The sequence below is a fragment of the Gallinula chloropus genome, assembly GCF_964237585.1.
Source record: "Gallinula chloropus genome assembly, chromosome: 4".
In the NCBI taxonomy this organism is placed as follows: Eukaryota; Metazoa; Chordata; class Aves; order Gruiformes; family Rallidae; genus Gallinula; species Gallinula chloropus.
In genome coordinates, this window is record NC_140088.1 from 63378599 (window position 1) to 63513252 (window position 134654).

Consider the following 134654-nt stretch of genomic DNA (forward strand, 5'->3'; position numbering starts at 1 on the left):
CCCCAAACAAAACCTAATAACATTCTGAATCAGCAAAGAATGAGGCTAGGCATGGACTTCTAGGTATCAGACAGCCAATATCTGTGATGGATGGCAACTGGGAATAGTTTCCCACTTCAGAGTAATTTTTCTGTGACACATTCAGATTCATTTGCCAGTCTGAGACACCAGACTCCATACGTACACACACACACAACATTAACTCATTTGGCCTGCCTGGAATTGACAGCTCTTAGCATCAGAGGGTTCTGAGTATAATGCATCCTTTCTGCCTTCATAGAAAAGCAGCAACCATCCGAGCATGCAGGTAGACCACTGACCTGAGGAAATACATTAACAAATGACTTCGACTAGCTCGGTGCTTCGTGTGGAATATTTTAGCTGAGCACAGACTGCAGATGGCAGGAAGGAAAAAAAAAAAAAGTTGAGGAAAAGCAGCAAAACCAGGAAGCCAAAAATCAGAGTGAGAGGAAGGAGAGGAGCTCTGGGTCTCCACAGAAAACAACATATGGAAGTAAAGCAGTACCCAACAATAAAGGCAAGGGACAGAAGACATGTCTCAAGAGCTACTGTAACCCTGGCTTCTTCAGGGCAACAGTGAGTGTTGCAGAAAACTCAGGCTAATGGCTAAGGCAGGTACAAGGTATAAAGCAGATCACCAGAGGCAGGAATTGCAAAGGCAATTGTAGAGTATCTGAGAGCACAGATGTTTTCTAAAATCTATCCTTAACAAAACAAAGGGCAAAAAGGTTAAAATTAAATGCAAAATTTAAATGAAGAGCAAGAAGCACAAGCTTTTGACTGACGTTATAGATGTTGAGCAATGGAAAGTGTGGCATCAGGGTAAACCGTGATGATTATATTTGCTTTACACATGAATATTTGTGAAATGAGCACAGAAGATTTTTATCTGTGCTTAAAAATCCATTGTGCTGAAGAGTGAGTTCAAGGCACCCTACCCACTGTGAACCTGTTACAAACGATAACAGGAGTCAATGTCTTAGCTGTACTAACACTGTCATTACTTCTTTATGCATCCCTACAATACTTACATTCCACTACAACCTTCAAGTGTAGGTTTTGGGTTGCCAAAATCAGGTTTTTGGGTTCCTTTATGGATGTCCTCATATAAACTCTATGTATTGTTGAGCTGCCTGACTCATAGCTTCAGCAATACCTTTTAAGAAGATTTACTGCAAGTGGAGAAACATTGGTATTTCTCACCGCAAGCTTGCAGAGCTGAATGTTGATACCAAGGGCTCAGTAAGATGCAAACTGAGTTTTGTTTACAGAAAAAAGCTGAACCTTTCTGTTAACGTGGGCTGCACGGTTTTAAAAATGCAAAGGATGTTTAAAATGCAGAATACTTAAGAACACAACCACACAAAAATCCCGAAATCAAAAAGTAAGGTTATTTTTCCAGGGCACGTTACACAAATTTAATCTAGACTCATGCTGTATGTCAGAGGCTTTTCCAACTGAATTTCAGTGCTGCCTTTTCTTTCTTTTCTCCCCCCCTACCAGGGGCTGTTCTCCTTTGAAAACTACTCTCTTCTATGGATTGCTGCTGCTACCTTGCCACTGCCCCCTCCCGCCTCCATCTGCCACTGCCTCCATCACTTCTCTCTGGCTCCAACAGCTCCAGCTCAGGGGGAAAAAAAAAAAAAAAAGAAAGAAAAGAAAAGAGAAAAGCCAAAACAGCACTACTTGGCATCTTACCTTACCTCTGACGTCACCATAGCTCTTCCGACAGGAATGGGGATGTACACGTCTAAAAAAGGGTCTCTTAGTATAAGGAGCTGAACGCAATTCATGATAACTGTCTCTACAGACATGAAGGAGGGTGAAAAAACCTGAGATTTCCTCATGGTTCTCCCAGATGCCATGGTGGAGAACAAAAAGTGAATTTCAATGCCCCTCTGTGAGACCTGGCATCCTGCCAGCCTGTGCCAGACACCGGCTGCCGATCCCGCTGGGGACGTGGGGCTGGAGCAAAAAGGCTGGAGGAAACCTGGAAAATAAAGAAAGGGCCACCAAGGTTGGAGACAGGGAGAGAGTTGGAGTCAGTATGGGAAGAGATATTCATGGCAGTGGGCCATGGGCAGAGTGGAGAAGGGAAAGGAGGTAAGATCTGGAAATAAGACTTGTGCTTTGCTATCCCTCAAGCCACTCACATTGCCCTTCAGTGCGTTTTCCTATGAGCGACCTCATTTTTCACACCTCAGAGCTATTCCAATGAAGCCTTGGGTTGCATTTCCCTGCTGAAATTCTCCAAATGTTTGCCTCCTCCAAATCCCTATTTTCTTTCCCCTGAAGCAGCACCCCAAGGGGGAAATTTTCCTTCTGTTCCTGAACGTTTCCCGTGGCTGAAAACATCACACATGGAGCTATGGAAGGAGAAAAAAAAAAAAAAAAAAAAAAAATCACCAGCTTTGTTAGAGCTGTCTTTTCTCAACATGCAGCAGGACATATCCCAAGGAAAACCATGTCTCTCACGCTTTATAAACAAAGCTATCAGTCCGCCGGACTGCTGCCCAAACAGGACTTTCCCAGGGAGCAAAATGAGTTTTGGAAACATTGATAGTCTTTGGAAAACACCAGGCACTTTAAATGAGCAGCAAGGGAATAATCCTAATACACTTTCACTACATATTCTGACACAAAAATACAAATTGTTCATACCAAAAATGATTTGCAGTTAACTAAAGCAGCATCCAAATTCAGAGCATCAGCACAATATGCTTTCATTATCCCTGCTTATAGCCAGCATCCTGCTGATTCTCCATCCGCACCAGGCTCGCAGCCTCCTCCCGCAGAAGAGCACTGCCCTGGAACGCCACGTACTCCCAGAAGCATTAGGATAATCTCATTTAAGTCACAGACCGCCGTGGCCAGGATCCACACCAGAAAATAATTCCTGTAGAAAAGCAGAGCCAGCACCAGGCGTTTTGTCACCCTGAATAGGCAAGGACGTGCCGCTCTGACAGCAGCTGCCTGCAGCAACCTCCTCTCACCCTGCTGAAGTTGCCGTGCCCGTAACAGCAGCAGTAAAACCCACGTCCTGCCTGATGTTTCTAATCTGAATCGAGAGCCAGAGGTACAAACACACATCCTGCTCTCCGCTGCCCTGGCTGCCTACCTCCAACAGAGAGGAGTCCCCGCTGCCACGACTTGGTATGCTCAGTTTTCAAGAGATTTGCTTCTAAGCATGTGCCCTTTACCTGCTTTCCTTGCTGAGACAGCAGGAAAAGGGACATGTACTTCTTACCAAGGTCCTGGTTTGCTTCTGGTGTAAAGAAAACCGAGCAAGCACCAAGACTTCAAACTGCAAAGTGAGTGAGTGTAGCAAAGGCCCCTTTTTGTTCTCCCAACTGCCTCCTGTACTGAAAGCAGCCCAACAGACAGAGAGGACCAAACTCCTACAAAGCAACATCAGAATCACAGCAATACAGACTAGAAGGGAATGCCTTACAGCTTGGCAGCTAAGGTGCACTCATAGTTCTCTGGCTACAGCACAAAATTGCTCCAGGATGGCCACCACAGAACGAGGACCAAACTGGAACAGAAATATGAGGACACATGCTTCACCCCCAAGTCTACGTTTGCATTAATGTATAATATTGCAAGCCCTCTTAAGAGCCTCACTATGTGCTGTTACGATACCAGATCTTTTGATTAGCTTTATTAGTCTAAAATAACTTTCCCTGAAATACTGTTCAATGTAATGCTTTACCTCTTCATTAAATGTTTGGTCAGTAGCGAACTCAATGCACAACATTGAGGACTGTGCTGTACAAGCATCCTGGGTAAAATAATTACAGGGGTTTTACTATTTCAGTTTCAAAAAAACCTGAAGCAATCCCAAAATCAGGAATTAAAGTATCACATGAGATTGTTGGCCAGATCCGTGCTTCCCGCCCAACATGAAAGACAGCATCTGCCCAGTAACCACATTCTTCTGCCTGTGTGATGCTGGGGGCCCAGGCCTCCCCACTCCCCCTCAGCCTGTTCATGCTCCACAGCGAGACACGGTTATTCCACAGGGTGTTTTTCCTCTTTCTTTCACTGTTACGGATGTAACACTTAGCTCTGAGAAGACAACTTCTCATTGGATCCTGGATGAACTAATCATTTCCTGCTGGAAAGGATATGCTCATATTTTCCCCCTGGCCCAGCCTAGATTGGCAGTGACTGAAAGAGGTAGCTCTTGAAGCCCGTCCTCTGGCCTCTTGATGGAGAGGAGAGCACGTCAGTCACAGGCAGAAGTCGGGGTAAACAAAGGGCTGTTTGTATGGCATCTCCCGTCAGCCCTCCCTCTTCTCATCCCCACCAGCTCTCGCTCTCTCTGGGTACATCTAGAAAGATACAGCTGCCAAGACAGCAAAAGGGAGCGAAGCAGGAGAGAAAGGTATGTCTTGATCCTGAAAATATCCTTGTGCACTTGTTCTGCCCATGCTAGTTACAGGGTACAGAGCTAGAAAACTATGTGGGAACATGCGGGAGAAGATTTAGGAGATGCAGATATGCTGTAGGCAAGACATGCTGTTTGAGACTCATGCATGGATGAGATCTAGCCACAGATAATTATGCCACTATCTCACTCTTCTTCAAAGCTGGGTGGTAAATATTAACTTCTGAAGTCATTAAACACACTATATTGCCTTCCAGTGCTCATTATCGCAAAATTGGCAAATATGGAGAGAGGGGTGTTCACAGTGAATTGCTGTCTTTAAGAAAACCAAAGGGGTTTTAATGAGAACTCAATTTCTGGAAAGAATCATGGTATTGATGGCAATTACAAAGCAGCAATTCACTGAATTCATCCTCAGTAGACTAGCTGCTGTCCTTACAATGAACCAACTGTTCAATTAAAATACATTTGGAGAATTTTAATTTTTTTTAAATGGAAAAGACTTCATAATATCAGTTATGCATCTCTTGTGAAATGATTTCTTAGGAATGTATTAATAAACCTATTGTGCACTAAGACACCTGAATGTTAAATGTTCAGCTTAGGGTTTCACAAGTGTTTCTGAAATGGAAACTCAACAAACAAATAAACAACAAAATACTTCTATTCTGAATAGGTATTTTTTGCCCTCAATCTTAATGCAGATTAAGCAGCAAATATATATTAAATTTACTTAACTTTAAGCACAACAAGCCCAGCACACGCGACTGGACTGATGGGAAAAGATCACACTCCAGAAGTGGATTGAGTCATGTATTACTTGTTTTCAATGTGAGACAACAGGAGATACCTTAATACCTCTGAAAGGTATATTTAATACTTGAGACACCAAATTGTAAACATTTATCTTTCTCCAAACACACAGGATCTCTAGAGATGCTGAAATATACACCTTGTGCCATTTCTCTGTTTTCCCAGTTTCTATCCCTTATTTCTAACACCTGAGCTCCTACTAATACCGTGTGACCTTTAAAGGGCATCATGAAATATTACCTAGTTCTTCTTGGCCAAAGAGGCTGAAACATGGGGTTGGGCTTTTTTTCCCCCTCTTTGGTTTTCTCTGACTACCTCCACATCGAGCGGATTCAAAGACCATACAGTGCCAAATTCCCTGGCAGGGTGATTCAAAGGCTCTCAGCTGTATGAGGAGGGAAAGCCCTGAATCCTGACTCACTGTATGTATTTCCCCAACTGGCCAGTTTCCTTTACACAAAAGGCCAAATTATTTCAAAGTGCTTGTTATCCCGGCTGCGCTTGTTCTCAAACTTTACTTACAACCGTGTCAAAATCACCAAAGTAATTCACTGAAATGAACTTGTGCAAATTCAGGGAGCTAATTTTCAAATCCAACAAGACTAAAGCCACCAAAAACTGTTTAAAAGTCACATAATCGCAATAGAGCAACCTGGTCAGGCTTAGGATGAGGCACTACCACTTTTCCAGAAGATTTTATAAAATGTAGGCGTGGAAGAGAGTCGACTTGCTGGCAATGAGTCATTAAGTCACCTTAGTGACTGGATTTCTTCATCACATTTTCACAATCTGTTTGATGAGAGAAGACTGTGTCGGTGGTAGAGAAAGCAGGTAGAGTCTCTGATCTGGGTTTTGAAACAAGACGCACGTACTGGCTCTATCCTTCACCTAGGCAATCAGTGACATTCCATCACCTGCGCGGCCAGGTTCGGGAAATGAAGTTGCATTAGTCTGTCAGCCAAAGATGCAGCATCCGGAAGGTCTGCTGAGTTTGTCAGCATTGATATCGGGAAGGGAGACGAGGAAACATGCCAGGTCCTTGGCAATCCTTCATCTGCAAATAGGAACCTCTCTCTCACAGGAAAGAAATAAGGTCTTTTGACCTTTCCGTTATGATCTGCAAAAGAACCCCAGACGATACATTTCTTTTATTACGATTTTATAATTTAAATACAATTTCATTATTTAAATACAATGATGATGGTTTGTTTTTTTTTCCCCTGAATGACAACAATGCTGAGCAGTGGTAAACTGCATAACTGACCCAATAGTGAGACCGCCTATCCATAGCTCACTGGCATATTGATTTTGATGACACTGCTTGCGGCAGTTATCTATATAAGCCCTCCTGAGGCACTACAGCAATATCCTGTTCTATTCCAAGGCAAGGACTGAGTTACCTTAAACTGCACGTCATGACTTTTTAATCCAGCTATTTGATAATCTGCTCATTTTCAGGACAGAACACGTTCCTACAAATTTTGAGCAGACAGGCAGCTGGCAGCAGATTCAAGCGAGCATTCCAGTTGAACTCCGGAAAGGGAAAGATCACCTGCATTATTAGGAATTAAAACCAAATATACACAAGAGTGAGATATGATGAATGCCTCATCCTTGGGGGAAGAGCTCACAGAATAATCCAGTCACAGGAAACTAAGGCATAAAATCCCCACTTCCTAAATTTCTCTTTCATGGAAATTTTCTTCCATTAAGTAATAATTTGAGCAGAAGAACGTTAAATTGTACTCCTTGACATTGGCATTTATCAAGGCATAGCATAAACAAACTTCTTCTCTTTAAGCATTAGACTTTGCTGAGCAGAACCCTCATAACTGCAGTGTTTATACTTCTACAAAATAAAACCATTGTTATAATAATACAGATTCTTTAACTCACGCCTAAAAAACAACATCAGGCAAAGTTATAACAATGTTTACTTTATTTGAGAAGTAGTTTTAAGGTCTAAAACTAATAAAAACAGTATGTCATTCAATGCCGCACTCCAAGGTAATTAAAAAATAGATCCCCAAGGCTCCATTACTAGTAGTTTATAGGAGTCTCCTACTCAAAAGTTCATGTACAAGTTCATGGAAACTAAAAGGAATCATTCAATGAACTTTGCTTCTATGACAGAAGTTCAAAAACACACAAGAGCTTACTTTCACTTCAGTCACGTTCCTTAACATATTGGCTGCTTTTTAATGTTTTATCTGGCTACTGATGTTCAAAAAACAAGTTCGCTCAAAATCTTATGGAAAAAATATAATCTAAGACCATCAAGGCACAATATTTTATCCCTAATATGAATCCAAATTCCCAGTTTTTCTTATGTTGTCTGGTGTGTCATTCATTGCCAAAAGAAATTAAAAGCCAGCAAGACAGCTGTAGCATTGCTTTAACTACCTATGAAAAATTACTATAAAATGTGATAAATTTATACATTTAATAGTTTATGGTTTGTTTTTTCAAGAGCATTACAAAATAACCCAAGTTGGACTATTGCCTTAGCGGCATGTATAATTTTTAAATTTTTAAATCCAGATGCCATCCTAACTTGACATTTTGATAGGTTTTGAGTAGCCATTGCTTTATTCCAAGGTATTTTGGGTTAGCCCAGAGCACTCTCTTCCACAGCTTGTCAAGAAAGACTAGAACCCCACCATAACATCATAGTTTCAGGGGACTAACTCCAAAGTGCACACGGGATGAAGGACAGTAAAGTCTTCCTTGAGGCTAACACAAGCTGAATGAGGAGCACTCATGGAGCGCTCTCTGGGCAGAGCTGGCCACTGCTTTAGGTTAGTTTCCAGAGCAGAATTCCTATTTCAATTTGGTAAGGTATCAAAGCACTTTCACTCAAGCATGAGCAAAGGTGAAAAACCAACCAAACCCAAACCCTGCTCTCCTAATGCTAACAAGGTCTCAGTTGAAGCACTGCTCAAAATGTGAGTTTAAAAGTGAATGCAAGTTCAAGGGTCTTACCCAAGGCTTGTGGCAGGTCAGACCCTGTGTGAGGCAGCACATAATAGCACAGCTAACATCAGAGAAGCCCACACAGATAATGGAAAGCCTGGTCACTAGCAGCAGAGCCAGGCACAATTTAGCCGGTCTTCAAGAAAGCTAATTAACCACAATGACCTCTTGTAGCAACACTCAGCTAAGAAGTTTGCAGTACACCACCCCCCCACCCCCCAAAAAAAAAGATAAAATAGAGAAAAATCTTGGTAATGCCATATCATACCAGAGCCTATGGTCCAGGGCAGGGGCACCTGGCAGCACGGCCGAGAGCTTCAAATTCCTTCACTGTTTTAAGCCTCCAGTTTGTTGAGCAGTTCATGACAGAGGATTCTATCAGCAGAGAGCTTTTTCATTTCTTTGATGGGGAAAGATACGATTAATTTTATGTGAGCAACTCTTGTTTCAGCAGGCAAAATGGCCAGGAAGGCGAGTAAACACACCCAGGTGTTTTCCCCTGGTTTGGTAGCGATCGATACATTCACTTACAGTGCTGAGAGAACACGGCCAGCTCAAAGCAATTTTCTCAAGGTGAGAGGCCAAGGAAACAACAAAATTGCCAGCAACAGAAGCCTCAATTCCCAATGAAAAGATTCCCAAGGTTGCACAGAAAGCAATGAATATCAATTCTGCTGCAACATTATTTACCTCCTAGGAGAAAACACTCTCTGGCACAGAGGCTCTAATCTCCAAAAGTTCACAGGCAAGAAAAACGCAAGCCAGAAAAGCAAATCAGGGAAAGAAATCTGTTCCACAGCTATACCCATGTCACATACCTCATTTCTCTTTAGAACCCCGCGGCAGGAAGCTTCGCAAAAATGAAGATGGTCTCGGCGCTGCTTCTGCTGAGCACCCTCCTGGGTACCCCTGCGGTGCCCTCCCGGCGTCCCTCTTGTTACAAGAGGGCCCTCAAAGACCACAGCTGCCACAACATCCCCGAAGGCACAGAGGACCTTCGACAAATCGATGACGGCCTGCAAGATCACTTTTGGGAAGGGAAGGGCTGTGAGGTGATCTGTTACTGCAACCGGGATGAATTGCTCTGCTGCCCAAAGTAAGGCCCTGCTCATGTCGCACCAATTCATACAGTTCTCTATGATCTCCCATTACATTTCCATCATTTTACAGTTTCCACTGGAGAAATAAGCTATCATTTTAAAGAAATGCATCACTTAGATGGTTTGAAATTATATGGAGATATAGCCAGTTACCCAATACGCTACCAGTTTTCAGCCTTTGTTTTTCAGGGGCTCACCTAGGACACACTTAGCTTATTTTGGAAACCTACAGGTCCTATTACATGGGGCTTCAGCATTCCAATCACCCCGATTTTGACGCTTGCATTTAGTCTAAGTGTGAGAACTACACCAACCCTGTATTCAGATTGCTTCACAATGAAGATGTTTTCAGGGTCATAAACAAACCCATTTGATTTCTGTTCTGCACTACAGAGCCATATCTCTATTCTGAGGCGTGCGCAGATACATTGGTTGGACAAATGATTCTGTAAAGACAGCTTTTTAAAGCAGGGAAACAAATGGGAGGAAACAGAGGTTCACAAATGCCTGTGAGAGAGGGAAAACATTTGGCCTGAGGACTCTGACGGGTCCCAGGCTCACAGTGAAGCTCTCACTGAACGTGGGGGTTTTTTGTTGCGGTTTTACAGAAAGAACACACATCCCAACAAAATTAATATTGAATTCCTACAATTTGGTGAACAAACACCACCAGCATGTACAAACCAGTAATAAAATGTATTAAGAGGTATTATTTCACGTAGCTTTCCAGAAACATCTTTACTTCAGGAAGTTTAGACAAAAAATATCAACACTTCAAAATTTACTAATACTTCAGGGACGCTGAAGTGTGATGGCATTACACAGGCAAGCAAAAATGGCCTTTTACATGTGCTTCTCCTAACGCCCAAGTTTCTCAAGTCCCCTAAAATCCAATAAAAGGCAGCTTTACAGAACTTGCTTTGGTGCCTAGATTTGAACCACCTGGGAATGACATCTAAAATTTGAAACCTTACATTCAATCTGGGAGAAGGCTGTAAGTTAGTTTTTCATATTTTACTCTCCCTAATACCAGATGTGGTGTCCTCACCCTGAAGCACACTTTGGGTTTCTAGCTCCAACTTCTGAGCTTTGCACAGCCTCTTACATATACAAATATATATATGTACACCTTCCTTGACGTACAAAAGAACTCCTTTGCAGGTCTGCTCTCAGGAGAAATTGCACTAAATACTGTGCATGCACATGCCAACAAAGTTGTTTATCTTTAAAATATTATCTATTTGGTAAGATTACTTTCTCAAAGCTAAAGTGCCAGGGTGCACACCTCATACTCTCACCAGTCAATGAAAGTTTTGCCATCGCTTCCAAACCAGGCCAGCAGAGGTAGAAACACAGTTGTCTTCCTCCAGGCCCATAGTTGCATTGCTGGAAGGGTATCCTCTCCTCCCCCCCGACAGCCCCAAGTAATCCCACATATATCCCAGCATAAGCTAAAACCAAAATAATACTATTCCACAACTGGAAATGCATGTCATGTTAAAGTTCTGATAAACCAATGATCTAATCATTTAAATATCTGATAATATCTTTCAGGGATATTTTCTTTGGACCAAAGATATCTTTTGTGATACCCTGCAACAGCCAGTGACAGACATCAAGTTTGTCAGCGAAGACAAGAGACATCATTCTACAACCACGTGATAATGCTTTCAAGGATTTGAAACCAAAACCACTACCAACAAAAAACTCTCTTTCTAACCACAAGACAGCACCTCTTCTTACGCTGTAGAGAAGTTTACTTTCTGTGTCTTTTGGGAATCTCAAATATGTCAGAAGCTCTCCTTTCAAATTCCCGTAACCGTGTAAGACCCTACAAGCTCTTAATGCTTCCGCCCAGCAAAAAGCTTAACCCGTGTTACTTCGCACAACATGCTCAACCAGTTTGGACAAAGAAGCTTCGAGTCTTCACATCATTAGGAACGTGGTTCTCATCGCAAGTTACAGCAGCGCAGCTTCCTAGTGATTTACAGGCATTACACAGTTAATACCACTTTAAGCTGAGCTGCTCAGTCCCTGGCACTGCTGCAGGCAGGCTCCAATGTTCTACTTCAGTGTTTTAAAAGGCATGAACCATTCATGTTTGAAAATTTCGCTGGAAAAAAAAGTGCTAAAACTCACATTAGTAGTACTAAAGCACAGTTACATCTTAAATTATGACTAACCAGTTACCTGCATTAACTATGCAATCTGTAAAACCTTAAGTGGCTTGAACTTAACACTGAACATTTAAAATACTGCAAAAAGTTACAAAAGTGTGTATAGATACATTCAGAAAAATGTCTAGAGAAGGCGGAACCAGTGCAAGGTCTGTTAAGGCAACATAAAAATCCACACTTAAAACAGCTTTTAAAAAAATCAAGCCTTGTTTGAAATACACTACCCCAGAATTAAGTTAAAATGCTGGCTTTTTATTTTTAGGCTGGCCCTGTAGGAAAATACCTACCAAAGTCCAAAGAGATATCTCAAAATATTAGAAGCAATCACCTTAAGAGATACAAGGATCTAGGCTGCAGATACACGGTCACCTCTCAACACCTGCCAGTACCAGTTGCAGGACAAGAGAAAAGCACCCAAAAATTTACATCCCTTGAAGTTTCAGAAAAGCCACTGGAACAAGCCAGGCTTGTGGGCAGTCAGCCTGGCTTATTGCCTTACACAGAAAAGCCACTTCAGCTGGCACATCAGTCATGTGGCAGGCATGTAATACAGAAGTAGCTAATTAGTGTACTGGTCGTCTAAAAGTCTTACACCACCACTACACGAAAACTGCTATTACCAGTTTGCCAGAGTTATTTCACATGCAGCATGGAATATCACATGCAGCATGGAATATCACAACTGTTTTTCTTCCTGTTAGTCAACAAGAATTGACTAGTGGGCAAGGGACGTGATTATACATAGCTAATAATAAACGTTTCAAGTAAATCTGTGTGTACTATTTTTAACAAGTCATTCTTAGGCTACTGGCTGTCAAACAGTTTGTGTCACCAGGCTTTTTTGTAATTATTCCTGAGTCATTTGGGCTTCCTACCAAATCATCAAATAAGGGTAAAAAAACCCAAACAGAACAAAACCAAACAACAATCAAACCATAAATCTGACAACCCACAGTCAAAATATCTAGTCAGCACTCTGCTAAGAAAACAGGGCATCAGCTTTTGTGCAAAATCCTCTCTGAGCTCCTAGGAGTCAAGAGGACACAGAACTTGGGTTGGTTGTGCTGCATGGTTGCCATGAGGTTTGTGTCACATATGCTCGACATTCACAGCTTTCTGAAGTGCCACTGGCAAAAAAGCTCAGGCAGGTGCAAATCTGGGTAATAAAGCGAGTAGGTGATTTTTTGGTTATTCCCCTTCCACCACTCCTGGCTAAGGAAAGCCCATATTCCTCTGGAGAAAAGTTTTGCCACTTTTCCACAGGCAACAAGATAGGGTCATTTAGACTACTACTTTAAGACGGACTTCCCACAGAAAATTCCTTTTGTTTCTCTCTCCTCTCTCCTTCCTTCCCAAAGCTTCTGCAGGTTCTGCCAGCCCTGTGTGAGAATACTCACTCCTGCCATGCACCCAGAGTAAAGCCTTTCTCCTTCAGATGTCCCTGTCTGCTTCTCCAAGTGGTAATTTGAAGATGACAAGCTGAATTTGTGCAGAGGATAATTAGCAGACAGATTCACAGTCTCTGCAGTGAAAGGGGCACCAAAGCATCTCTTCAAAGGAATGCCGCTTCTAGCTGCCACTGAGCCAGATATCACTAACCATCCTGAGCTCAGGCCAGTGCTGCAGAACTTTATTGTAGAAATACGTAAGATGCTTCAAGTGAAAGAAATCAGGCCGCTGAGAGCTACTGGGAAGGCAGCCAGTTTGAGGTTAGGGTTTATCATCACTCAGTTCTATGCAAGTAGCACAGGTCATAAAAAAAAAAAAAAGCTGAGTATCTTAGTTGCAGCAGTACCAGCTATGTAGTACTTAAAAAGCCCCAAAACAACTTGCAAAATTAATACTGAGCAGATAACACTGCAGAAATTTGTCATTTTTCCCAAGTTAAGGAAAATGTTTAAAACATCTGATAAGATTAAGAGTTGCTAACTGAACAAGCTGAAGCCATGCCCTCAGCTTTGAGACAGGAACTATTCTCCCTCCACCTTTCCTTCAGCTTAAAGCTGGAAGAAATCACATTCCATACAACACAAAACCACAATAATTAGATGACAATATAAGAAACCATTCATAATTTTGTTTTCAACATCAGACTTTACCATGAGATTCAATTAAAAACAAAAGTCTCACTGTATGTTTTTCTCATAGGTTACCATAAATTTTGGTGTTCGGTTTCCTTGTGTTTTTAAGAAGAGGCCTGAGCAAACACAAGCACTGAGAAATAGTGTGCCTATGAGGAGATGCCATATTGACCCAGCACAGACTTGTCTTCCACTCTCCAGTTAAGTCCTTAGCCGTAGTCTATGCAGATGAATGGAAAAGTCAGCAGCTAAAGGATTTCTTACCAAGCAGAAGGATTTCTCTGCACCATAAGCTGCAGCAGTCTTTTCATCCCTACTTACAGCTTTGAAATTTGAGACCTGCACTTCCCCTCCCACCCCCCCTTCCCATATTAATATAGGAGCAGGAAGGCTTCGGTGCTTGGAAGCACATATTCCAGCAATGACAAGATGAATAAACAGACAGAAAAGCCCCCACCCCATCAATTCTTGTTTCCAAAGGGGATAAAGAAAAATGTTACTCACTCATTTCTGACCAGCCTAACAACTGGAACTGTCATTTAAAGCCTTTTACCTGAGGAAAAAGAACATTGGCAAGTCTGCTGCAGCTTTTTCTTTTTTTAAGGCATTGCATCATGAGAACTTGAAGTACATTCATAAATATATCCTTGGCACACTTTAATTGAAATATATTTTAATATTATTACATAGTAAGCAAAAGCTTAACTATTAGGTACAAGTAACTCACTAAATAAGTTAGACACACCCATTTGAGCAACAATATCAGTGATATTTATTTAAAATAATTCTGCTGAGGAAATTTGTTTCATAAGAGATGGTTTTCAAACAAATCAGCGAAGTTATGAAAAATAAAAGAGACAAACTCTCTGGGGAAAAAAGAAAGTTACAAAGAAAGCTTTTGCATATCAACAAAAACCCTCAGTCTTTTGATTTGCGGCCTGAGTCTCAGTCCCAACCTTTTCCATCTAATGCACCCCACTATCCATCTTTAGATCTGGCTTGTTCTTGTCATTCTTCACCGAGTAGATGAAATATGTTAAGGTGTCCTTTTCATTCACTGGAATTGTCCTAAAATGGCAGCCAATTATCTATAAAGGAAGAATGCAAGGTAATTAAATAACCACTCGTACGCAGAAACTGAAGGTTCAGAATTTAAACTGGCCACATTAAAGATTACATCTGTGTAGTTAAATCTTGACTATAAAGCAAGTAACAACTATATAATACCAACAGAGCACAGAAAGGTGAGGCTACTACTGCTCCTTATTCAGGCTGGGGGGTGTGACTGTATCAAGTTAAGTATAGGAACCTGTAAGGCAACACAGTCTCTGAGAATCACAACCAAATGTTCACCTCTTCAGAACAGAGCTATCAATGAAAATCCACCATGCTGTAGCCACTGAAAGGTGACAACCTCTATCTAGGCAGTTCTCAAATCACTTCTGTCACTCTAAAAGTCTTCTGCTTCATCAAAAAGAACACCAGCTTTAAAAGAAAGCATGCAAAATATAAAGTGTGCCCACCTGAGTCTATTCTCTGGCTTATCATAGAATATTTTGGTAGTTTAAAATTAGCACATGAGAAACCCAGGGCTGCTCATTTACCTACCACAGGATGCAAGTATAAATGCTTTTCCTAATTAGCAAGTTAAAAAGCTCTCTCAACCCCACACCCCAAAAACAATGATCACAGAGAAGCAACGTGATGGAGTCCTTTGAAGTGGACAGTAAGTGCCAGAGCAATGTCTATTGTGCATTGAGGCAGGTTACAGGGCACCACGTGCGCTGTAAACTAAGGACGTTCTGCAGTTACGGCTCACAAATACCTGCAGACCAGCCGAACAACAGGCACGACAGAGGAAGCTTCGCCTGTCTGCATCAAGCAGCATAGACTAGCGCAAGTGTTTCATGAGACATCCCTAAAGCAGACCCTCAGAAATGCCAATTCTGCAGAACAGAAACAGCTCATGCTTCTTCAATTCCCACTAAGTGAAAAGCCAGCTGCACCTCGACTCACATATGAGAAAACAGAAGACAGATTTTACATCTTACTCGTAGTGACAGCAGCACTATTTGTTCACAGCTCAGCTTTAAGATCTCTCCCACATGTAAGCACCATGCCCTTAATCCACACAGATTAAGGGAGAAAGCAACAACCAAATGTATCGCTGCACAAGAGTTAAAAGAGTAGCAATACCTTCCTTTTAAGAGATCACCAGTCCTCCCACGTATTTACATCAGCATGCTGTAACTGTATCTTTGCAGTGCAGAGATCCTTTAAAATTACACTCACACCAGCAAACATACTGGCATACAGCTGCACTCACACGCAGCTTCAGCGCTTTTAGAAAGGTTGATAAGAAAAAAAATCTTAATTTCATAAAGCCCCATTTTTCTGATGGCAGATCCCAATGGTTTTAATTAACATAATTATCAATTGAAGCCCGTTTTTCAGGATTCCATACTTTATATACACAGAAACAGTTTCTATTAGCTAGTTTTTTAAAGCAAAATCTGAACCTTGCTAGAATTTAACTTAATCCCCACCCTTGTTTTCAGCTCCTCTCAACAGGACATTTTGGGGGGGGGGGGGGTGGGGGTGGGGGGGGAGGCGTGACTGGTGCACAGACTATAAATCCACAACTACGATATTCAGGGATGTGCAGATCACCTTACTGCTCCAACTCAACACTTTTAAGCAGCATGCACTCCTTTCATAAGTCAAAAGTCCCTCTGGAAAGAACTTTTGATTTACTTGGCTCAGGAGCTGCAGCCAACGAAGGAAGCTAGATAAAGCAGTTCTCTTTTGTTCTCCTAAAATCCAGATTACATATGCTCTTTATGCAAGAATCACATTGTATAAAGAACCCCACATGCCATGGCAAGTTGCATTTTCTACTATGGAACAAATACTCATACATACTTCAACAAGCTGTGCTTTGTTAAGTCCCGGTCTGGTCTGTAGCTTGAAGTGTCTTTTGTACCTTCGAAGTGTGTTTACTTGTAACTGATATAAATCAACCTAAAAGAAAAGGTGGAGAAAACAATCTAATGCAACTGAAATGTATTCAGTCATTAATAGCTTGCCTCTCCAAAACATTTTGGAATCTCACATAAAATTGTCAGCTCAGCAGATCTCATTGTGACAGAAACCCAACCTCCACCCTGCACCTTCCAGTGGAAAGGAAAACAGCATTTCATTGTTACTGAGCATGGCTCTGCCTCCGTTTAGCTGTGGGCTTTACTTGGAAGTCATTACTGTGCTTTAATGAGTTCTGGGTTTTTCTTTTGTCCCCCAGTTCAAGAATGATTAATACAAAGCCCAGTAATGACTTCTATCTAACATCTATGAAGATGCTGCTCCAGAGGGCCCTGTATCGTGATTCCAGCCATCAAATTTTACCCAAGTTATGTGCGAGATACAACATATCTGCACCACGAGATAGCATGGATTTTAATTGGGGGAAGAGTCTAGAGCACAAAGTTTTCTTGGCTTGAGGTGAGAGAAAACAGCGGCTCTTGCTCTTCAAGCATATCCCTGCTACCTAAGCACAATGCAGGAGTTACACACATGGGCATACGTGTCCAAAACTGTTCTTCAGCACGAGTTGACAGTCGAGAGAATTGCACAAGGTCCTCTTAAGGATATAAATACACAACCTTAACCCAAGACTCCCTTGTTTTTTAATCCCATGAACTCTGATCAACAGTCGCTTCTCCCAGCAACTGCTTATCCTCCCACCCTCCCTGACAATGTAAGGGAGCTTAATCGGATGACTGAGTGGGAAAGCAAGCTGGGAAAGCAGCCTGGATGAGAAATTATGCTACATCAGTTGCAGCTACAGCAGTATTGTCCACCTCACTACATTAAAGATCAATGCGTTCCCTTCCGCTTTTAGATTCATTTAGCAGCCCCACTACAGAACACTTAAACAGCAGCAGAGCTGTTGCAAGCTCAGTGATCTGCCCAGGCTTGATGTGCTGCTGTCTTGCATCGCAGAGGATGGGTGTCCTTTAGCATTCTCAAGTTCACACAACACAAATTCTATTTCTCAAGTCACAGCAGTGAACCCACAGACTACAGCATCATGCAGAGGAGGTAGCAGGTCCCAGAAGCTACAAGTTCTGCAGAAGCCTCTTCCCTTCCTGTAGGAATCACTTCTAACAGATAATGATGGTCACGTCTGAGATGTAGGGCTCTCCTGATTCTAGGTCTTCAGAATAATGACACTTTTCCCCTTAGCAAGCCAAACAGCTATTGAAAATAAAGAAGGTCAAGGGCATCTAAGATATACACAGTAATTGCATGGGACGAACACACTGCCAGAAACTCCTCAAAAATACTTCCCAGCCAGTTTTGTGCAGTAGTACCATAAAAAGTGCTTGCTTTCTTGTTCTGAAGATAGCCATCAGTTGTGATGCATTTTATAATTACTGCATGAGAAAACAAAACAGGTTTGCAAGACAGCAGTGATTATCGCTGTGCCAGAGAGCTACCTAAAGTCACACAGAACATTAGCTTCAGACAGGACTTTCAAAGAAGCAATCCCACATATTTTAACACACAAACAACATAGCCCGACATCAAAGTACTCCCAACCCCTAAAATCCTTAGTCACAGCCTTCAGAGTGGAGCCACATGCCCTTAGGAAAGGATTCTTGCACAAAGTTTCATCACTTATGCTGCTGTTATCTGCAGATGCTGACCATAAGGATGCCATTAAATTAATACTTACAGAGCAATTTCTGAAGAATGTTTTTTTTAAAAAAAATCCCTCTTAAAAAGAACCAGGCAGGTATGACAGCCTCTGCTCAAAATTAACACACTAAACAGCACCTGCTAAACCAGGCTGTAGCAGAGATAATCCAGAGCACACGTAGGAAAAAGAGCCTTAGGCGCAGTGACTGCCACTACACTACGCAGAAGGTTTGAAAGCTGCAGTTTGCTTCTCTAACAGGTGTGGTTTCACTGGCCTGCAGTGGAGAAAACAGGTCAAAGAAGCACCATACTTCTCCAGTCCTTTTTAGCACAGGTCCCCAAACACTTCTTCCCCCAGCAAGGGGTAAAAGCAAGGAGCTACCATCATCAAACTCTCCCAGTTAGGCCAAGCCAACAGAATAACTGCAAGAGTCATCTGAAACACATTTAGCTCAGAAGGAAAGGATTGGAGGGATGGGGCAGTGAAGCATTTATATCTTGAGTCCTACGTGCAATTCCCTTTGAGTTGTCAACTCCCGCAGAAGACACATTTTGCTGGTATGTAGCAAAGCACCTCTTACAGTAGGAAGCATCAAGAAGAAAATTGAAAACAGTTTTCTGAGGGAACTAGCAGAACTAAAAATGATCTAGACAATCTTGTTTGTTGTATTCCACACAGTCAATATAGAAAATACACCATGAAATTCAGTTAGCTGTTCTTTTAAAGAGCTGAGTGAATCGGGTGTCTTCCCTTTCCTCGCATGCCCCAAAATAAGGAGAGCTGCAAGGCTGTAAAGGCAGTATCTGCACAGACTCAGCAGCCATTAGGGACAAGCTTCATACATCGATCAGGAAACAAAAAAACAAACAAAGCAGCCAACTATTTAGCTACCTCTGGAGTGTCGATGTCTTGTACTGGTGAGTCACCATCATCATCGCTGCCTTTCCTCTTTCTTCTATTTCGCACGCTCTGAATTAAGTTTTTGTGGAAGTCACAGATATAGAGATGCCTCGCCTAGAAGGGTGAGAGGACATCTTTCAATGAAAACCACGTTATCCCCCAGGCTTGACACAACCCCCCCAGCAAGCACAGCCACGTTAATTGAGTCGAGAGGAGGCTTCGCTACTGCATTCTTCTAAATAAAGGACGCGTTATGCTACAGGTCACAGCTCGGGGGACACCAAAGTGCTGCTCGGCGCTGATTGAGGGCTAACGGAGCCCCAAGCACAACCCTCCCTTCGGCCACCCGCCGGAACTCGGGGAGCAAATCCCCCCCCCCCTCCCCAAGCTTTCGGTGGTTCCTTGGAGGGCAAAAAGCCGCCTCTTGCTTCACCCCGGCTCGCATCGGTATCCTTCCCTCCACTCCTTAGGCAAGGTCAAGCAAGGCGCGTTTCCTTCTCCATCTCTTCTTCCTTTGCAAAAGTTTCCCTTTATACGGACTTGCGCGCTTCGGGAAAGCGCCGGTAGCTGCGCGCTGTAATGGCAACGGGCGCAGGGACCGCGCCTGCGGGGCGAGGAGCCCCCGGAGCCCGGCCCAGGGTGTGTGTGTGGGGGGGTCCCTCGGGCCGCACGAAGCGGGGCGGCCACTCCGGCTGCCGCACGTTTTAAGCCGCTTTCACCCCCGCACCGCATAACCCTTCCCGCGGTACCGGACAAGGGCGAGCAGCCGTCCGAAACGTCCGGGCGTTTCATTCGGCAGAAGAGGCGGCCGCAGACGGCCCGGCTGCAGTCCCCTGCGCTACGGGGGGTGTGGGGGGGTCCGCTCCTCCTGCCCGGCAGTGCCGAGCCGCGTCGCGCCTGATGGCTGACGAGCGGAAGATACAGTGGCAAGGGGAGACGTGCAACATTGCAACACGAGGCGGAGCAGCCGAGCGCTGCCCTCGCCAGGAACAGACACAAACTAGCGCGCTGGGAGCCATGCAGGCTCCGCTTCGGGGAGGAGGAGCGATTCCCGGCCACGCTTCTTCCCTCCTTCCAGCTATGCGGGGGGAATCGCAGCCGAGGCAGCCGGCTCTCGGGGGCTGAGGGCACCCCAGAAGCGGGCAGCAGGGGCGACCGCTTTCCCTCCACCCGCTCCCGCAGAGGGAGAAGGGAGAGCGCTTTCAGGCCGTGCTCCTGGAGCTCCCGCCGAACTCCACTGGATACGGGAAGGGGGGCGGGGGGGAACGAAGGGAACTTCCCCGTCGTCAAAAAGAAAAAAACTTCATTAAAAGCCCCCACGGTAACGAAGCTAGTGGATCAACCGGCCCGCGCGAAGGGGGTCTGGAGCCGGACGCGCCACCGCTGCCCGGGCACGCACCGCCGGGACCCGTTGGCCGCTTTTGTCTGCCTGCCCCGCCGGCGGGGCCGCGCGTCCCCCCCGGCCCGCACTTACGCTCTTGTCCAGCTCGATCTTCACCTTCTTCTGCGAGATGCTCTTCTGGATCCGCTTGCTGAAGCTGGCGTTGCCGGCAGCGCGGCCGCACCGCTCCCCCTCCTCCCGCAGGCAGCACAGCTGTCCGGCCCCGGGGCCGCCCGCACCCCCGGCGCCCGCCGAGCCCGCGGCGGCGGCTGGAGCCAGCCCCGGCGGCGCTGGCGGCGGCGGCACCTCCACGGCGGAGCCCGCATTGCCCACCACGGCGGCAGCGGTGGGGTCCGCCCCGCGCTGGGTCACCTCCTCGGGGCCGAAGCCGTTCATTCCCGGCGTCACCTACACCAGTCAGCAAGAAGCCCAGAGGAGGGCGGCGGGATCCCGCCCCGCACCAAACTTCCCCGGCCAGACGCCGCGGCCCGGCGGGGCTCTCTCTCTCTGCTCGCCCGCCCTCAGCAGCGGCACCAAGGCGCAAACCTCGGCTTTGAAGGACGGGCAGCTCGCACGACGCGGGAAGGACCCTTCTTGCCGGCCGCCTTAGCCCCGCGGCTACCGGAGCGACGGCGGCAGCGCCCCGCGAATCGCCCCACTTCCTCCTTCCCCCCCGTCATGTGGAGACTCTTCAGCTGTTTCCTATGTAACAACAGCAACCTGCCCGCCGCCCCGCCCCGCCGCGCATGTCGGCTCCCCGCCGCGGGGCGCCACGGGAAATGTAGTCCTTTCCCCAGCCCCTCTCCGCAGCGGGCGCGGGCAGGGAACTACAGCTCCCGGGGTGCAGGGCGGCGGGAGCGCGGAACGGAGCGGGGGGGTTCGGCGTGCCGCTCTGCGGCGCTCAGGCCGGCGGTACTGTCCCGCGGTGGCGGCCGCTGCTCTGGCACGCTAGGGCGGCAGCGGCGGGACGGCCTGTGCTCCCTTTGCCCCGCCACCAGGAGGCCGGGCCCGCCGGGCGGCGGCGGCAGCTCGGCCCACTTTTTAGCAGCGCTCGTTCGCCTCCACACCCCCCCCTTCCCTTCCCGCCTTGTCGCTCCTCCCCGGCGGCGCGGCCGTTGGGATTTGAAAGGCGGCCGTGCGGCGGCGGCCGAGCCCGGCCCTGCCGGCACCGAGGCGGGAAAGCGAGAAACTCGCGGGGCGGGAGGAGGAGGAGGCGGCGGCAGCGGCGGCCGGGCAGCGCCTCCCTCGGGGGTAGCGGTCACGGCTGCCCCTTTCACGGCCGAGCGCCCAAACGTGCTTCAACCAAAAAAGGTGGAGGCGCCCGCGCGTCCCCTTCCCGGTCCCCCGGCTGCGCCGCTCGCTTCGGCGTCAGTGCCGCGTCCGGCCGCGCGTCTCAGGCTGCCAGCCTGGGACTTCATACGAGCTCGTGTACCCCCTCCCGCCCCGCCGCCTTCCGTTCTGTTCCGGCCCTGTCCCTCCCCGCCTCCTTTCTTTTCTCCTCTTTTTACTTTGCCAGCCGCGGCTGGAGAGTGGGTCCCACCGGCCGGAGCGGCCTCTGTCCGGGCGGCGCTGCCCCTTCGGCGGGAGGGAGCGAGGGAGCCCCTCGGGGTCCCGGAGGGCTCTGCCTCCGACCCTGTCTCTCTGAACCGGCAACAGTCGAGGCTCGGTCCTTTGTTAAAGCCGGTTTAAAACACGTGTAACCAGGGGTTCGCGTTCCGGCAGTAAAGGGCTCTGCAGACAAAGACGCCTTGCGGGGCGAGTTTGCGGTCCTGTCACTGGGAAAGAACTTTCTGTGAATAAAGGTGACTTTAAGCCACAAAAAAGACTGAGACTGCGGAATTGTTTTCGCTGGTGACGAACCTCGCAGCAGACGCTAAAGCGGATGCCGTGAAAACACTTGGTAAAAGCACGTATTTTTAGTTTTGAGACTGTACCGAACTGAGAGGTGCATCGGCGCTGCACTGTGTACCAATTCGGCTGCTGGCAGCCGAGTGGCAGAAGCACCGAAGCTTTGACCGACTGTTTTTCCCCGAGCACATTCAAAGCACACCCGACAAAGGGCGAGGCTTTTGCTTTTCCTTTTGAACTGCCGCAAATAATTCCCTTAAATCTCAGGAAATCCATCTGAGCTGAGCGAACTCAAAGCGTAATGATTTAACCACCGAAATGTTTGACCGTATCGCTTGGCCTGCGTCTCCAGCCCGTGGAAGGAGGGGAGCAGTAGCGCAGGAAGGCTGGTGAATGATTCGAGGAGACACAGATCCTGTGTAAGCCGTGTAAGTTCTGTGAGAGCCGGGAACGCGATTACAGCGCGAGTTCGGTTCGCACTGCAGATGGTTCCTTAATCTGATTGCATAACCTGGTATTAGAGAACAAGAGTAGGTCCCACCTCGCTCCCCACAGTCGCAGTGGAATGAAGGATCCAGTAACTGCAGCGGAGCTGAGCACAAGGTCACCCACAGCGGTTACCTAGAAGGCACGTTTCAGTGATTAGACAGGGGAACTGGGTGACAGTTGGAAAAAAAAACCCAGACCCCAGGTCCTTACCAGCCGGGCTGAAGACTCTGTGGAGTGCCTGGGCTTAATTCCATGCTCTGCTGCTCTGTAATCTCAGACGACAGATGTTTTACTCACTTTCTGAGTTTCTTGTGATTTTGTGCTATTAAAAAAAAAAAAAAACTATTAACGTTAAAATTAAAAAAAAAAAGAAACAATAACACCCCCACCCCACCAGAAAACAACCAACCGATAACAATGATAGTGGGCCCTAAAGAAGAACATAGGAAGCACGAGCTGGGAAAAGTGGGACAAGGGTGAGTTCCAGGAATTCTTCAGTGGAAATCTGGGTCATGAATCGTAATTTCTAGACTCTTAGGCTATGTCCTTTGAGGTCCCTTTTATTTCTTTAGATGGATTTGACCTTACTGTGAGTGTAAAATATGTCAGTCGGGGTCTGGCTGCTGTGATTTAGTTCGATGGAAAGATCGCTTCTGCATTTTAAATGTTTCTGATCCTCTTTGTACAGTTTGTGAGTGGTTAAAAGCCTGATTATGTTACCCAGCCATGCTTGCCAACATGTTCATTTATAAGCAGAATTTCAAGTAGAGTAGTATCATAGTTTCATGATTAGATCACGATAAGACAGTAGTGGGGCTGAGAAAGACGGTTCTGCTTCCGCCGTAAGCTGCTCGTTTTCACGCCTGTGCCCTGTCCTTCTTTGTGCCTGTAAAAGCATTTCTGTGGCTGCACGGCAAGCCAGATTGGGTTACGACTAGAGCAGTGACAAGAAAACCAGTTAAGTTTAACTCTGATCTGCCCTACCGCTCCCTTGCATGCTGTCCCAGCGGACAGGAAGGTCCCATGGAAGGGCAGGACTGTGTGACTGGAGCAGGGTGGTTGGTGACCACCTCTGTTTGGTATGAATGCCTGCTTACAGTAACAAAGAAATCATGTCACTTTTAATCTTGCCTTATATGTGGGATCAAAAAATACAAAGAGCTGTAGCTAGATGGGCCTGTCAGGCAGTATGGAGCTACTACAGGATGGATTTGCAAACTTTCATGAAGCTTGGGCCCTGTGAAATAAAAAAAAAATAAAATCACTGTCATAGCATATGTTGTCCAAAACTGTGACTTTATAACATAAGCTGTAGTAGTCGTTAGTAAAGTATTCAGATATCACTAAAGCATACATATATATATTAGATAAACATAAAATCATGCAGCATTGCAACAACATACCGATTAGAGTAAAACTTGAAGAATTAAATCAGTCCAATGGACGTGGCAGCTCTAAACCAGCCACTCTGTACACTGGCAGTTAACAGGCCATGCACTCAAGCAGAGATGAATTGTAACCTACATGGGTACCAAAACCACAGGCAGCAGGGATGCCTTGAGTACTGTGTGCAGTTTTGGGTACCACACAAAAACACTGTAGAGTGTCCAGAGGAGGGCAATGATGATGGTGAAGTCTCTGAAGGGGAAGACTTACGAGAGGCTGAAGTCCCTTGGTTTGTTAAGCCTAGAGAAGAGGAGGCTGAGGGGAGACCTCATCATGGTCGACAGCTTCATGAAAAGGGGGAGTGAAGGGGCAGGCACCGATCTCCTCTCTTTGGTGACCATGATAGAACCTGAGGGAACAGTGTGGAGTTGTGACAGAAGGTTTAGGTTGGATGCTAGGAAGAGGTTCTTTACTGAGAGGGTGGTTGGGCGCTGGAACAGGCTCTTCAGGGAAGTGGTCACAGCACCAAGCTTGGCTGAGGTCAAGAAGTGTCTGGACGATGTCCTCAGTCACATGCTCGGACTTGACTGGCCTGTGTGGAGCCAGGAGTTGGACTTGACAGTCCTTATGGGTCCCTTCCAACTCAGGAGATTCTATGATTCTGTGATTTGTAAGTGGCATGCAGAAGGAAGCTGGAGCTACAGCACCTTGAAAAGCATGCCCAAATTTGTAGCTCCCAGGCCCGGAGGTCAGCAGGACTCCATGGCCCTTCCTGGCACCACAGCGGGCCAAGCACAGGTGGGGACCGAGCAGCTTGCGCCTCTCTGAAACACCGTACGGCCCAGCATCCGGCTGATGTGTTTTGTAATTCGAGGGAGAAGAATGATAATTGTGCACTTCACCTTGGGTGCACTGCATGCACGCTGCCAACGTGTTGTCCGCACTCAGTCCCGGGAAGGAAATGCAGCTTGTAACTGTGTGCACACTTTCGCATGATGAGGTTCAACTGGGGCCGACTGTTCCCTTCCCCAAAAGGTACCGTTCACCTGGAGTCAAAGTGTATGTGGGCACCCTTCTGCGTGCCACCTGAAGCGATCCTGTTAGCAAATGGACTAATGAGGAAAACTATCAGTATACGTTTTCACAGGAAACAAAACATCTCTGGTTTGCACTGTAACTATTCCAGTGAAAAACAGACTCCTTTAAAACACTTTAAAAATTCCGTAAATTCCACCACATGCCATCTATTAGCCCTGTATCTCTGCTAACACCCAGACAGCTTAACATATATTCAAGTAATACAGTAAAAGAGAAAAAGAACCCCCACCTTTAACCAAAACAGAGATATTGGTACAAAGCTGGTATTTCCAGGCCTTTTAGGCAGCTGGAGCTGGCGTTCCTTTTTTAAGTGTCTGCCTCATACAATGGACACTAAGGGTATATGAAAGAGTTTATGTAACATGGGCTTTTATTAAAAGATTTAAAGCAGTAAACAGGGTTCCAAAAATAAACATTGTATTTTAAGAATAATCTAGGTGTTACGGGATTAAAACTGATAAGCCCGTGTACTGTAAAAGCTCTGAAGATTTGTAATACATGCCCCTTCCCAATCTGTGCTGGTTCACTTGCACAACGAGCCGTGAATTGCAGGAGGCATGGCAGGACCTTGCGTCAGGCAGCTTCCTTCTCACATGCATAAAGACAGAAACGTTGGTACAGAAACTTCAGACGTTCTTTGTGGAACGTGTGTGACAAATTCTTTGTTGGGGGTCTTAATGAAGTATGACACCTACTTTGGCATAAGGGAGACCCCACAAACCCAAGTGCAGGGAAGCAAACGGACCCTCCAGCTTTGCCCAGAGGTACCCGCTAGGTCTGAACACCCCCTCCTCCTTCCTCACAACCCCCCCACTTCAGCCAAAATGGAAGTGCAAGTCCATTGGGTTGCTTCAGAGTCGCTGTTTCACCCATCACTTGACCATCCGGGTTCCTTGGATTAATATTTTGTTATACATCACGTTAGAGCTCGCAGTCAGAGAAAGACCCAACAAAACCATGGGCGGTGCCTTGTGAAATGCAGCCCTGCTGTCTGGAACGTGTAGTGAAAAAGTATCAGCCCTGGAGGTTTTGTTTAGTAGTGCGATACAAATTTAGCTATGAGTAATAGGCAGACTGCTGTCCTATATTGCTTAAGAGTTACTTTTTAATCCCTTCAAAGAAAGAAAGAAAAAGCTTGCTCAGCTTTTTTTTTTTTTTTTTTTTTTTTTTTTTTTTTTTTTTGTGAGAGAAACACTCTTGTATCTGTTCAGCATATTTTGCTGATCTTAAATGCACCCTTGGTACCACAAAAAGCACTATATCCTCTTTGCTACCTTCTTACTTGATGTGAACCACTGTTTTCTGCTTCTAGAAATCCAGTTTTGACACCATCTTTAATCACTGGCTTTTTGCTTTGAATAAAGTATACGGACTGAGATCAGCCCTGAGGAGGAGGACTTGGGGGTGTTGGCAGATGAGAAGCTCAACATGACCCGGCAATGTGTGCTTGCAGCCCAGAAAGCCAAATGAAACCTGGGCTGCATGAAAAGCAGCATGACCAGAAGGTCAAGGGAGGTGCTTCTGCCCCTCTGCTCCACTCCTGTGACACCCCTTCAGGAGTACTGTGTCCAGCTCTGGGGTCCCCAGTACAAGAAGGACATGGAGCTGTTGGAGTGAGCCCAGAGGAGTGCCACGAAAGATGATCGTTGGAGCACCTCTCCTGTGAAGACAGGCTGAGAGAGTTTGGTTTGTTCAGCCTGGAGAAGAGAAGGCTCTGGGGACACCTTATAGCAGCCATCCAGTACCTGAAGAGGGCCTACAGGAAAGCTGGAGAAGGGCAATTTACAAGGGCATGGAGTGATGGGAAAGGCGTAATGGCTTTAAACTGAAATGAGGGTAGATTTAGACTAGACAGATGAAAGAAAAGCTTTACCGTAAGTCACTGGCACAGGTTGCCCAGAGAAGCTGTGGCTTACCCCTCCCTGGAAGTGACCAAGGCCAGGTTGGATGGGACTTTGGGCACCCTTGGCTAGTGGAGGATGTCCCTGCCCATGGCACGGTGTTGGAACTTGATGATCTATGAGGTCCTTTCCACCACAAACCAGTCAATGATTCTACGTTATACCATCTTCGCAGTTTTGTCAGATCCTAGAAACTACAGTACTTCCTTACACCATTGTGTCCTCTTCCAATACAGGCTCATTTCACAGAAAGGAAAATGGGAAACTTCCGTAGCCCTGAATCCTCTTCCAGTGCCCTTGTTTTTGTAGTACAGTTATAAGCATCTCTAGGTCTGATTTAGCTCTTGTTGAAGTTAACAGAAGGTTTTAAGTACCCCTTGGAAACAGGTGAACACTTACTCCCCTCCCCCCTGCCCTGAGTCCAAAACACTTCATTTAGAAGGTCTTTAGAAGGTTATTTGGATTCTGTCAGTGAAAACAAAGGTCTGATGCTAATACAGATATTTTTAATAAAAATAAATAGAGTAAAATTACATGTGGGTGTGGAGTTTAAATGTTTTCCTGACTTCCTGCAGAGCTCGTTCTGGGTAAAAGATACAGGCTTACGCTCCAAAACACTCAAGTATTATGATGGTTTTAAATTGCAGTTGCTTTTCACTGATGTTACTTAACGATAAACCCTTAACTGTGACATATAATGGGAAAAGTAGCAGATAAAACACTTTGCAGAATGTAGCAGATCTCCTACATTTGGATAGTACCTACTGCTACCATTCAATACACAACATCGTTTCATTAGATATTGCCATTCATCTTTAATGCTCCTCAAACCTCAGCTCCCTTACTTGAAAGATCATGTTAGGGTCTCAGCTTTCATACTGATAAAGCTTCTGGCCTTTACAGTGACCAAGGTAATTTTGAATCTGGTCAAGGATGTATCCAAAAAGCACAGAACACAAAAGGGACTCCCACCTTCCAGTTTCAGCATCATGTTTTTTAAACAGATACAAGTTTAGAAGGTTTTTTTATCCCACTGTTTTGGTTGTTAATATATGTTAACATTAGAAACACCACAGGTGAGACCCAATGCTGCTATCACAGCTCTCCACAGGCACTGGAAGTTCCTTACCTCTCTCCAGAAGTGACTGTGGGGCAAGATTTTCTGTGATTTCACGTGATCTTGTAAATTATTTTATAGTAAGTAAAATAACAAGACAGACCTTTTACTCTTAAACAACTTTATCCCAAAATTAATTACATCTTTGCAAAACAAATTCTTCACTACTGGAAAAGGAGAATGAGGAGGGGGTTATGCCTTTAACATTTGTACATATTACAATAGTTTCTCCTTAGCTTTGAGTAAGCTGGCCTTTCTTTGACACAGATAACTTCACTTGAGTTCGCTTGTTTATTTCTTCAAACCCAGAACTGAGCCGCTCCCTATTTTTTTTTCATTTTCATTTGTGGTAGGTGTTTATTCCTGCCTGTGCTTAGTGAGAGCTTCTACTTAACTTCACACATGGTAAATGACAAGGATTAATCAGAGGTTCAAGAGTTTATTACCAGACTTTTTTTTTCCTTCAATTCCTTCTGAATGGTGTTACAGGCGGGCACATGTTCTAGTAGCACACGATCTCTGAAACAGCTTTCCTTGTTCCCATAAAACACTTGGCAGTACCGAGTAGGGTATGCAATGGGATCCTCTGAAGAAACTCTACTTTTACATCATCAGTAGCTGGAAAATCTCACAGGATTCCTGACTACAACTGAGACTGAAGAATCAACAATTTCAAATTTTCCTGAGCATTTTATTTCTAGCCTCAGATTACCTGTGTACCATACGAACATTTCTATCGCACATATGACAGCACTATTTGCCAGAAACAAGAGGGGAAATTAATTCTTCTACTGTAATATCAACTACATGAGCATCAGCACAGGGCATGATCAACGTGACCAAAACTTGAGGCTTATTTAAGTGTGTGGTGGTTTAGCCCTGGCTAGAGGCCAGATGCCCACTGAAGTCAGTCTATTACTTCCCTTCTTAGTTGGACAGGGGAGAAAATATATATTAAGAGGCTCAGGAGACAAAATAAGGACAGGGAGAGATCATTCTGTCAACAATGGCATGAGCAAAACAGACTCAACACAAAGTGAAGAAGAGATAAACTACCTAATTTATTACACCACACTACAAAGAACAGTAAAACTGGAGTCAGGAGCGTGACCAGATCTTAAAACACTTTTTCCCCCACCACTCCCTTCTTAGCAGACTTTAGTCAGGATTATGCTCCCTTCTTCTCCCCTGTTCACAGCACAGGGCGGGCAGCGACTGGGGAAAATGGGGTTCTCGGTAGCACCTTCCCCCCACCCCTCCATTCTAAGCAGACTTCCCTTTAGCCATGATCTTGCTCCCTTCTTCCCCCTGCTCACAGTACAGGGGGGCAAGGACTGGGAAAAAATGGGGTTCTCGGTTACTTTTTCATGAGCTGTTTTCCTTTTCTAGCACCTCTAACCTCCCTCCCTGCTCCCTCCTTAGCAGACTTCACTCTAGTCATGATTTCACTCCCTTCTTCCCCCTGCTCGCTGTACAGGGGGGCAGGGACTGGAAGATGGGGGCTTCGGTCAGTCCCTTGCAAGTTGGTTTCCTTCTCGGCCGGGGGGTGGAGGGGTGGGGGTGCATTCATTCCACACCCTCCCCCTGCTTTACCGTGGGGTCTCAACAGTCCTCCACAAACTTCTCCAACATGAATCCTTTCCCACAGGGCTTTATCTCTTTATCACAGTGTCTCTCAGTCCCAGTCCTCCACAGCATTCCAAACCTCCCCCCAGCAAACCTGTTCCGACGCAAATATTTCTCATCTCTGTGTCTCTGATTCTCCTCATGGCTGCAAGTGCTGGCAGGGGCTTATCCCAACGTAGGGTCACAGCGTCTTCTCTATGTCTCCACCTGCTCCATCCAGCGTGAAGCCCCTCCACAGGCTGCAGGTGGGGTCTTGGCCTTTTCCATGGGTTTCTCCACAGGCTTCAGAGGCATCTTTCTCTCCGGCACCTGGGGCACCTCCTCCCCCGCCCTGTGTCTGCACAGCTCATTACATCTTCTCACTCCCTTCTCCAGTGGCAAAATGCACCTGCCTCTGGATTTTTTTCACCCATATGTGATTCTTAGAGGCGCTATGATTATCTCTAGCTGCAACTTTGGCCTTGAATTGCCTGATGTTTACATTTTTGGGGGCCGGCAGAGCATTCCAGCAGCCATTTTCTGCAGCTCCTGGTCTCTCTCTCAGCACCCAGCTACGCAAAACTGCGACAAAGTGATTTCCCTGCCTGGACCCAATGCCAACGTGTTGAAGAGCACCACCATGCTTACCAGGGACCGGGCACTTCTCGGCCAAACCTGCTTCTCTCTTCTGGCTGTGGGAGACAGGAGGGTACTACGCATCCTGCAGCCTTGCCAAATCACACTATTCCTTCTCTTTCCAGTGCCTAGCCCCATGTGGATGCTCACTGTTTGGGAGATGGACAGTGATTATAGCATTGACGGATGTCACCTCCAGGACGGGACACAGGCCAACCCTGTGTCTTACTGCTTAGGAGGAGGAAAAAGATAATCCTGGAACTGATGCTCTCCAATTCACAAACGCAATGATTTTATGACCAATAATGGTTTATTTCTTACCAGTAAGTCCCATATACACTTCAGGTAAAGCATCAGCCAAGGCTGGAGGGGTCTGGGGAGTGGGGACAAAAGACAGCAGCTTTTTTAATTTTTAACCCATTTCATCACGTGAATTACAGCTACCCACATTTTAAAGCCCCTCTAAACCACCTGTGAAACTATCTAGTGGCCCAACAAAGGCAAAGTGCTGCTTTCTTCTCCTACCTGTGGAAAGGGACTAACAACAAGGCAAAATATAAAGTGAGTCTGTAAGATCTCCAGGGAAAAAGCGTGACACGAGTATCGCTTTGAAGGTAAATAAGAAAGTAAATGAGAGCGAGTCCAGGAACAGAAAAAGAATGATAATAAAAAAGCACGTTAACCCAGTGCCGGTGGAAAAATCTTCTCGTCGTATTAAGACTGAAGAAGTACAATTAATTATTGTGACCAGGAACAGCTGGTGTTCCTAATATTATCTGCATTAGCACCAGGAGAGGTTTGTTATATTTATTTCCGATCCTATGACCAGTGCAGTTCAGACTCTGCTCTGCAGCTGTCCGGGTAGTGTCTGCTGTAGGCTGCCTTTGTTTTAGGTATTCGGTACACAGCACAAAGCCAAAAAAACAAGTTTCCTGAGCTTTGAGACTGAACCAGCCCGCTGTAACACGGCCGCTGTTTGCCTACAAGCTGCTTAACTGGTTATGCAGGCTCCCCAATAGCACACATAATAAAACCGTAAGGTTTAAAGGGTAAATATATTACGTTTTTTATAAAATACTTATTATCTGCGTGTTACACAACGGGGGGGGGGGGGGGGGGAAATGGGGAAAGTTTTAATATTTTAAATGCATCTCTTCAAGGTATTGGCAGAAATACCAGTTTGTGAACTTCGGGGCAGCTGCAGTTTTATCTGGGTTTTTTTGAAGTACAAGGAAGGTTAACTACTTATAACTGGAAAGCTACAGCAGTTTAGTTTTGAGTTTAGGTAAGCAATAGCCTAGGTAGTTCTGGTTTTTGCTGTCCATCCTAAAGCTCCTACCACACACCTATGAGACACTGATTAGAGCTGATTAGAGCCAAATTTGCTTTTTCTTTAAAAATCTTGCATTATTACTGGGGAAGATAGGTGACAGCAAAGTTAGAGGAGCTGTAACTTGCTTCCACTGGTAAACACTGACTTCTCAGGTCTATAAGGGAGTCCCTTTCAGCAGAAATGAAAGTTTGGTCAGAGTCTCGAGGTTGCGCAACTGCAGCTGGAGATTTCCTCAGCCAAATGGTATCTGTTGCAATGGATCCACTAAGGGAAACGTTACTTCAGATAAAAGGTCTTTGTTACTTTCTTCCCTGGCTCTGCCCACCCTGCCACCAGAAAGGCTGGGGAGGTCACCCACAGAAGCTGAGAGATATGGTATAATGCAAAGTATTATCACTCCAATCGCTTATTTGTGTTGCCTGTGACATAGTTCTCCTTAAATCCCTTTCTCACCTCTGTACCCTGGTGTCACTTGCCTGGTCTTTTCCTTTGAGCCAGTGTTTCCTAGCGAAGACACTGTTATCTCTCCTCACAGGCAGTTTACTGAAGATTAAGTGACATTACCAATAGCGCCCAAAGTTGTAATTGTGGAGCAGATGAGGGGCTCAAAGCCAGGGAGCTATAAAACGTCACAGTCATTTCACGAGCTGAGCTATTCAAGCAGAAGCAAGCTTCAAGTCCTGGAGCATATAGTTCTTCCCCACAACTGTCATCCACATGTGGTTAATAAATTAACCACGCGGACCGACCAAAGTCAATGCTGCATGGATCGCTGCTTTAGAAGGGTAACAGTGACCGACTCTCAAGACAGAAGTTGTGGTTTTGTCTGAAAAGGAAGAGTGTGGTGTGATGAAAAAAACAGTGACAGCTTACCATGGAACCAGGCGCACAGAGAAGGGCTTCTCCGGACGCAAGGGTGCTGGGAGGAAGGCACGGCTTTGGGACTGATGAGTTTCTAACATCGGCACTCTTGCACGGAGCTTTCAGCATCAGTGCTGCTGTGGGAAGCTTCCAGTATCGTGTTCAAGCATGGAAAATTTTCAATACTGCCTTCCTTGTTGCAGGACAGACAGATGTTAGAGGGTACAACTGTTTGGTTTCTTACGCTGCCCTGCATTGCATGACATCGCATGACATAAGCCTCTACGCATATATTTCATCGTACAAAAGCTTTCTTTTTCAGAGAAGAGAATCCAGAAAAAAGAGTACCTCTAAAAGAACAAAGAGCCTAATTTCTTTTTTAAAACATTTGATTAAATCCTTTGAAAGGCAGGTCTCTTTTTCCCATAGCAGTAATTACACTTTCTCACCCTACCTGCTTTTCCACAATCATTTCTTCAATTCTTCAAGCAGATATGAAAACAGATGCAGCAGAGGAAGCCTCACTGCAATTATACCCAATTATTGCCAAAGACTCTTCCAAAGTAATTTTCCCCATGAACTCCCTGTATTAATGTTAAAAGGAAGAGTAAAATTCTGCCAATAAGATGATCACGTAAAGCTTTTTTCTTCTTGTTGTTCAAGAACTGACAGAGTGGATTTGGAAGAGTAAAATGAGAAAATTTCTTCTCTCAACTGTTAAAATTAATGATTTTTGGTGCCTGTAGCCATCCTGATAACTTCGCAGTGACAAACTCCCAGAGGTCACGGCTTGCTACCTTAGTAGCACTGACATTGAGAAAACAGCTTCCCAAAAACTAGCAGACCCCTTCATTCTTCTTTCCAGGGCATCGTCCAGGATTCAGAAGTAAACCTGATTTTGATGGAGTTAGCCTACATTTTCACATGGCTGTAAACAACACGGAAGGTATCTCTGAATTTGTTCGAGTGGTGGGATATGGAGAGCTTGAGGTGAAGTAAAGGCATTTTTAAAGCCACATAGCAGATTGAAACAACCCCTTACAGAGCAGCTAAGCCCTCGCAGAAGTCAGTGCTGCTGAACTGAGAACGTTACTTTGCTGCAGAGTAGTAGAATAGCTGACAGTAACCAAGAGCCAACACTGGAACACGGGAGAGCCCCCGTGTAAATGTTTATTTTAGAAGATAAGCGTAAGCTTTGTTTGTAGGTTAAGCACTCTCAAAAGGAACAGCCGCAGAAGTGAGCTGATGTAACAGTCCCCGTAACTGGCTTCTGACAGGCTTTGACATTCGCAAAGGAAATACACATCTCTGCTTCGCTCTGTCGATTAACGCCCCCCCCTACCCCCCGCTACTCCTTAAAGAAGAGTTTGACTTTTTCTCATTACATCTTGTAGGGGCTGGAGTTCGGGCAAACGCATAAACCTTGAAATGAAACAGGGATAAAGGAGGCATTTACTGCCGTACTAGCGAACTGCCCCGCATGTATTGGGGGAGGGGGGAAAGAAAAGGAGAGAAAAAAAGACCTCGAAGGGTCGGACCCGACCGGTGCTTCTGGCTCAACGCTGCTGCTCACACCGAGCAAACCCGGAGTGCGGGGAGTCCAGAGAGCAAGAGGCTGACAGCTCTCATACCTGCGGCCGGCCAGTGCCCTCAGATAGCCCAGGGAATCTTCCTCCTGCCTCTCAAAGGTTATTATTTATTATTGTTTTTTTTAACCCCTGAGCTAGTTTAACGTGACTAAATAATCCACCTTCGGTAGGCGAGGTTGCAGCACGCTTCTCGCCAGCGCTGCGAGCTGGAAGCCGCGCAGCCGAGGTGAGCTGGCAGCGCGCTCCTAACCCAGGCTAGCCACAGGGCCGGGCGAGAACCGCCGCGCAGAAGAACGCCAGCCCCAGCGAACCCGCACCGCGCACCCCGCGGCCGAGGCACGACAGAAGAGACTGCGCGCACAGACTCCGGCCTCATCCCCGAACCGAGAGGCCCAACGCCTCCAGCCGCCGGCGTTAGCCGCGCCTTCCCCCGAGCTCCGTCCCTGGACTCCCACCGCTGCGGCTCTCGCCCAGCGCATGGAGCGAGGCGCCGCCTTCCCTTCCCCGCGCCCCTGCTTTCTGGCTCGGCGCCGGGAGGGAAAACCCAACCCCCGCGACCAGCTCCTGCTCTTCCCTCAAGCCCCGCCCGCCTCAGGGGGCAGCGGGCTCTCCCCACCCGGGCATCTCCCTGCCCCAAGGTCGCGGCAAGCCAGGCCCAGCACCCCGAGCCCTCCTCCCGCGACGTACCGCCGCACAGCCCGGGCCCTGCGGGGAGGGAGCCGCAGCCGGGCGCCGCCCCAGCCGTCACCCCGCGACGGGTCGGGGCGAGGGCAGGGCCGTGGTGCCGGGAGCGAGTCCCGCTCGGGCCACGCACCCGAGGTTAAAGCCCAGTTTATACAGCTGGCGGCCGTAGTCCGCTGCCCCCGCCCGAGGGGGAGGAACGGCCGCGATTCCCGACAGGAGGAAGGTGGCGCCGAGGACACCGGCTCCCCCAGCGCGGGAAGGCCCCGCACCCTCCAGCCACCGGGCCGCCAGCAAAGCTCGTGCCGGGCCCACTCTGCCGGCCCTGCCGCCTCCGCGCTCCCTTTGTATTTTTTAAACCACGCTACCGCATCCCGCTCCGCCCAATGGAAGCGCGCGAAGCCCCCAATAGCCAGTGGCGGGGCTCCCCGCGGTTTTTTAAACCGTCCCTCTCCCCCAATCGCCGCCCAGTGCGCTTAGCTCCGCCCCCTCCACTATCCTCACCCCAACCGGTTCCAGCGAGTATGAGGGCTAACGACCCCCTCGCGCTCGACCTAGCCGAGATGCTGCTCGGACAGTGACGTCGGAACGGCAGCGAGCGAATCCCCGGCGGTCCCGGCCCTAAAGGGCGGGGCCTCAACCGGTTTGAACCGTCACGGCAGCCAATCCGCTGCGGCGGGGGGCGGGTTCCCGGGCGCCGCGGGTCAAGTTGCTGTGGCGGGTAGGGCTGCGGAAAACAAGAGGCTGTAAGTGCGCCGCCGGGAAACCATTCAGCCGCCGCAGCGGAGGGAGCAGAGCCCCGCGCCGCCGCCCGCCCCGCCCCACCCAGCCAGGCAAGGCCCCGTGCACCCCCCGCCGGCAGAGCCCGCGGGAGGGCGCCGAGGGGGAGGGAGAGCGGGAAGGAGCGGGGCGCCTCCGCCGGCCCCGGGCGCGGAGAGAGCGCGGGCTTCCCGGAGCGGGCGGGCGGTGCGCCCAGGGCCGAGGGGGTCAATTCCCGCCGGGCGGGTGGGGCCGGGCGGGCAGGGCGTCCCCGCGGGAAAAGGGCTGGGGCGCGGGCGGTGGCGCTGCGCGGGGCGGCCGTCGTTGGGGGTGGGTGGGGGGGGGCGGGTGGAGGCGGCCTGCGGCGGGACTGCTGCTGGGCGGGAGAGGGGCTACGGCGGGAGAGGGGCCGGCGGCCGCGGGGGGCGTGCCCGGGCGGGAAGGCGCTGGCGGGCGAGAGGCGGGAGCGGCCTGAGGCGCGGCCCCGCCCGGCAGTGGCTCTGGCTGGCGCCGCGGCCCCGCCCTCACGCCGCCTCCATCCCTTTCCCTTCACTGCCCCCCCCTCCCCCCCCCCCCGCAGGGACCCGCCTCCGACCTCGCCATGGGCAAAGGCGACCCCAACAAGCCGCGGGGCAAGATGTCCTCGTATGCCTACTTCGTGCAGACCTGCCGCGAGGAGCACAAGAAGAAGCACCCGGACTCGTCCGTCAACTTCGCCGAGTTCTCGCGGAAGTGCTCGGAGCGGTGGAAGGTGAGCGGGGCCGGGCCAAGCCGTGCGGAGCCCCGCCGGGCCGGCCCCCGCCCCTGCGGCGGGCTGCTGGGAAAAGCTCCCCGGCAGCAGCTGCTGCTTAGGCGTTAGTGGGTCACCGGGTGCTTTATCTGATCCAGGCTCTTCTCCTTTCCCCTCTGTGCGTCCGCAGACAATGTCTAGCAAGGAGAAAGGGAAGTTTGAGGAAATGGCTAAAGGAGACAAAGCTCGCTATGACAGAGAGATGAAAAACTATGTTCCCCCCAAAGGCGAGAAGAAGGGAAAGAAAAAGGACCCCAACGCTCCTAAGAGACCACCGTGAGTATTTATGTGACTAACACCTCCCCAAATACTATTTCTAGTAGCCTGATGCTTAATTCTAATCACCGTCTCTCGTTTTAGATCCGCTTTCTTCCTTTTCTGTTCTGAACACCGTCCAAAAATCAAAAATGATCATCCTGGCTTGTCCATTGGAGATACAGCGAAGAAATTAGGTGAAATGTGGTCTGAACAGTCGGCCAAAGATAAACAGCCATATGAACAGAAGGCTGCAAAACTAAAGGAGAAATATGAAAAGGTACAGTGAAAGTGATTTAAATAATGGTTGAGGCCATGCGTGCTACCGGTCTTGCACCTAAACAGCATAAATGTCTCATCATTCTAAAGGTTTCTGTCAAGCTTTGTCAGGCTTCAGAACGCCTGGGAGGGTGTGGAAGGTAGCTGGAACACTTAGAGTGAACCTGGATGTGGTTTTAATGTGCCTAGAGTTGTTACCAATGAGATGCTTTACTTGCAGAAAACAGGTTACCTGCTTGGTAAAATACAGAGTCCAAATACTCCAAAGCATCATGCTCATAAATTTGTTAAGGACAGTCTGGGCCACACACTGATGGAAGGACAAAGGTCCCAAAGCAGAAACTTTGCTTTTCTGCGCAGGCTGTGTTTGATCTGCACGGTGTCGTGGCATTACATTACTGAAGCAGTACAAATTGGTCTTCAGAGTTTAGTTGCCAGCGACTAAAGAGCGTTTTTCTTGCAGGATATTGCAGCATATCGTGCCAAGAGCAAGAGTGACGCAGGAAAAAAGGGCCCCGGTAGGCCTGCGGGATCCAAGAAGAAAGCGGAACCAGAGGAGGAGGAGGAAGAGGAGGAGGATGACGAGGAAGAGGAGGAAGAAGATGAGGATGAGGAATAAATGAATGTCCTGCTGTAAAGATTTATGCTCAAAATCCAATATTTTGCTAAGAATGTGAACTCGAGTGCAGCTCGTTGTTAGCTTCAGTATAAAAATCTGTACAGACTTGTGTATAGGTAATGCGGTCCTTTGTAGGGAGACCTCTATTTTCAACGTGAGTCGTAGCCCAGGACTGCTACGGTTCGGTTTAAAAAACACAAAAAAGGTTAAAAAAAAAAGTTGTGGAATGTTTCTGCATATTTAATGGTTTTGTTGAAATTCAGTGACTGATAGCCAGGTGTTTCTTTATAGCTGAGTAAAACAAAGGAGGTAGCTTAATAGCTGATCTTATATTTTGTAGTATATTGCATTGTATTACTTTTTTAACAGTTTTGTAATAAAATGTTGTACATGATTGTTGTTGCGTTCTTGATATTTCTGAGAGGCTGGGTACTCCCTCTGTCAGGCATTGCATCGTTCTTGGGCTGTCGCTGTTGCAAAATGGGCAAGTCCTGAACTTAATACTAGATTTGACACCTTTTGTTTTCTCTTCAGCTGCAATTCCCTCTCCTCCATCCCCTGCCCTGAGCGACAGTCAGGGCTTTTTATTCTTGCAGGGATTTCCTTCTGTCACTTTCTGTGTGAAAAAAAGCACAAGTACCAAAGTCGGTGATATTCCTGCATTTCCTCCCCAAACTACTGAAGCAGAAGTCTTAAAGATTTGCCTTGGTGCATTAACAGATAATGAGTGAATCCTAGGACTTTTCTTTCCCAGAGTTGAGGGTCACTGGCCTTTTCTGCTGTCCATACCAGGACAGGAACACTGGGTAGGAGACAGATGTGGTTAAAGGTATAGTCTTCCCAGATGTTCCCTGCTCCTTTCCTCTTCCCCCCGGCCCCAGTATTAGTGGCTTCTCGTAAAATACACAGCTTGCACAACAGCATGAAAAATGTTGGAATGTTATCTCCATGCATGCCAGTAGATTCCTGCAGGAGAGAGGAGGCATTTATAAAGAACATGTGCTCCCGATGTGATGTGTTCCTGGTTGTCGTAACCGCATCACCAGTCACATGAGTTCTTGGTTTCTCAGGGTGCTTTTAAATTCAGTGTATTTAGGAGTTAAGATACCTTAATATTTGCAAAGGGGAAGTCGAAAATCCCACAGCTAAACTGACAGCTTAAGTTTAATTTGTTGAGAGAAATGCTTGGCAGTAACTTTCACAGGCCTTTGGAAGCCCAGCCCTGAAAAGCACGCAATGCCTAAAATCATGTTCTACAAAGGACAAGCTTCCAACCTCGTGTTTTAAATTCTCTCCCTCTTCTCCATCAGATTCTGAAATAAATTCTTGTACAGTTGTTGTACATGTCTAAGGGAAAAAAAAACCAATTTCAGCACTGTAAGCGCAGTAAACATCAGTGTGGTGGGTTAGAGATAAGGCAGCACTTCCCCACACGAGAGTCCTGACAAAAACACTTTGTGTATTCCTGAAAAGTCTGGTGGTACGGTAACTGTACAGGCCATTCAAACGTTGCTGCCTCCCAGACAGAACTGCAGTGCCTCAAGAAGCCTTTCTGATGAGATTTAAATGATCTTTCACAGTGGAGCAGGGGCGTCAGAGTAAATCGACTGGCTTGATCGTTTCAAATAGTTTTCCTTCTGCCCAAGTGCTTTTAAATTGAAACGGAACATAACCCTTCGAGTGTCCTAGAAAGCAGCACAGGTTACAGAATTCTAAATAGTATGGCAGAGTAGGAGTGTGTCTGGAGGTAATTTGGAGTAAAGGACCTCTGAATGTTTTCCTCAGCGAGGTGAAATGGCTTTGTGGGTCTACTTCATTTAGCTTTAACTGGCTAATGCAGCTTCAGCACAGCTTCTGCACAAAGCAGCATACAAATGCCTAGTGTCACTGCTCTTGTCCCACATCCCAAGGATGCTCTGTGAAAAGCCACCCATGGGTTACTCTTGCAGTTTTGCGAGGCTGTGCTGCTGAGATGGTTTCTTTAAGCAGCAGTTAGAGTTTTCTGCCAGCCTAAACTACAAACAACGAGTAATTCAAGGCCAAAGTCGCGGCCTGAGAGATAGCGAGCGCCTCTGAGAATCACATACAGGAGAAAACAGTCTGGAAGGAGCTGCGTTTTGCAACCGCAGAAGGGAGTGAGAAGATGTAACGAGCTGTGCAGAGACCAAGGCCGGAGAAGGGCGGGGGAGGAGGCGACCCAGGTGCTGGAGAGAAAGATGCCCCTGCAGCCTGTGGAGAAACCCATGGAAAAGGCTGAGACCCCACCTGCAGCCTGTGGAGGGGCTCCACACTGGATGGAGCAGGTGGAGACATAGAGGAGATGCTGTGACCCTACGTTGGAACAGGCTGTTGCCAGCTCTTGCAGCCATGGAGAGAAACAGAGACACAGAGATGAGTGAGAGAGAGATTTGCACCAGAACAGGTTTGCCTGGGGGAGGCTGGTGACCCCACAGAGGACTGGGACTGAGAGACATTGTGATTTATGACTGCCCGCCATAGCAGTGACCCACGCCAAGGCAGTTGGTGACTAGATAAAGCCCTGGGGAAAGGATTCAAGTTGGAGAAGTTTTTGGAGGACTATCTCCTGTGGTTGAGACCCCACGGTGAAGCAGTGGGAGGGTATGGAATGAATGCACCCCACCCCAGCCGAGAGGGAAACCAACTTGCAAGGGACTGACCGAAGCCCCCATCTCCCAGTCCCTGTCCCCCTGTGCTGTGAGCAGGGGGAAGAAGGGAGTGAGATCATGACTAGAGTGAAGTCTGCTAAGAAGGGAGCAGGGAGGGAGGTTAGAGACGTCTTAAGATCTGGAAAAAGAAAACAGCTCATGAAAAAGTAACAGAGAACCCCATTTTTTCCCAGTCCCTGTACTGCGAGCAGGGGGAAGCAGGGAGCAAGATCATGGCTAAAGGGAAGTCTGCTTAGAATGGAGGGGTGGGGGGAAGGTGCTACTGAGAACCCCATTTTCCCCAGTCCCTGCCTCCCGCTGTACTGCGAACAGGGGGGAAGAAGGCAGCATAATCCTGACTAAAGTCTGCTAAGAAGGGAATGGTGGGGGGAAAGTGTTTTAAGATCTGGTTATGTTTGTTTTAAGATCTGGTCGTGCTCTTAACTCTGGTTTCTTCACTGTTCTTTGTAGTGTAGTGTAGTGTTACAAAGTAGAGTAGTTTCTCTCTTCTTCACTTTGTGTTGAGTCTGTTTCGCCCACATCGTTGATGACAGAGTGATCTTTCCCTGTCCTTATTTTAACTCCTGAGCCTCTTAATATATATTTTCTTCCCTGTCTAACTAAGAAGGGGAGTAATAGACTGACTTCGGTGGGCATCTGGCCTCCAGCCAGGGCTAAACCACAACAGTTACTTTTGCTTATGACCTCGTTTACAAATAGATCCTGACTGCTGGAGAGATCTTTGTGGCAAAAACCAGTCCATTGTGCCGCTCCACTAGCTGGCCCCACGTCATCACACAGCTCATTCTGCACGCACGCTGTGGCAGCACGAGCTGCACACAACAAGCTGCGGCCAAACCCTGCATCAGGCTGATCCATCAGCTGAGAATGATGTCATGACTAAAGGTAACGAGTGATTTTTTAAAAAAAAAATGCTATTCTGTCCTTTCAATGCGAAGGATGTTGAGTGCAGATTAAAGGCCCAGGGAAAAGAGCATGTGGAAATTACTACTTTCAAATTAAGCTTTAAGAAGTATGGTATGTCAGGTCAGGGGGTTCAGATAATGCCCATCTGTGAGCAGTGAAAGAGCTGGCGCTGGAAAGGTCTCGTGAGCGATCAAAGTCGGATGGGAATGTTAAGAAAAAGATAAGGCCTCGGAAGAAAAGCTAAATTAGTTTTTCACATCCATGTTCAATATGGACAATCTTATGAAATGACTCACTGGAAACTTTTCACTGGAGGTGAAACTGGGAGGTCTGTCTCAAATCAAAACTAAAAGGGATGCCCAAAATGGTTGCAGGCATCAGGGAGACTGCTCACGTTGCACTAGACATCCAGTGTAAAGGCATACCACCTGGCAAAGCAGACCAAAAGACCACTGAAATTAAGACTGAGGTGGATAAAGAGAGAATAACAAGCATAGGAAAGCAGTCTTTAAAAAGTTGAAGTGATTTCTAAACCAGTAAACCAGGAGAAAGACCTGCACCCCAAACGCCAGACACAGCAACGCGTAACAGAGCATTAGAGCAACTTGAGGAAACAGGGATTAACAACAACTTTCAAACACACCAGAACCAGGAGGCTGGCCAAGCTGTCCTCAGAACAATGGATGCTCAAGATGTAGCAGCAGTGCCTAGCGAAGATTTCAGGAAAAGAAAGCGTGTGTCTCTTTTTTTTAACCTTGTCGAGGAGCTTCAGGAAGTTTTCATGACAGAACTTTTTAATGGGAGAGGCATGGCAGAGCATCTGTCTCAAATCCAAGTGTAAAAGGATTTGAAACAAGATGACGAGACAGATGGTATTCATCCAAGAGTTCTAAGGAAACCCAGGGATGAAATGGCTGAACTATGAACTGTACCTCACATTTTTTTCACTCAAACCTTCCTTACTGCTAGAGGAACGGAAGGTCACAAATATGATGCTGGTTTTTAGAAAGCATCCTATGGAGATAGAGGGAACTTCTGACCAGTAATGCCTGTATGGCAAGGTTGGTAGTAGCCGTAACGCAGCTCAGAGCTGCCGGACAAATGACAGGACTTGTAATACCACAAGAAATCTGGCTCCACAGACCTGTATGTATCAGGGATCACAAAGATAAAGGAGTTCAGGTGGTTCTGGTCTACTTGGTCTGGCCTACTTCTTGTAAAGGAAGTAAGTCCTCTTTGAAGGCCTTGTGTGAATAAATATCTGATTAACAGCACAGGAACAAAATTTTGATTAGTCACCCGTTTCCTCAGTGGAGGAACATCATCTGTTGAAACCCATGGCTTATTTCTGGAGATGGGATTAATGGCTAGTGCTTGTTTCACATGTAACATCAGTAAATGGTGCTGCAAGGAAGAGGACAGCCAATGGTGAAGGCCTGCAAATGCAGCCTGCGGCCTGAGCTAGCAGAACAATCACAGAATCACTAGGTTGGAAAAAACCTTTGAGTGTGAGAGTCCAACCATACCCGTCCTCTATTAAACCATATCCCTAAGCACCTTGTCTGCCCATCATTTAAATACAGCCAGGGTTGGTGACTCACCCACCTCCCTGGGAAGCCTGTTCCAATGCCCAACAACCCTTTTGGTGAAGAACTTTTTCCTGATGTCTACTCCGAACCTGCACTGACACAGCTTGAGTCCATTCCTCCTTGTCCTATCACCTGTTGCTTGGGTGAGGAGACCAACACCCACCTCTCTACAACCTCCTTTCAGCTAATTGTAGGCAGTGATAAGGTCTCCCCTCACCCTCCTCCAGGGATAAAACCAGGAGGTGAAATACAGCATTAATACGAAGTGTCTTATGTGTTAGTGTGTGACCCCCAACATATGCCAAGGGGAAAGTAAAAGCAGGCCTAACGCTGATGTCATGGGTGACGAGGGTGGACAAAAAACTCCATTACATGAGTCTGGAGGAGATGCCAGAGCTGTAATAGGTAACTGCAAAGGTGTGATAGATGGTTGCTAGGTAAGCAAACAGCACGTTAGGCCTGGAGCATCTCCCCTAAGAGGAAAGGCTGAATGAACTGGGGCTGTTCAGCCTTGAGAAAAGACGACTAAGGGGGGACCTTATTAATGTTTATAAATATCTTAAGTATGGGATGCAGGGGGAAATGGCCAGCCCCTTTTCAGTGGTCTGTGGAGACAGGACAAGGGACAATGACTGCAAGTTGGAGCACAGAAAGTTCCGCACCAACATGCGGAAGAACGTTTACACAGTGAGGGTGACAGAGCACTGGAATGGGCTGCCCAGGGAGGTGGTGGAGTCTCCATCTCTGGAGATATTCAAGACCCGTCTGGATGCCTTATCTATGCAATATGAGCTAGGGAGCAGCTCTGGCAGGGGGGTTGGACCCGATGATCTCTTGATTATTAGATAAAAGAGTGAAGAGCAAACCAAATATTTAGCATGTCCTTACTATCTTCCTAAAGAAACATAAACTTTCCTTTGTCTTAGATCAGCTTAAAGCCTATTCACAAAGTTGGTCTTATTTTTCCCCAAGAAAAAATAATTGTCCCAAGAGCTGTGAATAGGCCTCTTTTAGGTTTTTTGAGGTTTTTTTTTTTGGGTGTGTTTTCAAAAGTAAAACCTTGATTACAAGACCTGCAACCCAGGGCACTGACTGCAGTATAAAGGCTCTAGAACCCAACGTAATAAAAAAGAAATTGCTAATGGGTGTGGAGAGAAAAATCAGAAAAAACAGAACCAGACTTTTATCTTCGATTAGCTAATGATCCATTGAACTGTTTCGTAGCTGTGAGACATGGGCATCTTGTATGTACACTGTACGCCACCGCTTGTACTGCTCAGGGATAGACTCTTTACAGTGGTGGTGGCTCTCTCTGATCCTGTTTCACTGTACCATCCTTAGCATGCAATTTATTCTTCTGTTTGCTTTCTCATTTTGACTTGCAATTCTTTCCACATCTTGAAACACACAAGTGTTTTGCCAGCACCCCCTGCACTTCCAAAACTGCTGGGCCTCTTGCATGAGCCGCATCACAGCCCCGGCTGCTTTTCCTTGATCCCTTTTGAATCCAGTGTCAAGAATCCCATAACGGAGCCCAGATGTCGAGCTTGCTGTCACATTCTCCGGTGCACGCAGCCCTTGAGGGATGCTGAACTCTGCTAACTGTAGGATGTACACAAGACTCAGCCTCACCCAGTCAAAAAGTTGACTGCCTACACAGATTTCTCTTCAGGGCGGTTAAGGAGTCATCACAGCACCAATTAGTGAGTGCACCTGTATGATGCTCTGACTATCCTGGTATCGACTATACCCCCCCTTCTTCCAAGCCTCAGTGCTGGGGAGACTCTTGATGTTGAAGGACTGAATGTGGAATCGACCACCAGCAGATCTGGTGCTCCACCTGTAAGTTGTACAGCCCACACATCTAACGGTGAAGTTTGTACCCGTAAAACAGTTCTTCAGCAGAGCTGAGGGGATGATGTTTGTGTGGAAAAGACCACGTCCTTCTAAAGGGCCTGCTGAAAAACATTATTGTCAGGGCTGCCACCTTGAAGCCAGCTCCTGGCTGGCTGAACCCAGCACTGATCTACTTGTTACCTACTTCTGGAATTAAGGCCTTTATCAAGCTTTCATAATTTGCTGTATCTCCAATTTGTCTCAGCAGAGGAGGGAACTGCAGAGCCAGCGTCTCTTCAGGATCCTTGACACTTTTTGCTCAGAAAGCACATGACTTGTCTATTACTGGCACCAGCAAAATTAGACAAGTATTTGTCCTGGTTTCGGTCAGGATGGAGTTAACTTCTTTTGTAGCAGCGGATGGAATGTTGTGTTTGAGAGTTAAAATGAAAGCAGTGCTGATAACACCCTGATGTTTTTAGTTGCTGCCAGACAGTCAAGGACTTTCTCATTTCTTCATATTTCTCTCTTCATGAGAAAGGAGGGGCGAAGCCAGGACAGGTGACCCCAAACTGGCCAAAGAGAGTATTCCATGCCAATTACATCATGCTCAGTTTAACGGGGGGCTGATGGGAAAAAGAGCAGGGGCGGCTCCGGGACACGCGGTTCTTGGGGGATGGTCGGGTTCTGGGACGGCTCTGGGTGGCACGGCCTGAGCTGTGGGTTCGGTGAGAAACTGCATTGTGTATCAACAGCTTCATATATTTTTGCTCTAAAGTCCTGTTAGCATTGGTATATTTTACCTTTCTGCTATTTTAGTAAACTGTCCTTATCCCAACCCACGGGCTTTTGGTTTCTTGGTTTTGGGGTTGTTATTTGCCCCTTTCTTTTCCCTTCCCTTGCCTCACCTACCTCTCCCGCCCCTCTTCCCCTGCTCTTTTCCTTTAAAGAGCAGGCAGCTGCGCGGATCTCAGCTCGTAGCCGGGGTAAAGCCACGACAGTATTCTTGCCCCATCCTTTCACTCTGCCCTATGTGCCTTGACCACATTGATCCTACTGGCCACCAAGGGAGACAGGCTACTGTGCTAGCTGGACTTTTGGTCTGATCTGGCACATGCTTTTGAAGTTCTTACACTAAACCCAGTTCTTACCATAAGTCAAAATATTTTTTAAACTTTGTCCATCAGAGACAAAGGGTCCTGGTATTTCTGGAGCGCCAACTCCATTCCTCTCACAGCCACCGCAGGGAAGGTAATGGGATACTGTAACAGGGGGAAAGAAAACAAAGGCAGAAGGATGGAATGGTTCCCACCGCCAACTGGGAACCGCCCAGTTCAACAGTACTATATCCCTGCAGTAGCTTTAATATCAGTAGTAGCAGACCCTGCTTTGCTATGTGGTTACAGAATTGTTTTCCTCAGTAACATGCCACACCGTCTTACCTTCACTCTCAGATGGCAGGACAGACAGCTTTCCCTTCCACTGCCAGGTCGATTAGCTCTGCCTTCGGAAGTTCCTTGGCATCTTCAGGACAGGTAGGACTTCAGGGCATTGCTCGGTGCCATTCAAAGAGCAGTACACCTAGAAACACCTCCAGAGTTTGGCATGCTTTTTCTCCTGGTCGGCTTTTCCCAAATGTCCCTTCCTATGAACACCCCTAAGAATCCTCCAGAAGGCTTCTTCTTCCAGTCCTACTTTCACTCATCGTTTCTGCTGCCTCAGAAATACAAATATGAAAGTTCCAACTGTAGCTGCCTGTCGGGCAACCACGATGGCCTCGAGAAACCTGGCAAGAGGGTGCAGCCATCCCACTGGCTCAGACTAGGGCATCCATTGCCAGGTAGGGTGCTTGGGGTCTCCCCAGTGTGCTACAGAACGACATGGGGGTTCCCTAGCCAGGCAAGGTCCCCAGCTGTGTGGAAGCACGGCTTGCAGAAGGTGTGTTTTCACCCCGATATCCCCAGAAATGCAGGCGCCAGCCCCCAGGGCTCCGGCCGCAGCTGCTTCCTCTAAGCGCCACGCCACACCTCTCGGCCAGCCAAACCCAGCGAACACGCACCCACCAGAGAAGATCCAGAGAACTTTATACTTCAAGATCTACCACTGTGTAACATCGGGGCTTGTTGAAATATTCTTGCCTATATGATTTTCCTGGGGAAATCCTGCCACGGATTTCATGGGAAAAGGCCGTATTTCTATTCCTACTCCCACTCCCGCTCCTGTGCCTCCAAGTGATTCAGAAAGCCTATTCCAAGGAGGATTTCCTCCTCTTTGTTGGAAGATCGTGCTTTAACAGTTGTTTGGGCATGCTGCCTCCTTGACCCACACACATTGCCATCACCAGCCCTTTCAAGGAACGCAAAAAAACATCCCTCCATTTGTTATTTTCCCTTCCCCTTTCAGAGGAACCCTGGGATACTCAGCCAGAGGGCTGCTCTTGGCATCACATGCATCTCAGGCCATGTTTTCCCTTTACCAGGACCCATTTTACACAGTAATGGAGAACACTTATGTTTGTTTCTCAGTGTACAAATGAGACTGTGCTCTTACGATTCAAAACCCACAGTTACTCACGGTGACCTGGGTTAGAGAAATGTGCAATCCACACAAACACCTCTTCCCACTTCTGCTCTGCTCCAGACTAGTTATCACAGCCGAGGGAGCGGCACAGCATGCACTGAACACGTACCTGCAGCAGCAGCGGGAGGGGAGATGCGCAGAGGTTCCCGTAGTGAAAGGAAGGGCCAAAGGGGCTTTGGTCTCCAGGGGTCACCCACGATTTATCTGCTTGTTTTTAAACACTGAAGGGAAGCAAACTCACATTTCTGATTATCTGTCACTAGACTTGTTCTACGTAGAGAACCTTTCTGTACAGTGCCAGCCAAGCTACGCTCCTTGCTATTTCAACACTACGTATCTTACAAGCCACCTCTGAACTCCTGTAAAGTCAGCAACCATAGAACTAAATGCTGGCAAACGCTTCCTATGTTCCCAGAAAGTAAATGCTACCCTGGAAGGTAAGCACTGACATTCCTCAGATGTAAGCAAGGCAAGGTTTCAGAATGCAGCAGGACCTAGCATTCCCATGCCTTTTATAGCAAAGAAAGGAACACCCAGAAACACTGCTAATTTGTTTTCCCTGAGCTATTTCTTGTCACCTATTACAACTGATGGATCTAAGCTCAGCAGCAAAGAAATAACAGAAAGTGCTTTTAGGGAAAAACCCACTTTGTGTTCAATGGTGTAGAAAATTTCTTCTGTGTGTTGTGAAACTCCCCTCCTCATTCTTAGGCCTCCATGGATCTTGTGCAATTTCACCTTTTTTAACCTAAAGGGAAAAAATCATGCTCAGTATACAGAAAAATCTAGCAAGGCATCTTTTGTGTTTTTACTGGTGTGCGTTTCATTTTCTTCTGAAAAGTCCCACAGGTGAGAGGTAAGCACAGAATTTTTGTGTCTCTGGTATAGTACAATACATAGATATTGGACTTTTTGGTCTAGTTTCAGAGAAGTAAGTTGATCCTGACTGTTGGCTTTAGGGACTGCAGTTTAGAAGGAGATGGTATGGAAAAAGCAGATAGTAGTGAAGGAGATCAACTGGCATTAGGGAAGGAGAATGGCTTGCTTCTAAGATGCCATCAATGGGGACAGTATCTTCAGCATGCCCAAAGTATGCTGCTGTTGGTTCTCCTAGCACCAGGACCTTTGCTGATGAAGAAAGATGTCCCCTCCTTATGATCAGTCCCTGTTTCCATGCATAAAAGGGCATTTCCCTACAGGAACCAGCCACTGCTGTAGTCCCACTGCTTGGCTGAAAAGAGCCTTCCGAAATCCAAATGCACCGACAGACACGGCTGGTAAACAAGAATCCCACCTCCACAACAAAGTGCCTTAGCCTTCAGCTTTTAGGTCTGCTCTTAGGCCAGACTCCTGTGCCTTCCAGGACCTGATTTCGCTGTGTACTCTTTTGATAAGAAATTTTCCCAGGGTAAAAACAATAGCAAAAAAGTTTGATTGAAACAAGTTTGTCAGTGGGAACTTACGTGGACTAAGATAAAATATAGTCAAAACACAGCCAACTAGTCCCGACCTTTGGTTCTACTTCAGCAAGCATTCCCCCAAAGCTCATGTTTGATAAGCACATTAAATCTACCTAATTAGATCAGGGCAGGTGATACAAAAACCCAAATGTGTCCACGTGGCAGCTCTCAGTGGGAATTAAATTCTTCTCTTGACTGGAAGAAATAAAACCCCACCCCAACTCCCCACAGCTACGACAAAAGGTACCTAGATAAAAACCACTTTTAAAATCTGTAACACTGAAGTTGTCTAGATTTTGAGATACAGGGTTTCTATAAAGATAATCATGTATTTTTACTCTGTAAAGTATAGTAAACCCAAAAATTCAAATATTTTATTTACTTCACCTAGAAAACAAGCAACCCATTAAGTAAGATATACATAGGTTTCCCAGATTTATCCCTAATAAATTCTTTTAAAGATTTATACAATTTCTACAGAAACATACAGTGTATCAAAATCTGCATAAATCAAAATTTATAAAATATGTAGAAATGCATAGTGATATTATCATCAACTTACAAAGCAAGAATATGGGAATTATTATTATCATCTTTTTTTTCCAAGCCAGCTATAGTAGGAAAAAATTCATTACAGCAACAGCTTCTTACTACCTCATGTTTTGTAAGGTTTCAGTCTCACATACAGATTCATATTCACGTACAGCATCAGCTCTCAATGAATTGCACAAAATACCCACTTACAACGCCCGCCCGCACGATTCGTGTGCCACCATTCTTTCTCTTATGCATAGTCATATGATTAAATTAATCTACCCAATACACAAAAATGGAGTCAGTTTTCATACACACAAGGAACAAGTACCGGCACGCACCCTTAGTCTCATTTCCACCACCCTCCCCACCCCCCCACCAGTTTCTCCCTCCTTTATTTTCTGTTTATCATAGCTCTGAAAGGATAGATGAGAAGTTTAAAGAAACTAGGAAAGACCCCAAACTAATAGATCAGTGCAGACAGCCCTATGAAGATCAAACTCTGTCACCAAACATGATACATAACCCTCGCTAACTTCAATGGAAGCCACATGCAATGCTACTCTAGGTTTCAGGGAAGTATTTAGTCATATTTAATCATGTGACATGTTATAGGCGTAACTCTTAGGAGATCAGTACACCGATGTCAACATTTAACAGTCACAAAACATGGAATAAGGAAGGGAAGATATGTCATTTCTCCTCCACCTCTGTTCATCCAGAGTTAAAGATTTATACTCACAAGGGAGTTGGCATAAACTCTTGGCCAGAACATTCTGAGAGACAACTTCTTGACATCCTAGTCTGTACACTACAGCACCAAGCGGTTCTATTCTGTGTTCATAATCCCTCAGGAAAAGTTTCCAATGACAAAAATGAGAAGAAAATTAGTATGAATAAATGTGGTTTCAGGATTTCCATTTCTCTTTTCAAATCGAAATCTGGCATCGGAACTAGTTGACAGATGTCCTCGTAAAGAATTATGCAGATGTGCTAAGGAGCTGGATGGTTTTTGCCTAAGGAGAAGTTTTATTTCACCTCTAAGTGATTTATGTTGAAAATAACAATATAAACAAAGCATTGGATTCTTTCTAAGTTTTACAGAATTGTGCAGCTTTATTATTTATTTTTAAAAATGATTTTTATGTAAGGCATGGTTTAAACAAGCAAGTTAGTGCTTATAAATCCTTAACTGGAATCGCGAGGGTGCTCACTTCCATCCAAACGTACCACATTAGCACTGAACTCAACACTAAGCTCTTCCTTGCATGGTGCACAGCTTCCAGTCGTGGTTAGAGCGGCCAAACCAGCGACAGAAATTTGTCTTCAGTAACACAGTAATTACACAGGGTGGTACAGTTGGTCCCTACCCCTGGTGACAGCTCAGAAAAATCCACTGTTATGATTTCCAACAAATGCTTTTCTTGTGAAAGAGAGAAATGAACGAGGCACTAAATGTGTTGAAATTCACCTTCCAGAAAAGCAGCATGACTGTGAGAGAAGGCCACCCTGGCTAATAACCTGTGGCAGTGCTTAGTAAGATGTAGAATTAAATAAAATATACAACAGGTTGATAATCACCAAGTTCTATGAAAATCTGGTTACTCCAACCTTTTCAAGTGTGTGTAAAAAAACTGCCTTCAGACCCCTGAGTGTAATCCCAAAGAAGACGACGACGCTTTTAACTATGTTCCCACAAAACATAGCTAACAGCACATTAATTTACCAACATCATCTGAAAAGAAAAAGATGTAAACATCTACAGAGTTTAAGGTAAAGCAGTTTTGTAAACATTAACTGCGGATGATAATGTTATTGTAGTAATCACAGTTTCTCTATGTCCTTCATCCAAGCCAGGAGGCTGGCGGCTGTACAAAGTTAATTGCAGCAGTTTTCAGGCTATTTTCAGTCCTGTACAAATTGACGTGTCAGTAGGTAGGTTCTGTCTGTCTACACATTAAGGATGTTGTTCATTTCCCATTTTTGCGTTGCTTTACTGGAGTCACACTCTGAGATGAAAACTTGATGGAGGACTTCGGAGCGATCCAAACACTTGCCTGACGGAATGTGAGTAAATCTGTGCAGGTTCTGGAAAACACAACCATCAGGAACATGTGTTGTTTTGTGTTTTTTAACATGTTACCAGCAACTGCAATACAGCTATTTCCAAAACCAGGTTTCAGGGTTCCAGAATGGACCAATTCCACGCTCATTTTACTCTGTTGTACGCAGGTCTGCTTGAAAGGCCCGGCACTTCTCTTGGGCAGCTGACTGAAAAGAAAATGAGCCCAGCCCTCCCTAAAAAGCTTCCAGCCTTTTCATCCATCCTGTAAACAAACCCAAAGACTACAGAGGACAGCTCTACCAGCGAGAGCTGACTTCACCAGGCAGATCCTTCTGCAGTTAGCCCTCGCATAACGCAACTGTCCAACACCAGCGTTAACCATGCTGAGGGGAATGAAATAAAAAGTGTTAACTTTGCTCCCTGTTTGGCTGGTAGAAGGAAGACAAGAGGGTATGAGTGCAACAGGAGGCTGCCTAAGTAACTGCAAACTGGGGATCCGCTGCCCTGCCCCATGTGCCCAGCTCCCTCCTGCATGTACACGATTCAGTTCAGCTTGATACCAGCTCCAGCCATGTGGCCAGGCATGGGGGTCCTCTACTTGGGAGAGGCAAAGAGATGTCTGAACTGAAGCAACAAGCAGACCACCACCAGCCCTGTCCTATGGACAGCGAAGCCCAGCTACTGCCCAATGCTGAAGCGGCTCAGCTGTTATGCTCACCAAACTGGCACCCAAACATTTTAATTCCAGAAACAACCAACCAACCAGATAAGATCTGGCAGCTCTCATTTATAAGAGGCCACATTTTTCTGCAGTTGGTAAGCGTTTTGTTCCTTACACCCTCCTCATTAGCAGATACAGTCATACCCTCTGTACCCCACAGCAAAGTGTGCCAAAGTTCTAGTATTTCCCTGGTTACATGCCCTTGGGTGGTCCTTTTGCTCTCATCCCAAACCCCCTTTTTTTTTTCCTTCTGGAAAAGCAGTGTTTTGTTCCACAAGTAACATGCTGGGACACACTAGAATGACTGGAGACTTAACAAGTGCTGTATGTTATTCCAATATTCAAGCAAAAGCCAATGGGCACCAAAACACTGCTTACTGATTTTCAGATCTCAGGTTTAAAGAATTCTGTCTGCCTATATGGCATAAGACAGCTGGGTGGAAATGGTGTTGTGGTGCCTGATAGTTCCCAGCTCTGTGCAAGTATCAGGAAAAGCGGAGCAGCTTGAAGGACAGCAAACAGATTTTGCTGCACTCAACAGTACCTGCATCTTTCTGACAAAGAGAGTCCAGATAACCAGCTGATGAATTAATAAACATGCAATATGTTAGACAAACTAGAGGAAAGTCGACACAGAATAGTTTCTTAAGACACATGACCAATTTACATGTGGCCGTATCCAAGGATAACATCACCCTTAGACTATTCGGGCTCATTTTTTAGGAGGCAAACAAAAATACAACCTCAAACGGTTGTAGGATTAATAGAAGACTTACAGATGTAGCGACTAAATGGGCTGCAGCAGCCCTCACGTGCATCAGCACACATTCCAAGCCTTTATTAAAAACGCAGAGGTTTTGCAATAGCATCATAATGGTGCCACACCCAGAATTCGCAACAGAGCATGTTATTAGAGAACGGCAGTGAACAGGGGAGAGAAATGCTGCAGGCAGCACCGAAAGACAGAGAGTAACACTATGCTTACCTATTCCCATACAGGCTTAAAAAGATCTTGTCTCAAAAAGGAGCAACACTTCAAACTCCTGAAATTAGGCCAAATATTGACCATAGCTGCTAAATGCACTCCAGCATTTGAGTAATCTTCTCACAAAGCATACAAGCAGGGAGGGTGATGGCACTAGAAACTTTAAGAAACTCTGCCACTTGGAGCAGACATCCTCTTTCGAGACAAGCTCTAAACTCACAACAAGCGCTAGCACAGCTGTGAAATCACATGCAGCCTCAGATTTCCCTTTAAGATTTTGCTGGAGAAGACAGTAACTAGAACTGCTAGTAAAAGCATATTTCCCTAGAGGAAGTTTTCCTGGCAAGCATGGATTGCTCAGAACAGGCAATTAACAACTTACTTGATTCGGTACAGTTAACCTTTCTGAGGAGCTTTGTTTTCTGATATACATAAAATAATTTGCATCCTGTTTTTTTGCACCTTTTAAAAATTATACTTTATTTTCCACTATTAACCTGTTGCGTACCTTGAAGTATTGCCAGTCCTTGTATTCGTTCTGATTGCAGTGTGTAATCATAATTTTGGATCCATCCGGTCCCTTCGTTAAGCACTGATCATACTGCATGAGTTGGTTAGCTTCATTGATTCGGAAAAGCTAGCACAAAAAAAATAGGCCACCTTTTCAACAGTTGACTCCAAGTAACAGGAACAATAAAAATACCAACAAACCCACATCATTCAGAACATTCTCTGGTTGTTATTACGCCTGTTTTTTCAGCAGAGATCTTCATTTCACACGATCTAACGCGATTTTACTATCGCAGCACTGGATTTCATGGCTAACGCTCCTGTAAGATTTAAAAGGCTGAGAAACCTACCTACCCAGACAGAAATGATAAAAATAAAGAGATTCCTATTTGGGAGGCTTCTGGAAAGCATTTGATTAAAAGCCTTTATATGTTTTGGTGGCCAAACAATTCACTGTCTTACTAAAGGTCTGGCAACAACTCCTTGGTGCAAACTTTAATGTTTTACTCACGGAGGAAATCAAATTAATGCATCCACACAGAAAAAGATTATTCTCACTTCTTTTTATGAAACAGTTGTTAGAGGGTTTTTGCGGGTAACAAACAGAAGAGGAGCTTAGGGAGCTTTTTAATTAAATACCAAAAGAGACTTTTCAGAGGCTGCTAAGAGTTAATCCAAATATGATTTTTAAAAGCATCATCTCACATTTGATGTCACTGACAAAACTCGCCTGGTTCAAGTCGACATTGCCATAAATAAGGCCGAATTTCTGAAAAGTTTCTCTTTTCTCCATTGGAAAAAAGGCAGAACAGCATGTCTGTGTGGTACCATGGGTAGGTCTGTGAAAGTACAGGTCAAACGTGCTAGCCATTTGGGTTGCAACCATCTATTAGTAATTATCTCCTGCCAACGAATTTGTAAACAGAGCAGAGAAATTTGTATTCAATTTCTTGTCTCCTGTGGTGGAAGATGAGTTACTGCATAAAAATGTTTTATACTTCCATTAGAGCAAAACAACTTTGCAAAATAATTCAGCCAGAGTGAGTAAGGGGATTGTTTCCTGAAGGATTAATTATTAAGTGAAGATAAATGATGAATTAGCAGCAATGATAGGAGCTGCAGTTGCTCTAATGCAGTGATACAGTTGCTTTAAAACAGAGTTCTTACTCCCTCCTGTACCAGCCTCACTGCAGAAAGGATTAAGAACCTGCCTTCAATTTCATACTGTTTGTGTTTGAAATTATATCATCACATACCCATATTTTAGCAATGTCAGTAAGCTTAAGGAAAATCCCTAACTCCATCTTTGTAGCTATTGCCTTAGTGACTTTTTATGGACTGGCTTAACAGAAAACTGGCCTGTTATCATCTGCAGCGAGCGATTCTCCTTCTGACTTGCCTCCAAGCTCCTTACCTGATTCCCTCCCATTCTGTGGCACGGCCCGAGCTCAACGAAGCCGCCGTTGGTGTGCCCCATGCTGTCGATGCAGTAAGCGGTTTCAAAGCCTCTAATCTGGAAAAGAGGGTTTGCACTCTAAGTTAGTCTCAACAATAAAAAACAAGCGCAAAGGAGTTAAGAAAAGTCCCATTTATCTTTCAAATGTGAAACAGGTATCTGCAGAGAGAGCCAAGACAAACCTGCACACGAAGTGTAAACACTAACATTAACCACTCTGGGAGAGGGAGCGTCAGGCTGCCCGTGCTGACTTGCAGGCTCTTACGCCAGTGAGAATACACTGATAAAGCCCGAGTTGCAAAGCTCAGGTCCAAATTAACAACACTGCAACACAGGACTTTGGAGTGCTTTAATTTATTCAATCCCCTCCCAAAGCATGCTCAGTCTCCCCAGTCCTTGTAACACATAAAGCAGGGGCTCAGCTGAGCTGCTCTGATCTCGTGGATGGGAGAAAGGAGTTGCAGAGAGGTTACACGCAGCAGTTAGTGCCTGTGGCCAGGCACGGCCCACTGACCCAGCTGCTCATGTGGGCCTCCTGAAGCACCAATTGCACAGGGGGTAAAAAAAAAAGGTAAAATTGATGAGGGGCAGGCACAGGGACAGGGATAAAGAACAGAGGTCCTGCCAGAAAGCATGCCTCAACCACTGATTATCCCATTCCCTTCTCAGAAGGGCAAACGGCTTTACAAAGACTTTAGGACACAAATAACATTCCTTCCAGATGCATTTTCTCTGTCAGAGGCTCCTACTTTATGACAGTAAAGGAAGTGTGGAGGACTAAGCTTCGGCCTGAGCGTTAGGGAAGATGAACCCCCACTTTCATTCCTGAGAGACTGGAAGTGTAAATAGCATGGTGTGGCAAATTAGGGGGGATTTCTCAGATGTAGGATAACTATCAGGCAGTGAAGAAGAGCTGAAGAAAACTTCAGAGAAGTCTCTGAATTTCCTACTTCCCTGTTGCTTCACAAGAGCCACTTGCTTTTATCAGGGATGATTTCCCACAAGGTGCCCATTATTACTTTATTCTCTTCAGATACTTTCACCTCAGTGAATAGCAAAATATAATGTCCCCTATGTTGCAGTTTTGTGAGGCTGTGCTGCTGAGATGGGTTTTTTAAGCAGCAGTTAGAGTTTTCTGCCAGCCTAAACTATAAACAACGAGCAGTTCAAGGCCAAAGTCGCGGCCCAAGAGATAGCGAGTGCCTCTGAGAATCACATACAGGAGAAAACAACCCAGAAGCAGCTGCATTTTGCAACCGAAGAAGGTAGTGAAAAGATGTAGCGAGCTGTGCAGACACCAAGGCTGGGAAGGGCGGGGGAGGAGGTGGCCCAGGTGCTGGAGAGAAAGATGCCCCTGCAGCCCATGGAGAAACCCATGGAAAAGGCCAAGACCCCACCTGCAGCCTGTGGAGGGGCTCCACGCTGGATGGAGCAGGTGGAGACATAGAGGAGATGCTGTGACCCTACATTTTTATGAAACCCCTGCCAGCTCTTGCAGCCATGGAGAGAAACAGAGACACAGAGATGAGTGAGAGAGAGATTTGCACTGGAACAGGTTTGCTGGGGGGGAGGCTGGTGACCCCACAGAGGACTGGGACTGAGAGACATTGTGATTTTTGACTGGCCGCCATAGCAGTGACCCACGCCAGGGCAGCTGGTGACTAGATAAAGCCCTGGGGAAAGGATTCAAGTTGGAGAAGTTTTTGGAGGACTATCTCCTGTGGGTAAGACCTCACGGTGCAGCAGGGGGAGGGTGTGGAATGAATGCCCCCCCCACCCCCCCCGCCCTGAGAAGGAAACCAACTTGCAAGGGACTGACCGAAGCCCCCATCTCCCAGTCCCTGCCCCCCTGTACAGCGAGCAGGGGGAAGAAGGGAGTGAAATCATGACTAGAGTGAAGTCTGCTAAGGAGGGAGCAGGGAGGGCGGTTAGAGGTATCTTAAGATCTGGAAAAGGAAAACAACTCATGAAGAAGTAACCAAGAACCCCATTTTTTTTCCCAGTCCCTGCCTCCCTGTACTGCGAGCAGGGGGAAGAAGGGAGCAAGATCATGGCTAAAGGGAAGTCTGCTTAGAATGGAGGGGTGGGGGGAAGGTGCTACCGAGAACCCCATTTTCCCCAGTCCCTGCCCCCCCTGTACTGCGTGCGAGGGGGAAGAAGGGAGCATAATCCTGACTAAAGTCTGCTAAGAAGGGAATGTTGGGGGGAAGTATTTTAAGATCTGGTTACGTTTGTTTTAAGATCTGGTCATGCTCTTAACTCTGGTTTCTTCGCTGTTCTGTGTAGTTGTAGTGTAGTGTAATAAAGTAGAGTAGTTTTTTCTCTTCTTCACTTTGTGTTGAGTCTGTTTCGCCCACGTCATTGCTGACAGAGTGATCTCTCCCTGTCCTTATTTTGTCTCCTGAGCCTCTTAATATATATTTTCTCCCCTGTCTAACTAAGAAGGGGAGTAATAGACTGACGTTGGTGGGCGTCTGGCCTCCAGCCAGGGCTAAACTATGACACCCTCCCAACCATTTATGTGCATTACAAAGGAGGTCTAAGGCTAATTTAGGAACTGATGTTTTGTGCTAGCTTTTAGGTAAGAAGTAGAGGTGGCACTGCTCACCCAATCCCTCAGATACCAGACTGGTTGTACCCCATTCCACCACATAAACACAGATGCTCTCTTATCACTGATTTCTCAAAGAAATATGTGATGACACTTTCTTGGCCATAGGAAACAGCGCAGATATGTACGTTCTAATGTTCTTTTGAAGTTACAAAACCAGATCCATCAAATCTTGGGAAAGAAGTTTGTTAAATTGTTAGGTCACAGGAGTCCTGCTCTCCTAGCAAGATCATTTTCTGATTTTGCTTCCTCTGTCTCAAAAGGTGAAATTAGTAGGAGAGACAGGGCGAGGCTGGAACCAACCAAAATGGGACAAAAATTTAAATAAATGCAAAGCAGGCAGGAGACCTGCACTAAGAGCTCCCCAAAGTGTGGGCTACATGCCAGAACCAAACAGGCAGGGTTCATTGAGGTGTCCTGCACTCATCTGGTGACATCACTGTCAACCATGTGAAAACACCGCATCTGTAACCGCTTTCTTAGTTGAGCGGAGTTCTATACACAAGTGCTGGAAGTGGCTGTTAAGGAATCACATAAAATTGTTACGTGCAGATAAGGGATTTACTGAGGCTGTAGCTCTGTGAGTACATCCCAGGCCGGGAAGTGTAGGAAGAACCGACTCCACCTGGATTTCACGATAAGATTCTCCAGCCGTTTCTTTAAAAAACCCCACCCCAAACCCTAAATTCTAATTACAGAAAAAAGAGCTTTAGACATACTGAAGACAGGGTGAAGAGAGAAAAATCATACTTCGAGGACCTATGGAGCTGATTAAAAGAATAAATCGCACCTCGAAGTAGGTATCTGTTATATCTCTGTAGCTCTCTGGCTACTATCATATACCTTAGTATAGAAGTAATCACAGAGCCTGTTCTCAGATGATGGCAAGTAACAATCACTTCCATCTGAATTCCTTTTTTAAAAAAGCCTCCTAAAATAAATACAGGTTATGTGCTGTACTTACCTCTCCCCAGTCCACGTTTTTAGGTGGTAAGGGATAATATGAAGTTATATCATATGCTATTTCTTCCATAAACCACTTAAAACTTTTGCAGTTATGATCTTCACGGAATTTTTTCAGCTCAGATATATCTCCATAAGGTAGGGCTTTTGTCTCCGGCCGACTGGCGTAGAAGTAATCCTTGTATTCATCCCACCACACTTCCACAACCCTAACATAGTTCTGTGAAGAGCAATGACACTGATGAGACCTCAGAGTGCACACAACAGGTCAGACGCAACTGCATGCTAATTCCAGAACTTGAACGCTTTCTCCTCTTAAAAAGTGACAGCTTGAAATTATTGTATAGTACTAATAATCCATCACCTTCAGCAGATTATACAAGACACGTATATTATTTGCAAATGATGGTTCAGGAATGAAGCTAGGAAAATGAACTGGCTTGCTTAATGAGAGTACAGAGTGTCTTTCTGAGTTTAGAGAAAGTTTATTTGCAAATATTCTTTAGTTATGGGTACAATAAAATGTTACAGTTATTTGTTGTGTACCAGAACTGCAAATTGAGAGCTTCTATTCACCTCCTACAGTTTGAATACAGAGAATAATATGCCTTAATTCACTAAGGGTGAAAAAATTCAAGTCTCAAACAGGTCAGCTATGACACACCAAGGAGCTTTTATCTTCTGAAGTAAAGCTGTTTACTACTGCTTGGAGAGGAGGGCAAAAATGGATAGCTTGCCTAGTGAACAAGCTGCCCCCTCAAGTCTTTGTCTCTTTGGTACTTTTCTCCATATTACTTGGGAGATGTTCTAGATGCACACCTCACTTTGTACAATTCTTCCAGCATTGCTGACCCGGTGTTAAAACAGCCTTAATCAGTATGACTAGAGGCACAAATTATGGAGTTTTACTTTAATCTATATCCATCATATACAGCATAAAGCTAGAAAACCCCTCACATTCACTATGGAGATAGGAGGGTACTTAAAGAGGGGTAAAACCTATTCTTGCATCCTGACTAGTACAGAGAAGCATCTTCTATTTAAGAATATTCAGTAGTGTTCTGCTGTATTCAGTAAGCACACTCATGTAAGGTATTCAGATACACAGTAAATATTTTTGACCAGCTTTTATGAAGAGCAAAATGTTTTTATCATTTCAGACACAGGCAAACAAACATCTTGTCCACACTGAGCAATGGAGCTATTATTTACTATCCTGCCTCCCATTGCTCTCTCTCTACTCCCAGCTATGTCCGTTTCCACCTCCCTTCCTTGTACTGATCCTAGTTTTTGTCCAATCAAAATGTTAAATCAATTGACTCTACTGACATTCCTAACAGAGGGCTTTTTTTTTTTTTTCCCTTTCCTTGGGTGCCAGGTCAGTTTTCTATCATTAAGCTAGGCTGGGATATTCTCTTTTCAACAGAGCCAACTGCTGCCTTGGCTCAAGCCATACTGTGTAACCCTACCAGTAATCACTGTCACAGATGATGTCTAGGAATGTGGCTCTGGGATTGGAATTTACAGAGAACTGTGTCTTTGGAAGCAGGATGTACCAATGCCCAGGAGAAAAGAACTTCAGCTGGGTACAATGCAGCAGATGCCTGGGGTTCTGAGAGTAATCAACAGGAAATGCTATTTGTACCTCACAGACAGGGAGAGGTGGAGCAAGCAGATGGGTTCCAGGAATCTCTGATCTTAAAAACGGTGGGACTGGCACAATGATACCCACCCAACCCTGGGGGGATGACCATTTTAGCTTTAGATCCTAAAAAACTTTGGAGGAAGTGCTTTCTAAATCGGTATTGATGTTATCAATAGATTTATCTAAAACTGTTGCTATTTAAAATCAAAAAACACTTTCAAGGTTACAGCAAAACCATACCTTTAATGTAGGAGAAGACCCAACATACACAGGGGGTGGGTTTCCTTGCCAACCCTGGAGACGATAAATGTGTCCAACACGAGAACAAGGAACAAACAACAGCTTCCCCCCACACTGCCAGATCTACAAGTTGAAGCAAAAGTACTGTTAATGCATACGCACAGGAATTCAAGACAGACAAACAGATAATTAATAAGTATTAACTGCTTTTCTTACTATACCAACTGTGTGATGTATTTTAATACGTCCGCTTCCTATGTAAGCATAAACATGCCAGAATTCTGAAGCGAAAGGCTGTATTGAGCACATCTTCAACTCGGCCATGAAATAACTGTACTAAATTGCTTTTTAAAAAAGCTTTTTAAAGAGTTTGCCACCTCATTCCACTGCTATTCTAAAATAATGGTAACAAATGAGTACACAAAATCTGGAACGGGGCAATTTTTATTATGAGAGAATTAATAATATTTTGGTTTTATTAAAGCAATTCACATGGGTGAATTGGGGTTTTGGTTAGATGCCCATCACATTTAAGCTTTTCTTAATAAAGACTATGAGGGATAAAGATGTCTCTGGCAACCCATCGTTCCAAGTGCTAACAGATTTTTCCTTAACTACAGTAGCTGAAAGTAAAAAAAAAAAACAGGTAAAACATTGCCATTCTCAATTTCTTTCCCTCCCACAGATCCCTGGATGATCCACTTACAGGGAAAACATACCTAAATCTGAATTTTGTTGCTCATAGTTTTTCAAATTTGAAGCACAGCATCATAATCGATTCCAAGCTAATCGGGGGGATGTTCCAAATTAATCCTGAATTCCAGATTTAAAATACCATTCAATAGTTATGAAAGGTGGGCTGAATAGTTTACTTCCCTTGTTGCATCATAATACTGATTTTCTTTAATAAAAAACCCCAACCCCTCAGATATGCAAGGCTATCAGCTATCAAGGAGTCAGCATGCAAAGACAAAAACATTATTTAGTTCTTCTGAAGGCTGTCTGATCTACATGAAACCAATTTAGAGATCTCTATGTAATCAGCACTTCAATTACAAAAGCACTGTATGTAATTTCAGTCACGACCTAGCTCTAAGAGAATCAGGAGGGTAAAGACCTCGTATGTGTAACACCCCCAAAGCACCTTGTGCACAGCTGAGCAAACGCACTCAGAGCTCTCCTCACAATCGGGAAGAGCACGAGTAGCAAGGGGAGCTCTGAATGCGCTTTTAGTAAAACTCAGCCGTGATTTCACCCATTGCCGCCGAGGCTGTGAGATGTCTCTGCTTCTGTCTGTTAATTGGGACAGATTCCTGATGTCTGCCACTTGTGCCACGATGAATACTGAAGCGACAAGAAGCTAATGATTATCTTGCGTTCCCCGCTAACTGAAGAGCGTGCATGTGCCTAGGAGTGGAAACGAAATCTTCCGCAGTGGGTTTATGAATTATGCAGTAGCACTTCAATTATGAAGATTTCTCCGGTAAAGAAGTTCTTGAAATTTTGAGAAGTGTATGAGGTCATTTTTCACCCATAAAAATGCTAAGGAGGAGGAAACCAAGGCAGATTACTTCCTGCTGCATGGTTATAAATGTAACCAAGCGCTGCTTCTTCTCTATAACTACTTTCTATACTCACCATGAGAGTGCTTGGGTACCCCCCATCAAATCCACCAGTCCAGTTTCAGATTAGATATTTTGGGGGGAGTGTGATCTCAAACCACTAACAAAAATAAGAGGACTCATAATTTGGGTCTCAATAACAGGCCACCCTTCTGAAACACCCACAAGGAAACACTGAGGACACAACATCTCACAGAAAAACGTTCTGGGCTACATGAGGCAGAGGTGGTACAAGTGAGAGGCAGATCAGTCTGAACCCCAAACATAAGTGTTTACAGAAAAAAAACCCCAAGCATTACTAAACTGATTTAGTTCTCAATTTTTGGTGTTACCTTGTAAGATATTTCGAAGTTTTCACCACCCCAGATTTGAAGCCCTGGATCATAGAGACCCAGCTCAAAGAAGAAATCACGTTCAATGGCAAACAATCCACCAGCCATTGCAGGGGACCTGGAAGAGGAAGACTGTGTAACTCCTTCTGCCAAAAGGATATGATAACACTCAGAGAAAGCATTAATTAAGGAAGTAATTTACTGTTATTGTATGATAAAGATTACATAAATGGCAATACACTTAAAATCATAAGCTTTGTCACCAGCTTCCAGCAATTTTCTCAAGCAATATATATAATTTCTAATGAAGATTTTAGATTTTTTTTTTTAATTACACAAAATTTTGTTTGGAATTATCAATTCAGTCAGCCAGGATGCCTCTATTAAAATAAGTAAGCCACTTCTCTCTTGGAAGTTGTTTGAGATTGCTGAGAGGGAAAATGAGACCATGTAACAGACCTAGTTTTATGTTCTGAGGAGCTGCCACATTGAAACTTCCTGCCTATTCAATAAGCAGCAATCTTCCGGCTACCTTCTCCTTCTGGCTCTCTTTCTATCACTACCATGTAAGACACTTTTCGTTACGCTCAGTGAAGCTTTTCAAAGGACCCGGATCAAGTTGTACAAGGTTTCCATTTTTTTATGGTTTTGCTTTTAACGGCTTGTTGTGGTTTGGATTAGATCATTTTGCAGAATGGCTCTAACCAAAATTTTTTGGTAGCTTGCTCCCACTACAATAGAGGGTGTGAGAGGTTAAGTAACTTCCAGTGCACATACCAAGGATCAATAAATATATAAAAACTCTAATGGATAAAAGCTGGAGTCCCCACTAAGTTAGCAAATTAGAAAAAAACCCAACCTGCTGGTAGGCAAAAAGTGAATTATTTCTGACTTCAGATGCTATGCAGCACAACAGGATCCAAGAGTTGAGATCACTCTGGTGAGCTAAGTAAAACACAAGCAAAATACTCCTTCCTGACCAAAGTGCTGCAAGATGGGTCATTTCTAGCACCACTGAGTCTCTTCCTTCCATTAGATATTTCATTTAGTGGTGCTCCTTTTAACAGCAGTTATTACATATTTCACTTCTGCCCATAAATCCCTGGAAGAGAGCTGGGTAAGCAACCCAGGGGGTTTAACATATCCCCCTCTGCATAGCAGGGGCAGGGCAGCAACAAAGCCAGTGCCACTGGGTCCGTCAGCTGAGCCGAGCATAATGATTATCAGTCTAGTTGCTCTCCAAATCCCCTGATGAGATGCTGAGTTACTCTGAAATGTTCCCATCTACTTGTCTGCCTATTGCATTTTCCTCCAACCCTACTCTTGCGTTGCAGGGGGAGCCGAGGGTAGGAAGCCAGCAGGCACAGCAGGGAGAAGCACGCTGCACAGCACAGTCCTACAGCTTTCCTGCATTTTTGGTTTTCCTCAGCACCATAAAAGACTTGGCAAGTGCAGAGGTTGAAGTTAGATGCTGAAGTTTCAATCTGAGCCCCCAGTGCGCTGTCAAGTGTCTTAAAGAACATGGTAAAATCCGCATAACCTCAGCAGTTTATTTTATAGAATATGAAGAGGAAAGCGCAACAGTTCTGAAAGAAGGATTCAGTCCTGGGGCAATTCTCACATTAAAAAAAGTTTGTTTGGGCATTTTGTTTTTGTTTTCTTTGAAACTAGGCAGTCCTGGCTACAGCTTCAGCAAGACTGGATCTTAATTGCCTCTGTATGGCTGCAACAGAATGTATACGGCTGGGACATAAACAGACACAGGGAATGTCTCTTTAGAAGCAGCACTGTAACTCTGCAAGTATTATTAAAAATAATCTTTTAAACCATTCTGAGAACATGTGTTCTGTGTTTCTGGGAACAGTTTAAAGGACTTTAAGACCTGTTTGGATGGTAAACACAGAACACAACAGCAATGTTTGAAATACTTTATCCCCCTCTAAGCGAATATTAAAGTTCCAATGTGGACAGCCTTGTCAGAAAATGGTATTATTTATAGTGTATACAAACCAGATCAAAGCTTCATAAGCTTCATAACTTCCTTGCGTGTGTTGCCATTTTAGCAGAGAACAATCACAGGTGAGGATAGGGTATTACCAACAATGGTTCTGACAATGTCTAAATTGTATATGCAGGCAGTAGAAGACATCAGATTCTGAAGATGTGAGGACTGTGTTCAAAGTAGTAACAAGATTAGTTAAGTGTGAAGGGGAAAGTAATAAAAACCAGCAGAACCACAGTATCCAAGTCTTGAAAAGCCATCCAGAAACCCTGGTTTCCAAGCTAGGGTTTCTAGCCAGTTTGTTTCCTGGGAAGAAAACATACCTTCTTTCAAAGTGTAAGAAAAAGGTGGGACTTCTGTGAAAGTTAGCAGTTTTCCCAGAATATAAGGTTGAGGTTTGTCTCTTTAAGAGGTTTTTTTTTGTTTGTTTTTAATATTATGTGTGTTAAATTAAAATCCCCAAACATACTGAGACCTTAGGAAAGATCTAGTCAAGCTTCTTAAATAATACACTTCTCTGTCAGATGTGACCTATTATGAAGCAAGTGACAGAAATGTAACAAAGGGATTTTTCTGATGCACATGCATAATCCACAAGCTGTATGCATGCATCGAGCTATGACAGCAGGCTACAGATTTTCTGCATTACTGGCTATTATAAATACTCACAGCATGCTCATGATTTCAAATCAAATGGTTAAATATGTACTGTTGCTTCCAACACTACGTAAAAAGAAATCATAGCTAAAGAAAGTCTTTTTCCTGGAAACAAAGTTGTATAATACTTTATTCTGCCTAACAAAACCCCGTCATTCTAATGTGTCACCTGTTAACCACACAAGAGCAGGAATGAAAAGGCAGCACAAGGTAGCAAAGGTATTTTAAGCAAATAGTTGCTGCACACAGGTCCGATTAAAGAAAGCAGCTGGTGTGGTTAGAAACATGAAGGTTTTTCAGGCTAGAAGTACATGCAAGTTTTAGTGGATCAATATCAACTTCAAGGAAAAAAAGGAAAGGGGTAAGTGATTTAGTGATTACCGATACGGTTCAGTTTTTGTCTTTCTGCTTTCCTTCTCTCGCTTGGTCAAAGGAACCCTCTTCCATAGCATACTCCAATCCCACGCTCCTCTAGCAAACCCATCTTCGTCACCACCCCCTTGAGGCACAATCTTATAAGTGTTGCCGTCTATGACATCTATAAGTGGCACAGTGCATGTGGTTCTGCAGGGGCGGCGGATGGTGGCAGGGAAGATGCGGTTATGTGCAAGGACCCGCGTGGTACACGTGCACCGACCGTAGTTCGTGGGGAAGAGAGGGCAGGGAGGGAAAAACGAAAGGGTTTAGACAATTAGTCATTACAATCCACAGTATATAAAACAGCTCTCTTTACCGATAAGGCTCAGTTTTATGTTTTCGTTTGGATTTTTCCTTGTGGCTTAACGGAATTCGTTTCCACAGCAAACTCCAGTCCCAGGCCCCTCTGGCAAAACCATCTTCATCCCCACCTTGCTGTGGCTCAATGGAATAATCATTCCCATCTATGTAATCTATTAGAGGTACAGTACATGTAGTTCTGAAACATTTACAGAAGGGAAAGAAAAAGCAAAATGTAATTTCAGAAGAGGAATCTAATCTGAAATTTGCACCATTAATTATTAAGCTTATATTGCAGTTCATATGAAAAGTAACTTGTAAATTACATTATTAAAACATTAAACCTTGTTACACGAAAAAAATTAGTCTTTTATTTACGTTGTTTTAAGAGGTTCTGAAAGGAGAAGAGTTAGGACTGAAATGCTAATATATTAATTCAATACTTCCTTTAAGTGCACTTCTTGACATTGGTCTTCTAATAAAGCACTGCTGGAGGCAACAGAAGGGCCCTTAGAGGGCTAGTGTTCCCATGATATTATTATTTCCCATTAATTTTTATTCATATCAGATGGTAATTGTCAACAAATATGATAAGCTCTTAGTTTTTACCAATGCAAACACGTATTTTCACTATTCCGCCCTGTTTAACTCGCTACAAATCCAGCCTCTCGGGATCAAAAAATGTTACTGGTGCTCTCCTAGCAGCTCTCTTTAGTAAAATTTTTGATTAACAATCTATCAGACTGAATATTCACCAAGGAAAACACCTTATCTTGTAATGCTCTCTAAATTTTCCAAATGAGTTTCCCCGATGACCAAACTTGGAGCACCTCCATCTTTTAAAGTCCAATCCTGTAAGATAGAACAACAAATGGAGGGAGGAAAGAGATGCCAATACCATGCTCTTGAGGTGAAATTGGCACCATGCTGCACCCAAGGAAACCAGGGCTTGGAGGAAGGCTACCAAGCACTGCCCATCAGCACCGTGCACCTCAGCATCTCTGGTCCTCCAGTGGCCTTTGCCTCTACAAGCGGTGCTGGAGGATGCCTCTAAAGCTGCCTATTCTCACCTGTCTTGCTTGCATGAGACAGTAACAAACACTCAATGGAACCACACAAGCATTTCCACCTTCTACCTAGTATCCTGGACCAAATACAGTCTTAAGGCTGAGTTACGGCCTTTAAAACATACAAAAAAAAAACCTATTCAAGGAAGTTCTGGTAGTACGATAGGTTAATAAATAGTTTCTAGGATTAAGCAGTTATTTTATGGGATTAAAGACTTCAAACAAGCACATGGTTTTCTAAATACACATACCCCAACTGCACGAGCTACGAGTGCAGCAGCACACGGCAAGAGCAGCATTTCAGCAGCCATAAGACATGAAGGCCCTGGGGATCTCCCTCCTCTGTCACTCCTCACGCACACATCATAGGCATTTCCATTCCTGACTCCTACCAAGCCCTGGCCTCAGCTCGCTAGAGGCAACACTCCAAAGTGCTTCAGAGGAAACCAGTATGGTCACATTGCAAGACCAAAGATGAGAAAGTTATAAAACACACTGAGTTTGCAGGGGGTTTAAACCCTTGTTAAACTGAAACACTTAACTGCTACTTTTCCTCTACCAAACCCCATGCTTTTGTTTAATTATCTTAACTAATCAGTCTCTTTATTCAGCTAGAAAAGAACATTTTTATAACAGTCCCTGACATCGTTGCAAAAGACAGGAGATGTCTTATACTTAACCTATAGTAAGCAGAATATACAGTATGCCTACTGAAATAAACTGTCTGGAGATTTATGACTGACCATTTTCCTTCCTCCTTACACAGCTCTTATGCTGGGAGATAATAAATTCATCAAACAGCAAATATTGATAGAGATATAAACCACATTGACTATAGTTTTAAAAGTGAAGATTGTTACTGTGATGTTTTCTTCCTAAGAGGCCAGACTGGGAATAACAGGAGAACATTACCTGTCCTTAGATATAGGAGCTATAAGTGGCGCATACCAATTAATTCCCACCTCACAATGGGCGTCAAGGTAAACCAAAACCTTCAAAAGAAAGAAAGGAAAGTAGTAATTTATATTTTCTGCACATGAGATCACAATTAAACTTATTTAAGGTGAAATGCTCCCATATTATAAAAAAGCTTAAATGATTATAATAATCTTTAAAACATCATTGATTATCCAATACTATATTTCTACACATCTGCTTGAAGACAGAACCACCACCATCCCTCCCCCCCTAAAAAAAAAACAAAATAAACACAGACTTGGGTGTGAACTGTCTCCTACCTGTCCAAGTTTAGCCTTCTGGGCTCCAATGCTCCTAGCTTGGATTAAACCTTCTCTCCTCTCATTTCTGAACACCTTGACAAGCCCATTCCATTGCTTAATATACTCATCCAACCTTTCTTTTAAGTGCGCTATCAAATAACAAGAAAAATTTTTGTGAGGTTTAATTAATAAGCAGTTTTGTACTCTTAATGCAACTCAAATCCAACTCTACTTAAAAAAATACCCACAGTCATTTAAGATTAAGAGGATCTTTAATTCAACTGCTTACACTACTGCTCACGAACACCAAACGTGAAGAGATCAAGACTTGGAGCTCTGACTTCATGGCACTGGTTTGTCCCAGGCACATCAGATGAAAAAGCTGCTGAAGCAGTTGGTCGCACCACAGGGCACTGGGTGGACAATTCCCAGTCACTTCAGTATAATCTCCTAGTACCCTTTAGGTCTTCTCCTGCATTTTAAACAGGCAGGCAAAGAGAAGTTTCTACACTTCAGCATATGGTCTTTCCTCACCGGACAGCTGCAGGCATGACTTTTCAGTTCAACATTTCTCTTCACTCACTCACTCACTCACTCACTCACTCACTCACTCACTCACTCACTCACTCACTCACTCACTCACTCACCTTCTGCCTCACTATTTTTTATGTCAGTCTACGAAAGCTGGAAACTCAAGAAGGAAACCTGCCATACCCAAATTACTCTCCTCACTCATGTAGGTGGACCTGTCCTCTCTTGGGGTTATGGGATCTTATGCTAATCTTCTAACAAAAATAGTAAGATTAACTGGAAAGTCAGAGCTGTGGTGAATGAGCTGTGGTGTATCATACTGACGAGCACATTACAGACCCTTCATAATGGAGAGAGACAGAAAACCTTCAGCCAAAAGGGACTTGGTCAGTAAAGGGACAAGTAACTGTACAAGAATCACGACTGACTATGCTTAAACAGTTACAGATCTGTATTTGCACATTTCCTTTTGCCAAACTAATCTGAAAACTACATTCCCACCACGCAATTAAAAAAAGATATCCTAGTGTTGCATAATATTTTTGCACAGATGATTTTGTTGAGAAAACTCAGGAAGGCAGAAGAGTTGGCAGTCAGGCACTTGCCGTTTGAGGCTACGCTGATTTAACTACTTGTGTTCATTTAAAATCTATTTTTGTACCAAAAGGCTCCAAAGAACTGCCTACAGCTTCAGTTTCTCTCAGTTGGGAACCAAAATAAGCCACCTCAGCTACAGCTGAGGCATCCATGCATGGATTTGCACCCGCTGCGAGGGGCAGGAAAGCACCACGTCTGCGCTGACCTAAATGGAGAGGGGATGTGCAGAGGTGGAAGAAGGATGTCCCTTTTGGCAGCAAAGAGCCATCAGGTTGCTTCAGCAGCAACATTTTCCACACCCCAGATAGAAAGACTGAAGCCTGGAGCTTGCTGCAGCTTTCAGTTCTTGCCAGAGGTATTAAAAAAAAAAAAAGAAAAGAAATCTAGTTTAAACAAAAGCTACATGTAAATAATTGAAATAGAAATTGTGGGGTTTGGAAGCAAAGCTTTCAAACTTGAAAATTCTGCAGTTATGCCAAAAAACAATCATCTGAAACCACTACCTTTTAACACTCTTATGATCTCTCTTCACCTTTATAACAGAGTATGTTTTCTTGAGCTAAAATTTTTAGGTATCCTCTTCTCCCTTCCCACACACATTTACAATTTCTTTGTTACATCTCTGTGCATTAGGAAAGCTTCAAGGATACATAAATATCAAATCAGAGAAAGAGCAATTTTGTCAATTACACTGGACAGAATAACATGTCATCTAATATAGATGTTGAGAATATATGACATCATAGCTGTGATGTCAATTTTTATCCTATAAAAATCAACGGCGTTATGAGGTCATACCAAAGTAGCACTAAAAGATCTTTATACTGCAACTCCAAGTACATGTTACAGGAAGACTGTTGGGATTTAAACAGATTTAAAACCTGAAGTTATTTCCAGGCTCTCCTGCCTATGAAGCCAAATGTTTTAGCTATCAAATGTTCGACTACGTAAGGCTCGCAGGGAGCTGTAAAAACCTGTCATGTTGATTGTGTAAAGCTTTTCTACAGTACAAGTCTCGAGATTTTGCAGTCCATTATTTGAAACCGTGCCAGAGTTAGCAGCAAGTGCTATTTCCCACAGGAAAACTGAATTTTCCATCCTCCCCATACTACAAAGCCTGCATGACAGTAGTGTATAAAATCCTGATACTTTTACAGTTAGAAATACTGTTTGGCTAGTGTTAAATTTTGTTCACCTAGAACATGTATTTGTGGTATCTGTCAACAGGGTTGCAGCATTCTGGTTTTTGTTTAAAATTTCTGTTTTTTGTTTCAAAATAGCCATCAATATGGTCTTCCCTTGTTTGGGTTCTTCCTTCTCTCATCTCTCAGTGCATGATTAAAGCACAAATTTTTTTTTTTTGCTTTTAAACAACATCCTTTCTCCAGAAAAATCTCAGGTACTGCAGATTACAAAGGGGGGTGGGGAAGAGAAGGAAAGCAGTTTCCACCACCCTTGACTCAGGAATGTCAGTTTGAGAAGTAGAAACGTGATATCACAAGTTGTCCCTAAAGCATCTGCCTCCAAGTCCTCTGCACTGTAGTACTAGGAACGTCGGGCTCTAACACAGGCACTGATTAATGCTTCAGTGTCCTCCCTGCAAGCACCATTAAACAAGTACATAAATACAGCGTTACCTGCCTGCGCTCGTTACTTCCCCTCGGTTACCTTATGCAATTGCTGCATCAGTGGGAAACAGCGATAAAGGAGAACGAGTGCAAAAGGCAGACAAAGCCTTTCAGTGCTGGTAGGAACCCTGGCATTTACCTCTACAGGTGTGCAGGTGCAAAACCCAGCTGCACCAGCTGTGATATTGGCCTCCATGCTTCAGAAAGAAGTAACACCTACAGACAGAACAAGGAGTTGCTGAAGACCTAGGTACCTGGCTGTCATTGCAGGGAGCTTCAGGAAAGCCATGTTATGAATTCTCATTGCCCTCCCCAAACAGCTGTACCCTCACACCGCTAACACTCCCAGCAAAATAAGCCATTTCCATCAAACAGGAGAAAAACCTGTGCCCACACCGACAGTGCAGCAGAAGCTGCTGCAACACTTCTTGTGCTCTAACGTGCCTGAGTACAGAGGTCTCCACTGAAAATATCAGAACCAGTGTCATTCAATTAGCTTGGTGGCTGCTTCTTCTTACCGTTCCCTTTGTATTTTGACAAAGGACAAAAATCCCAAGCAGAATTTGGCACATCTCTCTCCACACAGATCTCGGCAAGAAGAGATTAAGGAAGGAACCGAGATTGCTGTGCAGCTAACGAACTGCTCCCGACTGACTTTATACATTATAAATTATAATGAAAGCAACATTTTCCAAGCATTGCAACTGTTTCTTCCTCTAAGGCATAGCATATATAAGGTTCTGTGTAGCTGTATCTCCCTTCTGACGGATTTCTCGTAAGGAACGACAATAAGCCAGTGTTTCAAACTGTTTGCAACTATCAAGCTCTGTTTTAATTCCTTATCTCTGGAGAAGGCATTGGCTAACAAATAAGGACAGCCACACCAAGTGTGAGCAAACATCTACCCAGTCCAGCATCTGCGTCCCTCCACACTGGTCTACTAGAGTATAGGAAGAAAACCCTGTATCTGTACTGTCAGCACTGCCTTCCTTCTGGCAGGGAGAGCAAAAAGCCACCAGCAGCTCTGCTGTGATTAAGAGTGTTTGTGTTTTGCAGCTCTCCTAACAACTGGAGATCTCTTCAGGCAGCCTGGCACGCTCCGCAGCCCATATTAGTTCATGCTTCTCTCCGCGGAGAATGAAGTGGAGCAGGATTCTATTCTCTTGGCCATTTTTAATCCAGAATGCAATCTGAATTATTGAAATCAAGTTAATTACGTTTACCAAGTAATAGCCTAAAGCAGTCAAAGAATTATTATAGTGTAACAGTACAGTTGCATGCAGCAAGGTGTTGGAGCCATTCCAGTCCGTGCTTGTTTGTCAGTCACTCATACATGAGAAAGCCGCACCTTGAGCTTGTTTTACTGAATTTTCTGATACAAGAGAGTTACTTGGAAAAAATGAAGTGTGGGAAATACAGACACAACAGTTGGCTGCCACATTAGATCCAGGCTAGCGGTATCTGCTAAACAGATCTGCAGCAGAGAGTCAACTATGACTCACGTAAAATCCAGGTACTGAGTCCAAATATTAGTAAAAAAACCAACTGGTAGTTTTTCTAGGGACCGTCAGTGTCACAGTTGTTTTACACTGTTAACTCAGTCCTTGAACAGCTCCAAAGGAAAGCTGAAAAGGAAAAAACACCACGTGTCTGCTGACCGAGTTATTAAAATTATATCCCTTAGGAGAGAAGATATTTTGGTTTTACAGCGTGTGTGTACATCTAAGCCAAACCCTCAAAAGCTGTAAAAGGATACAGGAGACTGTAACTGAGTGTTTGGTATCTGTATTAGACTAAGCCAGATGTAGTCAAGTTTACAGTAAAGGTTAACTTTCCCTCTCCTGTAAAAACAATCAGAAAATGATACATACCTACAGGTATGATATAAAAATTAACATAAAGTATTTTTAATAGCAATTTATACTCAAAAAAGGCAACCCTGACTAGGTTTAAAATTTATCATGGGTATACCTGCAGAAAACAACTCCCATGAGGCTGGAGCTGGGAAAAGCCCAGATCACTTGATAAAATGTAGAGTTTCAGAACAGTCATCTGCTTTCCATGCCACTACCCGATTCAGCTATTATAAAAACAAAGAGCAGTGTAAAGGGAATGTATCCTATGCTGATGACCAGTTCAAACTTGCCCAGGCTCCTCAGAGCCATAGAATGTGTTCAGTTGGAAGGGACCTTTAAAAGTCATCTAGTCCAATCCCCCTGCAGTGATCAGAGACATCTTCACCAGACAAGGCTGCTCAGAGCCACATCAAGCCAGACCCTGAATATCTCCAGGGATGGGGCCCCTACTACCTCTCTGGGCAGCCTGTTCCAATGTCTCACCACCCTCAGAGTGAAGAGCTTTTCCCTAATATCTAACCTAAATTTCCCCTTTTTTAGTTTAAAACCATTACACCCTTTGTCCTATTGCTACATGCCCTTGGGAACAGTTCTTTCCCAGCTTTCTTACAGGCACCTTTCAGGTACTGGAAGGCTGCTCTAAGGTCCCCCCAGAACCTTCTCTTACCCAGGCTGAAGAAGCCCAACTCTCTCAGCCTGTCTTCACAGGAGAGGTGCTCCAGCCCTTTGATCACTGCTGTGGCCTTTCTCTGGACACACTCCAACAGGTCCATGTGGTCCTTGTGTTGAGGGCTGGATGCAGCACTCCAGGAGTGGTCTCAGCAGAGTAGAGGGGCAGAATCACCTCTCGATCTGATTGAGAGGCATCAAAAGGCCACACATCTTTTGATGCAGCCCAGGATGCAGTTGGCCATCTGGGCTGCAGATGCACATTGGTGGCTCATGTCCAGCTTCTCATCCATGAGTACTCCGAAGTCCTTTTCCTCAGGGCTGCTTTCAAGCACATCATCTCCTAACCTGTATGGACAATGGGGGTTGTCCTGACCCAGGTGCAGGACCCTGCACTTGGCTGTGCTGAACCTCATGAGGTGAGGTTCACCTGGGCCCACTTCTCCAGCCTATCCAGGTCCCTCTGGATGGCATCCCATTCCTCCAACACATTGTCTCCACACAGCTTGGTGTCATCAGCAAACTGTCTGAGGGTACACTCAATTCCACTGTCAATATAATTAATAAAGATATTAAACAGCACCAGTCCCAGCACAGACCCCTGAGGAACACCACTTGTCATAGTCTTTCATCTGGACTTCAAGACATTGACTACCACCCTCTGTCAGGCCAAACACTCGAAATTATGTTTTTATTTATGCATCTGATCCTCTTTTCTGTCAACTCCTATTCAAGAACTCCACCGCAATAAAGTCTTGTGGAATGTGCAGTTCTGGTGCACTGTTTTGAGAGTTGTTTAAAGTTTAAAACCAGGCTGATTTCCTCCATACAAATAATCTTCTATCTCTAGCACACCACTTTCAGCTCTTCTCTGTATTCAGCCTTGATATGTGTTAACACTGAAGATACCACCATTAAAGGAAAAAAGTCAGTGTATGCTTATAAAAAACACAGATAACTACACACACCATGACTATAAACCAAAACCACAATATATATTACAAAGGAAGAGGAAAGTCTCTGGACTTCTGAAAGTGTTGATTTGCAGGACCCAGAAATTCATAAATGAAAATACAGTTAAATTATTAAAAGCTCCTCCCTCTAATAAGAAACAATAACCATCTCATAATGATGTTCAATAAAATAAATGTGTTAAAATTAAAAAGACAGTGAAAATGAATCAGAATAATTCAATAGTCTTTGTTAGCTTTCCATTATAGTATTAAGAATAAGAAATCTTCATTCCCATATGGAATAAAGAAAGAAATTATTCCTAACAGGCTTAACTCAAACTCCTTTAATACTCTATATTCAACTCCACAACTGTGGAAGAGAGCCCACTGCAAATCCTGAACTTCAAACAGGTGAATACACATAAAGGATTGCTGCCTTGATGAAACTGGATCATCAGAACTGAGCTTTCCCTTCACTGAAGGCAGAAAGGACTGTGAAAAAGCAGCTTACGCTTCTTGAGGAGTCAATTCAATTCATGGCAGGTAATAAATCAAAAGAAAACTATTTTTAAAACAAATGAATCTTCCTTTTTTGAAAGCAGCATGTTAATATTCCAAACATTCCAAACCTTTGTTGCTAAAATCATCAATCAGCACAATTTCTGCCAAGTACTTCCTCGGTGTTCTCTTAATGACACTGTGGACTGTCCTCATGAGCGTGGACCATCCTTCATTATGGAAGACAATGACAACGCTGGAGGTGAGCAGGTTCTCATCATAATGCCAGTATTTGCATCTGTAAAAAGATTTTATTTTATTAGTTTTCACATTATGATTTACAGAACTGCTTAACAGCATCTTTGCACAAATGAAACCTTCACTGCTGGCTATCCTTCAGATTAAAGAGAATCAGGATATAAGAGGCAATACAGCTTAAGTGCATCACAGAGGTATGAGGCCCAAAGAGCAGCTTGCTTACAGCCAGCAAACCTTTTTTTCCTTCCTGAGGGGTGGGATGTAGCCAGTAACTGCTGCCTCCACAGCCCCCTCCTCCCGCACTGCCCAGACCTGGCCGAGAGCCATCCCTACCAACACCTTGCATTGCGGGTAGAGAGCAGTGGGAGAAAAGCCCCACATTGTGGCTGCCAAAATGGGGTATTCTTCAAACCATCAGATACTACAGTTTAGAATGGACCATGCCTTTGGCTAGCCTACTACGTAAGACATGCTAAGACAGTGCTCTTTTCTTCCTAAGCGTCTTTAAATCAGAAAGACCATCCACACAAGCGACTGTCAGCTTTATACAGTCCACACACAGAATCTATGTGATCAGCAAAGCTATCAACATTGTTGTGGCAAGGCAATCAATTGTCATTAATTTCTGCCCTTTTCCAAAATCAAACAGATTTAAACACAGCACATAAACTTGCCACAAGTACAGCAGCAGCATGTGAAACTCATGTCAGCTTCTCTGCATAGAACTATCTCCATTTACAAACACTGCCAGGAAAGCACAGTTGCTTGTGAGGGAAAAAAGAAAGTGCAATCCCATAGCAGGCAACATGTGATCTTGACTGACTATTATTCATGGTTAAACTTCCAGGTGTAACAAACACAGCTAGAAATATCGAAGTCACCAAACCTGTCCAGGGGTCCAGCTTGGCATGCCAGGAAAAGCACTTCCATAGCCACTGAAAACGTTTTACATTTCAACCTCATGGTTGAAATATCACTCAGATCTTTTTTTCCTGGGGTATTACAGATAATCTAGAAACAGAATGATTCCGTCCACACTTCCCAGTATTTATTAAACACATTTATCAACAATGCATTTCCTCAACTGCATCGCTAAAAGAGAGCATCCAGAGACTTCACAGTTACAAACAGTCCAGGTATTTACTTACCTGGAGATTTCCCTATGTGATCACCAGCCCCTTTTCCAATGGTAGCAATACAATTCCTATCACCAAACCTAGAGACATAGCACTTTTGATTTCTATGGGCAGAAGACTTCCTTTTATTGAGACAAGTCTCTACTAGAGAAAATGTGACTTTTCAATGACAGGCATCATGTATTAAGAAATTTTTCTTGACAAATGGAAACTTCTGAACTTATGGATGCACAGACTTCCACCATTTTATTTCACTACACACAATAAAAAGCTTAAATGCACAGAAACATTCCTGTGTTGAAAAGAAAATTCCCTAAATCAGAAGTGACCAGAGTTTACAAAACTAAGTTAAACATGGGAAGAACCCATTTAACAGATGCGTAAGTATTTCAAGAGCATTCCACTGGTGGAAAAGGATGTATCTTGCTTCTTGTCAGGAAACAGCATCAACGCATATTTCTCACCCACCAGAAAAATAAAGTTGGTAGAAACATTCTAGTCATTTTGGTCCTGTGGGAAAAGAAAGTCACAGAACCAAAGCAGTCTGTAACTAAAGGCTGCTCTAATGAGGCACTCCTCTTAGGCATGCTGCAAGCAAGCAGCAAACTGCACCATCTCGCCAGCTTACTGATTAAAATCCTCCGTCTCGATTGTTTTTATGCCCAAAGTGGCTGCAGCTCATCGTATTTATAAGCCCTCAATACCCAAGTGCTAGACTGGATGCTTAAAAGTGCCCAGTTCAGGGAACCGCTGCCTTCCTTCCATAGATCCCTCTCAAAAGCCTTCAGCCCATCACAGAACTTCCACCCGCCACACAAGCATTTAAGCAGCTGATGACTTAGCCATTTGTGGAGATAAAATGGATATGCTACTTAGGTGTAGCATAGTCTGATGCCTGAAAGACTTTTATTCCCTCATCATGTGTTTAGTAACAGATTAATAACTGTGTTGCTGGATTAATTTTGGTCACACAATTACGTTAAAATGAGGTGTTACACATTCAGAATCGGCATGCCAGCTGAACTCCATGCAAGAGGCAGTGAAAATTAATAGTACTCCTTGCCTCAAAGGAGAGGGCTGCATCTGATGTAGGGTGCGCTGTGCCCCTGATATGCACCTTCAGAAGTTTACCTTTTTGCTCTCTGATTAGAGGACAGAGAGCCATAACACTTCAGACTACCTTCAACAACGAAGAAAACACTGCAAAAAAGCCCAAATCTTTGAGGTTTTTTTCCTCCCACTTTTTGTACCCTAAGTTGCATTTAGGAACAAAATGGTGAAAAGCATAAAAACGAGAGATGGTAAGTAACTGAACATAATTTTAAAAAGCCAAACCTGTTAGAGAAGCCTGAATGGAACAACACATCTGTAAGCAATTTATAAGCATTTTTTGATCTGCATTTAATACATTTTTAAAACATAAAACTGGAGGTCTAGACAGGCTTTTTGCTACATATCCAACTTAATCTCCTCAAATCTGTCAGCACATTTTACTTTTGAAACTTGAAAAATCATGTGTTACTCAACGTGCCATTTGCAAGCCATAAAAGCACTACATTTATACCTCTAGTAAGACCATACTTGGAGGTTTTTTCCAGAGGCTTTCTTTCCCTTCCTGGACAGTTCAGAGACTGACTCATCAAGCCTAAAAGCTCAGACACACTGCAGTAACTCCGATGTACAATCTCATGTCTCACCTTGCACTGAGAATTAGAGGTTTAGAAACACGGTGGTTGTTTTAGATATGTGAAATTAATAAATATTTCTATCTCTGCGGCAATTTCACCCCTCCTTCCCCTCCCTCCCCCCGAAACGTGAACGTTGCTTAAGTATTTGAGCAACGAAAAGTCAGAAGCCTCTGCTCTCCTTCCACTTGCACCCACAGGAATGGACATAGGGAAGAGCCTTCCTTCAGTGGAGCAGCACTGACATCCAGTGGCTGGCAAACCAAACGCCAAGAAACCACACACGCATTTTCCTTGTGCTTCAAGCTCAATTTTACAGCACTAGCTTCCCTGTAAATTTGAGGCACCAGAAAAGGGAAAAAAGCTTTAATTTCCAGATGCACGCTTTGATTTTAAAAGATACAGTCGAGTAGATATGGGCACCCAGGCAAAAGCTGCGAGGTATTGAAAGCCAGTATGGGCAGATTCAAAGTACAAAACGGCTATGACAGAGGATTTTAATACGTTTCGACCTCCAGCTTCATCCCCAGGTGCTCTGTCCTGCCCACACCCAGCAGGACAGCACCCTTTCAGGTGTAGCCTGCATGCCAGCTTTGGTGATATGCTGGGAACCAAATCAGTGCACAAATTCACTTTAAAATAAAATTGTTTTGAGTTCTTATTGGTAGACCTGAGATGAGGGCACGTTGCAGGAGATAGCAGGAATGAGACAAAAGTATCCTTAAGCTAGTCCTGACTCTAGACACTCCACATCACTCTTCCTGATGCCTGTGAAGGGTTATTGTACAGGGCAAGAAGGAGCAGGCAGGGTGCTGATCTGCCAAGGGCTGGCAACACCATCGCTGCGCAACGCTGCAAGGGACAGCAGCTCCATTTGCTGCTCCCTTTCCTCCAGGAAGCCACAGGTGAAAGGAAGCTACACCTTCAGATCAGTCCATGAATAAAAACTTCCTGTTCCCAAATCAGCACTGGTATTTCTGAACAAAAGCAGAGACTGACTCATCACTGGAGCGAGAAGAAACCTTTTGAAAGATACAGCAGCAGTCATCTAATGGAGAAACAGAGTGAGTAACACTTCTGTTAGCCTGCATGCTTGAGATGTGAATGAGTCCTAATGCCTCCCCACCTCCAGGAGGGAACAGCACTATCAGCAACCTTGCCACACCAACATCTTTGTCCCTCCGTCAGGGAGATGTGCACCAACCATGGTAGGAAAGGAGCCCCTTTACAGGGGACCCCTCGACACAAGAAACTGGACATCTGGGCTGGAGTGCTCCTTGGCTTGAGGAAATTTCTGCTCTTACAGCTCTGTACTTCATTGGCTTGCTCTTACTGATGTCCCCTGGACCCACAGAAGTGATGGTGGGCGCACAGCCCAAGGACTAATAGAGCTTATGACTGCCCTGTTAGACCCTACCACAGTTGCGGATGTAGGTTCCAATTTCCTTGGGCTAAAAAAAGCCCAGGCTAGAGGCTGCTTCTGGAAAAGCATACCAGCCACCAAGCCAACATGCAAGAAGTTAACAAGGAGAGTGCTGCCACAGCAATCCAAGGATGAGCTACATTCAGATAGGTACTTGAGAGCAATTTGTGATCTTGAGCCAGCAGAAGTGCTTCTCACATCACTCTGAATTCCTAACTTCCCTAGCACATAGGCACCTAAGCTCCAGAGAAAAGTCAGGCATTGTGGCCAAGCCAAACACTCCTTAGGTTAGCTATCCAACTAACACCTGTGAGTAATTACCAAAGGCACATCAGTCCCCTCTCTGGATTTTAAAGCACTGTCCTTGCTTGCTCAGGGCATGCTGCGGAGGAACAGATTTCTCAGAGAGCAGGCAGCTGCCATGGCATTCCTGTATCCGCTCCTAAGAAGCTCAAGGCAGCTGCTGCAAGCTGAGTGCCCTGAGTCAGCACAAAGCTGAAGGTTTCAATTTAGCATTTATCCTGAAATTGCAATTGCCAAAAAAAGGGAATACCTCTTCTCCACTAATATAAAACTGTCCATGATTTAAAATGTATTTTAAGTTTTATTTAACGGTTAAAGCAGTAGGAGATTCATAGTGATACCAATTATCCCCTACTGATAAATCCTTCATAGTACATGCATTTTTCTCACTCTCTGAGAGGCTGTAGCACTAGCAGAACCTAAAAATAACTTAGGAGCCGTGTTTTCATTTACCACTTCCTTTTCTAGTAACCCCTGTTCTTATAAGGAGACAGTCATTCAGCAGACAGCACAATGTTTACATACTTTAATACCCAATTCAAGGCTGCTTGTTATTTTAAATCATCAGTTTATTATGACTACTACAGTAAACTGCCTTTACCCACTAAGAGGATGGGTGAGCGTTTCTCTCACAGAACACCTTGTAACAGTTTGTTCATTTGTACAGCTGACACCACTAAGGTCCTGGCTGAGACCATCTGCACGATTGCCTCCAAGTCAGTAGGATCATTGCCTAAGTCTAGGCAGAAGCAGATGACAGAATGGGGCATTTTCTCAAGATATGCCTAAGTAAATCTAATATCGATACTGTATTTGTTAGTGATGAATCCTTAAGGGAAAACATAATGCATCATCAACATTAATATGGCTTGTTCAGCCTGGAGAAAAGAAGGCTCCAGGGAGACCAAATTGCAGCCTACCAATACTTAAAGAGGTCCTACAGGAAATTGGGAGAGGGGCTGTTCATCAGGGAGTGTAGTGATAGGACACAGGGTGATGGCTTCAAGCTGAAAGAGGATAGGTTTAGATTAGGCATATGGAAGAAATTCGTTACTAGGAGTGGGGTGAGGCCCTGGCACAGGATGACCAGAGAGGTTGTGGCTTTCCCTTGCTGGCAGTGTTCAAGGACAGGCTACACGGGGCTTTGGGCAACCTGGGCTAGCGACGGGTGTCCCTGCCCATGGCAGGAACGTTGGAATTCAACCTTTGAGGTCCTTTCCAACCCAAATCCTTCTGTGATTTTATGGGTATAAAATTAAGGGCAGTCAACTTACAAAACAGGAGTTCTGGAAGTGAACAGACAACCCAAGGACAGTTTGCTCAGCCAAGTATGTTTTTCCCCTCAGCAGACCACAGCACAACTTCTACTACACACAACCTAGCAGCTTAAATCTGTGCTGAAACAGCACTTCCTATTTGTATAGCAGCTTTGCCTACTTCCACTCCTGAAATAGCCTTCAAGTCTGACTACATTTCATCAGTGCCCCTGGGAGCACAAGCTACATCTCCTGCCACACCACTAAAAGAACCATGATCTAAATTCAGGACAAGGTTCGTACAGAGATCCACCATCAGGGTTAACAGGAAAATTAATGGAGTAAAAAGCAGAACTTAAATATACTCCGGGCGCTGTGCTACACATTTCTGTTGACTAAGAGATCCTGCTGAGAGCTCAGTCTTCTCACTGCAGGTGCACACACGGAGGTAAGCAAATCTTACTACACCTAACACATTCTGTGCCTCTATCAACTTATTTATACTTGCCAGGTGAGTTATTTCTCTGTGGAAACAAAATATGAAATGCCAGAAGCCAACGCTGAAAGGACACAGGACGCATCTTCACTGTAGTTTTCACTACTGGGACCTGAAAAGGTCACATAAAAAGCTTGGTTTTGCTCTAAGGCCAATGCCTGGAATTCAGCTCTCTGCGGACTGCAAGGCATGCTCTAACAACACATGGCTAATTACATTTCAAACGCGTTTTTTTCCCTCCAGTAGTAAGGCAGCTGATAACCTGCAGAGGAAAGCAGCCCTCCTGATTTAGTGTGACCACTATAATTCTCAAGCCCAGCTCTCACTGAGACACACAGAGATTTACGTGCCTAGCCTAAAATTAGTTTTCTTGGTTATGGAACAGATCCAGTGTACTACATGGCACTTGAACAAAAGCTTTTCCCAAGGTACCAAGTGAAACGAAACCAAGCCCCTTGTGTTCCATTTCCAATGACACAGATACCAACAGTAATTACTGAAATCTTTTTTCATATAACAGTATCAAATATGTAATTTTCACAGTGCTGTAGTTAAGGAACTAATCACATTCCTGAAGAAAGCAGGCTCCACACCAAAGCTTTTTCTTTTCAACCTCCCTAGCTACACCGTGACTGACTGGACAACAAACTACTCACTGTAAGAGAGCATACTAAATTCATGTTATTCACCCAGAGTAAAAAGACTATCCACTTCTAATGAACAGCCAAGATTCATGTGCCTTATTTCATACCCTGAGTAATTGTTTACAACTAAAGATCTGATACAGCATGAGAAGTTTTCTATGCCGTTTGGTGTTTTCAATAGCACTTGGACCAGCCCAAGAGTCCAAGCTGTCACCATTGAACTATGATAGGAAGAACATCTTTACTAAAGGCTCTGCTTTACTAACATGCAGCTCTGCATGTGCTTATTCTTAAGTAAATTCTGAAGTCTCATTTTTGGCAAGAATTCCCCCCTCTGCTTGTACTAAAAGCACTTAAACCCAACCAATGCCTTTCAAAACTACATGCACAATTTTTAAAACCAAGCCAACTGTCATTCCCCTTCTGATTTGTTTTACAAAATGTTGTAAGTGGCAAAAACACTTTCCCAAAAATATATTCCTGTACATCAGGAGCATTGTACTCAAACAAGGAAGAGTTACTTTTTTAGGTTTTTCAACAAAAGCTTGTTGCCAGTTGTTCTGTTTGAAGTAAAAAGGTGACCCATGGCAACAAACCCAGTTATTCAAGGACATTGTATGGCCCAGGGGGCATGCCCAGTAATATCAATGATGTCATTGAAAAGGAAGAGTCAAATGAGATAATCCACAGAAGGAAAAAACACTTTAAAATATTTATTTTGCCATGATCAGACTGACAGATGTGTGTGGGTGATGCAGCTGAAATTCTGGCTCAGGCTGGTGAGCAGAGAGCAGTTATTTTATATTGAAAAAACCCCATTCCAGTAAGACAGTAATTTGTTTCATGCCATAAACAGACAGTCATGATGCTTCCTCTTCCAGTCACCCTGCAATATTTGTCAAAAAAAGCTGTCAAAAAAAAATGTCTTAGAGTCAGAAGACTAAAAAACGCTCTGGGTCAACAAGAATAATCTGCAAGCAAGCCTTCCATGGTTTGGATAGCAGCAGCGTATCAAGCCTGAGCAAAGCACATTGAGCACAGATCCAATGCAATTAATTACCCTGGCATGAAATCTGACAGTATGAACAACCCTGGCTTAACTAACTTATGTTAACACAGAGCCCTTAAGAGGGCAGATGGGAATTTTACAGATCACCACTTAAAGTATATCATAAGAGAAAGTTCCTTGACTTAAATTTCAACCCGAAGTGCAATAAGCATGACCTGAGTCCAGCAAAATATGCTAAAGAAATGGCACACATTAGATTAGAGTGTTCTGCTGTGGAAGTGAACACCAAGGAAAACTTGTGTTCTTAGTGTTTTTGAGATAAAAGGAACCACAAGGAGACTACTGCAACTAATACATTATAGATACTTTTAAATAAATAAATACTGAATACAGATTCTTTGAAACAACTCACCCTGCTTTGTAGTAGTATGACCAGATATAGCTCTTTAAATGATCCATACATCAGAAAGCCTATTTTCAGAGCTCCACACTCCGTCATCAGTGGTTTTGTCCATCAGGCAGTTTTCTCTCCCTTATTGACTCTTTCAGAGGGAAACCATTATTTAAATGTTTCCTAACATTTGCCATGAGAAGTTCATGATTCCAGGTGCTACAACTTTGCCAGAAAGGGCCCAGGAACAGCTTCTTTGAGGACAACTGCACCAAAACAGAGGAACAGCCCATTCCCACGTGCAAACAGGCCTGGTAAAAAGCCCACTGCCTGCACCAAGAACTGCCAGAGCTCCAATGCAAAAAGGAAGAGTAGGGAAGGTAGAGGCATGGACTGGCTACCTAGGACTACAGAAATCGTACCTGAGCACATGCAGAGAGACGTAAAGGCAAAGCTCTGGCAGAGCTGAAATCTGTGAGGTGGGAACAGCAGTGAGAAGGGCTTGGAGGCAAAGGAAGACTGAAGAAAACATTAGGTTTTCTGCTGAGCGAAATGCAACTTAGTGTCAAAGGACACATAAGAGACTAAGACCCTTAACACTTGATTGACTTCCTCCAGTCTTTACTCACAAGGTTTGCTGTTACACCTCCCAAGTCCCTGTGTCTAGTGGCAAAGACTGCAGAAGTGAAGGAACATCCACCACAGAGGAAGGGTGGGTCAGGGACCAGTTCAATGGACAGATCACAGCAAAAGTAACAAACACAGCATAAGCCCATTGGACTGGATGGGCCGCTGAGGGAGCTCATGATGTCATTGTGAGGTCACACTACTATTTTTACGAGGCCCTGGTGCTTGACAGTGGTTCCTGAAGACTGGAAAATTTTACCAATGACACATCCATTATCCTGATTGTGGAAAAGCTTCCAACTCTGAATTAATACCTTCTCCCTCAACAAATCAGCTATTAACAGCCCCTGGGAATAAAAGCATAAAGCTACATCCTGCAAAGATCCATTTAGGATAATAGCCTAAAAAAAGCAAAATGCAGTTTGATTCTGCCTCATCAGGAGCCGGCCAACACACAATGACAACATTGAACTGTGGGATTTGTATTAACGTATTTTTTAAAAACACACTGAGTTTATTATGCAACCCTTTCTGTTTAAACAGTCAGGCTACAGAGCTAATAGTCTTCCATGGGACTATAAGAACGAGCATTTTTTCATTGATCTGACACGACAATTAACCAGAGTCTTCATGAACTGGACTGATACGAGTGATGATGACTTCACTTAGGCCTCTGTTTTAAACCTACTGAATTAGGGGACTGATTTTTTTCAGCATATCCGCTCAGTTCAGCATTTACCCACAGCTCCAAACGTCACAGCACCTTTGGCCAGCACCATGCCTGCTTTGCCACAGGACATGGACAATTTACTTTTTTTTTTTTTCCCAGATGGAAAGAGGGAGATGTACCAAATTTCCAGGCAATAGCCAAAGGGAAAAAAAAAAAAAGAGAAAAAGGAAAAGCAAGCAGAACTAAGCAGGCTTGCTGAAAAGACTAACCGGGGGTAAAATGCTTCCAGGTAGCATGGAGTTTTTTTAAAGACACCATATTGGGAGCTGAGAGTGTTTATCATTAGCCATATAAAAAAAGCTTAGAGAGGAACTGGGGAAAGCCAGTGTGATTAAAAGAAGATGCTTAGCAGTAATACATGCAGCAATCTTTAAATGCACAGGGTGGTGTCCAAACAAGGAAAACAGAAACAAGCACTGATTCAGGCAAACTGAATGCAAATTGGAAGATAGATCAAAAAAAAAAAGTTTGAGAAATAGCTCACTGAAGTACAAAAGCTGCTATTGAAATCTGTTCTTCAAACACTACAAGTAGGATGCCTGCCAGAATGTCTGTTGGGCTGATAGATGATCAAAACAAAGAGAGACCACTTCTGAAGCAGGGCAGCTAAATTAAGTTATTTCCGTTGAACTCTTAGCAGTGACCAACGCCAGAAACCCAGGGAAGAGAACAAAGAGGGCAAGCACACAGTGGTACTTCCCACTATATGTAAGATATCTTATCTTCAGCCACCTAAAGCTTAGGGACTTTAATTTGGGGATAACATCCACATGATAGCTTCTACTGGATTTTTCTGCCATGAATAGCCTAAATGCATTTTTTTTTAAATAAACCCAGTTTTTCCAAAAGAATGCATCATAAATTGACAAACTATTGTATTGCATAACTACTGCTGACACCACTCTTGTTAACCAACAGAAGGAAGAAAACACGACACCAATTTTTATAAAAGGGCCCCAGTGAGCTAAAGAATTACAGACCACAAAGCCTGACTTGTAGTGTTGAAAAGAAACTAGTAATAAATAACAAAATTAGGAAACCAGGCACAGGTTTTGTGGAAGAATGCCATGCCACGCCACAGAAACACATTATCTTCTAAGAAATCAAAAGCTACACGGACACTCTATTAATAGGCTCACGTGTAACTGTGTTTCCATAGCTTTTAATGAGGTTCTTTGCTTTCTTTACAAGCAAATTTCTTCATCACTAAATGGCAGGAAGATCTGCTAGATCAATAACTGCTAATATGTAAAAACCATCTACTCATTCTAATTTTTGAAGCGAGTTTGTGACTGCAGCAGCATTAGCATCTGTGCTGGCAGCCAAGCTGCCCACCTCCTCTTCAAGGTCATTACTGAACAATAAAAAAGTTACTGGTAGTTGCAATTAAAATGACTATAAACAGCTGCAGAAGAATTCAAGGACACTACCGAGGAAATGAGGTGGCAGGAGAGCTTATTGCAAGTGCAAATAAGTGTATACAGAGTGTCAGACCTCCTAGTGCATGTATTTGGCAATAGAGCATAAACATGGCATTACCGCTCAAAAATCCCAGTAAATCTTTGGGTCAAACATGGACAGCTCTTTGAGCACTAGATCAGAGTTAATCAAAATACAACAGAAAGGTAGGAGCAATATGGAAGGAACAGGAAGCGTACACATAGTGGTTTGATGTAGGAATCCCCAGTACTCCCGTATCACAGGGCGGCAGAGTTTAAACAAACCCACGCCATTCAACCTGGAAAAAGGCAATGACTCAGTATGCCATTAGTTCCAGGAGCATAAATGCATTTAAAAGACAAGTCTGTGCACTGAAAAAGGTCTGTGAAGCATGACAGCCCTGTTGCAATTTTTGGCTCAGGTGTCCCAGCCCACTGGTTGCCAGGAAGGGAACAGTCCACTCTTACATGCTTTATCCCATGCATATGTTACTGGCCAGAGCTAGAGACAAGACTGTCAAGAAAATCTCTTGTCAGACCCAGTACAGCTGCCGATTTTAAATTTCATTTTAAAATACCTTGGACAAATGGCTCATTATGTTGGAAAAGCAACTTGGTTCTTGTCCTCCTAAGCAGTAATCCTCTTCAGTTACGACTTTTTTCCTTTGAGAAAAAAGTCAACTTGTTACCTGACAGCATTCATCCTCAAACTTAGGTCCCCTTTTTATTTCCCTATGAGAGGTCTACCTTGGATTCAACATAATCCAGAAATGTTACCACTCTATTTTTACCTCAGTTTTACCTCTGTGCAGGATCCTGATCACTAAAAATGCAGCCAAATAAAAAAATCCAGGGAGCAATCTAATTAATATCCTTTTTCCCCTAAAGCTAACATCAGTTTAATTGTAAGCCTGCTAGGAGGCAGAGATAACATATAGAATGCAACATAAATGCCTACTCTTAAAAGTAAGAGGATGCCACCTATCTCGATAATGGCACAAATGGTAAGTATCAACTTTCAAGACAAAGTTTTCTTCCAGCAACAGTATAGGGGTTTTGGACAGGGTCTGCTAAGTCTGCTCTACTTCTCTGCAACAGGAGTGCTTAGCTTCAACCTTGAATTAGACTGGTTAAAATTTATGAGGCAAGAGTAGGCAGAACTGGCAAAGTGGAAATACTGCAACGTACCTGACAAACTGCTTCCACGTTATTCCTCTCCATGGGATGCAGCAAGGGTTAAGGCATTTTACAGCAGCCGAGACTGCCCAGAATCGCCAGCAAAGTTCCTACTGAATCAATGAAGGCAGGTGGCAAATCATCCCAGCCATGTGTCCAACTCCAAAGTCAAATCTAAACATAAGAGGATTGAATCCCTCTTTATTGGCATTTCTTGCCTCTCCAGCAGGGACAAGCCCTAAGGCTACGTGGCTTTTAAGATGATACACAGACAGTTCTTGCAGCACTCCTTGACTCCTGCCAGCATTGCCTGGGACAGCATTTGGCACACTTCACTGAACAGACCTGACTGCTTTGGGTGATGCTTAAAAATTCTGATGCTTATAAAGAAGACAAAGCTGAGGGGAAGTCTACCTGGATTTGAATGTCTAGGAACAAATAACCTGGTCTTTGCCTCAAAGATCTTCCTCAATTAGCAATGCCAAGATATCATTAACCGTACAAAGATGATTACGCTGCTCCTCAGTAGGATTAAACCGAATGTTGACCAGCCTTATGGGACAAGAATAAATGGTGCATCCAATGGCAATCTGCTACCTTTTACTACGTTTCTTGCTGGTAATGAGGGATAAGCAGGAAGGTGTATGCATTGATACTTGAAAGCACACAACAGCATCAGCCTATCTGACATTGCTCCCACTGTCTTCTGCCCTTCCCTGGAGACTCAAGGAAGCTACAAGCCTTTAACCTATTTAGGGCAATTCCAAGCATCCCAGGTACTCCATACATAAAAAATAAAAAATTGCCTCAAAGATGCCTTTTGTTCATGTTGTTTTGTTTGCTTACTTCGAACATTAAATAATAAAACCTATTTTTGATCTAAGCTGCTAAGTTTAACCTCCATGCAAGCATGCACAGAAGACAACAGTTTCTAAAATTCATCTTTGCTACTCTGATCGGTCACATAGCTGTCCCTCCTACTCCTCAAAGCATGTGAAGTATTTAATTCTTTGGGCATTTCTATTTATTCCTCTCCTTCAGGACAGAACTGAAGACAAACTCTGAGATTATGCCAAAAATTCTTCAGGGAGTCCATTCAGCAGACACGTATGCTCCTTTATGCCCTCCACCTTGGGGCAAAAAGGAAGCAGGGAGCACTTGAGCTCTGCTGCCAGAGATACAGCTGCTAGCCTGGGCAAAGGCAGCCCAGTCGCACCTGCATGCCACATGATGCTATTTCTGCTTTGCTGAGCTTGTGGAGGGCAAGGTGCTTCCACCTCCTCCTTTCCCCTCTTCTCTAGGGCCAAAGCAAGCTCTGCTAACAGGGATTCCTGGCATCAGCTCCCAAAATAAAATGCTGACCTATGCTGGCTACCCAAGTAGTTTCTTCCCCTTCAGAAAAATCTCTTTTAGAGCAGAGGTCCAGCTGCTGACCACAGCAAAAAAAAAAAGAAAACTGAAGTGAACCCCAGAAGAGCCAACACCTTGCTCCCAGGCAGGCATGGTCCTCTCTGACCACCAGCAAGTGAAAACCCATAGTAAATCATCGGAGGAACACAGCAGCAAGGAAGCAAAATGCCATACTCTGAGCACTTGACTCACTTTCAGAAGTGCACACCACAGGCAAGCAGCCATATGTGCACAGGCACAAGTCAGACCCGCTGCTGGCCAGTTCAGTCCTCTCCCACACAATGGGCAAGTGCCCAGGACAGCCACGCAGGGCTCAGTAACCAGCCACGGAGCAGCCAGACAGATCAGCTGCCACAGCTGGAAGCACACAGCCCAGATGATGGCACCCAGGTGTAGGCACAGGCACAGCTCTGCTGCTAGTGACAAGGGGTAAGCAAGAACATGAGTACTTCATTCTGTATCTGAATTCACATACCCTTCTCTTCAAAGGAAGGCACAACGAAAAACAAACCCACCAAACCTAAAAGCCCTACCCATTAGCCAGTTTGCTCAGAGACCTGGTATTTAACAACAGAAATTATACCAAATGCAGATTAGCATACAGATTAGTTTGGCTACCACATATACTAAAGATCAGAAGCAGCTGTGTAAATCTCTTAGTAATCATTGAGCAAATGTTAGTAACTTCCTAGAATTTCACCACACCAAAATGAACACACTCCTTACAAGCAAAAAAAAGCCAAAACCGTGAGACACTTAGAAGACCATTCTTCAGGTAGCTCCAAACACCAACCCCCACTGTAGCAGATCTGTACTTCTGTTAATGCAGGTAATTAGGGCTATTATTTAAAGGGAACAGCATTTCTTTGTTTCTGCTCTATTTATGTATTTTTGATTTTTAAAAGATCAAGGTGCAACCAAAACTGAACAAACTAGTATCAGAATTTTTGGAGGAAACAAAAAAAAAAGTTTCTTAAAAAAATCTTGGGAAGTTATGAGTTAAGAAGATATGACAAGGAAGACCACAGCTGGACCTGGAACATGCAAATACAAGCAATTAGATGGATGACTGCAGAGCTAAATCAATATAGATTAAGTATTCATGAAAGGAATCATTGCAACAGCAATAATGTATGGAAACATCTGGTATAGTACAGCACTCTTGCCTGTCAGGACAAGAAGCCTTAAGTATGTGACCTAATTAATAATTTTGTTTTAAGCATCACCTAAATACATAGAAAGAAAATAATTAAAATTCAGTCAAAACAGAACTAAAAGAACAAAAAGTCTGCTTACTCTTCTTGACGCAAGTCATTAACGCTCCGATCTAGTGAGATCATATCACTTGCCACCATATTAAACCCAAACTCTTTAATGCTGGCTTGAATGGATTCTTTGTAATCTGGTCCTAAAACATATGGCTTCGCTTCCTCTCCAGGGCCACCAACAACTCCGTGAGGCTCAGGCTCTTTGGGTTCAAAATTACCAAGGACTCCAGGTCGTAAAACAGGATCTCGGTATACAAATGTCTGAGGCTTAAATGTGAGATACTGCCTCTGGATGATGTTTTGCTGTTTATCACCACCACCATGATGATTTAGTTCATTTTTGGCTTTATTTTTCCTTCGAATGGATTCCAAGTCTACTTCCACACCTTCGACATGAGGCCAAGGTACCACAGGTTTGAACTTCTCGTTTCCCAGTCCATGGTCTCCTTTGTTTGGCAGGGGTCTGTTGGCTTCCTTGTCATCCTATATATACACACAGAGAAACAGCAGGAAATCACATAAATACATGACCTTTCATTTATTTAAACCCAGTACATTAATGCACCAAGAGATGGCACTAAACATATGTTAAGCAAGAAGAGAAAAGTCTGTTGGGGGGCTGAATGAACTCTTCTTACTAAAGCATCCGGCTGCTGTGGAACATCACCAGCTGGTAGCCACACTTACCTTGGTGAGGAGGTCCTGGAAAAGGAGTAACACCCACAACCATTCTCAAAGACCAGATACCCACACAGGACATCTTAACTTGAGCACAGCTGAGGCTGCACACCAAAGCAATGCACAGGGAGAAGAGGGTGGTACAGAGGCAGACAATGTTGCGACACAGAGCACAGCATCCTTGGGGCCACTCTTGGACAAGGTGGTTCCAAGGCTACGTTTACCAGCTGCTGAGACCTCCACAGGATCTCAGTGGCTGCTGCATACAGCCTCAGCATGCTCCTGTGCTGGGGAAGAGTGTATCTAAACTGGCAGACATATCAGCACAGCCTTGAGCTACATCTAAACCCTGCCCTTCAACCCCCACTGAGCACGAGTCCCTCCTGCTGCAACAGCAGAGCGGTTTTCAGAGTCGTGAGCTAAGATGAAGGCACCAGGAACACTACACAAAACTGGTATGTAGCCCTGATCTCATCTGCTGCACACAGACCTGCCTGGGGAAGCAAGGCTGGGGCTGAAGTGAGCTACCACCGGCACCGACATCTCCTGCATCCTTGTTTAAAAAAACATCACCACTTCACAGCACACCCTCCCCAAGAGAGCTGAAGTTTATCCTGAGGAGAAAGGCTGGGATTCCAAAAACTGCTCAGCATTTTCTGTGATCAGTGACATTGGCTGGGTTTGAACAGGGACGGGTGACTTTGGTGGAAGAAACCAGACATAAAGGCTCTGAAGTGCTCAAGTGTGAAGTCTCCAGACTACAGCACGAAGGCTCCCCAAAACAGTCACTTCAATCCCACTGTCCAAGAGGACAATGGGCAAATGTGTCTGAAAAAACAGATTTCCCACTCAAAGTATCTATCTGTAAACAGGACAGATCTTAGATCACACCAAAATTTGCAGAGACCACCACAGGCATTTTAGCAATGTACCACTATTCACAGATAAACAAAAATTGACAGTGGGAGGATGTCACCCATCCAAACCTGGTGGAGGCAGGGACAGCCCTGCAGTTAGATCAGGTTTTTCAGAGGCTTGCCCATCACACCCCAAAAGCCTCCAGTTTCTCTGGACTACCTGTTTCAGTTGCTTGACCAGTCCCACAGTGAAGGTATTGTTCCTCATACCTCACATGTTTTCCATGTTGCATCTTGTAAGGACTGCCTCTTGTCCTTTCAGCACACACCCCTCAGAAGATTTTATTGCCGTTTTCTCCACAGCGTCACTTTTGAAGATAAAACGATGCAACTAGATCCCCCTTAAGACCTCTCTCCAGACAAACTAAGTTGGGCTCCCCTACCCTTTCCACAACCGCCTCGCTTGCTGCAGCCCTCCAGGCTCCTTCGCAGGTCTTTGCTATGTCCTCTCCATTCGTTAACATCGCTCTCGAGCTGGGGAGTGCAGGAACAGTAATCACAGGCAGTGAATGCACCAGGTGTCAGGAAACAAACCACATCCCTTTGCTGGGTGGCTAAGCTCTCCCCAGAGTACCTCATTAAGTACTGTGCCATTACTGCGGGTGAGGGCACATTGCTGACTCACATCCAGGTCTAACTAAACTCCACGATACTCACTACCACATCATCTCTTCTCACATCTCACCCTGGGTAATAAAGCTTCAGCAATTAAGAAGAATCCACGTTTAGGTTAATGTGGTAACAACAGGAGTCAGACTGGCCTCCAACAGAATTTATTCCAGAAACTCTGACCTCTCTGCTCCTCCTAAACAGGGAAGGCATACAAAATGCAGAAGCATCACATTATTTTGTTCTTCCATTTGTGTTTTTCTGAGGAACTCAAAAGCCAGTGAGAGAAAAGGAAGGGTAAGAGCACTTGAAAAGGCACATTTTCCAAGAAGGTAGAAGGCTGCCATGGATCTAAATAAAGCCCAGAGAGGACTTTTGAAGAGAGCAACATTTCACACTTACTCTAGAAATCAAAAGGAAGGCTTTGCCACTCGACTATCAGAACACTGCTGAGCACTCAGCTCTTACCAACTTGCATCTAATTCCTGCTCCGAGTGCAGAGGCAGCTATAAAAGCCAACAAAATGTTGGGCATCAGGAAGGATGGTTAGAGAGCATCATTTTGACTGTGCAAGATTGAGGCATTTATGTCTTCAGAAACATTTAGTTCTGGTCTCTGCATCTCAAAAGGAATCAGACAAAGTACAGAGAAGCGCAACAAGAACAAAGGAGGAGGTGTATAGATGTGCCTTAAGATGAAAGGCCAGAAAGATTGGTGTTTCATCTTAAGATTGCAGAGTGCTGACGGGTATACAACTGAAGCTTAGAAAAATCAAGTGATGGATAAATTGAATGGAAAAAAACACTGTCAACTCTGAGTACAAGAGCTGGACACATTTGGCAAAAATCAATCAACCAAAAAGTGTTCTTTGCATGGTGAACTCCTGGAACATGCTGTAATCTGTTTATTTTGCTGAAGTCAGAACTATGACTATTACATTTAGCCTCAGCATAACTATTATGCACAATTTGCATCACAATGCATTTATTTGCTGTTCCCTTCCAGACACTAAATATATCCCATTTTGCCAGCTTAGGACAACACTGCACAGAGATATATACACACACGGTCAGCTACTTCATCCAATTTCTATGTACCCAGGACAGAAATGATAGAAAGTACACGTATCACAGGCAGCTTCACACCACACAGCTACTCACTCCTCCCAACCCTGGCCACACATCTACAATGCAGGATCACATGGGATGTTATGAAGAAAATTAACTCCATCTCAGCACTAAAAACAACCCCAAACGAACAAAAAAGGAACTAACAGGGTTTAAGTGCATGCTGCAGTTCACAGCTCCTGGAGGTTATTTGCTTCTCCAGAGATGACTGTGGCAAAGTTTTTCCAAATACTGTCTGGAAAAATCAAAGTCAAACCACAATCACAGAACTGTTCTGACCATCATGCAAGTCACAATGCCTCTGTTCAGAGCTTTGGGTGCCTCTTCACTTATGAATTATGACTTCCTCATTTAAAAAAAAATATTGAAAAACATATGCAAACCAATTTAAATCGCTTTTTAACCAGCATGCCTCATTGATTAAAATTTTGGCTCAGCTAGAAGCGTAGCATCAAACTTCTGCAAGATTCATACAACAACAGTCAAACTGAAAGGCAAGCACATTAAAAATATTAAAACTCTAAGAAAATTAAAACCACATAACCTTTCCCAAGTGGAAAAACAAGATAGTCTTGAAATTATTTCAAAAACTTTGGAAGAGCCTGAATCAATGACAACATGGTGAAGGGAGGGCTTGAAAGAAGCAAGTACCACATCCAAACACCACATTGGTGGGTTTTCAAAAAAAAAAAAAAGTGAAAAGAGAAGCAAAAGTCTGTGAACTCTCCCATATCTGAAGACAAACATAATAATTTCATTACATCTTTATAAAGCACACGTTTACATAGAGTAATACAGAACAACGTTTATTCCACAGATCATTGCTTCTTTTTTAGCTTCTATGGGTCTAAATCTAGGATTTCCTGCCAGTTTTTCCAGCTCTAGTTCATTGCATGCTTCTTCATTTTACAAATGTTCTTTTTACTCCTTAGGGATTATGTATGAATCACCACAATGGGCGTTTCGGGAACTGAGATGATATAAATAAACTTGCATTAAAAAATAGGAAGGGTTTTTTTTTTTTTGGCAAGTTACGTTCTTCCTTTTTGCAAAGGAGACGACGCAGCTAAAGGTGTAAGAGACATAACTGCATCCTTTTGGAAACATGCTCCTAAATTATATGAAGTAAAAGCAAGAACTGGGAGAGGTCTTCATAGGGCAGCAAGACTTGTGAAGTGGTAGGAGGGCTGGAGTTGCAGCTGGCAATAAAACTGAAAACATCTAAGTTGTGTATCTGCTTTTCTCCCGTCAACCAGTTCAAGACTGGCAACTCCCTATGAAACGTTTGAGGTCCAAACTGATGTCAGAAAAATGGATTTGCCTGGTTTCTAAAACAGAAGCTTATCATACTGAAAAAGTTTGCTAATTCATAGAGACATCTATAAAGGAAGCTTGCTCATCTAGACAAAAAACAGTGAAGCACCAAAAAAACAAAGAGAGGAATAAGTAGATGACAGTAGAATTCTTGTTACCCAAGGAGGCAAGAAACCCCCAAACTTTCAGAATATACATATCCAGCTGACTAAAGGCAGATACTGATCATCTCAATATCATCCTGTTCTTCATGAAAAACTATAAAAATCGATACAGTTTAATATTGTGGTAACCTAGAATCCCTACAGGGTTTTTCCTCTTGTACCTTTCCAGCTTGTACCTTTCTTAACTACGTATGTTTTTCTTCCATAAAGGGATCAAGTACTTTTAACTGGGGGTGAATCAATAGTTCTCAGATCTCTCTCAATGCAAGTTCCTCTTCTATGCTGAAAAGAAGCATTTTGAATAGAGCCTCTCACTGGTACTCTGAGAGAGGCCACACAGCTATCAGTTTAAGTTTAGTACTTCAGCAAGGACTTAAACAGATTTATTTTGCTTTGGTTGCCTCAGTACAACCAGGACCTTAGTTTACAAGATAGAGTCTGGCATTTTCCATTATCTGAGTAAATAGAATGTGGGTTTTTTTAATTTCTTGTTACCCTGTTTAAGAAAATAAAGGGACAATAAGCTGGATTCGCAGATTTCCTTATTGACTAAGACTTATACTGGGAAGACACTAAAATAATACCTGCCCTCAGACAAGCTTCTAGCATGATTTGCTTTGAACCATTGTATGTGGATCTTACTTGTCAGGTTACAGTTCACAACATACATGGCAGGGTGGGTGGGGGGGGAAGAGCACCACTCCAAATTACATGGTCCTCAACACTCTTATGACCAAGAAATTTAAAGACTTCCTAGGTTACCCAAAGCCCCATCCAGCCTGACCCTGAACACTGACAGGGAAGCGGCAGCCACAGCTTCTCTGGGCATCCTGTGCCAGTGACTCACCATCCTCATAATAAATATTTTCTTCCTACTATGTAATCTAAATCTACCATCCTCCAGTTTAAAGCCGTTACAAGGGCACACAGCAAGAGGACAAGTGATAATGCAGGATCGGCACAGGCAGAAGGAAAAATCAACGCATACAACAATACCTTTGTGACCAGATTTCACTCTAGGCCCCCACTCACTTCAGAGAAAATGAGCAACGATTACCACAACGTAATGGGCTGTCAAAGGGACCCCGTAAGATTGCACACCTTCCACCACACGTGGTAACCTCCATCCCAGCACTCAGAAGCAGGACCAACTGCAGAGGGGAGACCAAACCATCAGCAATGGCATTCAAGCCACCTGGCTCAAAAGGACCCTTCGTTGTCACAGTACCCGGGCAAAACTGCCTGTCTTTTGCTTTGGTTTCTTCTCCAAAAGAAGAGAGGGGTACTCCAAAGGTGATGGAGTGCAAGCTTACACACTTAGTAGCTCCTACAGTGACTTTTAAGTTTACATGAGTTTTAAAAGAACATTTAAGGGAACTGCAGAAGCACAGAAATACAATTTTACACTAAATTATAGAAAACTACTGAAGCATAGAAATATATGCTTGCAGAAATAACAGATTGCTAAATCACTGTAATTGCATGCTTTGTGCAACCCACGTGAAAGAAAACATACAGTGGATGGTTTTTGTCACCAGCATTTCTAGGAAAATGTGAAGTCTGTGGTTATGTTCTTATGTGCATAGTAGCCCTCAATTTTGACACGATGTTCTGACAACATGGAAGTCCACTATGCAACCAATGCCATCTCCTCATAGTAGATTTTTGCCCCATTAAGTAGTCTAGGAGAAATAAAACGCACTTATACAAGGCCTAAATCATACATATTAGCACTAAAACTGTGTTAGTTGTACTAACCTGCAATAAGGTTTGGTAGACAGAAGTTACTTTACTACAGTTTGGTACCACAAACACATTACTGTGATAGCATCTCCCAAGAGCAAGCAATCATACTGGACAATTACTCCAGTAGTGTGATTTTTGGAGTGTTCTATAGAAGACTTAGTCAGAAACCACTCATGAAACACAAAGAAAATTCCTCCAGAAGTTTGAAAGAGCTTGATGATATAAACAAGCAATCATTATAAGCATAATTTTAATATATATTCTATTAACGAAAAATGATGTAACTCTGAAGTGTAACCGAGGTGCAAGGATCACAAGCAGCTTTGGAGAAATGCAAGTTCAGCAATAATTTCACAGTGTTCTGTACTGCACTCCCACCTACACTGAAGAATGAAAAAGAAAATGGCTTTTTAAAGGAATATTAACTTTATTTTTAAAATGGTTGTAGTTGCTCTAAGAGTTCTCTGGGCAACCAGACCAACTAGCTCTTCCTGTTATCTTGGATCTTTTGTGAAGATGTCATTTACTTTACTGCAGCAGCAGCATTCATCCAGGACAGTGGCTTCAGGCTACTGCTTGCATGCTGCCACAGTTTGCAGCCAACTTCTCATAAGGTCATTGCATATGAAGCTGTAATCAGCTAGAGAAACCCCCAGGCAGCCAATCATTGGGATAATGCCTCTGCCCCTTGTTCTTCCCTTTTGGTTTTTTACATATCTGTAACGATAAGTAACACTGATATTCAGATTTCTAACAAAGCAGGAATACTTCTTTTCAGTTGAAACAACACAATGGCCCAACTATTTGCCTTGTGGTGGGCAACACTGTAATTCCTGAGTTTTACCTGTTTACTTGCAGAGTACCTTTTTTAAAGATATATATCCATATTTAGATAAGTCAGTCTGATGCCCATCAAAGCACCCCTCCTTCAACTAAATGTTTCTGTCTCAATACTGAATTACCAGTAAGAGTGAAGGATGTCCGAGCTAACGATGCTGCTGTCATCCGCTTTGGCCTTGCTGTGCGCATAGCACAAACTCACGCAGAGCCATACAATCCTGCCACAAGCTGTTACGGCTTGTACTGCTTTACCCCCTGTCCTTGCTGCTCCAGTCCCTTCTCCAATGTCCCTGCCTCCCCACAACCTCCTGCTGTAAGGCTTCATGTTCCTCCTCCTGCAGGAGCTCCAGTTTTCTGTAACGATCACGCTCATGCATCTGGTCCACACCAAGCAACTTCCTCTGCTTCGCAAGTTTTAATTCCCTTCATCAAGAGCAGAGACTGACAGTAGACCCGGAGCAGAGCGCTTCATGCCAGACCCAGCCTGTTATCGGGGAACATGCCTGGCCACCCAGAACTTGCAGGCTTCTTGCTGTCTCTCACCTTCAGTGAGATCTAAAAGGACAGCAAAAGCCTGGCCCATACCTGACCTTATCTTATGGGCGTCCCCTCAGAAGAGGTGCAGTACTGGAACTGTGAGAGTGCCTGTCACACAGGCTCCTCTGTCTGACCAAGAGCCAGGCAAAATAAAAAGACACTCGGTGCTTCAGGACAAATTACTGACAAAAATAGCGGCCTTTTATTGTCCTCATTTTACTGACAATCAGTGTTTGGGGAACATGAAACCGGCTGTTAAGCCTTCCAGCTTGCCTTCCCTGCTGCCTGAGATTCAACCTGCACTCAACTTTTACACATTCCTTCCTTCCACTATCAAGACTGCCGCAGTCTGTGGTCCCTTATTGGTCCCACCTGTAGTGCAGTGGTCATGCAGCCTTAAAAAAAAGTCTTGCCAGAGTCCCGCTTCACTCAAAGTCTCCACTTAAAAGATGCCTGAGAACATTGTGCAGGTATGCACATGCCATGCACCTCTCCTTGCAGCTCCAGGGAACACCAAGTAATGTGGGATAACTAATATAGAGATGTAAAATAGAAAGATAAATACCTGAATACACTGATACAGAAATCTCTGCTTCACTTTGTAACATAAGACTAGTTTTAAAGCAGGTAAAATAGCTTCTTATAGTTAAGAATAACATCATTTTCAGGTAACACAAATACTGTTAAACTGAATTATAAATCAATCTGCTGTATTACCCAAGGTCATGTCATATTTTAGTCTCTCACATGTCCCAGAAATTAGAAGAGGCTGGCACTGGTATCTGTAGCTGCTTGCTGCCGAACAGAAAAGTTGATAGGACCCTGGACAAGACAGTAGTTATGATCCAGAGCTTCCTAGATCCTCTCCTTATAGACATCCCACCAAAGTGAAAGTGTTTTAAACTCAAAACAAGAACTGATTAAAAGTTTATTACAATGAAAATAAAAGTGATCAAGTGGGACAGAATACAAATAAAAGCAAGTATCCCCCTTCACACTGCATCTTTTCATCTGTGTTTTGCTTCCAGACTACGTCCTTGTTAATTAAGCGTCTCTCTCCGTTGCAGTGAAGTACAATTTCTCTGGTCCCCAAGAAACCAGAGCCCGCAAGAGACAGCGGATGCTTCCCTCACCTGGCAAGACTTGCCTGCACTGATCCTGACCTGCTCCTTTTAATGGGACATGACACAAATTGAGAAAAGACAAATACCAGACATGGTCCAAGGTAAGTCATTTTAGGTTAAGCACTAAAGGCTGGTCTAATCAATCCCCCGCTGACACAGACTGGCTTCAACTCAAGCCTGCCATCAAGTGCTTTCCCAATGCTCATAGGCTTCCTTCTTTCTCCCCACAACAGAAATGTATGTGCCCTGCATCCTGCATTGTCATTAGCATATATTTACCATGGTATTTTGACTGCAAGCTTCCGTAGAGCACCATCCACAGCAATTCATTCCAGAGACTGCCATGACTCAGATCTCCAAGCCAGCGAAGCAGCACCTGTTCAGCATGCCTACTCTTGAATGTACCATACAGATTGCTATACCATAGATAAGACACAAATTAAAGAAAAAAAAATCTTCAAATTTTTCCGCTGGGTGACTCACTTTATGCTAAATCCAGCCATTTAAAATATTTTATTGTCATTTAGCTGTTCAGAACACTGTTATGATAGCAACCACATCCCATGAAGAGGCCAAAGAGCAAGGAGGGCACCAAACCCTGGTTACACAGTTACCCTTCTATACTATGCCAGGGAAGACAAACTGTCCTGAGTAAGCACACCCACCAGATGCCAATCCCTATCCTTCCAAAGCAAAATCTAGTTTGTTGCCTAGTTTTGAGTGAAGACTCTAAGGACCCAATTGCTTTCAGTTTTCCTTTTTTACCCCCTGAAGCAATGCTCCACTTGAAGTCTTTGGAGATGTCAAGTTGCATCTACTCACAGGAAGGCTCACTGCCTAGCAAGTTAAACCTTGTTTTTGCTGAGGAAACTTAATGAAAATAGTTCTTTTCAGCTTCTCAACCTGAAGGCAGTCCATGGGGTACCTTGCTGCGTGAGGTTCAGCAAGGCAGTGTGGTCCTTAAGCAACTGCTGGCAAATCAGTACAGTAAATATCATGGGAGGAGCAAAGCAATAGATGAAGTGATGCATTTCTAAACAAAAAGTGCAACAAACTGGCTTCTAGGGACAGAGCCAACCTCAGAAAAATGTTTAAGCAGATGAAGTCTGTGGGAAGTCTCCAAATGCTCAGAATTCTGGCTGGCTCTAATCAATATTATCATCTCTCATTTCAATAAACATTTGCTATGTATTTTGTTCAAATGTAACCTTCTGTTCTCCTTTTAATTTCTCCCAAATCCCCAGTTTTGTTTACAGTCATTAAGACTGTTCTATTGCTTAGCCCTATTTCAGAGGGGCAGAAGGTGGAGGCAAACATTTTTTCCAACTCTTTGCTCCAGACAACAGCTGAATCTCAGGAAAACCCTTTTGAAGAATGGATTTCAGAAATGAATGACAGAAAATGCAAGATTCTCCCCCGCCCCGTGCTCCAAGTGAAGCACCTCGCACATGGTGATGTGGTTTAGAGCAATACTGCGTGTTCGATCAGACTTTGAGGACAGCACTGAATGGCTCACATCACTCAACAGTAAAGTCATCAACAAAAAAGGAAACAATGACTCATTCCTTCAATTTGCATGTGAGGGCTGCAGAGTCAAGCATTCATGCTTTTCTCCATCTTCTCTGATCTTTTCCAGATAGACATGTATTTGAACCATATAACATAGAACACCCCGCAAACCTAAGGCACAGGTTTCTAATGCAACTTTAAAGTCTATTTTTCTACTAACAAAAAATGGATTTAAGACCAGCAAACCAAAACAAAGGTAAGGGCATTTATTATCCCGTCTTTACAAGAAAATTCATCAGAAGCATACCTGGGCTATAATGAATTACTTCTTAGTAATCACAGAATTGTAGGGGTTGGAAGGGACCTCCAGAGATCATCGGGTCCAACCCCCCTGCCAAAGCAGCTCCCTAGCTCATATTGCACAGACAGGCGTCCAGACGGGTCTTGAATATCTCCAGAGAAGGAGACTCCACCACCTCCCTGGGCAGCCTGTCCCAGGGCTCTGTCACCCTCACTGTGTAAAAGTTCTTCCGCATGTTGGTGTGGAACTTCCTGTGCTCCAACTTGCAGCCATTGCCCCTTGTCCTGTCCCCACAGACCACTGAAAAGGGGATGGCTAATTCCCCTTGCATTCCATGCTTATGATACTTATAGACATTAATTAGATTCCTCCCTTAGTCTTCTCTTCTCAAGACTGAGCAGCCCCAGCTTACTCAGCCTCTCCTCATAGGGGAGATGCTCCAGGCCCTTAATCATCTTCGTAGCCCTTCTCTGGGCTCTCTCAAGGAGATCCCTGTCCTTTTGATACCAGGGAGCCCAGAACTGGACACAATACTCCAGGTGGGGCCTGACCAGGGCAGAGTAGAGGGGGAGGATCACCTCCTTTGACCTGCTGGCCACACTCCTCCGGATGCACCCCAGGATCCCATTGGCTCCCTTAGCCACCAGGGCACACTGCTGGCTCATGGCCAATCTGTCATCCACCAGGACCCCCAGGTCATTCCCCACTGAGCTCTTCTTCAGTAGGTCATCCCCCTGCCTGTACTGATACGAACGGTTGTTCCTTTCCAGATGCAAGATTTTACACTTGCTTTTATTGAACCTCATCTGGTTTCTCCCTGCCCAGCTCTCCAGCCTGTCCAGGTCTCACTGGATGGCAGTGCAGTGTTCCTGTGTGTCAGCCACTCCTCCCAGCTTTGTATCATCGGCGTACTTGCTGAGGGTGGATGCTATTCCCTCATCAAGGTCGGCAGTGAAGATATTAAACAGGACTGGACCCAGCACCGAGCCCTGGGGAACACGACTAGTAACAGGGCTCCAGTCAGATCCTGCTCCACTGATCACAACCCTCTGGGCTCAGTCCGACAGCCAATTCTCAGCCCATCTCACTGTCCACTCATCTATCCCATGCTCTCTCAGCTTTGCTATCAGGATGTCATGGGAGACAGTATCAAAACCCTTGCTGAAGTCAAGGTAGATGACATCCACTGCTCTCCCTCCATCTACCCAGCCGGTGATGACATCATAGAAGGCTATGAGATTGGTTGAGCACAATCTCCCCTTGGTGAATCCATGCTGACTGCTCCTCATGACCTTATTCTCATCCAATCTGAATAACCAACACCTCACTGACCTATGCTTCCCCCTAAGATATCAGGAATTTGGTGACCATACCATAATTAGAAAATTGTCCACAATTTTTCTCTCCAGAAGGATTTTATAAACACTTGGCTGGAAAAATGATGAGTATTAAGGACAAAACAGACAACTGCTTAAGACATCTCCATCAGATTTGACTGAAGATGCAAGAGACGCATGAGAATGAATCATTTATTTCATTGCAATACTGCCATAATCCATAATACTATTATTTCTATCTGCAAGACCACCCCTCTGGTACTTTCTCCTTTCATGCCTGCACTCTGATGTTCAGGCCTTGCCTCCTGGGCTCAGCACCTGGTCTCATCCAGTCCTCCACCTACACTCAAGGCATTATTACAACTGCCAAGAACTTTCTTCCACAGCCTTTAACAGTTCAGTAAAAACAAGAAATCTCATTTCCATCCTGATATCCTCCTCCATCTTTTTTTCCCCAGGAAGTCGTGCCCTCCAAGGTGAAAGGCTTAAAAACACAGCACCACTGAAGAGGTTTGGTACAAGATTTGTTCTCATCATTATATTTCAAAATTAAATGAAGCTTATGACCTTTCTCGTTGAGTCACTGCTCTCTCTGCATTCTCTCTCATTCCAGGAACATCCTTCACTTATGCATATGTTTGAGCGAGGGACCTTAAAAATAGAACTCATGTTTATTCATATGGACATTAGAGATTCCTAAGGACTTCTGGGATGTCCTCTGTCCACTTTAATTTCCCTCATAAAAGAGGGTTTATTCTCCTTTTCCTGTGTAGTTACACAAGAGGACTATGAGGAAGCAAGTCTTGTCATTTTACTAAGCCTAAGCCCCTTTTAGGACTGTTCTGTGGAGACTGAAGAAACAGACAGAAACTGTTTCTTTTGGACTTAAAAATGGAGATAATCAAACTTTAAGCTGTTGAGTTAACCAGGTAAAAACAAGCAGATGCTTTGCATTTTAAAACAAGAGACCAAAAAACTACAATTTCTTAATCTGAAGTTTTGTTACTGAAAATAACAAAATTCAATTATTTCTCCCTCTAGAGAGAAAAAGCCTCAGGAAGAAACAAGCCCTACTATCAATCCTCATGTTCTAAGTGGCTGGGGACAGCTTCTCACCCCCTCCAGGCATCAGCTACAAACACCATGTTGGTTAAAGCCTGCAAAGGAACTTCTATCCTTATTTCTCAATCATCTGAGACAGATGTATATTTTAAAAGCATGCATTTGTTTTACATACCTCAGTGAATAAATGACATTTAGAACACAATAAATCCATCGCTGATGGACATGCCTGATCAGGGGATGCAGGTTTCTGTGCTGTTATCTCGTCTGCCTCAATTTTTAGACACATACAATCTTATTTCATACTTCTTGCTATTAAGAAGCAAACTGCATGATTAGATTTTCATTTATCTTGAAACACTGTAACCATTCTCAAACTTTGCAACAACCTATTTCCATCCTTTTTTAAAATTGCATTTCCCAATTTGATCAACCTCACCACTTTGAAACCTTTCTCAAAGAAAGTCAGCTGAAGCCAAAAGTGCACTGTATGAAAATTACACAGTCTAAATCCAGTTTCTGAAAGTCTCACCCAAACTCCCAGAGTTTTCAAAAACTGAGCGTATTTATGTAATTACCTTGCGTACTGCTCAACGAGGTTAAGTAGAGGAAAATATCGCTTGTTATCGTCACTTGTGTTCTGTCTCATCTTTCCCAACCCTTCCCTCCTGTCGCTTTTCTGTGTAGGATATTAAAGAGAATCTGTGTGACATCTGCCAGTAAATAAGATATATTTTGCTGAATCACAGAATCATAGAATGGTCTGGGTTGGAAGGGACCCCAAGGATCATAGAGCTCCAACCCCCCTGCCACAGGCAGGGACACCAACCTCCAGGCCTGGAGCTACACAAGGCTGCCCAGGGCCCCATCCAACCTGGCCTTGAACACTTCCAGGGACGGGGAATCCACTACTTCTCTGGGCAGCCTGTTCCAGCACCTCACCACTCTCTCTGTAAAAAACTTCCCCCTAATATCTAATCTAAACCTTCCCTCCTTTAGCTTTAGTCCATTCCCCCTTGTCCTGCCATTATCTGCTCTTTTAAAAAGTCGAATCCCCTCCTGCCTATAAGCTCCCTTCATGTACTGGAAGGCTGCAATGAGGTCCCCCCGCAGCCTTCTCTTCTCCAGGCTGAACAAGCCCAGTTCCCTCAGCCTCTCTTTGTAGGGCAGGTGCTCCAGCCCTCTAATCATCTTCGTGGCCCTCCTCTGAACCCTCTCCAACAGTTCCACATCCTTCTTGTATTGGGGGCCCCAGATCTGGACACAGTACTCCAGATGGGGCCTCACAAGGGCAGAGTAGAGAGGGACAATCACCTCCCTGTCTCTGCTGGCCACTCCTCTTCTGATGGAGCCCAGGATGCCATCGGCCTTGTGAGCTGCAAGAGCACACTGCTGGCTCATGTTAAGTTTCTCATCCACCAGAACCCCCAGGTCCTTCTCAGCAGGGCTACTCTCAAGGAGCTCTTCTCCCAGTCTGTATACATGTCTGGGATTCTTCCAGCCCAAGTGCAAGACCTTACACTTGGCAGTGTTGAACCTCATTAGGTTCCCCTGGGCCCATCTTTCCAGCCTGTCAAGATCCCTCTGGATGGCTTCCTTTCGTTCTAGGGTGTCGACCACACCACTCAGCTTGATGTCATCTGCAAACTTGCTGAGGGTGCACTCAATTCCATCATCGATGTCATTGATAAAGATGTTAAAGAGAACCGGTCCCAAGACAGACCCCTGCGGGACACCGCTTGTCACCGGCCTCCACCTGGACATAGACCCATTGACCACCACCCTTTGGCTACGGTCTGTTAACCAGTTTCTTATCCACTGAATTGCTGAGGTTAGGACAGATAAGAACTTACCTTTACTTTAGGAAAACAATAATTGACACAAAACATGCTTCAGATACCCAAGAAGGAAAAAAGATTTACAACAATACAGAACTAGTAAGAACCAACTACTGAACAGAGAAATTGATCTTGTCAAACTGATCACCCTTTCTGTGACAAGTACAGCTAGTGACATTGCTTCTTTTGCTGTGAAGTAAGCACCGTGAATATCAAAACCTATTTTATCGCTTTGCTTTAGAAGCCACATCACATGCGAGCACAGCCAGGTTCTTTGCATCTTTTAAGACAGCCAGCAAGAACACTGTAATACAATCCACACGCTTCTTCAAACAGATTCCGCTGAATCCGCCTGCTCTCCACTACCCTTCTTGACTTGCACTGAGCTCTGCCCTCTCCATGCAAGAGCTTTTGTTTCAGGTACGGAAGTCGCCACGCTTACACTGAGACCACAAGACCAGCCAGAGAGGCAGACACGCTGCGCCTGGACTTCAGAAACAGGCTGCCCTGACATCTGCTTTGTTAGTGCAGGTGATCTGCGGTCGTGCCAGCAATCTAAACTTGAAGCTGCCCAAGACTAACATTCAAAACATTACTTGCAAAGCCAACTTTGCGAACGGACATCCTACTGCCTTCTCTAACAAGGCACCAAGGGTCAGCCTCCAGCCCTGAAAATCTTCATGTCATCCTGAAGAGAGTTTCCAAGCAACCTCTTTGTCTCCAGTTCAGGTATGCTCTGCCTGGCATTTCTGACCGTGTCTGGAGATGATGCAATTGAACATCATCCTCCTGCACACATCAGGTGCCTTTGCAAGTGGACCGTAGCATTCTACCATGTAAATTATTTGGCACACAGCACACACACAGATACACGCGGATCCCTCTCGCTTGCGACAAACGGAAACCAGCATTCTCAGCACAGAGTCTAACCTAACCACAGGATACCGACACCATCCAAACAGCACAGCAAGAGGTGTTTCTCTGAAGTACTGTAGTCTTTTTAACGAGCATTCACTCCTTGTAAACAGTTTTGTGAGGAATCCAGAAGCCTTGGCAATTCAGACTTGCCACGTAAATAACCAGAATGAAAGCGTTAACTTCTAACAATTTTGTGAAAGCCTGTCCGAAAATTGATTTCGGAACCCCTCTGCAGACCCCAAGAGAGAGAGCCTGTTGTCTCTGACAGGGCAAAATCTCGCCAGCAGCTGGAGTAGGAAGAATTGGATAGCTCATACTGATGTCTGGCTGGGCAGAGACATTGCCTCCCAAGAGGAAGAGCTGCAAAAGAAGAAAGATGTCAGGATTTCAATCTTCTGCGTGAAAGAGAAGCTGCAAAGCATGAGCCATCAAATACCAGGAAAGCATGAACTGACAGATCTACCAGGACAGTAAACAACAGTTTACTGTAACAGACTTGTTTACTGTACACCAGAACAGAATGGGCAAAAGAAAACCCAAAATCCACAAGGATGATCCGCTGAACAAAATACAAAAGAACAAAAACCCACTGTGTTTGGCTTCCTTGCAATAACCTGCAAAGCTATTCCATTGAAAACGGTAAGGAAAAGAACCACAGTAGGGCCTTTTCTGTAAGAGGCACTGCATTCTTGTGGCTGTGAAGCAAGCCAATGTTATTGCTGTCATTAATCAGTAGTCTTTTGGGATGAGGTGCTTTTTTAAGAGCTCTTGCACACTGGTGACAACAGCACAACATAAAAGGTGCATGCTGTAATACACAGCTTACCCAAACCAACATTTTCTAGGTACTTCGTCACATGATGTAGACTTGGACAGCACTTCTCAGTTAAGATAAAGAAAACCAGACAGAGCCACTATCCCACTGAACAGCTCCAGTAAACTAAACAAAAAATCCCCAACACAAAAACCATCCACAAAGTCCACTATTTTTTTTGTTTTGTTTTTCTTAAGGTAGTTAAACAGTTCCAGATTTTTAAAGTCTCACAGCAAACAAAGTATCAGGGACAGCGATGATGAGGTGTCAGTGCGTTCACTGGCAAAATTGATGGAAATATCCAACTGGATATCAAAACCCCCTTGTACCACAAGAAGAGCCGAGCAGTAGGACGAGTTGGACAGAGATGTTTTGCCATCTCTTTCTGAGAAGGTTTTCAAGGCCCAACTCTACAAAGCCCCAAACAGCTTGTCTGACCCCATAGTTGACTCCACTTTGACAGAGGATGACTAGACACATCCTCCGGCCTCTTCCAGCTTGAATTATTCTATACAAAAAAATCTGGATAGTCTGATGTCATTAAAGCTGGGATTTTTAACTCTGCATTTAATTCAGTCCAATTAAAAAATGTGAAAGCTTAAAAATAAGCTACTATTCAGCTTTCTATTTTCAATAATTTCAGCGGAACATGAATAGCAGAAACACCGTGCATGTCTGTAGCAAAGAGCAGCTGAAAGGCACAATAAAAGTCACTTCAGACATAATATTTTACCTGGAAACAGCATATATTCCTTCTGTTTAGTATGGCATTTCCAGTTCAATAAATCTTGACAGCATGACACAACTGTAGATTTGTAGAGGAAGTCAAATTTATATAATATGTGGCAAAAAAAAAAAAAAAATCACTTGCCTACTCTTCCCACCAAGTAAAAGGACTCAAGTCTGACTTCCGTGTTTTATTTTAAAAGCAAAGTTTGGATGACTTCTGAATGTCAATACTATGATACACTGCATCGACATTTATCTTCCCAAGACTGTGGATACACAGTAAAACCTGAAGGTGATATTTTTCATCTCTGCTGCAGGGTAGGCTGTGCAATACCAGGAATATGAATACAAGATGCACCTACGTCTTGCAGAACAAATTAATGAAAACTTTTTAGTTGTTGCAGACAAGCTGTCTTTACATTTTTCTTTTCACCAATTTGTTGTGGATTTAAACCTCCATCTGATAGGTGATGGTCATGTGGTAATTTTTCAAGCTGCTGCTTGAAAAGGAGCAACACACACACAATACAGCTGCCTCCCCAGCATGGATAAATCCATTACTTGTGCATAGGTAGGAGAGAAGAGAGTGACAGAATCTTGCTTCTGTCCAGTGATTCCTAGCTGTGCTTGAAGCCCTGCTCTGGACATTCACTGAGTACCAGGGAGAATGAGTACCACCAGCTGCCTGGGTGAAGAGGGCTTGCTTCTTTTGTACACTGAAAACGAAACAACTGAACAACAACAAAAAAAAAATCCAACCAACCCCATCCCAAAAAACTCACAACAATAAAAAACCTCAACCCATGGTGCCTCTCTAAACCCTTCTTCTCCCTTGGAGAAGACCCACTTGCTGCATGAGGAAGCAGAGGCATAAAGGCAGCACACACTCATCCCTACTGAATTTAGGGCCAAGCACTCGTAATGTGCTAAGAGCATCATAAAAAAAAGATGCTGTCACCACACCCATACACCTTCACAGAAATAATACAAGTGCTCCTACAGAGGGAAAGGCTGTAACTTAATGCAGACTGGTCCTGGACAACGGCTGCTCTTCCCCTTCTCAGGGCAGCCAAGACTATTCCTCCAGCATTGCAGCAGTGCAGGAACACCACTATGCTCTAAACAAAAGGACATTTCCATTCAATAGTCCTAGCAGTATGAATCTTTCTTTCTTCTAAACCAAAGCTACAAAAAGATTATTTTCCCCTCTTTCTACAGAATTAAGGAAACAGCTTCATGTTCTTAAGTTCTGGGAGGAAAGAGGCAAACATGCATGACCAGCAAGCCTGTGCTCGGTGAGAGCACTTCTCCCTTTCCAGGAGAGCCCCAAGCCTCCACAGACTTACTGAAAATATATAAAACCCATGACTTTTCACAGCATGATAATTTGACCACATATTTCTAAATCTTCAATACTACCCTGTCCCTAGAAAATGCACCCAAGTGTCAGGCAGAACTCCTTTCCACCAAGTGTTTTCTCGCTCTTTCATCCAGTCTTTGGCAGCTAGACAAGAAAAGGCATCAGGGAACATGCCAGCCACACTTCCTCAGTCTACAGGCAAAATAAATCAAAGTAGGTAAAGAAACAGAAACACTAAAAGCAAAAACCTGTGAGGGGAAAGAAACAGCACAGAGGTTAACACACATTGGATAAAACCAACACTGGCTATAAAAGCAACACTGGTTATAAAATCTTAGGAGTTGCCACAATTGGTCTTTTTCCCTCAGGCTTAAAGTTTCTTTAAGTCCTATAGCCAATACGGTGTCACAACAGTTAATTTTGTCAGACTTTAATGTTGCTTAACAAATGTACGTGGTAGAGAAAATGGACTTCCTACAGGAGAGCTGTTGGGGCTTGGTGTTAGACTATAAATAGATCTCCTATACAGACACTGCTGGAAGGTTTCCATTTGCAAAGCCAAAGTGACTTACAGAAAGTCAGCTCTATGCAGGAATATTTTATGGGGTCAGTTATAAGACACATTCTCTATCTGAAACTTTACCTTCTTCCTAAGTAGAAATGGGCTTAACAATAAATGCCCACACATCTGTAGTAAATGTGTAGTAAGTATACTGCTCTGGACTTCAGAAATTTCAGATTTGAGAGTGAAAGAAGGAAGACCGTAAGATACAATTGTTTCTAATGCACAAAAGCATTCTCAGCAATTAACATTTTAAAGCATCAGAGCCAAGATTGTTCAGTTCAGCTGCTAAAAACATTTTTCGAGCATCGACCTAAAAAGTGTAGTGAACTCTGCCTGCAACATTCTGCTTTTGGTGACACTCAGTAGTACACTATTGGTTGTTAGATAAACCAAAGTAATAGATAAGTGTTCTGCCAGTGTCTTCAAAATTAACAAGTCATCACTACAGACTAAATTCTTGTAAGCATTGTGCAAGGTAGAACCCGTTCAGAAGCCTGCTCAAGCTGCCTCTCCTCTGAAGCAATGCTAACCAGCCAAGTCTACCAGCACAAACTTTGGCACTTAGTTTTTAAGGCTGTGAAGGTTTCTTTAATCATAGACATGAACTGTAGAGTTTAAAACGAAACAATTCTCACCCCCCAAAAAACCCTACCATAGCCATTTTATATCCTGTAACAAACCTGTTAGAAGATAGATTGCCCAAGCTATTAGAGGGGATAAAGTCAGGAGAAGTCTGATCATTTATCTTTCTTCCTTACAGATATCCGTATCACTTTAATACCTTATTGCAATGCAAGAAAACTCTTAAGCAGATGAACAGTGGGTCGTGAGAACAAGCCTAATTAACTCCTCCAATTCCCACAGAGAATGAACAAGGAAGAAAAAATGATTGGGGAAAAAGAAAGAGAGGTATTCATCCTTCAGCTGAGGGTGAGGTTGGAATAAGAACCTCGAACAACAAAGATCAGCATACCTCATTACACCAACATGGGCTTTTACTGGCTGCACTCAATCAACAATCACCACCTAACCTTCTTGTAAGGATCCAAGCATACCTTTGTTACCTGATGCAAACACACAGGACTGCTTAGAACAGTTAACTAAAAAAAAACCCAACAACAAAACACAACTTCTTGTTTCCAGTAAATATGAAAATTATGTTCAAACCTGAAAATTGATGTGTCTCAGGCTTTACTGTACCTCCAGCAGCCTCTCTGTTCTGAGCTTAACAGGAAAACTATAACCAGATACCTCTGACTACCTGCAGTCCCTGGGCACATTTCACCACACACATATCTGTGAGTCAGTTTGGCTTCAGAAATTATGCACCCCTGGGAAATATTTCCAAAACAAACACCTCCCAAAGAGGCACGAGGCATCTCTCAACCACAACATCTAGGCATATGGGAATCAGAGGAAGGGGACATAGGACAGATGAAGCATGCTCAAGGACAGCAGATTTCAAAGAATTCTAATTATTTTTAAAGTAGGCCAACCCCCAGGACATATCCATTTCATCAGAAAAATTAATCCAGCCTGCTCCCTGCCATCCTCTTTTCCCAAGGCCCCTCAGGCATACACAAAGATTAAAGGCTACATGAACTATCCTGGCAGTCTGCTCCCTTTTATCACAACAGCTTGACAACTCCCCTGTCATCGCCAGCCGTGGTGTAAGATAATAACAGTAGCAAAACTTGTTAACTCCCCGAGAGGTGACTGACGTGACTATTCATGGAAAAGGTAAGTCTGCTCTCTAATATGGCAACTCTATCTTACAGAGATCTGCTCTGCATCCCCCCCCCCCCAGTTCCTCGGTGTGAAATAACAGCAACAGTATCGACACTTCAGACACCTAGTCACTGCTCTGTCTATGAGCAATCAAGGGTTGCATCATACAATACCAATGCTGGGTCAGAGTTAACCATTTGCCCCAAGTTTGACATCAAAATCTTCTCCCAGTCTGGATCCCAGCACCATGAGCAGCTGCTGTCCTTGTGGATGTTTTTTCTGATGATGACTGTGAAGGAGGCACTCATGCCTGGACCTGCTCAAAAAGGTTGGTGGCATCCCTGTTAAGTGAACACTTCCTGGCACTCCTTAGCCCAGCCTTTCTTGTACTGTTTACATAACTAAAAAATAAGCCAGTGCTCAAGACAAATATTTCAGATTTCTATTGGAGAACACAGAGAGGAATAGAAGACACCAAGAGTTTTCAACTCAGACACAGAGATCACACAAAAGCACCTCAGAGACTAATTCACAGTCTTACGTCAGACACCCAGGGCTGGAATACCTCCACAGAGTAGTGAAAACCACCTTACGTATTCAGTAGATCTCATGCCGTAAGAGTGTCTTATGGTGAGTAAAACATGAGCGTTTGGAGCTGAGGAACTCCAAAAAGTGCGACAAGGTAGCAGGAGATTCTCCTCTCTCACCAGCAGGAGCTGAAGCCTGGCAAATGCATGGACCATCCTTCTGGTTTGAGAGCTGCTGGCTAAGAGCTCTCAGGTGACGCACTTACAGACAGCCACTGAAAGTTCATATTCCATTAAAAGAAGCAAACAACAAAAAAACCTCTTCCCACCCTTTTCTACCCCTGCAGATTACCAAGGTACTGTTTAAGCTAATCACTAGTGAAGTTCCTGGTTCTGTGCAGGAAGAACATATTTCATAGAGGGAAATAAGCGTGGAAAACACGGAAGAGGTGAGGAAAAAAACCAACACATTTCATAGCTACTGTTTAAAGCTTCTCCAAAGCAATGACACATGCATGACTTATAAAAGACACATTACAAGCCTTGAAGAGGTGCCTTCCAGGCCTCATACTAAGTGAGAGCATAGCAGATCTTGTTTCAAGACTAAATCATGCAGAGAACAACTTTCCTCTGAAGACGCTATCTGAATATTGTCTTTTTTGGTCATCCTTTCTCAGTAGGAAGAATAGAAAACTCATGACATGCTCATCCCAGATGTTTTTAAGAGGTAGCTTGGTCACTTTCTCTGGCTTTGCTTCAAAACGTTGTTACGGATGAAGCATTTTCTATAGCCAACTTAAAACACTAAATACCTCTTTCTTTCACATATCTACAATTCCTATTAATTAGCTAAAACCAAAAGACATTGCTTAGATAAATGCGTAAAGGCAGGAACTGTAATGCTGTGCGCCAGCCCTACTGAAATGCTATTCCTTGGGGTTTTTTTAAGTCATCCTTAAAAGGAAAATCTTTTACTACAGGTTAAAACCAATTCAAATTTTAATCCTCATGTTGTGACCAAAATGTTCAAATACAAAGAAACCCTGTATTAAATTTAATTTAAAAATCTTTTAGTTTTTCTAAAGCACACTATTTAACATTAACAATTTTTGCCTCGCTAAAAAAATATAAAATCAATCACCTGTATTCACTCACTCATGTCAAAAGAGTTCTTGCTGAGCAATTTTCATTGCCAATTTTCTAAAAGACAACAAAATAAGTAAGAAGCTTCGTGGGCTGGGGACCATCTGCTTCTGATTTAATTTCATTAACAGTTATATTTTAAGACTTTCAACTGCAAAGAAAGTTTTCCAAACGTAAACAGCATGCAAACCAGTATACTGTCTTTACCTTCCTACAATCCTCTCCTGCTGCTCAAGGGTTTACTGCACATCAGTGCTGACTGCTGCTATTTGCAACTGCACATTCCTCAAGGAAACCAAAGGAAAGTAAGTTGTAGCTTAAGAAAACCAATGTAATGCTAAAAAACCCATTACTGGAGCCAGTGAATAGAATGAAGGATTCAAAAAGAGAGACTAATTCTGTATTTCTTTTAAGTTTAAGTAGGGGAAAAAACCTACCATAATTTGTTCTGTAAATTGCAAGAAAACATGCTTAAGCAAGTTTAACTCTTACTTCACACAATCGCTTGATAAGCATCATCTCTTCAACACAAAAAGTAGCCATTTTCAGTTTAGGAATAACATATATAGCCCAGTAAGAATAATGCTTTTATTTCCACATTGGAAGTCAATGGGTTTTCAGAAAAGAGGAATTCTGTGCTATTAAAATGCACCAACCTATTTAAAAAACAGTTCATGCCAAGCAAAGATTTTGGTGGTTGTGGGTTGGTGATTTTTTTTTTTTTCTCCATATTTCAGACTACTGATTCAAATTATATTCCAGTGAGTAAGCAAACATCTCTAAACAGTTCAGTCCCAAGCAGGGGGAACACAGTAAGGATGTTTATTTGAAAAGCAAAGGTAGAATACAAGTATTAGCCTTTTCCTCTGTACCATCTTTTTACAATTACTAACAACAAATCAGCCCTTTTCCAGAAAGGTTGACTTCCCCCAGCAAGGTGCTTCAAGGAAAATACTACAATTAAGCTGATAAATCCCAACCTAGAAATCTGCTGTAAAGCACCTTAACCTTCAGTTCAAGTTTACACAAATTAATGAGTTTCATTCCCTGCCTCCCCACTTCCCCCACCCCTAAATTATTAGGTGAAAGACCAGAACCCCCAAAGCCAAGCCCGGACAATACCACAGGCTGCAAAGACATGCATTGCTGCTGACTGCTTATCGTACATCTCCCTTACCGAACACCACGGCGTTCTTGTTACTCCTGGGGGGACAAAACCTCACATACCGACACAGGGTCTATATCTAGAGCGCTGTGAGGCAAAGGTGGACCTCTAAAGGAGGAATCAAGCAAGATAATTTCCCTTTAATTCACAAAGTGATTACAGAAAACTGATGGAGGAGGCAGCTTTGTAAGCAGCATGTTGCTATTTTTAAACTAATCATTCACAGTAGACATTTGTTTTCCATATTTATGGAGGAAATCTAGTAATTAAATGTAACTGTTACCAGGCTTGGAATCCTCTCAGATTATATGGCCTAGTTTCTGTAAAAAGCATCCCCTGCCCCTCCGCCCACTTCCCCCCCCCCCCCCCCCCAAGGTACAAGTCAAACCTATTAATGTAACAGCTTATCCTGCCCTATTTCCACTTGGCAGTCTCCCGTAATGCTGATTTAATATCTGACAAAAATAGGACAAAGATACTGTCATTTTTCATTAGGGAACGTCAGCTCAGTACAAGCAATTTTAACTCCGCTGAGCTTGGCTCAGGGAAGGTGCATGCTGCTCAGCCACAGGGAGAAAAACCTGTGCCCCTACTCCTGGGTGCAGCATGCCTTCTCTCAAGGACAGCATCCCAATGACCCACCAGGCCTCAGCCATTAACTAAATTTACTAGCACCAGAATTTCTGCTACTTCAGCTTCAACATTATCTCTTAATTCACCACCTTTAAAAGAAGAGGTAAATATTACCAAGATTTATTTTTAAAAATATTTTATTACAAGCTACTTGGACACTAAATAACACAAATTACCATTTTGGGGCTTGGTTTTTTGGAGTGTGTTTTTGTTTGGTTGGGTCTTTAAAAAAAAAAACAACACCACAACCTATCTAATCTATTGTGTGGATCCTACCAGATTTCTGCTGTCTTGTGGTTTCTCCATTAGGTACTATAACAGGGCAATAATTTGATGCATATATCTCCCTAAAGTTAAGCTTTTTGCTCTATAACCTCACCTAAAAGAGCAGAGCCACCTTTCATCGTATGCTGGGGACCCTGCCAAGGGTTGCTTGGTTCCTTTTCCTGCAATGGAACTCTTAAACAGCAAATGCCAGCCTTAACTTACCATCTTAATTTTTTCAGGTGTTGCCACAAAGGGAAACACTTGGGGCTAGAAAAGGACACAGGGAATATATATATAATGATGTCTCTCTCTAGCGGCACAGACATTTACACCATTAATAGCCTTCAGATAATGAGTTACTCCTCTAACTTATTACAAGGAACCTTACCAACAAAAGAGTTCAACAAATTTTTAATATTATCTATGTATGTATAACATAAATCATACAATTTCCATATGCTCTCCCCGATTTCTTATATTATTCAGTAAACCACTTTGTGGTCACTTACTCTGCAACATAACTGTAAGTGCCTGACAAACGATTTCACTTTTAATATGACAGGGGTTGGGTTTTTACACCCTACCAAGGTTAACAAATTTTTACAAGCTCATTCAAAGCCAATTTAGATGAAAGCACACACCAATAAAAAAAAAATAATTAGCATTTGTATCTCAAAACATTTTGCCTATTACTGTTGCTAGCAATATTAAAGATTCCTGCAATAAACAGCAGGGGGAAAAAGTGATCCTTACTTTAAAGAACAATACTTGGGCTATGGCAAGCTCACTGCTGCCTCGCATTCAGGTTTCAAACAAAACTTGGACACACAAAATATTTGTCAAGGTGTACTGCTGAGTGTCACAGAAGTAGTAGTGACTTACAACAGCTTTGATTCTGGAAGAAGGTGTGCCTGCGTCTAGCCGTGCACCCATGGGAGCTTTTCACACCCACATGATTAATGATGGCATTGAACTTCAAGATAATGCCAGGGTTGCAGAGCTGATGTGGGGCTCCTTGAGTTAGGGCTCACCCAGTCACAGGAAGATAAACCAGTAAAAACCCCAAAACAACAACCACCTCCTCTCCCAAACCTGTATGTACACAACTACTTCAATCAATTGGAGAGATGATTTTGCTATTTGATTACCAGTTTAGCATACTGCACCACATTTTTACCAAACTCAGACAACCTGAGTTCCTTCACTACTGAACACCACTCTACCTGTTACATCAGTTTTATCATCTTATTCCAATTCCCGCCTCTCCTCCAGTAATAATATCAACTTCAAATGTCTATGTCCCTGTTTCTCTCCTAAGCACATTTGCTGTCACTCCTTAAGGAAAAGTATAGAATTTCCACTGGGACTTCCACAGCAAAGAATCTAATTTAAACCACAATAACACTTCAAGTTCAGCATGCAACTTGTCATTAAGTCCTCAGTGACAATCCAGCCAAGGCATACAGGATATTAGCAGTCCTTAAAGTGGGGGAGAAGGGGTGTCACCTCAGAAAACATCCATTCAGCTTTCATTTCTTTTTTTTCTAACTCCTCCACCTCCACATCATAAATCCTCCACCTTCCAGTGGCTGCGTGGGAACCGTAACATTTAAACTTGGTGGTTGGTGAGGGCCCACAGCCCTGGCTGCAAGCCCGTCATCTGGTTTCCTGAACCAGAGGGACACGCCAGAACCACCACCTGCACCAGGGCATGGGGCATAGCCTCCTTTCCTGATCCGAGGGTAATCACTGCCGTGACATCTGGCAGGCAAGACATGCTGGTGGGGGGGATGATGGCATAAATGTCTAAGGGTGGGAGACCACAACCTCAAAAGGTCCTGCTAAGTTATAGAGCGCTGAGAGCACAACTGGATTGGGAGATGTGCGTGCTTACAGGGGTGCTGGGAGGAAGGGGACAGTTGCCCAACTACTTATGCACACAAAAAAAGTCCTAGGAACCCTGTGCAGAAAAGTCTAAAAACTGCTGTGGATAAACAATACTTCCTAAACATAAGCACATCGCTTACAGACACAGAAAATACGTGTCAATACGTGTTGGGGCAAGTTAACAGCAGCCCACTGGTGGCTCAGTTGGGGGGGGCTATGGGCTACTTGTGGTTTGGGAACACACCAAGTGTTGTGAGGCTCCAAATCCAAAGCACCAGTTCCCCAGGCAGGAGGCCTGGCAGCCCGAGCCAAGATGGCACTGAGTTCTCATTGCATTCAACAGGAGGGCAGAACAGGGAATTAATTAATTAATTTGTTTTGTGGGTTTTGTGATCTTGCCACTATGTTCCTGACCTGTGCGAGGTCAGATGCACACCACCAGCAAATTTTTATTACCTTCCCAGGCTCCGGGAGGGATTAGTAACATGCTGGACACTCTCACTTACTCTCCTTCACATGGACAAACAAATAGTGCTGTTTACTGGATTCTTAAGAGTGCTCCAGTGGGGATGAACATTGGACCACCTATCATACCACTACCACATAAACTATGAGTAGGAGAGGTTGTGCTTTGAGCTGTGCCTCAGATAGGCTAAACAGATATTTCAAAAAAACCCAGCCAAAACCACCAACCTCAATTCCACGTAATTTCTGAAGCTTCTGAGTACTAATTTGGTCACTTTACTGTTTTGTAATTGGTTAGATTCAGAGTTAAAGCTGACCTACACTACATTTACTTCTCCAAATACGTTGTTTCCAATTTTTCAGCAACGGATCTTTCTTTACCGTTTCAGTCCATTTGTTCTGCCTGCTGTACTACCCACTCCTTGATGACACCAGCTTTTAAGGCTGCACCTCTGAGGCTGATCATTAGCGACACATCTCGCTTGAGACCGATGAGTAGTATAGCTGGGATCCCTACAGCAATCTTCTTACAATGAACAGCCTCAGTCATTTCCCGCTAGCTCCAAAACTGTGATCCCTTGATCCAGAAAAGGTATTGGAAAACATCCAAAAGAGCCTACAATGTGCCTATAATAATTGAATCAAGAATTCTGCTTAATCTTTACTTACAGTCATGAGCAAGAACATGCATGTTACTGCCTAAGCCTTCGGTGCCCTTGTAATCCTTACTATCAGGTAGCAGGTGTCCTTACTTACACTGGAGCAGATGTGCTTTTAAAGACGAGGAGGACAGACCTTAATATATTTTCAGTGTTTCTATTTGGTTTAGACTGGAAACCAAAAGCTCTTTAGGAAAGGATTATTCTATTCTGTTTGACTATTACTAACAATGCGGATAATTAAATACTTAACCTCTCCCTCCTAATCCTGCAAGCGCTTTTTCCTTAAATGGTGCCCTGCAGAAATAGTTCTATGGTTGGGTTACCTAGGGAAGAGCTTTGTCTCCCCAACTTCTGAATATGCTTTCACTGAACATATACATCTGTGGCAGCCTTCGATCAGAAAGGTCATGTCTCCAACTGTCCACATTACTTGTTACTACCTCTGTCACTTCCTTCCTAAACAGCCACTTTGCCACTTTCACTTTTTCTTTGAAAGCTCTCTGCATCAATCATCTTCCCCCTTCCAGAAGATCTCTGAAATCTTTAAAATCAACAGGAAAAAAACCCAAAATATTGTAAGGGAGAATATTTTCTTTTTTTTAAATACATAGTTATAACACTGCTACAGGATCTTCAGCATTACCTGTTCCTGTCTGCTGCTGTAAGCAGGAAAAGGTTCAAGGTTGTAAACATAAGAACAACACAGCAACACTTTTCATCTTTGCTTCTTTAATGCCTCAGCATTATTAAAAAGCGCCCAGAGTGACAGTGCAGAAAGGGAAAGGTCACTGCCTGAGGTTAGCTATAAAAAGTTAAGATTCTATTTTAAACTGGTACTGTCTGAGGAGGAATTTTACATTTGCTGGCTAGAGCTTTCAGTGTGGCCAAAGGGAGGAGGGTGTTGTACAGGAAAATTAATCTGCTATCTTCAGCTTAACAAACTTTTTGGCAGCTAGTGACAGAGCAAATACACACAACTGTACGACCGAACAAAGTGCACACCAGCACATTCCAGAGCAGCAGTCGTGATTGAACTCCTAGTTCCAACACGCTGGAACCATACGGACACAGACAGTGTAACCTGAGACACAAGCCCACCTTGGCATTGCCTCACCTAGCAGGACACGGGATAGGCAGGTCCTAACCTTCACGGACATTCCTGGGTGCTGCCAGCTCCCCACAAATACACTAGCATGTTGCTAGCAGCGAGCTTGCTCCCTACCGTTAAACCAGCTCATCCTCCGAGCAGCTTCTGAGAGGAAAGCAGTCCAAACCGAAACACAGATTTAGCACCAACTCACAGAAAGCGACGAAGCAGCATGTGTTACCCACTCTCATATATATCACAGCAATAAGTAAACAGCTGATCTAGCTAATGAACCAGATACTCTGTTTAGATTTCATCTTTGACAGTGTTTACTTAATATAATTATATTTGCTCCCAACAAAGACTGAATTATTTCCTGAGGTGGCTGTCACGTATATTTCCTCCTCCAGTTGAAGCAGGGACAATGGAGCCAGAATGCTGCTTTATTGGGGCTGGACCGTAAAAGCTCTTATGACTCCTTTACTGCAACAAGCACAAGCTAAAAACCATTCCTCATATGTGAATGGAGGTGGACATAAGGGTTCAGCTCAGAGGTATCCAGGTGAAAGCCTACAGGGTTGTGAGAAGGGACAGACAGCGTGATCCCTGACAACACCTGCATGCATTGGTAGACCGCACACATGTAGGACTGCGGTATTTCAGTCGTCATCCCAGACTAATTGGCTGAAGATGGTCACCGTCCTACACAGCAACACAACTGTACCTACTCCCCCCCACCCTTCCCTGAGGATGTCACTTTAGAGGTCAGTTACCCTTTCCTAAGCAGGAAAAGCAATTCCACCATCTTGGACATGAATCATTTACTGCTTCAAGTTTTCTTGAGAGGTTTGCAAATAAAACTCCTCAAGATTTCTTCTGTACACAGAAAAGCCCACGTTGTACCCATATGAACAAGTTACAGAAACTTCATCACTTAATAAACCGCCTATCTCCAAAAGAACCGCTATGGCCTATTATCTCAGCGATAACTGCCAAGATACAACAAACTGTAACAGCTTCAGAAGACACAGCATCTGCTGAAGGAGTCCCAAAGTCATTTCCAGTTTTCAAAAGCAAGAGTTCTCTCTGCTCACGTGCCTGCCTTCCACAACTATTCAAGGCAGCCCACTAGAGAGGGCCAAGATTGTTCCTGAACACATCATAAAGGAGCACTTTGTAAGTATAATTACTGTGAAATTTTATGACTTGACCAAGAGTATTATTATCTTGACTAACCCTACTTCAAGCCGATCTCATTAAGCCCACTTATATTACATGGCTCTAAAACATCTGCTGAAAATGGAAAGAGCGCCTTGACTCCTTCCAAGACCCTGGTGTCCATGGGTCAGATAGCTCTCACCAGATGTGCCTAAGGCAAAGCCACAGCAAAGCTGGCTCCGCAGATTTGCTCGCCTAACCTCCCCAAGCCTTTCCAGAGGTTACAGTCCCTCTCCACCGCAGAGCTGCCCACCCTGCGCCTCACGGGCTCAACGCGGGTGACCCGCACTGCCCGCCCGATCGGTCCAACTCCTCCTGGCTCTCCTTGCGCTGCCTCGCCTCGGTAAGACCTGCCCTTTGGGTAGCACCGCCTCGGGAACCGCATCCGTGGCGGCGGGGCGAGCGGGAGAGGGAACACCTGCACCCTTTGTTGGAGCTCTGAGAGAGCCCTTCGCGGGATGCTGAGGCAGCTTACACCCGCGCGGCTGGTTTGGGGAGGGAAAAGCCCCCGGAGGAGACGCGGACCCACGGGGTTCAGGCGCTCAGAGCATCGCCGGCGGGGAGGTCCCGGGGAAAGGCCCCGCGGGCGCACTGCCTGCACCTCGGCGCCTACGACGGGCACTAGCTGCGCGCTCCCGGCCCAGCTCCCGGCGGGGTGTGCCGCTGAGACCCCGCGCTGGGTGAGGTGAGACGAGGCGGGGCGGACCGGACACTCGCCGGGCCCGGCCGCCGGGCCCCGGCGAAACGCTGCGGCCCCGGGCCCCGCTGCGGCCCGGCGCGGGCAGCCCCACGGCGGCGACGGGCCACGGTGCGGCGCCGCCCGGTCAGGGACGCCGGATCCGGGCGGACGGCTGGGGCCGCCGCCGCCGCTCCGCGCTCCCCTCTCGGGCCTGCAGGCGCCGCAGGCCGCAGCCCGGGCAGACACCCTCCACCACCCGCCCGTCCTCAGCCGCCACCGGTCACCTCTCTGGCGGCGGCCCCGCCACCCGCCGCGTCCCGCCGCCCAGCGCGACCACACACTCACCCGCGTCCGTCCCGGGGGAGCCGGTTCCTCGGTGCGGGGCGACAGCGAGGACCAGAGCAGCAGCAGCCCCAAGAAGCTGCCCGCCAGCAGCACGGCGCGCAGCAGGAAGCCCAGCTTCAGCCGCATCCTCCTGCCCGCCCGCCCTCTCCCTCCCGCCGCCGCGCACGCAGCGCCCGGCCCCGCGCACCGGCGGGCTTCCGCCCCCCTCCCGGCGCGGCGCGGCCCCGCCGCCGCCTCCTCTCCCCCTCCTCCCCCCGGCCGCCGCTGCTCTCCGGCAGCCGCCCGCCTGCGGAGGCTCTCCTACACGTACAAACTTTCTTTTTCCCTCCCCCTTTCTTTTTCCTGCCCCCTCTTGTTTTTCGCTTTTTTCCCTCTCCGCTTGTTTGGTATTTTTCCCCTCTCTTTTTTTCCTTCCCCCCCACCCCCTCCCCTTCTCTCCGGTAGGCTCCCCCGCTGCGGGCTGCCGCGCCTGCCCGCCCGCCTCCCCGCTGGGCGCAGCGGCCGGGGTGATGCGGAGCAGGAAGTACCCGCCGCGGGAGCCGCTGTTCCACGTGGCCGCTCCGCACCGGGGCGGGGGCGCCTCGTACCGGGCCGCAGCTCCGGCCCCAGCCCCCGCCCCGCCGGCGGGCGTGGGCTCCCGCTGCACCTGCTCCAGCCCGGATTTGGCGCTGGGGTCAGCCGCGCCTGCAAAACGGGGGCGGAGGGGCTCGAGTGGGGGTTTTGTCTGTTCTCAGCTGGGTGGGCAACTCCGCCCGGGGCACCAACGCCTAAAAATTCAGGTGCAAGCGCTCAGCTGTCTGTAGTGGTTGCCGCTGGACTAGGGTACCGCAGGCCCATTGATTGCCGTGCGCAGCCTGGGCAGGGTAACTCTGGAGTGTGCTCAGGATAGCCTGCAAAGTCAACAGATTTTTCTTGAGGATAGCAGATCAAGTACGAGATTACAGAGATGTTATCAGCCCCTGGCTTGTGTGTATTTTGTTACTAATTTTCTGCACTAAAAGTTCGGCGTCCTGTTTCCTCCTTTGAAGGAATGCCACACACGCGTGCACACACACATGCACGCCTGATGATATTAGCGCTCCAGAAAGTCGAGTGCTGCAAGAACAATACCTCCAATGCAATTCTTTTGCCTTTCCTGTGTATACAGTACTATCAGCTGGCTTCTACAGTTTTCAGTTCTATTTCATGGGTGCACCAGGAGGATATTGGATCCAAGGATCCTGAATGTTCACTCTGTATGATAAGCTCTGTAGAAATAAAACAGGATATTGCACCCTGAACAGGATCACGGTGGAGGGAAAAAACCCCACCCCACCCACACCTAAGTGACCTTTGTAGTCAGACACACCTAGACACAGAAGTCTTTGTTTATTCATGTAGCTTGTGGAAGTGCTCTGCCACCCCATTCTGTAAGATCATGGGTATGAGATGTAGACAAATGCAGTGTTTGATGTGTGGGCAACAGCTCTAAGCCTCAAGAGTATTTGCACAGCGCTGGGGCTTCCACAGGTCCCCAGAGGTGTTTTTTCCACAAAGCCCCATCCCTGTGTGCGGTTGCAGTAACCAAACAGCTCAACACAAAGTTTTACGTGACTATTGCGGGATAACAGCACCCGTGCGGGGCTGGGAGGGATCGGGGGTTTGCTGGAAAAGGCACAGAGGTGTGGTGCCTGGCTCTGAACTGATCCCTGAGCTTGCTGAGCCCAGCAGGAAATGGCAGGTTGGGACTACGAAGCGTGAAGCTCCGGGGGCTGTCAAAGAGGTACAGAAACCCTCCCCCCCGACTGTTCTTTCTCTGCTTTCCGGAGACCTCGCTGTGGCAGAAGGTGCTCTTTCTTCTCGTTGTTTTATTCTCCATTTTTGGGATCCCTTTTTACTGTCCTGGTGCTCTGAGCACAGTCAGGAAGAGGGGAAAAGACAAGTTAATCTCCCACTGCACGGAGGGTACTATAAACCTGGCTGCTGCCAGAGGATGTCATACTGCTCTGCTGCTTGTCAAAGCTGTGAGTGACAGGGACAGAGCACTCTGCCTGACTCACGAGGGCACGAGTTCACACTTGTAAAGCTGCTGCCAAAACTTTATTATTATTTTCTGCATCCTGCAGAAACCCGTGCATGGGGGAATGATAGTTACCACACAGCGCTGCACGCTTGGAGGGGATCAGGAGTTTTGGTGTGTTTTGGTTTTAGAAAGCAAAAACCTCGCTGTCAGTGAACATTCTCTGTACGAGGTCAGTGGCTTCTGTACCTGGCATCCTAAAATGCCCTTTTCCCCAACGGAGCCGTAGCTGCTGCCCACGGGGAGGCACTGCGGGCCAACGGACAGGGTGGTGGTGGTGGTGGTGATGCCAGCCAGCCCCTCTCTCCTACGGCTGCTATCGACTGGGGGATGGAGAAGGCATCATATGTCTGTGTCACTGTTACACCTGCCTATCTTGGTCCCTCTGTGACAGGGATCATCATCCACCTTTTTATTTCTCACACACAGGCCATACAGCGTGACTCCAGAAGTATCAGGTTAATATTGACCTTGGAAATAGGGTTTTTTTTTAGTTTTATCCTCAAAGGACAAGTTGAAGTTTAGAATTCTGCACTTGTACTTTCTCCTCTGTAGTAAAGTGCCTAAAAATAGCTGCAGAAGATATTTTCACTCTGGTTGAATTCGTACTGGCTAAGACAGAAAATGCAAATTAAAGTTGGCTTTGGAGTGTCTCCAGTAATATTCAAAACTACTTTTAAAAGTCTTTTACCACCTGGAGAGAGTGAGAGGGTTAAACATGAATTTTTGCATAATACCGTATAAACTGTGATGCTTTCACTATCCAGCCATCAGTAAAACAAGACAAAATCCTGACTGTTATTAGGGAGCTAATCAATCTCTGTTAGACTGATGTTCTGTCATTCAAGCTTTTCTAACAGACTGGAAACTGTCATAATGTTTGTGTCTATACGTGGACGTGTCTACTGCTTGCTGCACGGAAAATCGCATGTTCACTTCTCCATATGCCTCCAAATAAATATCCGATGGTGTTTAAGTCATTACAAAGCCTTGCTGCTCTTGAACCAGAGACCTGTGATGACCCTGAGGTGAAGTATCCGATTACCAATCCCCTAAGCCAGGCAGTTGCCTTATTGCTGGGGATTTGGGGGATGGTGTCTGGAGCTGGGTCACTCACTAGCAGATATCAACATCTCCTGCAGTTGCTTGCATTGGAGAGGCGTCAGGCTCTGGATATGCCTCCTAGCTATTGTCCAGAGTATTTGGCCACGGTAACACACTCTTATTTGTTCATTACTGCAGCATCTGAAAGGAAACTCCTGTAGACTTTTGTGCACATCAAGGTGAAAACTGTGTGGTGCAAAGTTCAGTAATGCAAGAAGCTGCCACAGAGGCTTTGCTGTATATAAAACCCCGTTTTGTTAATCTTTTTTTCTGCTGACAACACGGAGGTCTCTTGTAAAATCTGCAAGCTTGAACCTGACCTTCCCTTTCTACTGAGTGAACTGAGCACAAAACACAACTGTTTTGTTTCTCTTGGAAATAGATTCTTTGAAATTAGCAGTAGATCGTAGACCTCAAGCAACTTCACCTTCCTTAGAAGTTTCCAGAATTAACTACCAACATTTCATTTGGTGCAGTATTTCACTACATATGTGGTGGGTTGGCCCTGGCAGGAGGCCAGGTGCCCACCAAAGCTGCTCCTCTCCTCAGCTGGATGGGAAGAGAAAGTCTAACAAAGGTTCATGGATCGAGATCAGGATGGGAAGAAATCAATTGCCATCAGGGGCAGAACAGATTCAACTTGGGGGGAATTTAATTTATTACCAATCAAATCAGAGTCATTTAATAAGAAATAGAAAGTAAATTTTAGAACACCTCCCCTCCCCTTTCCCTTCTTCCCAGGCTCAACTTTACTCCTGATTTTTCTTCCTCCTCCCCCTGAGTGGCACAGGGGAACAGGGAATGGGGGTTTTGGTCAGCTCATCACACATTGTCTCTGCTGCTTCTTTCTTCTCAGGGGAGGACTCCTCACACTTCCCCTGCTCCAGCATGGGGTCCCTCCCATGGGAGACAGTCCTCCATGAACTTCTCCAATGTGAGTCCTTCATGAACTGCCCCAGTATGGGGTGCAGACCTTCAGGACCAGACTGCTCTGGCATGGGTCCTCTACAGGCTCACAAGTCCTGCCAGCAAAACTGTCCTGGAATGGGCTCCTCTCGCTGCAGGCTTGCTCCAGCACAGGCTTCCCATGGGGTGAAGCCTCCTTCAGGTACATACATCTGTTCCAGTCTGGGGTCTCTCTATGGGCTGTAGGTGGGATCTCTGCTCCCCATCATCTTCAATGGGTTGCAGGGAGGACAACTTGCTCCACCATGGTATTCTCCATGGGCTGTAGGGGAATCTCTCCTCTGATGCCTGGAGCACCTCCTCCCACCTCTTCTGCACTGACCTTGGTGTCTGCAGGTTTCTCTCACATCTTCTCGCTCTTCTTTCCAACTGCTGTTGCATTTGTTTGGGTTTTTTTTTCCTTTTTTTCTCCCTTTTTTAACTATGTTACCCCTGAGGTGGTACCGCCACTGCTGATTGGCTTGTCCTTGGTCAGTGGTGGATCCATCCTTGAGCTGTCTGGTATTTACCCTGTGGGACATGGGGGAAGCTTCTAGCAGCTCCTTGGAGAAGCTAAACTGACTCATAGTCCTTTCTGACGGTGTCCTCAGCATTGAGTTATCTGCAGAAAGATGCTGGATGAATGAGGTGGTCACTGCTTGGAATAATCCAGAGGGGCAGAGTTTAGCATATACTGCAATGGGGATAAAGCTATGCTTTAAATATTTACAATGTGTGTATATTTAGCCTCAGAGTTGATAAAAAAAAACTAAGTACAGGATTTTAAATTCTTCTTAATTTCTGAGATTGTTCTAAATGTACTTTAATCAAATAAGTGGCTCTCAGTAATTATTGATACATGCTTTTGCAAATCAGACTGAAATGTGCTTCATCTTCATTGTTTAGTGTTCGTGATGTCTAGTCCTTGGTACCATTCTTCCTGTGATTCTCATTTAGCCTTCTTTTTTATTTTTTTTTATTTTTAAAGCCAGAGGTTTAGCAACGTGTGTCCTACCAAAAATCACCCTTCGGGATTTCAGGATTTGAATGGATTCTTTTGGCAAGACTGCAGTTTGCCTCCTTTGCTTTTCCTGTCGCTTTTGTGAAGAACATGTTACAAAGTTCCTGTCATTAGATTTAGCCCCCATACTCCAGTCATGACTACTTAGTCAGTTCTCCTCCCACAGTTATCACCTCTAGCTCCTCTTCTCTTTACCCACACAACAACAGTAAGCGAGCTCATTATTTTCTACCGGTCTGCATTCTAACTATGTCCTCAAGACTGGATTATTAAAAAAACCCCAAAACCTCAACCAAACCCATATTTTTTTTTTCCAACACCACTTTCTGGTGTTGAATACCAATCAATATTTATGAATGATGTTCTTCTATTATTAATACTGCTTTTGTCTAAAGAAATTTAACCTCTTTTACATTTGCAAGTCCTCAAAATATCCACGCTGTGAGAAGTGTTGACAATCCTTGACAGATTTAGCTCTTGTTAAAATAGTGGATGGGCTGGTCTGTTATGTGGGTGTTTCATTTAAGTCTGAAGAGTATTGGAACGATTCTGAGCATGGTTTTGCCATTTTAAAAGTAAAAGCTGTATCAATTTTTTTAAGTAGTTTTTTTTTAAGGAACTCTCACCTGTATTTTGAGCCAGATGTTAAGTATAAGTAGCCATATATCTCAGGTCCAGCAAATATCCTTTCTCCAAGGTGTCATATTTGCGAGTACTTGGAACAGAAATTAACTTGCATCATTTCCTGAATCTAGGGCAGAGAAAATGGAAATCGGTTACTGCAATTTCTGTTATGCTGAAAAAGCAAATGGTGTTAACACCCACATTTCTGATCCCAATTTACTTTTCCTGAAAACTTTTGAAATACAGTAAATTAGTGGAGATACTTCAGTGAAATGGACAGCTTGAAAAAGATCTGAAGAACACTGGAGGTACAAAATGGAGCACTCTACAACTATAAATTAATTCAATTTTCATATTTATCTGGACTTTTACTATTAACCGTTGAACTGCTGATAGTCTGATAAATAACTGGTAACTTAGGTATTATCAATGCATTATCATATCTGCTATATCTGCTATAAATCTTCAATAAGTTTGACAGCTTTTTCTTCAGGATATATTCAGTTACATTGTTCAAAATTAAACAAAACCTAACCACTGAAGACACTGAACACTTGTAAAGCATTGGATAAGTTCAATAAAGTCAGTGTGCCAAATCCAAACAAGATAAAGCCCTGTGAAGTTTCATAGGCAAGTAAAATAAGGCACTCAAAGGTTGTTAGATAGAAAAGCACCATTGTGCAGCGGTTACTAGTCCCTAGGACAAGTATCCTTTGTTGTTCCCTAACTCAGTCACGGGGTGAGCAAAGTATTATTTCACAAACTGTCACCTGTCTCATTTTACATAAATATGTTCATGGTCCAATAATACTTACTGGAGAAGTCCGGTCTAGTAGATCAGTTTATAGGTTAACATTGAAATGGTAGAAACGGAATAACACTGCGGAGATTGGTCGGACTCTGATTTTCAAACCGTGGCCCCTGGATGCCCAGGGAGCAGGGAAGACGTGTGTGGCACACCATGGGATGCCTGTGATAAGAAACGACAGCAAGGCTGTTGCCATTGGTCAGTTAAATTTTGCATACAGAGCCTCCATCACAGCCCTAGTAGCCATGACTTGCAAACGCGCTGCTAGACAGCTCTGAGCTTTGAAGATTTCCTGAGCTCTTAAGTTTGATGCTGCCAGTGGTAAAGAACTGATGCCAGGGTGCTGAGCAGCCTCTTTCCTTAAATTCTTAACCAGTAGATTATTTTTATTGCGTATCATCTGACAACCAAGTTGTATTGATTAGTAGTTCGATGAAATGAGCCTGTTATAAAAGGCATGTTTTGTGGGAATTGCTTGTGGAATTGCAGGCAGTAGCAGCTGTCGGATTGCAACACTGCACGCATTTAAGTCTTTTATTAAATATAATCATAATGAAATATATTTCAGAAGGGCTTGAGTACAACACACACATTCATCATTTTGTGGAGGTGTCTCCCCATTTTCAGGTCCAAAGTTGCATAACAGATATCCTTACTTGATAGGAATTAAACTATTTCCAGCCTGTAGAATTTTACTGTCCATACAAATACTTCTGATTTTTTTTAGTGTTTTCCATCCTTTTCCCAAACTGAAAGCTAAAAAAAAATCCTAAAAACCCCAAACAACTTAAGAGAAAAAACCCACAACCTAGGCCTGTCATAAAGACTTTGAAATAATGGTGAAGAACTGTAATAAAGTCATCATCTTGGCAAGCTGAACTCCGTTGCTTTTTAGTCACCTGTGACAAGTAATAGTGACAATGGCAGGATCTCATCCATCTTCAAATACTGCGGGTTTCCAGATGTCTCAATTCACTGTCATTCAACCCCGTTTTTCTAATGTATAACTGCAGTGACTTAAAAAATAGTTGCCTGAGTATTCCAATTAAATAAAAATATTCTCTAAAATTCCCTATGGTTAGTAGAAAGCAGTTCTCTAGTTTGAACTTTTATTTTAATATTATCTTAACTAACTCTTTGTTCTGAGTAGAGGGCATCCTTTAGGTTTAGAATTTAGCTGGAGTTTACAGAGCAGAGTGGAAAAACAATTTAGAGTTTTTTCCTTAAAAAATAATAAATCGATTCACTTCCCAGGTTGTTACTTAAAAAGCATGCTTACAGAACAGAAGACTATTCTAATTAACATTATTTCAAATTAAGCTGAAGTATTGTTGATTTAATCCCATTCCCTGACTCTGAGAAATGAAAGCTACTTCTGTAAACCTTTACTTGTCTTTATTGACAACCTTGACATATTGGAATATAACTAAAAATGAACACAGCATCTCTGTAAACAATTGATTTTTTTTTTCTTCTTCCCTGAAATGGTGCTTTGGGACAAAGAAACAAGGGTAGGAAAACTTTTTTATTTTCTTTTTTAGGTGTTCTACAGCAGGGCTATGTAGACGTGGCTAACTGCTTGAAAAACCTGGTTGATTTCTTATTAACCTACAAGATAGATGATGCTAAAACATGTTTCCTACGCATTTTATATTTAAAAAAGCAGACATAATATGAATAAAATTTAATGTAATGATTTGCCTCTCTTCCAGGCTTAAATCCATACTTGCTTATCTCTTCAAACTTGCTCTGCTAACCTTTGGTGTCAGAGTTGATTAACTGAAAAGAGGAGATAGAGGCAGTGTTCCTCTCAACATTTAGGTCAGCTCTGATGCTCTCTGGCATGTATCTAGGCCATGTCTAATTAATCCCAGTATATTCCGTCACTGCTGGATCACCTCTGTCAGCTTCTCCCATGGAAACCTGGCGGCAAAGATTTTTACCTTAGGTGAGGAATTTCCCTTTTCTAAAGGCAAATGGGTGGGGCTTTTTCATAGTCTGACTATGTAATGGTTATGCAACAATTTATGGAGCCCTTAGGATATAAAGTATTAGTAGGAGTGAACGCCTTCATTTGAAATTAGTGGAATGTTGGCACTGATTTAAACCGGGCCAAGATTTCACCTCCTGTTGTTTTTAGGCTACAAGTTACCAGCTATGCCCTTCACTGTAAATTTGATGCTGCTATTCAAAAGAATTACTTTTTTTGGTTTTCTTCCTTTTTCTAAGCCAAACATGTATACAAGGTGTTTAATCAAATTAAGACCAGAAAACAAGAACATCACCCAAAAGCCTACCGCCATTCAGGAAAAGCTGAGGGGGCTGAGCTGTATTTGTGCTACCTTCGTAGTCTACAGCATTCTGTGCTGATTGCTAGAGTTACAGAAACAGTTTGCAAAGGGGCTTGTCAGCTGAAATCAAGATGAGCTGCTGCTGTGGAGCAGTGGGTACACAACTGGTGACCAGTAAAAAATAACCCCGCACGCTTCCTGAGCTGAGGCTGCACAGCACCCGTGTTCTCTGGATCACAATAACGATGCATGGAACCACGGTACTAAAAATAAAGCATTAATTAGCAATTTATATGCAATTATGTAAGGTGCTGAGAGTCTCAAGCTGCACTGCACTTGCGTCCTGAGAGCAAAGTATTGTGACTTTTAAAAAACAGTGCTCTATAAACCTGTGTTCATCTAGTATGCACAAAGTAGGGTGGTTTTTTGTTTGTTTTATTTTTTTAATACCTGATGACAAAGTACTAGTAGACAAGACAACTTATTCCTTGAAGAACAAGAAATGCCTGTTATTGGAGATCTATTAGTATGCACTTAAAACATAGGCCAAGAACAGCAGAGACATTTTTGTACTGGGTGAGGTATGTTTTTTTAACCCCACCCTCAGTTTTTCAAAGTATGTCCTTACAATCTCCCTTATTTAAACATCAGAAGGATTTTCACTGCATTTGGTAGAGCACTGTTGTCAAAACCCCCATTTAAATGCATCTACTGATACCTTCAGAATTATGTAATATTACACATGTAAATAAGATGCAGACTTTTTCCCCATACTTGTTTTCCTTCCTATGTGAGTTGATTACTAAAGCAGCAAGTGCTGTTCATAAATGCTTGATACCAACACATTTAAAAGTCCATCTTGAAAAACTTCCCTTTTTTAATTGTACTTGAGAAATGGTCAAATCAGCATCAGCCCTCGGTCTTGCCCGAATTCAGATTTGCTTGCCTTTCAAATGTGTGGCTGTGGGTCAGCATTAACACACGTCACATCCACGTATTGTATTTGAGAGGTCATGCTTCAGCTCACATAAGAAGCAGATTTTCTTTGGTGTGAGGTAAGAGAACCTGCAGCAAGGTATATATAGGTGTACCACATTCTATAGCCAATGCCGTGGAAGTGTCAAATCCCACTGTCTTGCGCTTAATGTTTTGGGTAATAAAATAATGTGATTTTGACAGGTAAAAATGCATGTAGGCCAGTGACATGATATTAATAATATTCCAAGTTAGTGTAAGCTGTCATAATTCCCATTGCCCTTCCACTGAGGTTGTCCTACTGTGATACCGGACTCCTTTGGAGAGGTGAAGTGTCCCAGTGTCCTACAGGCACATGCAGTGACAGCGTGGGCTACAGCAGGTAGGATCTGCCTGGATTGCGATCAGGCAGCTGAATTCAGAGCCGATGGATTAATCGGATTTGTACAAAAGTTTCTAACCTTAACGGTCTTCCTGATGCATTAAGCTACTGAAATGGTTTTGGTGGTGTGGGACAGAGTACTGTTACTGAGAGATTATAGTGTATTAAAGGGATGCTACCTCTTCTCGTGCTTCAGTGCTCAGCTTAAACGCTGTACAAACTGTGGCTTGGTGGTGGTGAAAGCGAGATGAAGACATCAAAATGCAGTCTAACCTCATCATTCCCCATTGTGTACAATGATTACTAGGCTACTAAATTTTTTACCACTTTGCCTGCCTGCCCTCTCAAATTCAGCCGCCGCAAGTAGCTCAGCAGGTTGTAGACCATTTGTGATGGTTGCAGTTATTGGAGCTGACTGTTGTCTTCATACCCTTTTGACGAGATAGAGATGGGCAGTGGAGAGGGGAGTTATTTGCGTGGATTATACAGGCTCTAACCTTGGAGTGCTATTGCCCTGCACGCAGCAGAGCTCTACAAATTTGTTATTCAAAAAGCGTCCCAGTCAACTTAAATATTCCCTGCATTCAAGAATCTGGATTTTAGACTCTGTTAGGCATAATTTTCCTTGTAATACCTACAGAAGTTAATTAAACAAGTAGTTATCGCTTTGCAATCCAGACTGAGATGCACTATTAATTTAGGCAGGAGCGATCAATAACTTGCACTCTCTGAAAGAATTAGCGCATGTAAAATGCTTGCAATTATCTTAAAAAGAGCTTTTATGTTGTTATGAATGGCTGCACAACTTGAACTGTCAAAAAATTAAAATAGCTCACTGTATGTATGCCTCTCCAAAATTGCTCCATGTGATAACGATGTCCTTTCTCACCATTCAAAGCTTTCACCAAATTCTTCCTTTCCTGCTACTGTCCTTTTGTTCCCCTGTCGTTCTTCTCTCTCCCTCAAAAAAACCAAAAGATTTATGCAGTATAAGTTCATCATCAGGCTCCACCCTTGATACCAAGCTTTCCAGTTTCCCAGTCAGTTATTTGGGTACAGTTAAAGGATTCTCTCCATTCAATTATCCACAGTAACCCCTCATTATGAAGGCATGCCCCACATTACATGGAGAGGACCAGCAAAAGCATCTACCCTCGCTACACAGACTAGGAGAAAGACAGACCTTTCTAAAGCTTCTGGTGTTGCAGCCTCCTCTCTGCTACTTGCAGATGTGGGAGAGGCTTCTCACATTGATCAAACAAGTCTCCGGTGCTTCAGGATAATACTGGTCTGCTGCTGCTGGATCCCGAGACCTGGTGTAAAAGGCAAAGAACAGGCAGATCTGTTCAGCAAATGTCTCTATTTGTTCAGGAATTTCTGACAGGCAAAGTCCTTAACAAAACCTGCACCCTGCCCAAGTTTATTACTTTGAGGTTCCTCGATTCCATGCAACAGCACATGCCTTCGTTACAACAGTCCTTGTAGTAAATGTGCCTGCACCCGGATGATCATCCTGATGAGTTTTGTACTGAGGTAGAGAAGATGATAGGGTTCTTTTTATTGTTGTTGCTGTTGTTGTTTCTTTTGCGATAATAAAGATCTGGTGCCTGCTGCTGGTTATCCCGTATCTGCAGCAGAGTCCTGTCCCATTTGTTAAGTAAAGTTGCATAGCTAAAGAACGGTGTTACGCAGCTTGATCTGTCCAGAAGCATTTAGCAGATGCATCTGGTTTTCCTCATTCTCCTCTGATGTTGTGTCTCAAACCTGATGCATTATTTTATGTATCCTGCTGAGAGTGTTTATTTTTATGACTCTGGAATTCTCGGTGCTTGCCTATCCTCCCTCCATGCTGACAGTGCTCGGAACGTGGCACTGGCACACTGAAATGAAATGAAAATGAAATAAGAGTCATCTTACAAATGAGTCTGCTTAACATCAGGACAGACATCCTCTTGCCTTTTGGGTTTGAAGTTCCAGAACGCAAAATGCAGAACGATCCCAGGAGCTCTGCAGCACAGCAAGGGAGTACAAAGTTTGGGCGCTGTTGTTGGGTCCAGTCCTGTTTAATATCTTCACTGACGACCTTGATGAGGGAATAGCATCCACCCTCAGCAAGTACGCCGATGATACAAAGCTGGGAGGAGTGGCTGACACGCAGGAACACTGCGCTGCCATTCAGTGAGACCTGGACAGGCTGGAGAGCTGGGCAGGGAGAAACCAGATGAGGTTCAATAAAAGCAAGTGTAAAGTCTTGCATCTGGGAAGGAACAACCGTTTGTTTCAATACAGGCTGGGGGATGACCTACTGAAGAAGAGCTCAGTGGGGAATGACCTGGGGGTCCTGGTGGATGACAGATTGGCCATGAGCCAGCAGTGTGCCCTGGTGGCTAAGGGAGCCAATGGGATCCTGGGGTGCATCCGGAGGAGTGTGGCCAGCAGGTCAAAGGAGGTGATCCTCCCCCTCTACTCTGCCCTGGTCAGGCCCCACCTGGAGTATTGTGTCCAGTTCTGGGCTCCCTGGTATCAAAAGGACAGGGATCTCCTTGAGAGAGCCCAGAGAAGGGCTACGAAGATGATTAAGGGCCTGGAGCATCTCCCCTATGAGGAGAGGCTGAGTGAGCTGGGGCTGCTCAGTCTTGAGAAAAGACTAAGGGGGGATCTAATTAATGTCTACAAGTATCTTAAGCAGGGGATGCAGGGGGAATCAGCCAGCCCCTTTTCAGTGGTCTGTGGATATAGGACAAGGGGCAATGGCTGCAAGTTGGAGCACAGGAAGTTCCGCACCAACTTGCAGAAGAACTTTTTCCCAGTGAGGGTGACTGTCGTGGTTTCACCCGGCTGAGGGCCAAGATCCACGCAGCTGCCTGCTCCTTTAAGGAAAAGAGCAGGTTAAAGGGAAGAGGGAAGGGGGGTGAGAAGTAAGGGAAGGGAAAAAGGAAGAGAAAGGGGCAAATAACCCCAAAATCAAGAAATTAAGAGGC

The 134654-nt window shown here is 44.4% G+C and overlaps 4 protein-coding genes across 5 annotated transcripts; 2 read left to right on the plus strand and 2 right to left on the minus strand.

The window, feature by feature from the left end:
* Positions 1 to 9057: 9057 nt before the first annotated feature.
* Positions 9058 to 10906, plus strand: SCRG1 (stimulator of chondrogenesis 1; the record flags this gene model as incomplete). The annotated part of the gene is made up of 2 exons (XM_084264111.1): positions 9058 to 9293; positions 10852 to 10906. 2 exons carry the CDS (start codon positions 9058 to 9060, stop codon positions 10904 to 10906), a joined length of 291 nt encoding a protein of 96 aa, XP_084120237.1.
* Positions 10907 to 14309: 3403 nt separating this feature from the next.
* On the minus strand, positions 14310 to 21204 carry SAP30 (Sin3A associated protein 30). The gene is made up of 4 exons (XM_084263015.1): positions 20629 to 21204; positions 19146 to 19268; positions 16478 to 16576; positions 14310 to 14643 (listed from the first exon to the last, which is right to left on the minus strand). Exons 1-4 carry the CDS (start codon positions 20929 to 20931, stop codon positions 14521 to 14523), a joined length of 648 nt encoding a protein of 215 aa, XP_084119141.1. The 5' UTR covers positions 20932 to 21204; the 3' UTR covers positions 14310 to 14520.
* Positions 21205 to 35830: 14626 nt separating this feature from the next.
* On the plus strand, positions 35831 to 38169 carry HMGB2 (high mobility group box 2). The gene is made up of 5 exons (XM_084262671.1): positions 35831 to 35912; positions 36419 to 36589; positions 36759 to 36904; positions 36989 to 37163; positions 37626 to 38169. Exons 2-5 carry the CDS (start codon positions 36440 to 36442, stop codon positions 37779 to 37781), a joined length of 627 nt encoding a protein of 208 aa, XP_084118797.1. The 5' UTR covers positions 35831 to 35912; positions 36419 to 36439; the 3' UTR covers positions 37782 to 38169.
* A 13039-nt stretch (positions 38170 to 51208) lies between these two features.
* On the minus strand, positions 51209 to 121590 carry GALNT7 (polypeptide N-acetylgalactosaminyltransferase 7; the record flags this gene model as incomplete). 2 transcript variants are annotated; one of them, XM_084263983.1, is made up of 12 exons in its annotated part: positions 51209 to 51461; positions 53653 to 53781; positions 55069 to 55167; positions 58686 to 58904; positions 60570 to 60692; positions 62524 to 62641; positions 65564 to 65746; positions 67879 to 67958; positions 68205 to 68335; positions 75050 to 75216; positions 90198 to 90652; positions 121465 to 121590. In XM_084263983.1, the coding sequence occupies 12 exons, from the start codon at positions 121588 to 121590 to the stop codon at positions 51324 to 51326; spliced, it is 1968 nt and encodes a 655-aa protein (XP_084120109.1). In that variant the 3' UTR covers positions 51209 to 51323. The 2 variants fall into 2 exon arrangements, with proteins under 2 accessions (XP_084120109.1, XP_084120110.1); XM_084263984.1 differs by lacking the exon at positions 65564 to 65746 and adding an exon at positions 65916 to 66098.
* Positions 121591 to 134654: the final 13064 nt, after the last annotated feature.

What these genes read in the sequence shown, in the direction of transcription:
- SAP30 (XM_084263015.1), bottom strand. Translation starts at nt 20,931, where the DNA reads ATGAACGGCTTCGGCCCCGAGGAGGTGACCCAGCGCGGGGCGGACCCC. An exon ending in AAGACATCGACACTCCAGAG is followed by an intron (nt 16,577 to 19,145) that starts GTAGCTAAATAG and finishes CTTTTCTTTTAG; the next exon opens with GTTGATTTATATCAGTTACA. An exon ending in ACAAAGCACAGCTTGTTGAA is followed by an intron (nt 14,644 to 16,477) that starts GTATGTATGAGT and finishes CTTCCTTTATAG; the next exon opens with ATAATTGGCTGCCATTTTAG.
- HMGB2 (XM_084262671.1), top strand. Translation starts at nt 36,440, where the DNA reads ATGGGCAAAGGCGACCCCAACAAGCCGCGGGGCAAGATGTCCTCGTAT. An exon ending in AGTGCTCGGAGCGGTGGAAG is followed by an intron (nt 36,590 to 36,758) that starts GTGAGCGGGGCC and finishes GTGCGTCCGCAG; the next exon opens with ACAATGTCTAGCAAGGAGAA. An exon ending in AACGCTCCTAAGAGACCACC is followed by an intron (nt 36,905 to 36,988) that starts GTGAGTATTTAT and finishes CTCTCGTTTTAG; the next exon opens with ATCCGCTTTCTTCCTTTTCT.